The 134385-nt window shown below is 32.0% G+C and overlaps 3 protein-coding genes and 1 non-coding gene across 7 annotated transcripts in view; 3 read left to right on the forward strand and 1 right to left on the reverse strand.

Moving 5' to 3' along the window:
* Window positions 1–5315: 5315 nt before the first annotated feature.
* On the reverse strand, window positions 5316–5388 carry Trnaf-gaa. Its single transcript has one exon. It is a non-coding gene; the product is annotated as a tRNA-Phe (tRNA).
* A 68138-nt stretch (window positions 5389–73526) lies between these two features.
* LOC105254258 lies at window positions 73527–86122 on the forward strand. Its single transcript, XM_025407619.1, has 6 exons — window positions 73527–73640; window positions 77655–77760; window positions 77840–77925; window positions 80169–80273; window positions 82074–84620; window positions 84692–86122. The coding sequence occupies exons 1-6, from the start codon at window positions 73613–73615 to the stop codon at window positions 85783–85785; spliced, it is 3966 nt and encodes a 1321-aa protein (XP_025263404.1). The 5' UTR covers window positions 73527–73612; the 3' UTR covers window positions 85786–86122.
* Window positions 86123–87079: 957 nt separating this feature from the next.
* LOC105254257 (dynein heavy chain 10, axonemal) lies at window positions 87080–121510 on the forward strand. The gene is made up of 53 exons (XM_025407620.1): window positions 87080–87104; window positions 87597–87675; window positions 87748–87895; window positions 88106–88177; window positions 89482–89733; window positions 89844–89899; window positions 90215–90448; window positions 90785–90880; window positions 91133–91419; window positions 91528–91684; window positions 91924–92187; window positions 93572–95475; window positions 96477–96671; window positions 96759–97038; window positions 97184–97428; window positions 98589–99108; window positions 99269–99699; window positions 100379–100542; window positions 101463–101810; window positions 101944–102335; window positions 102505–102642; window positions 103060–103250; window positions 103428–103603; window positions 104025–104278; window positions 104879–105406; window positions 105499–105657; window positions 105735–105995; window positions 106413–106667; window positions 106820–107090; window positions 107266–107543; window positions 107947–108211; window positions 108496–108718; window positions 108803–108983; window positions 109050–109241; window positions 110418–110869; window positions 110959–111154; window positions 111214–111430; window positions 112009–112321; window positions 112481–112775; window positions 112876–113333; window positions 113620–113900; window positions 113987–114141; window positions 114633–115385; window positions 115775–116113; window positions 117465–117666; window positions 117724–117866; window positions 117947–118108; window positions 118264–118564; window positions 119888–120099; window positions 120441–120608; window positions 120678–120857; window positions 120949–121095; window positions 121299–121510. The coding sequence occupies exons 1-53, from the start codon at window positions 87094–87096 to the stop codon at window positions 121443–121445; spliced, it is 14628 nt and encodes a 4875-aa protein (XP_025263405.1). The 5' UTR covers window positions 87080–87093; the 3' UTR covers window positions 121446–121510.
* A 7943-nt stretch (window positions 121511–129453) lies between these two features.
* The window catches only part of LOC105254256 (transmembrane protein adipocyte-associated 1 homolog), a 6136-nt gene continuing 1204 nt past the window's right edge, over window positions 129454–134385 (forward strand). Inside the window, exons 1-8 of one of the 4 annotated variants that reach the window (XM_025407513.1) lie at window positions 129454–129851; window positions 130665–130858; window positions 130931–131226; window positions 131312–131508; window positions 131597–131657; window positions 131733–131919; window positions 132012–132141; window positions 133595–134385. The exon at window positions 133595–134385 is cut by the window's right edge and continues 1204 nt beyond it. In XM_025407513.1, the coding sequence (XP_025263298.1) occupies window positions 130710–130858; window positions 130931–131226; window positions 131312–131508; window positions 131597–131657; window positions 131733–131919; window positions 132012–132141; window positions 133595–133747 (1173 nt within the window). In that variant the 5' untranslated portion in view covers window positions 129454–129851; window positions 130665–130709 and the 3' untranslated portion in view covers window positions 133748–134385. The other 3 variants (XM_011262810.3, XM_020028441.2, XM_025407512.1) reach the window with 3 other exon arrangements.

Below are 134385 nucleotides of genomic sequence, written 5' to 3' on the forward strand. Positions count from 1 at the left end.
ATCGATCGATGAGGTTAGGTTAGGCAATCGAGCCTAATTGACGTCGACAAAATCCGTTCATCGTAGAACGGCCTTTATTCCAACGCTCGTTTCCGCGCGACGTTGTTTGCACGCGTCCGCAGTCAGGATTTCCTCGCGATAAATTCGCGGGCATCACGAGTCTTGGACGACCGCCAAGCACCACCGTGTGGCTGCTCTCTCTCTCTCTCTGCGTCGTTGCGACCGCCGCAACTCTGGACCAGTTTCTTTATCCGGTACAGCGGTGGCGGATTTCGAAACAACCGGTTCTCCTTCCACGATTGGCTTTCGGAACGACCGAAATAAAGCCGCGTCGCGCGTTCGCGATATCCTCGTGGATTTTACGATCCTGCCTATGGCGCGGTTTGCAAAAGTGACACGGCGATGTCCGAAAGTGCACTACGCATAACTTAACCTTTTCGTACCTCCGACTTTCCCAAAAGAGATGTGTTTCATATGAAGACAGTTTTACAGGTTTTTGGGAGGTGATTCCACATTTCATCAAATTTTAAATTCAAAATGGCAGATTCAAGATGGCGGCAATGAAAAGCTTAAATATCAATATATTTAAAATATAAGCTTAGATCTAGTAATTTCATTTTTTTTATTTATATTATGTTTTTTCCTGAATACACACACACACACACACACACACACACATACACGTTCGACATGTTCATAACGTTATTATACATTTTTTTTTGCAAGCCGCGCACCTGCCGCAAGACTTGGATGTCCGTCGCACGCGTCGTCTTACTTTGATTACACATATAAATTATTATAATATTTATTATAATAAAGTTGTAATTACATTTAAATAAAACTTTAAGTTTATAATTAGTGTATAAATTTTCTGATTTTACAATTAATATGCGGTTGATTTTCATTTTCTAAAAGTTTGATTTTTTGCAAAGTTTAGATAATTATATTGTACTGTAAACATTACATTTCAAAGTGCGTGATTTTTTATATATAGCTTGAACCTTCTTCTTTAAAACAAGCCAAGGTAGAAATCGATAGAACTATTTGTTTAAAAGTTATGAATTTTTTTGTAGGTGGGACATATATGTCCTGGAGGTACGAAAGGGTTAAGCAGCAAGCAGGAACATATAAGTCACTGAAAAATATCTCAAATTTTTATATATAATTTATATATTTTTATTTTTCATATTTTTAATAACTTTATATAGGTGTAATTTTAAATCTCGAATACGTATCCCATACAGCACAGAACATTGCAGCAATGTTGCTGCAATGTTGAAATAATTGCAATATTGTCACAATATTACTGCAATGTTCTGTGCTGCATGGGATATTACAAATTTTCAAAAAACTCAGTGAAATATTAATAAACATCAGGGTTGGCAAAAAACTTGTTTTTTTATTTTAAACAAAAAACATTGTTTTTTTTCGTTTAGAACAATGTTTTTTGTTTTATTTATGTTTTTAAGTAAAAAAAATGTTTTAAACAAAAAAAGCATGTTTTAAACAAGCAAAAAACACTTAACAGCTTTGATCTGTGTAAATATTTCAATTTTTCGCTAGCGTTAAACTGTAAATAACGTTGCCAAAATTGACAATGCTATTAAAAATATAAATAATAAAATAAAAATGATAAGATGGGTATTATTTTAGTAGAATATTTATTTTTGGATATTAAATAACAATCAATACAATAAAGATTATTTAGAAGATATTGATTGACTTTACATTTTACATTTATCATTTTAAATTAATAATACATAACTCATAGCAGGTCAGTAGTTCTAAAAAAAAGTTCTAGTTAATAATATTTAATAATAGTTAATAATAGTTAATATATTTAATACAAAATACTTTGGTTTCTTTCTTATTCTTATTAGTAATTATAAGTAACCTCATGCTTAACTCTCAACATAAATTATAAATAAAAAAAAATAAAAAATTCTTTTAAAAAGAAGAACTTTTATTGGACCTACTGACCTGCTATGAGTTATGTACTATTAATTTAAAATGCTAAAATGTAAAAATCAGTTAATATCTTCTAAGTAATTTTTATTGTATTGATTGTTATTTAATATCTAAAAATTTAATATCTAAAAATAAATATTCTGCTAAAATAATATCCATCTTATCATTTTTATTTTATTATTTATATGTTTATATCTTACATAAATATGTTTATTATATACTATATACTTTATATGTTACATAAATATAGATAAAAAACTAAAAACACTAAAACAAAAACTTTTTTGCAACGTACATAATATTAGTTTTTGTTTGTTTTTGATTTTTTTTACAATTTCTTTTCCAAATAATTATATATTTTATTTACGATATTTTAAACGGTTCTAAACAATAGTTTAAAACAGTTTAAAACAAAAATGTTTAAAACAGTGTCCACTGTTTTAAACAAATTTTAATCAAACAGTTTTAAACACATTGTTTAAAACATGCCAACAAAACATTGACGATCAAAATATATAAATCACCAAAAGAACATAAAATAGAAGGAGAGATATTTAAATGAAATTAATGATAAATTATATGATATTATTCTCTTGAGAATTCTATAGAGAATTTACATGAGAGAAAGAGATGTTTGTTGGAAGCGCGATGTTTGGAGAGGGTGCATGTCGCGTAGGGGATTTCCCTTGTCTCCGGATTCTCCTCTCGGTGTCCCCGGACACCGCGCGTTCTTGGCGCTCGTCGGGCAGTCGTTAATCTTAACAAGCGAAGCGGCGGAGGCGGGGACTCCGTCACTCGCTGCGCACGCCATTATTCAACGCTTGGGGAAAAAAAGAAAAAGAGGAGAAAGAGAAGAAGAGACCGTTTGTGCGGTGTGCTTTGCGCACCGTCATTACGCTCGCACGCGTGCACGCTCGGCGAGCTGATCACTAATTAGCGAATTAGCACGCGTATGTCTCTTAATGCGCCCGAGAGGAGGGATATCAATGTTTCTTATAATCTCAGCACGTATAGGTGTAATGGAATGCGAGTTTTTACGAAGGCGAGTCGAAAGGTTAAAATAAAATGGTGAAAAAGATAATATTTAAGATCCGGAAACGTCAATCTGTTAAAACCCACAGAAATTCGGTGAAGTCGAAAGTTCCGGGAACTAGAAACATCTTGCCGCGGATTCGGAATCTCGCGAAACGGAAATGTCAAGAGTCACTACCGCCAGCATTCGGTAAGATACGACACGAGACGCGCGCCGGACTTTTGTCACGATTAGTCACGCATCAAAACAGGGCCGTATCTCGGGCAGGAAAAGGCGGTCGATGCGGATTTCGTGCGGGAGGACTGCTTGCCAACAGCGAGAGGAAACGTGAACGATAAAGAGAAAGGGAGCGAGAGCGAGAGAGAGAGAGAGAGAGAGAGAGAAAGAGAGAGAGAAAGAGAGAAAGATGACGACCGTGACGTATCTGGGATTCCCCCTTCTCTCTTTCGCGCGCGGCGAAACTTTGCTGTTTAATCTTTCACGAGCACACGCGTGGCTGAAAAACGATGTAATATAAGCCCCGCCACATTACGAAAGTTAAACTGGAACAGAGTGCTCTTAACCCTTTTGTAACTCAAGAATATATATAACGTGCGTCTAAATGTCATTTTTCAATCTATAAATATAGCTTCTTTAATAAAAAATACAATATAATTACTATAAAAATTACAATGACAACATAATAATATGGAGAGGAAAAAAATAGAAATAAACATAATAAATAAAATAAATAAATAAATATACATAAATAAAAAACTTTGTTGTATTAATTAAATAAGACAATTTCTCTGGAGAATTTCTCGAGAGAACTAATATTTTTCAATGAAAAATAACATTTGTAAAAAAATACAGACACTCGTGCTTGGTTGTGGTTCTGCACTCTTGTTCATTGGACTTGACTTGTATTTTTTCTGCTTTGTTATTAAGATTGAAGTTCCTCAATCTGATGATTAGCTTGTCAAAGCTCTTTCCCAGGTAGCAAGCACACGTCATTTTAACGTTTCAAATTGGTCATTCACTATTCTTGACGTCACGAATTGACGTTTTTATAACGTAAAAGTGACGGTTTAATGTCACTGATTTAAATGACACAAGATTCTTGACGTCATGACATGTACATGTGACATATTTTGACGTCTTTTTTTTAGCATAATAATATATTTAATAGTTTTGTCGAATAAAGCACTCTCTAAAAGTGAATCAGTGTATTATCACTGAAAAACAGTAAATAAATACTGATTACAGCAATTATAAGCACAGCACTGTAAATTAGTGATATTCTATTGAAAGAATCACTTAATAATTTTGACTATTTCAATCAGTAATATTTCAGTAATATTTCTTTCGTTATTGCCAGTAATAATCTCTCTATTCATCTCTCTATCTATTTCATAAATATAATATAAATATAAAAATAAATAAATATATATAAATATAAATAAATATATATAAAATTAAAAATTTTATCTATATTTACTAAATATTTATTATATTAAAAATTTTATTTTATTTATATTACATGTATATTGAACTTGTTATTTTAAATAGATAACGAACGAATAATTTTTATTAATTAGCCAGACATTTATTTGTCCGACTTATAAGATCGATTTAATATCTGAAGCCTCTCTATTGAGATTATCAGAAATTAAATCGAAGTAATATTTTTAATTTTATCTGTAACTTTTTTCTGTAACTTTTATCTGTAACTTTTTAATTTTATCTGTAAATTTTATATAATTCTTGACTAAAATTAAATATGAGAGAAATAGCGATCATAGTGGTAAACGAACGAACTAGCGATTACTGGTTTCACAGTGAATTTTACTTTAATAATTGTTAAAGTCTGATCGTGAAAGTCATGTTGTACAAAAAATTTTAAAAGAATTTTTTATGGGATCGATGTACTAACATAAGTAATAAAATAATCGTCACTTCATGACTGAAAAATAACATCAAAATAATGTTATATCAAGACGTCAATATAAAGTCATGTAACAAATCAGTCATTTTGATAACATATGACCAAAAATGACCAGTTTGGAATGTCAAAATGACGTGTGCTTGCTACCTGGGTTGTGCTGATTGACAAAATGTTTTGTTTTTTTTTTTGATTTTATCAATTGATTTTTTTTTCTTTAATATTTTCTTTTATTTGATTGATTTTTTTCTTTAATGTTTTCTTTTATTTGATTGGTTTTCTTTTTTATTTGATTTGGTTTTTTTGTTTGATTTTATTTTGGTAAGAAATATATACATATAAACATCTTACTTTTCTATTATGATGAAGAAGATATGTGAGGTGAGGTGCGAGTGGCTGGATCGGGAATCGAACCCGAGACTTTTGCTTTTCGGGCAAGTGCTCTAAACCACTGAGCTATCCAGACCCCACACTTAATGCCGCTATTTAACACATATGCGACCCCAAAGCGATGTTGGATCTCGCTCGATTGTCACGGAGGAAATAATCGCTCTAAATAATCGCTCGCTGATCAAATAAGTGCCAGTTGCACTGCATGCAAACTTCTTCTTCTTCGATTGGTCTTCCGTAAGAAACAACATCGATGAGCACAACGCCATAGATTGACCACATCTCTTAAACCAATCTCTTCCTCTAGTAAATAACAATATTCTCACTGTGCCGATGAAAATGGAGAACAGTGACAAATGGGCCCTGAAATTCGGCGAAGATTTCGCTTTGAAGACGCGAACGAGGCTCTATTCGTGGCGCACGATGTGCCATGTCGTATCTCCGTGTTGGCACGACCCGCGTGTTGTTTTCTTTGGAATTCGAGACGCGGGTGCGTCGACGCGAGCGAAGTGTGCGCACGAGCGGGTTGGCGGCGTCGCGACGCGATGCCTACGCGACAAAGATTTCCCGATGCTGCAGGTGGTCAGTCTGAGCGAGGCATACACGTGGCCGGTGCATGTGCACGTGTATATGTGTATAGCTCGCGCGAGCTGCCAGATCGAATTAAACTCATAATACGTATGCTCGATCCGAGTCAACGATAGCGGCCATTGGTACGCGTTGCAATTTCGCTGCATCAGAGTCGATAAGCCGCATTAAATCGTAGCCTCCCGAAAGGTTTGACGGATGCGAATCAAATTTGAAAAAAGAAGAATATCTTTGTGGGAATAAAAATATTCGCAAAAATTTCAAGTTTCGCGATTAAAAGAATTGCATGATTTTCTAAAATAAATTCTTGACATTTTACATTGAATAAATAGCTGTGAGAAATATTCATTGATTTGGCAAACGCGCGAGATACATAAATATATAGATAATGTTATAATTGCGATCGCGTTAAACACATAACTAGCGTCGACCTCTTTTGATTGTCGTCGTTTTGCGCTGCATCCGGCGTCAGCTCGACAAACACTGATATTACTACACGTCGCATCCTGCGTGATGACGAATTCGGGCATCCCCCGATTTAATTTTAGCTCCATATCTTTATCGTCTGGCAACGGATAGATTACATTTCAGATGTATCATTAACGCACGATTATAAATCATGATCTCTGCTCTATATTGTACACAGAATCGGGCAGTTAATGCCAAGAGACAGAATGAGAGAGAAAGAGAGAATCGCCACGTTTGCCAGAAATCACCTTTAACTTTAACGTTAGTATACCGACAAAACACTTTTCTGGCATTATGCATATTGCATCTTGTTGCGTCGGAAATACGGCTTTTGAATCTGTCAACAAATTGTGCGATGGCTCGAAGAAAACGAATATAACGAATATAAAGTGATGAAAATATACAAACAGTATAAAAAAAAATGAATATAAATTTCGAGAAACTGTGTAATCAGTTGTTTCTTCTTTTTTCATGATTATTAAAATTTGACATTAAAATAGTTGAAATTTTTTTTAACAATAAATAAGCTTCTTTGCAAAACAATAAATCTGCACATCTCTCTCTCTCTCTCTCTTCAAATATTACAAATTTTATATATATATATATATATATATATATATATATATATATATACAGGGTGACCCATTTTAACTTAGGCAGCCAAATAACTCGAAAAATAAGCACACTACGAAAAAATGGTTAAAATCAAAATTTCGTCATTTCGAGGGAGACGTACAATGACGTTAAAATCAGCCCCCCCACCCCTCCCCCTGGGCGGTGAGGGGGGGCAAGTTTGAAATCTTAAATGGAACCCCCTATTTTTCATTGCATATTCTTGTAGCTTATCTCGAGAGCTTTCCAAAACACTATAATTAAGTACCTTTTTATTAAGTACTTTTTGAGTTATAAGGCTTGAAATAATTTCTTAATTTTACATAAACCATAAAATATCTAGTAAACCATTCATTTTTCGATTATCTTACCTTCATACTTTTATGTACAAAATAATGAGAGGAATCAATTGGTGTAAAGAAAACACATAGTTGTTTCTAAAGAAAACATACAGTTGTTTTTAAGAAAAAATATGGAATTGTTAATTGCAAATTACATATTTTTTCTTAGAAACAACTATGTGTTTTCTTTACACCAATTGATTCCTCTCATTATTTTGTACATAAAAGTATGAAGGTAAGATAATCGAAAAATGAATGGTTTACTAGATATTTTATGGTTTATGTAAAATTAAGAAATTATTTCAAGCCTTATAACTCAAAAAGTACTTAATAAAAAGGTACTTAATTATAGTGTTTTGGAAAGCTCTCGAGATAAGCTACAAGAAAATATGCAATATGCAATGAAAAATAGGGGGTTCCATTTAAGATTTCAAACTTGCCCCCCCCTCACCGCCCAGGGGGAGGGGTGGGGGGGCTGATTTTAACATCATTGTACGTCCCCCTCGAAATGACGAAATTTTGATTCTAACCATTTTTTCGTAGTGTGCTTATTTTTCGAGTTATTTGGCTGCCTAAGTTAAAATGGGTCACCCTGTATATATAAAATACCATTTTTTCTATAATAAAAAAAATTTGAAATCATTTTTTTTTAAATCATTTTTTTCTTCTATAATGCAAAAAAACTTTATTTTTCATTAAAAATCATATTTCTTCCGTTAAAAGCGTTTCCTTAAAGAAAATTTCGTTAAGGAGAGTAAAAGTCGGTGCTTATTGGCGCAACTTTACTCAATAATTACCGCTTTATTAAGCGGTAATTATTGAGTAAAGTTGCGCCAATAAGCACCGACGAAAATATAGGAAAAAATGGTTCAGGACTTTTTGATTTAGTTTTCCACGAGGAATATCGCTATATAAATAATGGACGATAATTAAGTGACACCCTGTATATATATATATATATATATATATATATATATATATATATATATTTTGTTGAATTTTATTTTCACAGAAATTTTATTTCTTTCTATCTTTTTTTTCTTGAAATCAAGAATTAATGCCATTGTTAAGAAAGATTAGTCTGCGAAGCGGAGTCTTTTATCATTGTTTGAGCATAGTTTTTATCTACACACACACACACACACACACACACACACACACACACACACACACACACACACACACACACACACACATATTCAATGGACTTCGTAGAATAAATTCTAATTGCCGGTCATATTTCTGCGTTAATGAAATTTTTTTTTCATCCGAAGTGTTAAGCGCAGCTGGGAATCGCATAAAAAGTTAATAACTGCGCGGCAGTGCATCAAGTGGATTAAACGGGAGACTATTGTTGGCTCAGGTGGTCGTTGCTCTGCGTTCGTTGGCTTTCTTTTTCTTGCCTCTCTTTGTGTTCACTCTTGTAATTCTACGCCGTTCTGCTTCTCTTTCTCTCATAAAATCGCGCCTTTCTTTTCCTCGCCAACTTACTTTATTTTTCGCACAAAGGTAAAAGATTAATTGTAAGTATAATCATCGGCCAAGGGGCACTTGACTCATCAATATCGATTTCATATCAAAAATATTAACAAATAATAAAATACGAAGACAATTAACAATAGACATAGCAGAAAATGATTTTTATGAATATTATGACATTCGTTTCTAAAAAAAAAGAATCATTCTTTCTGTAGCATAAAAATTATTTTTTGAGGGAAAAGTACTGTAAATTATTTTTAAGGAATTTTTTTATGAAACATGCACACAAGGTAGAATATTTTTTATGTACTTGGCGTATTTTTTTAATAATAATTTTTAATAATAATAATTTTTTTTTTAGTCATTCTTTCTGTAGCATAATTTAGATCGGGTAAATGCAACAGTTGAACGAAATATCTCAGATTCTCGAGAGAGTTATGAAATGACGTTAAGCTGATATCAAGCCAAGAGAAGGTATTAATTGCGCTCGAAACGCACAAAATCACGTGCAATTAGAAGATACAGAGGCGACATGCGTGCCAGGGCAGCGTCTCGCCCCGCCATTTTGTCGCCGTCGACCACCGAAGACGATCTGTCAAGGATTCGCGTTCGCCGCGGGATTACGCAAGCGAAAGGAGTGCTTTTATTGCGGCGCGCAATAAGAGGACTCTCCTCGAAATCTCCGTACGCGACGGCCTTTATCGCCACTCCGATAATGGTTTTTTAATGACGACAACCTCGGTGACCTTCGGGTTGCTGCGCGCTCTCACGCCTACGCGCACGCAGTTACGCCACTTTTTTTTTAGCCGCTTATAAACTAATAACGGTGCTCTCAAGGCCGAGAAGTATTTCACGTACAGGCAGGCAAAGGCTTGAAATCGGAACATTCTATGTTCTTTACAAGGTACGGCCATTTATATCCTGTTCTTAAAATATGTATGCATTAATACGAAGTGTATAAATAAATAATACAAGGTATAATGATTGAATATTCATTTTTTTTTATTACAAGTATTAATTGCCCCTCCCCTTCTTTAAAAATCTTGATCATTTCAGCTTTATTAAATGATATATTTGGCAAATATAGAGGATCATATTCGATGCTAAGTGATGGCGAAAATAGTGGTAAACGTAGAAATTTGTCGTCCTCGGCACGATTCGATGTTTGTTTGTCATTTAACTTGTATCCGTAGAGAAGCCGTTATTTGCCGTTTCTTTTTTCCTTATTTATAGCCTGTTTGCGAGTACGAGAGACGCCTAGGTGCGGATCGATTAAATTAGCATCATTTGTAGGACGATCGATTCACGCACAGATCAAACGGATAGAGCGAATAATGCGAATTAACGGGTGCGTAATTCACGCGTGTGATGCGAAATCGTGGACGCATCACACGTATACGTACGCATACTAAGGTCGCTTTCACGCGGCTACGTCAGGGCTTATCCCATTTGGATATTTGCCAATGCGCCGACGGTCTAACTCCCGTCGGATGCGCCTAAAATAACGAATCGATCAAGCTTTAACGCGCAACTTTCGACGCTGATCAGCCGACCAGCAGCGATAAACGAATTGCGAAATCATTAATACGTTCAAAGTAGATCAGACCTTTCTCGAATATCGGAGAATAATATCGAGAGAATTATTTATTGTTGAGCATTTTGCGAGTCTTCTTCTCTGTTAAATTTCCGATAATTTTAATAATAAACTTTATCTCGAGAGATTAAGTTAAGAGAAACAATGTTTCGTTATTTAAATTGTAATTTGCAAAAAGTGTATCTCGATGATGTAAAATTGTTGAGTAAATTTCTAGATTCAAAGAAAAATTTATTAATTCAGAGAAAAAATTTATTATTGAAAAAATTAATTAAATTATTAATTATATATTAATTAATATTAATTATAATAAATTTAATAAATTTAATTAAATAATGTAAATTATATATTAATTAATTAAATTTATTAAATTTATTACATTTCAGAGAATGAGTTTTTATTTTACGCTCTTTATATAATTTAATTAGACTTATTTTATCTTTATTAGATTTTAGTAATATTAAATAGCATTACGTGCATCTATTGAAACTTTTCGTTTCTCGAATAACGAAACAAATTGATCGCGCGATTTCGAGTTGAAGTAACAGAAAGATTGTTTTAGCGTCTACAGAAAATGGGACGTTGACAGGGGATGTAAATGTTTATCGATCGATTGCCAATAAAAGCAGAGGCGCACACACACACACACATCGGTGGCACGCTTTCAGCGACTTCCTGCCACTATTTGAAGCGTGGTGGGAGTCGAACTGATTTGACGAAAATTGGAAGTTAATATACTTGACAGACAGAAATACCCCAATAAATCTGTTTCACTCGACAAGCAATCAACATTGAGTCATTTCGTTAGAAATTAGAAATTGTTTTTTCACTTTTTATTTTTAACCATCACTTTAAATCATCGTTATTATTCAGTTTAATTAATTTAAATTTTCTTGCAAGATCTTTATACATTCGTCTCGATCTTTTTCGTAAGTTATTTTTTAATAAACCATTCGAGATTGAAGCATTGTTGTGTTTTGCGAATGTCGTGAGCGAAGAAAAAATGACCCTGCGAAACGATGATCGTCTCTCGCGATATATTTCTTCTGTCAGAGGTCTACAAACGACACGCGTCGTGCGGTTTATTTCGTGACGCGTGATTCACTTTGCGGCGCCAAGCGAGGCTCGTTACTCGTTGCCGCTCCTTTTACTCGTTTTTTTTTCTTCCTTCTGTCCTCGCATTTCTTTTGCTAAGAAATTATAAACTGCTGCGTAACTGTTGACAACAAAATGTTTCTAGCAAACGTTCGAAGGATTATGCGATAATAATTAATACAACGTCTTGCGAAATTATACGGTCTATTCGCTCTGTATGGATTATATATTCATTGAACTCACTCAATCTTTTAACAAGTGTATGTAAATAATTCATTAGTGAACGATATCAGCAATTAAAATATATTAATGTCAAATAACATTTTGTGCGTGTGATACGTCGCTTTACGGTTTTTTTTTATTTAGGCAAATCAACTTTGAGGGACATCTGTGCGTTCTTTGTTCGCTTTTTCTCAGAAAGAAATCAAACTTTTACTTTTTTAGACTTCGCATTCTTATGATACAGCTGTCGGTTAAAATTACTCGCACTTCTTACACGATATCGAATATGGCTTGAAAGAGTTAAAGTCCAGACAATTCTTGACGGTTTAGACATCCCCATAATCTGGCAATTACCCTTAATTTGTCTCGTCGTCCCTTTGCGTGTCCTTCAAGTTTCTTCCCTCTAAAAGCTCTGTCACTATTATCACCAAGAAATAATATAGTAGACAGACCTCCCATTTAACGCACCGACATAACCGACTCGTAAGAGCTAATTTGAAAGATTCATTAATTAGAGACTCGTTTTTAATTACCTTTATTAAGAAAAATAATCTTTTTAACGAGAATCTTTTTAGAAATTAAAAAATTATTGATGTATTTCTTTTCGAGAAAAATCAACATTATGTGCCAGAAACAAAAATTATTTAATTTTTTTATATATCTTGCAATAAAAATAAAATAATTTAATAACAGAAGCTCAAAGAGTTCCGTATATTCTGAAATAAATATGCATGAATCATATGAGTTCCGTATATTTTGAAATAAATATACTCATAATTAAACAAAAATTGGCCATTAACCTTTTGTGTCAAAATATTCATAATTACTATAATATACTCTTTATTCTTATTTGTCGAAAAATGTATCACAACTCTTGGAAGAGAAAACTTCTTAATCAAATCTTTTAAATTATTGTATGTATATTATTTTGATAAATTTTTCAATCGAAAAAAGAGTAATTCATTCATTCTTCCAATACATATTAAATTTTAAATGTGCGATAACAATCTATTTATCGAAATTAATTTGAGATGCAAGAAATACTTAGTATATTCAGTTTACATTTATATTATTACGTCATTACGTACATAAAATATTTTAGAATAAATCAATTAATATGTATTATAAAACTAATATATAAGTAATGCTAAAATCTTACACACATACAATATATGTATAACTATTAATTAGAAACATTTTATTTACTTGTGAATTGTATGTTTATAAATGGGAAATATCTCTTTAATAGAAAAAAATTTGTTACAATATTAACATCAGCAGATTGAAATTAATACCCTTTCACAAATTATAGTAAATAATTACAGTAGAAAATTTATTAAATATATAATAAATCTTCAATATTTATTAAAAAATTAGTAAATATATATTTTATAACAAGATTTTTTAATTTCACTTAATTTAAAAATAACAAATAATAATTTAATAAAATTATGGATTGTTCACAATATAGAGATGCTCTGTGTCGTTCAATGTTTCCACTACCTGTTCTTTTTCTCTTTTGTTTTATCTTTTGTTGCTTTTTTTATGGTACTCATATAATACTCACTTGCGAAAACACAGTTAATTAAGATCGCGCACATTTTACACTGTACTAATATTAATCTTATAATAAAAACTAAAAAAAATATAGTTTGATAATAATTCAGAAGTTAGAAGAATTCTTACACGACCGATACGGTATTTTATATCGCAATGAAAAAACGCAAAATTAGCATGTTTGTAGAGAATAATCGTTTAGCATTTTTTCCTTATTGTTAAAATATGTCGCAATCGTAGTTTGAGAGATAATACGATGACGTATGAAACGCCTCTTCTATCCGAGTTTACCACGTGAGTGAATACAACGTGACCATTTGTAAATAATAATATTGTATTATTAAATAATAACAATAAAGAATAACACTGTGTACGTCACAAAACAATTACTAAAATGTTAAATTTTCGGACCAATAAAAATTAATTTCTTGCGGCATCTCGTGCTTTCTTAACACACATGGTTATCCTGATGTTCGAGAAAATCGCGATTATTTTCTACGTTTATTATCTATTACTGATCATTACATTAACGATTAATTCGTAAGCGTGTTAAAGAGACGGCTATTTCGAACGATCTGTTTGTTTAAGTAAGAATCTATAAGGTTAGTTTCGCGAGATTAAATGGAATCCTATCAGAAAAAAAACTGCCAAGATTAAATAAAAATTTATAATATATTTTTCTTAATGTACGAACATTGAAAAAAATAATAACTCTTTCGTCTCTCTACGCATCGGTTCTTGTTCTTTTCTCCTTCTCGATGCCTCGAGGCGTAATGGATGAGTGGTGGGGTGTCTCCCCACTCCACTTCCCCCACGCCGCGCTACGACATACCGTCAAGTATGTAAACATCGCTATTTCTTACATGTCACTTCAAATCGAAACGATGGAAGGTGAACTCTACGTTATATTCGTCTCTAATTCCAGGCGAAATATTCTCTGAGTATATCATTCGCTTTGAAGCGAAAAAAAGCGTCAAACGGAATGTGCGGGGAAATAATGAAATGATAATTATAAAATATTTTTTCATGATATTTTGTATAATCGATAATTTTTTATTTCTTTAATGTTCGTTTTCTCGAATATATATCTAAAAAAAATTACTACTAATTTTTGGATTGAGAAATGCGTAGTAACACACAAATTTCAGAGTCAAATAAACTACGAAAAATCGTGACAGAGGGATACATGTTTATTAATAATTAATTGAAAATTAAAAAAAAAATATAGAATATTCTGCACGAGTTTATTTAATAGCGTGTTAAATATATTTTATGGCGATAAAGAATCAACTTTATTCTCATTCGATATTCGGTATTCGGCATTTTGTGACGTATTACATACTATTTGTTTACATTCCTCGCGTTGTTATCATTCACCCAGCGAAATTCAATAGAAAGGTAGTCACAGGAAGCACTCCTCATTATATTATTTTTCAAAGTACTATTTAGATTATAATTTGTTAAAAAGGCGCATTTTGCGAGATTTATTCCAACGATATCTATCAAAATACAATGGATAGTCAAATATGATTACATTCGTAAAATACTACTCATGTATATCTCTTTAATTTTAATTAATTAATTAAATCATTTATAATATTATAACGCGAAATATAATAATCTTGCTTTAAAATGCAATACACCAAGCTGTTTACAAGAGATATAGTCTTGATACGCGTGAATTTGATCGTATAATTTTTGATTCGTCGAATGAATCGCGTCTAGCTTTGTGAATTTCACCTTTCATCGCAAGATAATAAATCACATGTTATACATTAATTTTGAGAGTCATGTAAAGTGCCGCGCGATCATATTTTATTGATTGTGGACGATCGGACTGGATTTCGCGAGTGAGTGTATGAATGTCATGAAGAAACAACGAAGGATGAATAAAAAAGGACGAGCAGGTCCGGGGAAGCATCGGAAAATGGTGAAGCACACAATCGTGGTAAATATAATTTATAATTTAATATTTTTATTTATTATTTGTAAATTATCTTCCTATATTAATGACATAATATAATAGTTATATAATATGTTATGTAATATTACATACATGTGTTAGAGAAAGACACAATATTTTAAATTTTGAGATTTATAATATTTTAAATTTTGACATTTAAAATATTTAATAAAATATTTAAAATATTTAATAAAATATTTCCATATAACAATTAACATTTAAGTTAATTAAACAATTTTATATGCACGCATGTTTGTAATATTTTACCAATATTTAAGATTTATAATTATTTATAATTATTTAGATTACTCAAACAAATGAACTATTATGTAAATTTTTTATTAAATATCTAACTAAGCTATAAATATAACTATGTGTTTGTATATAAAAAAACTATGTTTAAGGAAAGATAAATAAATAAAAAATTTTTAATTGCGCAAAATAATTACTTTTAAATAAATATTATTTTTTAAATACTGCTTTATAGTATGATTATTTATTTTTTACAGATGGACTACAACTCCACTGCTGTATCGGTGAGTGATAAACTATTTTTGATTGTATACATTTTATTCTTTTTACTATAATTTCGTTCATTTTATATGCGCATTATCGAATTTTTAAATAAAAATGTTCTAAATAAAACGAGATAATTTAAATAAAAATGGTCTAAATTTCAACGAGATAAACCATATACCTCATTATAGACATTTCGAATAAAAAAGAAGAAGGATATTATCTCGTCGTTGTAAAAGACAGCAAAGAAATATATCATTTCCTGGGCACGACGTACTGTTTTCAAACAGACCAATAGTCCCTTTTCTTTCTCGTATGATAATCATCGCGGATTTACGCGCAAGGGAGGCGATTTATCGCTCGCGACGAAAGTGATATTGCGATGGGGAGGGTGAAATTTTGATCGCAGTGTATTCTTGTCCATATAGTTGTACGTACGATATCGAAGAACGGGGGTAAAGAGAGTGCAAGCAAGGGAGCGACGCGTATTGCTACTGCCATTGTGTTGCTAGGGCGATTCAGTGACCCCCCGCGGATATTGCCCGTCACCGAGGGTGAATGAAAAGGGAATATAGCAACCCCCCCCGAATCGCGGGATAAATATCGCTCGCGGGGGACCCTCCCACGTAAGAATTCCTAATTCAACGTTGGGGCGAGGTGAGAGACAGAGAGGAAGAAGGAGGAACGGGCATGCCTCGTGTGCACGCGTAGAACCCTCGAATTTTATCGATTTTATCACCCCCTTTTCATTCTCTCCCCTCGAAACGCGAATCCGACGCGAAATCGAAAAGTGCTCGTTTCTTTGTTTCCGGTATACGTAATTTCAGATTTATTATTGTAATTGTAGATTTATTTTGAGGTGAAAGGGAAGTATCTTTATTTAATTGTTGTCCCCTCCATCGATAGTTGTTTGATTAATTTTAATTTAATAATATTAAAATATATTAAAATATTTGTTTGATTAATTTTAATAATTTAATAATATATATTAAATATATTAATAATTTAATAATATATATTAAATATATTAATAATTTAATAATATATATTAAATAATATATATTAAATATATATTAAATAATTTAATAATATACATTAAATATATTAAATAATTATTAAATATATAATATTTAAAAATTTAATAATATATATTAAATATAGTTGTTTGATTAATTTTAATAATTTAATAATATTAAAATAAAATGATGTAACTTGAAAAATATATTAATAGTAAAGTTATATCTTTATTTATTTAAAAAAAATTAAAAACAATTTAATCTCCAATAATAGAGTACCTCCGCAAATAGAGTGTTAAATATATTTTTAAAAATATTTTTCATAACATTTTTTATATCCTTCGATTATTCCTTTTAACGCAAATTTTTTGGAGAAAAATTAATACTTTTTACAAGAGCGGCGAATAATGTTTATAAATTATTTGTTGAGAGAAATGAGAATTTTCTCCTGTTTATAAATTATTTGTTGAGAGAAATGAGAATTTTCTCCCGATGCAAATCAATTGAAACCCGATCGGGTTGCACATATAATCCGGTCGCATACAACCGGCTTAGTAAGGTTTTCACGGTCAACGTGCGTGCGGCCCCGACTAGTCTGGGCGTCGGGACGCCCGGCGCCACGTCTGCACCCCCGTGGCGTCAGCGCGGAGGCTCATAAATTCTCTAGAAAACGGGTTCTCTTGTTTCGTTTACCTTATCGGCGCCGGAACGAATCGCAGCGCCGACATAATTTTACACTTTTTCGAGCGTTCAGCTTTTTCTCGATGCTCCTGAGATCGATACTCTCTCGATGTGATCGATCGGAATTTGTGCGAATCAATATAATATCAGTATAACTGCAAGAGAATAATTTGGACGCTACAGATGCGTGATTAAATTGATTTTTGTTTATCGATTTTCTGTATTCAGGTGACCTATTGATATCTTTGCATCAATTACTTTTTTTTTATTTTATGTAAATGTAATATCCTTTTTTTATAATGTAAATTTAAATTTAAATAACAGATATTTTATATCACGGAAGATAGATTAAATTTATAATTTGGATACATATAAAAATTTAGTTAGCTTTAAGATTATTCTGAACATATTTTTCAAATCTACGAAATATATTGATTTTTTTTAAATGAGATATTTGTATATTTTTATTATAGAGCAGCTTTGTCTTAACATTATGCGAGTAAATTGTTATTAATTCGTTAATATGATGTATCCAAATACTGTATATCACACGTGTAATAGTATTATTACACTGGTCAACAAAAAAAATAATTTTAACTTTTTCCTCTTATAATTTTGCAGTTTTGGGCTTATTTAAGTGTGCTGATTTCGAGTATGACAGTAGTTTTTTTCAACAGCTCTTGTTTTTTAATATTTTTAGACTACCCCCTTTAGACATCACGTGCAGTTTTTTTGAGGTTTACTCGACTCAAAATTATTATTTTTTAACTTTCGATATGTCTTCGACTCGGAGACGTTGTTTACATAATCCAGATAGTTTTTGTTATATTTGTGGCGAATACATCTTTCAAAAATATCGAAAACCTATTTCAGAATTTGTTAATTGTAATATCTTATAAATAAAAAAAAGTAGAGCTGATACAACTAAACTAGTATTTTTTTCGTAATCAGTGCCTTAGATATGGCCTATAATACATGTTAAATGTCAAGAAAAAATTTGAGTGTTGACCAGTGTTATTATTAAAAATGATAGGTAGAAAAAGAAGAATAAAATTCAAGATCTGCATTAATCTAATTTCCACCTTCTTAAAGCGCGCGAATTGACCTTAACTATGTTGGTTGAAACTGTCAACCCACAAGAAAATATATATCGCGCATTTATTTGCTGACCTTTCACGTATATTTATTTATTAGCGCGCCTGCTGCTTTATTGCATTCTTGTTGCATAATACGCGCATAAAACGCAACAGCGAGATCCGCTATCTCGCGCGTTGGCACTTCGCATAATTCCCCACTTTTGCCGTGTGCATCGATTCGCGCAAGTTTGTCCTTCGAGGATATCGATCGTCGGCGGAGCCGAAATTCGTGCCAAATGCATTTCTCGCTGCAAATCGCTGCGAGCGACCGTCCGAGGATTGCAACGCATGAGCGCACTTTTCGCGCGACGTACTCTCGTCAAGGACGTTCGAGAGATTAAATTGCGATCCGCTGTCGCGGCCGTTGTTACACGAAGACACAGGATGAACGTGTCGTCCTGTTTAGCGCGGAACACGCTCGGAAAGTCGGGACCTTCGAAGCCGGTCGAGGCGCGTACATAAACGCGCTCGCATGAATTACATCCTGTAATTATGCAGCGACTAGTCTTTATCTGGAGAGAAATGCGTTTGCTCATTGTTAATTGCCATGCGACAGGAAAAGAATTACTTTTGACATCTATAATTACCATATAAACGTAACTGGACACGAATATTTCTGTTTCGTAAAATAATGCATAACTATACAAATATGATATTCTATGGATATATGTGTGAATTATAGCCATTACTTTTTTTTTTTTATAAATATGTATGTGTGTAAATGGAGAAGAGAGAGAAACAACGACAGAAAAATGCCGCAAATTTAGTTATAGTATTAAAATTCTGACAAAATAACAAGGAAAAGGTCATTGAAATTTACTTAGGTGCGCAAAATTTTGCCTAAACGGCAGGTAAACGCTCTTTACGAAATGCCTAATAGCTGAAATATGTAATAACGAATGGCGGCAGTTTTCTATTTTTGGTCTTGCTCTCTCGCACGTTTTCAACAACTACGTCTTGTTGACCGTCAGAGTGGCACGAGTTCCCCGACTAAAATGGCCAGAGCTTGGAGAGCGAGTAGGTTAAAGTGCTAATGCCGTATGATTGCCGACGACTAGCACGACCAGCAGTATAAGCAGCTTCGCCGCATTAAATCGTGCCGTGATCTACCGGGTGTTCGTTTACAAACGTATTCGAAGAATCTTTATTTTTAATCGCAATTGCGAGTTTGTAAAAATAGATAAAATATACGATTTTGTGATAGAAACATACATGTCATGTATAAATTCTGATTAAAAAAAGTATAATTTATAATTTTATAGATAGAAAAAATAAATGATAAAAATTTCAAATCTAAAACAAGAAATTAGAGAACAATAACAAATATAATAAATATATATAGCAGTTTGTGCTACATAATACGTGCAAAAACAAAATTCATTTTACAAATTCTAATATAAAACTCTTAAAAAGGTTTTAAAATTAATTTTCTTATTGACATCCACCGGGTGTTCGTTTACAAACGTATTCGAAAAATCTTTATTTTTAATCGCAATTGCGAGTTTGTAAAAATAAATAAAATATACGATTTTGTGATAAAAACATACATGTCATGTATATATTCTTATTGAAAAAAAATATAATTTATAATTTATAATTTTATAGATAGAAAAAATAAATGATAAAAATTTAAAAACTAAATAAACAAGAAATTAGAGAACAATAACAAATATAATAAATATATATAGTAGTTTGTGCTACATAATACGTGCAAAATTCATTTTACAAATTCTAATATAAAACTCTTAAAAAGGTTTTAAAATTAATTTTCTTATTGACATCCACCGGGTGTCCGTTTACAAACGTATTCGAAAAATCTTTATTTTTAATCGCAATTGCGTGTTTGTAAAAATAGATAAAGCGAACGATTTTGTGATAGAAACATACATGTCATGTATAAATTCTTATTGAAAAAAAATGTAATTTATAATTTATAATTTTATAGATAGAAAAAATAAATGATAAAAATTTCAAAACTAAATAAACAAGAAATTAGAGAACAATAACAAATATAATAAATATATATAGTAGTTTGTGCTACATAATACGTGCAAAATTCATTTTACAAATTCTAATATAAAACTCTTAAAAAGGTTTTAAAATTAATTTTCTTATTGACATCCACCGGGTGTCCGTTTACAAACGTATTCGAAAAATCTTTATTTTTAATCGCAATTGCGTGTTTGTAAAAATAGATAAAGCGAACGATTTTGTGATAGAAACATACATGTCATGTATAAATTCTTATTGAAAAAAAATATAATTTATAATTTATAATTTTATAGATAGAAAAAATAAATGATAAAAATTTCAAAACTAAATAAACAAGAAATTAGAGAACAATAACAAATATAATAAATATATACAGCAGTTTGTGCTACATAAGACGTGCAAAAACAAAATTAATTTTTCAAATTCTAATATAAAACTCTTAAAAAGGTTTTAAAATTAATTTTCTTATTGACAATTTTCTTATTGACATCCAATTAAAATCGTTAACTAATTCAATTAGCGATTCTATATCAGTGGTAAATATCGATTGTCTATCGGTTATCAATCTAACATCCTGTTCTAATTTATCTGTAATTCTCAATGCGAAATATATCTCGCTATAATACGATAACTCGTAATGGATATGCCAGAAAGCATTAAGCCGAGTTCGTCGTTCTTATCGACGTCGCGATTAAGTCGAAAAATCGAACTCGTATTGATACAATCCAGTTTTCTTGGAATTGATTTCTTCGCTGAACTTATTTCTCTCTTTCTGTCTCTATCTTACAATTTCTTTATTTTTACAAATTTTTTTATTTTACAAATTTTTTGTATGTCGAAAAAAATTCGAAAAATAAGTCCTTAAATTAAATATTGCAATCGATTTTTATCATTATGATTCATTAATAACCTGATTAATAATTTTTTCCATCGTTCATAAATTGCTCATAAATCTAAAATAAATAAGACAGTTCCAAAGAAATTTCATTTAAATTTTTGAAATGTACGTAGAAAGTTGGAAAAACACCTTTTGTTAGATATATATATATATATATGCATATGTTTGGGACAATAATAATAAGGAAATATGAAAGATTCGGAGAATAATATTATGAATTTTATCTTGGTTTTATCTTACTTTCACTTGATAGTTCTTAAAATTTGTATGAAAGCTAATTTATTACTTTCTATTCTTTCCACATATAAAAGCTATTTTTATCACATATATTTAACTTGAGTTTTTTAAGTGTTTTTTAAGTTAATTATTACACACACATATACAAATGAAAATTTTAAGGAACTAAAATATACTAAAAATTACTATAAATACGTAATGGAGGAACCAAAAAAGCTCATGGAAAATGTTTAGGGGCGATATAAGTGAAACTCATAAAGCGGTCTTGTGGATAGTGGTGCAATTAAACACGACATGAGGTCAGACGATGTCACCGTCGACAAAGGACGGCGATAACTTTCGGTCTAGAGGGGTCTCGTCGGTTTTGAATGTTATTAAACGTAATTTAATATCTTACCCCGTCTCATTCGTAAACCCAGGACCCCTTTCGGAATTTACAATAAAAGTGGTGATGATTCCTATATTAAAATCTACGAGCGACTATATTTTCCGCGTAGGTGACATCCGTCTCGCTTTCTTGAAAACAGGAAGATTTAGTCGATTATGCAACTTGGTCGGTTTACCAAGAAATCATCTTTCGAATTAATCCTAGATACATAAATTAGATAAAAAAAAAAAATCAAAGTGAAAATATTTTTTGTACCTGAAATGTGAAAGTTTTGCTCGTATTAGAGCATTAATTAATTTTCCAACTCTCTTTAATTAGCAAGAAAAAGAGTGTATATTTATCATTTATTTAAAAAATTTGACTTGTCAATACAATAATCGATCGCAATAAAGTCAATCAGTTAACGTCCGGTAATTTGTCGATTTCTAGAGAGAGATGGCGGGCAATCGGAGAATGGGCAGAATGAGATTTCTCGGCAACGATAAATATCCATTCTATCTTTCGTCCTCTCGTCTTCCCCGCCCTCATATCGTATCTCTTCCCTGTATAAGTGCGGCTAAGTTTATTAGAGCAATTTCCAACACCGAACGATGGCCCGACGATGCTGGAAGGGCTTGAAAAAGTTGCGCTCCCGGCGACGGGGTTTCCATGACTACCCGTTATATGGGGAGCTCGTAATTGCCACGTCCAGCCGCCGCAGCGATGATAATTATTGCTTGTGGTTTTTAGCGATCGTGCGAATTTCAAACTGTACTAAACTTACTCCGCGTTGTTGGTGTCGCATTTTTTTTTCTGCTTTTTATTCGCAGCACTTTTATGATCGCTTGTAGATCACGATACGTAGCATTCATATAAGTAAGTAACAGTTGTTAACTGTTTTCAATGCAATTGAAAAAAAATTAATTGATAAAAATGATAGTATTTTAATTTGCTAGCTACGCAATAATACAATAAAAATATTAATTTTTCATAATTAATTTTTCATAAATAATTTTTCATAAATTTTTAATAAAAAATTTTTCATAATTAATTTTTCATAAAATAAAAAAAAATTTTATGAAAAATATGTAAAATATAATCTTTATGAAAAGATGATTCAAAATCAATTGTTTCTATAATATAATAAATATATTATAAACTAAAAAAATTATAACATTGATAAAAACTATACGAATTAATTTATGTGATATAGTCTCACTGAATTTAATTTTCTATATAATACATACATATGATAAGGTATATTTTACATCAATTATCATATTTCCATTATCACGAATATGACAAGATCATTTTAATACATCTCGAGAAAGCATTAGATTTTTAACTCATAAAAAGTTATTCTGATTTCGAAAAATTTTAATCTTCATTTCAATTTTATATACATTGCATCTTAATGAAAAACACTTAGAATTCATTCGAATATATAATATACTAATAATTTTCGATTAATTCATTCGTATAAAATATATTAAAAATTTTGCTTAAATTATTGACGACAGGTTAAATTTTTTGCTTAAAAAAAAATTGCTTAAGAACTAAAATTCATGATTATCCGCCACGTTACGTCGTTTGTAAATAACCTTGTACACTCGGGAGAACATATGTGGACCGCGAGAATACGTGTGGCATATTTCTTACGAATTCCTTCACGAGGCCTAAGAAGGAGGAAAAGAAGGAGGAGAAGAAGGAGGCTCGAGAACAGGAACGTAACAACGGCCGGCTGTTTCGTAAATTATTTTCTGCGGACTGTAGAGACAGCTCGTCTCTTTCTCGCACGAAGGTGAGGACGAGAGGGGGCGAGGGGGTGTTAAAAAGAAGGCGAAAATCGGAGTACAAACAAAATCGAGAGAGGAAGGATGGCGAGCGAGAGGAGGAAAAGGAGGAGGAGGATATGGAGGACGAGGAGGTCGAGGGACACTGCGACTGTTTAGCCTTGACATTCGCCTCCCACATCCTGCCGGGCTGTCAGTGGCACTCAACCGGCGAATTTTCGATCGCCACCAGTTCTCTCTGCTCAAGGACTGAGACCCGTTATCTCATTTAGCTGGATTCAGATTTCGATGTTATAGACACGTGTAAGAATGATACGACGTACGTTTCTATAATGGAAATACGATGATTGACGCAAGGTCCTTGTATTTAGTTGAAATTAACGTTATTATAACTGATTTCAATTCTCATTTGTCCTTCTTTATTTCGTATTATGTATTTAAGAATGTTTTAGACATTGCAAATGTTCTCAAAAAGGAAGAAACAGTTTACATTAATTGTAAGATGCTAATCAAAGCAGCACCAATTTCTTCGAATCTCCTGACAGCTAAATACAAAGCAATCGATTGATATGAAAGTATTATCAGATGATTAAAAAAACAAATTTGGAATTTTTAATTTTTTTTCGGGGGGTGATGCAAAAGCAATAGAATAATATTGATAATTTCCAATTTACTTTTTTAATAGAAAAATGAAAAAGAAATTTTGAAATTTAAGGATGTTTTGTATTTTCAAAATATTGAGAATTTAATGAAAATTGTACAGAATGTTCTCACATATGTTTAGAATCTTCAATACAATTTTTAAATCGATTCACTAAAGCGTTCACAAGTTATAAGGATTTTAATTTGCACCGAATTAACATATGTTCTTATGGGAAACGTATAACCATGTCGATTCAACTGATAGAGACACATAGGAATAATATTCAGAATTTGTTTAAAATTGCAAAAGTTAGATAAAGAAATATTGCTTAAATAATATTAAAAGTATAACTGAAAAAATAAATAAACAATGAATAAATATTGAAACGAAATTTAAAATTAAACGATTAAAAAAAAATAGCAAAAACAATAAAAAAAAAAATCTGCATGTAAAATCAAATGTAATAAAAAAAATCAAAAATAAAAGTCGATATATTCGTCAATTGATTTCACTACTGCTGATTGAACAACATAAAAATTGTGCGAATAGTTAAAGTTATAAGATTTTAATTTGCACCGAATTAACATATGTTCTTATGGGAAACGTATAACCATGTCGATTCAACTGATAGAGACACATAGGAATAATATTCAGAATTTGTTTAAAATTTGCAAAAGTTTAGATACAGAGGAAATATTTGCTTAAATAATATTATACAAGTATTAACTGGTTAAAAAGATATTAAATATAATTCAATGAAGTTAGCCATATATCTGTCACAAGGCGAAATTCTCTGTCAAAAGTTAATCATTTCGATTAACAAAATTCCGAATATTTCAGCAAAAACGCAATAAATATTAAAAAATACATCTCTGCATTGTTAAAATCAAATTGTAATATTCCACACAAAAATTTCTTACTCAAAATACTCCAAAAGTCGATATATTCGTCAATATTGATTTTCAGCTACTTTTTGCTGGGATTGAAACATACAAAACATCCTTAAAAAAATTGAAGCTGACGATATAATTGAATATTTTTTTTGCACACATACAGAAATATATGAAACTAATTTACAAAGAAAAGATAATATAGCGAATAATGGTACTTATGATGATTAAAATTATCCTCAATCTGCACAATCTTCAAAAGAGAAAAGAATTCCTATAAAAAGAGAAATGATTTTATTTCAAATAAGATGACAAATTGGTAATGTTTAGCTTCTCATGTTAGATATAATAACTAGACGTAAGTATAATAATTTTTTCCTTTGTTAATTTTGATTTCTCGGCCTGAAAAGAATTAATTAAGAACTAATCTCAATTATCATATTGCAAATCTGAAGTGAACAATAAAATCCATATATTTTGCAAGACTGATAATTATACGCTCGATAAGAAATCGCTTCTGTAGCCGCGACCTTTGGATTCTATCTCTTTCATTCGATATTATGATCTGATCGTTATCGCGTCGATTCCAATCAGTTCGTAAAAGAACGTAATTTCGCGATTTCACGCGAAAACGGCGCGTAAGGTCTTTCGAAAACAGCGATCTTTCGGAGGGAAACAAAGGTGCGCGGGTGGGTGAAAAGGAAAAGTCGCACGTACACGACGGTATTTCCCTTGAGAACTCGCAGCTGGATGTCGATTTGCATTTCTGCATAATGCACGCGATTCGTTTGATAATGTGTAATGCGCTTGCATTCTAGTTCCGCGAATTCGTAGGAGAACGACGCGAATACCTCGAGGCGGGCCTTAATCGGTTGATCCTTAAAAGAAAACGTGCCAAGGCCGACAATGATCTGAATAGCGAAAGCGATTATTAATTTGCACCGCGATTCTCAAGCTGCAGGCGCCATCCAGGTGGACTTTGCGGCCTCGTGTGCTTTTTTTTTTTACCGTTACATCTAATCATTTTTCTTTTATTCGAAATGCAGAATAAAAAAAAGTTATTTTTTTGAATAATAAAATATTTCAACTTAATTTATCTCACCATATTATCATGAAAATGTAATATTTTTCCATTAACCTTTATATCAACGAAGCTAAATATTTATAACGAAATTATATATTTATGCGATACCAGAATAATGAGAATAATTAAAAATTTATCGTAAATTTAAAACCTAAAAATCGAAATAAATTTATTTAGATATTTTAAAATGTAAATTAATAAATTATGCATAAAATAAAGAACCTTGTGTATATAATGTATACTTTTATAATTCTCTAGATTGATATCCTTTTAATGAAATAATTTTTGTAAATTGTGCAGACCTTTTTTTAGGTTATAAATATATTGCTGATTATTCCAAGCACATAAGTCTCAGCATAATTAAATAATCTTTTGAGGATGTTGTTTTTCACTGCTGTTGTTTACTCGCATTTACTACGCAATATTTTGAGTTTTTCCACGAAAACTATTAATAAAATTATTATACTTTAAAATAATTTTTTTAAATTGTGCAAATTTTTTTTAGGTTATAAACATATTACTGATTATTCCAGGGACATAAATCTCAGCATAATTAATTAATCTTTCGAGAATTACTGTTTTTTATTCACTGTTGTTATTTATTCGTATTTATTACGCAATTTTGAATTTTTTCACGAAAACATATTAATAAAATTACCTTTATTTTTAATCAATAAAGATGTTGCGCCACGTTTGAAATATTCATCGTATGTCGAGAAAGTGTCTGTAGGGATTTACGCAATTCATTAGGACGGATGAACGAAGCAATTTTATAAAGAGGCACAATTTCGACAGAATCAGTTTTTATGAGAAAAGACAATATAAGCGTTATCTTAATATCTCGTATTAAAGAACAAAAACAAATCATAAAGGGAAGTAAAAAAATTACAATTAATTAATTTTTTCTATTTTTTATCATATCATGTGTTAAATAAGAAAGCAAACATAAGAAAGCAATAAGGAAAATTTTTTACATTATCGTATCGTTGCACTTAATAGTTAACCGGATGTATGAAAAAAGAGCATTGATTAGCACAGACTTCATCTCGACCTCATAATTTCCTAGAACAATAATCGACGGAATGTTAGAACAGAAAAATACGTTCCAAGTGTGATTGTTTTATTCTTGGAAAACATCAGAGCACACGTCAAATCATAACAAAGCGAAGTATATTTTATGCACCTCATCTTTAACATTAACATCCTTTTATTTTTACTGCTTTACTGTTGATGACTACGTTCGCGTCGCCGATATCTCTTATGTTTTATGAAAACAATGCCACATGGTTGTATGCGTTGGATTATTTGCCAGCGCTGATTCAATGGAAAGAAATGCTCGCGAGCGATCGCGAAGGGTGCGCGATGATCGATGTACCTGACATAGTGATTTGCATGAAGAAGCGACGCCCAGAAATCGAGATCATCGATGATAGGTTGAGCCTCCCCGGGAGCTGCGATTGACTCACCTGTTATGAATTTTTCTTTTTATATCAATCGACGATCGGTCATTTTCAGATTTTCTATTTTATCTCTATTTGCAACTCTTGTATATCCGAGTGATTAATTTGTCTTCAACCATACGGTATCTTGTAATTATTTGTGTATTTTGCTTTTATATCTCATTTATTTTCTTGACAAACTAAGATGCAGTTTTAAAAATTTTATTATAAATTTGTGAAAAAAATGTATTTCGAGAGATGATGACTGGTGCTTGAAGAAAATATGCGAAGGAATCGTTGATGAGAAGAAACGCCGACGGCGATTATTACTCCAAGATCGACGGGCGATCTTATCGCGTGCGTTTTGCATAAAATCCGCTTGCCTCGAAATCGACGATGACGAGTGTCTATTCGACTTACCGTTGAGGTGTCCCTGAGAGCTAAATGATTTCTCAGATCAATCTTGGAGCCGTTTATCCTCGATACCAACTACGTTTGTCGTTCTTTTCCATTACCAGCGATTTATTGCGATTGCGATGCAATTATCTTACCACAATCTAACAAAGATCGTATATCGATTACATTGTCTCTTCAATATTCAATTAATCAAGTAGCAATTAACAGAATGCATGATATTTCTAACCTCGAGTGCAATTTTTTTGCCAGGTAGAAATTGATACGTTATTGGCCAATCGCGGGAGGTTCGATTGTCACAATGATTATTTTCGAATCCCTTCCAGCGACAAAATGATTTCATAATCGAGCCACTTTGCATACCGTGCTATTTAATGCTCCAGAAGGTGCGCCAGAAGGGGGAAGTGTACGGGAAGGGAAATATGAGAAATATAGTGGAATTATCGTCTCTCGGTGCATTGTTATTAGTAGGCAAATGGAAGAAAGCCGACACGAGTGATCGGCGTTTAAATGACGTCAGTCAACCTCACCTTACCTAGGATCGTGGAAATAGGCGTGAAACAATGTCGATTAGAGCGCAACGTGGCAATCTGCCTTCTCGTATCCTGAAGGCTACGGATTCCTCTTCGCATCCTCGCTTCCGCGAATAGAATTTATTGCTCGTTCAAATGTCTCGAGTCGCGAAATTACGAGACGTCGGAGATATGAAACGTGAAAACAATAATTTGCGAGAAACATAAGATAGAAGTTTTGAGTAGTAGGGAAAATTAAAGGGAAAAAAGAAAAATTTATATAGAAGATATAAAAGTAGTAAAAAATAAAAATAATTTCGAAAGCATATCTCATGTGTTTTTATGTGTCTTAGAATTAATCCTTTGCGTTTAAATGGCAATATCCTGTTCTGTTCAGCTAGCTTAATGTTTGAATTTACATGAATACCTCTCTCTCTCTATATATATAATATTTAATTTTCTCTTTCTAATACTTTGTGTATTTAAATTTTGATAATTATTTTAATATAAAAGAATATATATACAGGGTGTCTGCTAAACATGCGGCAAAAATTCAGGGGGTGATTTATTGGGTTATTTTAAGACTTTTTTGTTATCTGATGATTTTCGAAAAAATGCTTTGTTTCGAAAATAAAAGCAATAAAAGTTTTTTGACCAATTTTTTATTCCATAGATAACAGGCGATACAAGTTTTTTAACAAAATTATTGAAAATTACAAGAAAAAAAAAAAAAATTGGTCAAAAAACTTTTATTGCTTTTATTTTCGAAACAAAGCATTTTTTCGAAAAATTGGTCAAAAAACTTTTATTGCTTTTATTTTCGAAATAAAGCATTTTTTCGAAAATCATGAGATAACAAAAAGGTCTTAAAATAACCCAATAAATCACCCCCTGAATTTTTGCCGCATGTTTAGCAGACACCCTGTATATATATATTTTTTTTCTTTTATATATATATTTTTTTATTTTAATATAAAGAAAAAATATATATATATATATTTTTTTTTCTTTTATATTAAAATAATTATCAAAATTTAAATACACAAAGTATTAGAAAGAGAAAATTAAATTAATGAAAGAGAAATTCAAATTAATTTGAAAGAAGACTGAAAGAGAAAATTAAATTAATTGTAAAGAAGATTGATATAAATTTCACCCCTTTAACTCTGATTAATTTTCTTAAGCTTAGAAAGAAATGAGAATTTCGACTAATACTTTAGAAAATTAAGACTCCGTTTTTCATAGATATAAATATAAATCTAGAACGCGATTACAAGACGAGTTATTTCCGGATTGTTGAAAGATGCTGGCTGTTCCATCGTGGTGGATAATCGCCTTATGTTACCCGCTTGATTAATATGCGTGGAAGACGCGGGGGTCCGTCGAACTTGTTGGATAAAAATGGCAAGGGACACTCGAATCCGCTTCCTCGCATTCAACGGTCGAAACCGTATACAATCTTCGGCCCATGTCGCCAAATTAATCGCATTACGTGGGTTTGTTTGCGTACACGTGTAAAAGGCGAGGAAGAGTGGGCGGGAGCGGATGTACCGTTCGTAAATTTCGCCGACAAACCATCTCCACCAAGTCGTTCTTTCGAAACGCAGACCGTTGGTTCGATCCTCGGATAAGGATCATGCCGTTAGTATAAGTTCACACTAACTTACATCCAGTCGAGAGTGTGTTTCTTATCTATATTTCTCCTCTCGCGTGGGTACCGCACTTTCATACTGGCAAGGGTAGTCGGCGGATTTTAATTTCTTTGATATATTACCGCATTGCGTGTAAAAGAATAATGTAAACGAATAGAGAAAAAAAATTTGATGAGTTAAAAGGTTTTATAATAAAGAATGATAATTATATGTTCTAAACCATCGTTGGTTAATAAAAAACTGATGTTCAAAAAATGACACTGAACTATGTTATTGTTATCGAGAATACTTGTTACAATCAATCCAAGCTCGGTAAAACGTATACTTTCTCCGTTTTTTTTGCCAATCATAGGTTGGCAGCAGTCGGGGGTAAAAATTTGATGAGTTAGAAGGTTTTATAATAAAGAATGATAATTATATGTTCTAAACCATCCTTGGTTAATAAAAAACTGATGTTCAAAAGATGACACCGAACTATGTTATTGTTATCGAGAATACTCGTTACAATCAATCCGAGCTCGGTGAAACGCATACCCCTTCCGTTTTTTTGCCAACCGTAGGTCGGGAGGAAAAATATAGGAAAGCCAAAAATAAATGGATTAATTTGCAGCTCTAATTTGTTAGATTGGGAATATAAATTTACCATGCGACACTAGTGGACGAAAACTAAAAAAATATGGCCGTCGCAAAGGGCGATTTAATATTGTTTAGATACGGCAATCAGTGTGTTTCTATTGTTTAGATACGGCAATCAGTGTGTTTCTATAAAATAAAAGTGAATAATACATTGAGAAGTATTAGAATAAACAAAAAAATGAAGACACAAGGAAAATAAATAAATTTTTTCACGACTTTTTACTGCACATGATAATTAAGCCAGAATTTATTACATTTTGGCCTTCAATCATATTCCTTAAAGAGGGTGTAGCATTGGTATAGCTCCATAAAGTATCTAAACGCAGTGACAACATTTGCGTTTTCTTAACAATTTTTAAAACAGTATTGGGAATATAATTTACCGTGCGACACTAGTGGACGAAACGCAAACTAAAAAATATGGCCGTCGCAAAGGGCGATTTAATATTGTTTAGATACGGCAATCAGTGTGTTTCTATGAAATAAAAATGAATAATACATTGAGAAGTATTAGAATAAACAAAAAAATGAAGACACAAGGAAAATAAATAAATTTTTTCACGACTTTTTACTGCACATGATAATTAAGCCAGAATTTATTACATTCTGGCCTTCAATCATATTTCTTGAAGAGGGTGTAGCATTAGTATAGCTACAGAAAATATTTAAACGCAGTGACAACATTTGCGTTTTCTTGACAATTTTTAAAACAGTATTGGGAATATAATTTACCGTGCGACACTAGTGGACGAAACGCAAACTAAAAAATATGGCCGTCGCAAAGGGCGATTTAATATTGTTTAGATACGGCAATCAGTGTGTTTCTATGAAATAAAAATGAATAATACATTGAGAAGTATTAGAATAAACAAAAAAATGAAGACACAAGGAAAATAAATAAATTTTTTCACGACTTTTTACTGCACATGATAATTAAGCCAGAATTTATTACATTCTGGCCTTCAATCATATTTCTTGAAGAGGGTGTAGCATTAGTATAGCTACAGAAAATATTTAAACGCAGTGACAACATTTGCGTTTTCTTGACAATTTTTAAAACAGTATTGGGAATATAATTTACCGTGCGACACTAGTGGACGAAACGCAAACTAAAAAATATGGCCGTCGCAAAGGGCGATTTAATATTGTTTAGATATGGCAATCAGTGTGTTTCTATGAAATAAAAGTGAATCATACATTGAGAAGTATTAGAATAAACAAAAAAATGAAGACACAAGGAAAATAAATAAATTTTTTCACGACGTTTTACCGCACATGATAATTAAGCCAGAATTGATTACATTCTGGCTTTCAATCATATTTCTTGAAGAGAGTGTAGCATTGGTATAGCTACACAAAGTATCTGAACGCAGTGACAACATTTGCATTTTCTTAAGAATTTTTAAAACAGTATTCTTAAATGTCAAATCGCCTTTTGCGACAGCCATATTTGTTATGGGACACGAGCGCCCCTCTACCCGCGGTGGTAATTTTTTTAAAATTAGATTTGTTTCCATACAATGTAGCGTTTGATCGGGAATGACTTGAATGATAATAGAGCGTATTATTTAATGAATGTGGTCGAACGAGTAAAGCTAACATGGCTTTAAATCTTGTTGCATTATAAACGGATGCTACGATTTCACGCTTTCAGCTGCAACAGGATCCTCGAGCAACAAAATGCGCGGCCCGCGGCATTTGTTTCTGCCACGTATATGGTAACATAACACACGTCGACTTTTCCTCATAAATTTATTCAGATGCCCGTCAAATAGCTCGCACGGTTCGTGAATAGGTAAAGACTGTGTTGCTTAAGAAGCCAGAAATGACATTCTCCCTCCTCCCCACTGATCTTCCTCGAAAAGGTGGGCGCGCGATTCATATTGTAATTTCAACAAGCGGAATCCATTTGTCTTGCCGGGAACGTTTTACAGTAAATTCGTTATCCCCCTAGAATAGCGCTAGAAAAAGATAGACATAAAGAAAAAGAGAAAGAAGAGAGAGAGAGAGAAATATAAAGAAGGGAAGAGGAGACAGAGCCTTGCTCGCCGAGTCGTGACGACAATGAACCGTTTCCGTGGTAATAAAACAAAGCATTGTTTAATGTACATAGTCTACCTCTCGTTATGGGGGTTCTTTGTCTTTCTTTGCGTAATCATGTACGAGCTTCGACTAGCATCATCTAAAATACTTCTAAAAGGACCGTCAATCGTTCCGTATTCCAATTTTGAAGCCTCGATTGCTTTTGATTTCGTATATTTTGAGATATAAATGAGAAGATAAATAATTCTATTTATATCAAAAATGTTCATAATTATTACTCTATTTTTACTAAAAAGATTGTAAAGTAATGAAACATCTGTTAAAGAAATATTAACTCTTTAATTTCATATATTTATATATCTTTAAGATATTCTTCAATTTATCTATATGTAATATACTGTATGTTTTTTTTCTTTGTTTTTATTGCGTGGTTATCATCATATATTACTGAACGTTTAGTGTTATTTATTAAAAGTTTCGAAATAAAATTTCACGATTTCAAAAGTTTCGAAATAAAAAAAATTTCACGATTTCTCATGCAAAACAACTCATATTTTTTCGTTGCTAAAAAAATGGAGATTATATTCGCTATCGTTCAATGTTTGCGAAAATAATTGCATGTCAATGCTTTCTAAATGAATAATAAATGATGAATTTCATTGACAAAAAAAAATCACACAGAGATTCGCGAACATTTATCTAAACGATCCAGACGTCTGTGCTAGCGACTTTGTGTTTCGATACTAAACGTCATTGAGGTCGGTTTATTTGGCGAGAGAATCGTCGTGGTAAAACAAAGTCGCTGTACAGCCTAAATATTTATGTTATGTGTCTGCATTTGAAGATATTTATCCATTTTCATAAGGAAAATATTAAAGAATGCGTTTTAATCATTCAAAAAGTATTCAAATAAATATTCAAAATGAACTTTTATTGCATTTTAGGATTTAGATGTTTATGATTTGTGAAAATTTATATACAATTTTGAAATCAAATAAATAAATGAATAACAAAGGATAAATGTTTAATATAAATTGGAAAAAATAATATTGACTAAGTATATATATATGGCTTATTCTAATTAATTTTGACATTAAAAAATATCGGACTCTTCAATTTATTCAAATACTGATATTTTTCATTCATATTCAAAGAACGGGAAAGTTGATTTTGAGCGATCGAACTTCAATTTCAATAGATCGATGATTTTTTTAGGATGATTCTTTTCGTAAGGAAAATATTAAAGAATGCGTTTTAATCATTCAAAAAGTATTCAAATAAATATTCAAAATGAACTTTTATTGCATTTTAGGATTTAGATGTTTATGATTTGTGAAAATTTATATACAATTTTGAAATCAAATAAATAAATGAATAACAAAGGATAAATGTTTAATATAAATTGGAAAAAATAATATTGACTAAGTATATATATATGGCTTATTCTAATTAATTTTGACATTAAAAAATATCGGACTCTTCAATTTATTCAAATACTGAATATTTTTCAATTTATATTCAAAGAACGGGAAAAGTTGATTTTAAGCGATCGAACTTCAATTTCAATAGATCGATGGTTTTTTTAGGATGATTCTTTTCGAACGAATGTTAGAATCATTTTGGCCTCTGAAAGCGAGATCACTGATGTGAATAGTCCGGTATGGAGGGTCATGGCTAGCACCCACGCTAGACCAGGTGTTCGAGATTAATAGAAGCAGATCGATCGAATGCGGGGGAAAGGAATACGACGATAAAATCGTCACTCGATCAACATATTATTACCCTTTACTTCTCGCGACACGTGTTTCTCTTTCATGCTCGAAAGTCTTATGCAAAATCCCACATCGCGAATGAGATTATTTAAATATAATAATTTAATTTAAATAATTAAACAATTAAATTTAAATAATAATAATTTAATTATATATATTTTAATTTTATATGACCTGAAAATATCTCGCTCATTTTTGTTCTTTGCAAAAAATATATTTTGATATATTTATCGAAATCTTTTAGTTGGACAAATTGGAAAATTAATAAGAATTCAAAGGAAGATATTATCATAACCATGTAAACGAAAATTATCGATTCAATTCCATTTCATATTAATAGCAAGTTTCTTCTCGTACAGTATCATATTCAATTAGTCATCATATCCAATTAGCTTAAAAGTCACTCGCGGTAAGTTTCGCGTTACGCAATCTTCTTGTATTTCCAGATATCGAAAGATAAAAATGTTTTAATACCCGATCTAACAGCAAGCATAAAATAGCGAACGATGGGACATGATATTTTGGCGCTTTTTCAACGAAGAAGAAAAGGAGGAGATGGGGATAACAGATGGAGAGTCGCGAGACAGAGAGAGCAACAGCGTTGTTGTTGACGCTCGGGGTGGCAATTCCCACGAGGCAGGTGGTACGCGATTGGCAGTGCTAAAATTGAACTTGGACCGCGATTGGCCGTGTATGCGACGAGGACTTAGTCACCGTTCTGCTTTTGGAAAATTGGCGCGGTGCCGAATTTTCGAAACCCTCGGCCCGAAGGGTTTCGCCCGACGTCTTCCCTCTTTTCGCTCCGTTGTCACCTCTTTCTCTCCCCTTTCGTCAAAGGGATCACCGATCCACCGCGAACACGCTTGTTTCATGTTTCTGACTTGGACGACATAATTGACAGATAACGTATGAATAAAGCTAAAATACACACACACACTAGATACGTTAATCAAGAACTAACGTTCTATAATTAACGTTCTATAAATTTCAAGAGGAAAAGGATACATCTTTAGGCGAAGATTTGATAAATGATCTGAAGATAAAAGTGATATATGAATATATATTTATACTTTTCAAAGAAATAGAAGGAGAATCCAAAGCACGTATAGTAAAATTTATAGATGATGTTATGTATTGTACTTGATATGAAAACTAATTTATATAAAATTTCTTTAAATATTCATAATTTTTCATGCAAATTTATTCATGCCATTTTTCTTATGGAAATATTTGCTTCAAAATTGAAAAGAAAATATAGAAAAAATTAATACTTTGTAGAATGACACCGACCTCAATAGTAGTTTTAATAGTGAAATTAACGCGATATAAAATACGGATGTGGTCTGTTACAGCAACTATTGTTCCACCAACACTACTCGTCTATTTTTAATCGCTTTTTAGCCACGCTAAGCCTCATGTCTCGCCTACAATGCGATGGGTTAAAGAAAGAAAAGGACGAGAGGCCGCGAGGCTGCCGTCGAGATTGCAACATCGAATCCAATGTTTACGAGAGACACGATGCGAAGGCTCTCCGGTTAAAAGGGTCAGTGAGCCAGGGTCACCGTTTCGTATCCACATGACGTTCCTCGTGTGAACATTATTCCTATTACGCGTTATACGAAGGTTACTCGCTATACATTGCAAATGTTCTCAAAAAGGAAGAAACAATTTACATTAATTGTAAAAGATTGTAAGATGCTAATTAAAGCAACACCAATTTCTTCTCCTGACAGTTAAATACAAGGCATTCGATTGATACAAAAGTATTATCAGATGATTAAAAAAAACAAATCTGGAATTTTTAACTTTTTTGGGGGGGATGATGCAAAAGCAACAGAATTTATTAATAATTTCTAATTTACTTTTTTAATAGAGAAATGAAAAAGAAATCTTGAAATTTAAGGATGTTTTGTACCTATTTTCAAAATATTGAGAATTTAATGAAAATTGTACAGAATGTTCTTACATATGTTTAGAAACTTCAGTATAATTTTTAAATCGATTCATTAAAGCGTTCACAAGTTATAAGGATTTTAATTTGCACCGAATTAACATGTGTTCTTTTGGGAAACGTATAACCACATCGATTCAAATGACAAAAACACATAATATTCAGAAATAATATTCAGAATTTGTTTAAAATTTGCAAAAGTTTAGATACAGAGGAAATATTTGGTAAATAATATTATACAAGTACTAACTGGTTAAAAAGATATTAAATATAATTCAATGAAGTTAGCCATGTATCTGTCACAAAGCGAAATTCTCTGTCAAAAGTTAATCATTTCGATTAACAAAATTCGGAATATTTTAGTAAAAACGCAATACATATTAAAAAATACATCTCTGCACTGTAGTTAAGATCAAATTGTAATATTCCACACAATTTCGTACTCAAAATACTCCAAAAGTGGATATATTCATCAATATTGATTTTCAGCTATTTTTTGCTGGGATTGTACATACAAAATATCCTTAAGGATGTTTTACAATACCTATTTTCAAAATATTGAGAATTTAATAAAAATTGTACAGAATGTTTTTACATATGTTTAGAATTTTCAGTACAATTTTTAAATCGATTCACTAAAGCATTCATAAGTTATAAGGATTTTAATTTGTACCAAATTAACATGTGTTCTTATGAGAAACAAATTAGCATGTGTTCTTATAACCACGTCGATTCAAATGACAAAAACACATGGAAATAATATTCAGAATTTGTTTAAAATTTGCAAAAGTTTAGATACAGAGGAAATATTTGCTTAAATAATATTATACAAGTACTAACTGCTTAAAAAAATATTAAATATAATTCAATGAAGTTAGCCATGTATTTGTCAGAAGGCGAAATTCTCTTCCAAAAGTTAATCATTTTGATTAACAAAATTCGGAATATTTCAGTAAAAACGCAATAAAAATTAAAAGATACATCTCTGTTAAGATCAAATTGTATAATAATATTCCACACAATTTCTTACTCAAAATACATCAGAAATGGATATATTCGTCAATATTGATTTTCAGCTACTTTTTGCTGGGATTCTACATACAAAACATTCTTAAGAAAAACTATATTTTCTTAATTTTTTAAATAAAAAAAGTAGGAAGGAAATTATTATTACTTTAATAATATTGCTGGATTTATTATCATAAATAAACATAATAACAATATGCATCGTAATTTATGTTAAATAAATATTACAACCATTTTTAATGGAATAATTAATTTTGTGTGCATACATTTTTTTCATTATACTGATAAATTTCTATCTTCGACCATATATTCATTAACGAGATTTGTCTATTAATTCCGGGATACAACGTATTGTCAAAAGTTTGAAAAGGCGTATATTTGTGCAACGACGATAATAACTCGGGACAATGGTGAAAGTGGTCCATTGTTGCCTCTCGAATCCTTTTCTCTATCAATACTATCGCTAAGAGGCGCGTAGGACGGTACACCATTGCTTACGAGATTGTTTTCAAGTTTTCTTCGCGGGAAGTGTATTATTACATTCGCGAGGAGAACTTATTTAAGGCTCTCGCATTATCGCCATTACCGTCTAAGCATTGCATAAGCGCTATATATGGAACTAAAAGCGCTGGGACATTGGGTTAGACACTCATCTCGACTAATCTTCATCGTATATCGTGACTTCCGATCAATCATTTTAGTCATCGCCTGAATGCGCGATCGCTAAGAACAGACGGATACGTAAGCACGCATTATACCTGGCGAAGCGAATTAAATTAAATTTGCAACGCAGTAAAAAATGAGACGGAATAAATTTTCGTTGTCGTCGTAGGTCTTTTTGCGCTGTTCTTTGATGCCTAAACAAGTTTCTCACTAGGCATTTGTCACGTGCGATGCACAGGAACAACTTAGATCATTTCCTGACAATTTTCTTATTGCTTGCAAATGCGATCCCTGTGTTGATTAGATTAGTTGATTAAATTTATAAATAATTCATTATTAGTAGTGTTTGCTGTAGATAATTTCAAAATTATCTAGATAAAGATATAGATAAAAATCCGTAAATTTATCTTAGATGAGATAAAGATGATTTTGCTTTTACTTAATCCAGATGAAAGATGAGATAATTATTGCGATAATCTAGATAATTATCTAGATATTTTTGTTTATTTTAGAAGACTATAAATATTTGTAAAAAATGTGACGCAAATTATAAATGGGATATTAAAATTATAAACACATTCTTTCTCCTTTCCTAAAGAATATTTAAATAATAGTAAAAAGGTATATAAATGATATGATAAATATTTATTTATTAATTTATATTTATAATATATTTATAATATATTTATAATATATTTATAATATATTAATAATAATAATATAAAAAATATATTTTAAATATTTTAGATAGATTTTTAGAAGCTTGCCTGGAAAACTTTTTTGCATAATGAAAACGTCATCTTAGACAATTTTTAGATAAGATGACATATATTTTTCATCTAAGATAGATAAAGATACTTTGTATTTCTTCATCTAGTTAAAGATCAAGATGATCCATTTCTTTATCTAGATGATTATCTAGATAATTTTATCTAGATACCAGCAAACACTGATTATTAGCGAGTGTTTACTGAAGACGATCTCGAGTTCGTAGAGTAACGGGGATCTGACACTTGGCGGGATGTTTCTCCACGAATAACTCTCGAGAAGCATGTGGACGAAAGTTTCGCAAGGCGTTAGCGATTTTATGGTTCGCAGGCGCAGGCAGACAGAAACGTCGAAAAAAGCTGAGAACCGCATGTATGCATGTATGTTGTGGGCGGTTCCCGCGTCTTCTTCCTTCGCTTCTCCACGTTCGCTCTTCCTTCGCCAACGATCGCACTTTTTTTCGTCTCTTTCTCCCCGACTCTCGCGAAATCATGTCTCTCCCTCCCCTCCAGTTTCATTATCTCGATATCATGTGGGTCGACTTCTCTTATGAAGAGCTTTGCAGAGAGTCGGATTTGCAGACCAGCATAAATGACACAGCAATTGATGTATATATTTTACAAATATTATTTTAGTTCGGTAAATAAATTTGCGACTTTTTCGCGAATTGGACGAAAATTTTTCCCGCGATTATTTTTTAGCGCCTCTTTTCAAGAATTGTAGAGCTTGCGGTGGCGTCAACGTTTATTCCGTGTAAGATCGCGAATTGCATAATGTTGTGTCACTAGACTTTCCTCGAAAAGCAACGCGCCGACAATAAATCCCTTCTGTTGACACCGCAGAACCGAGTGTGGTGAGTTATTCATCGGTTTATTTTTAAGCCGGTACCGCACGTTCCCTCCACCAAGTTCGCCGGAATTACGTAAGAAGCACGTCTGAAGGGTGAGATTGCGCTGCGATAGGGTAACTTTCGCTACGCAAATGTCTAAGAATAATATAATAATAATCCAGATGGTCTTTACGTTATAGTTCAGCCTTTCAGAAGCGATTCCATCTTTTATAAATTTCTTAATTTTACACCAGAATGCATGTCTAATGCTTTGACAAAATTTAAGAAATTTGTTCTCTTAACTAGATCAATTAAAACATTTATATTTTACTTCTTCAACTTGTTTCAGTTGACTATGGCTCACTAAGAAATTAGTCATTATTGCTAGTTAATTTTTCTCAATGAAATTTCATTGCAATACTTATAACTGCAATACTTATAATAATCACTGTTTATCAGTAATAATAAATTAATTTCACTTAAGGGGATCCCTTAATCTATCTGTTTTATCGACAAAACACTGTAATTTTTGGCCATTTTTTATTGTCTACATAAAATTAAAAATCCTTTTATACGGTTGAAATATAAATGCAAACGGACACAGGGAAGCCGATTATATACTGAGAAAGAAAAAAAGTATAAAATTATATATTTATTTATCGATTTCTTAGATCAACATGGTGTCTACAGCTATTACCTCATAAAGACATTAGCCTTGTATAAATGTTTTATGCATAAAACAATAACAATAGGACTGCACAATAAAAACTTGAGGAACTGTGAAAATTGAATTTAGTAGTCAAATTAATAAATAGCACATGCCCAAAAATTTCGATCCGTATGTATCTGAAATGTTGGTAAAGTAGAGTAGAAAAAGCAGTGCATCTTCTTTATAAATAACGCAATAGAGAGAGATACGGGATGAGGATTAGATAAGGACGCTGTAATCGTGTAAAAGTTCGCCGTTCAATGAGGGATTCCCTTAAGAGAGTACGAAAAATGAAATTAATGGAATTTGACTTTATATATGTTTGCCATTTTTGTCTTATTTACATTTATTTTCAGAAGATGTAATATTGCGTTTTATGATCTTGTCATTTATTACTATCTTAGCTCGGTTATCTTATTTCGTTTTATTGTCCCGCCACTTGAGAGTACTTAAACCGAGCGGTAATGAGGCAGAATTACCGTTGGGTCATTACAATCACACGATGCATATGCATAGAATTTCTAGAAGGCCTTCCATTTTAACCATTGACCATTACCGCGGTCACCGGATTTCGTGCTTAGCGATGATAAAGGCGCAAGGTCGAACGAGACAAATCGACCTCGTCGAATAAACCGATTACATCTTCTGGAAATAGCGTCGATATACAATCACGTGTAACTATTAATAATGACTGTAACATACACGAGACGAGACTTTGCCGTATAATCCCGTGCAGTATTAATCGCTCTTGTGTCAACAAATCTCGTTTCACCTTCAATAAACAACCAGTCTAAGTCTTGAAGTATTAGTGCGATAGACAGGGTGTCCCAAAAGTCCCGGACCGATCGAATATTTCATAAACTATGCACTTTAGAAAGAAATATTTCAGACAAAAGTTGTGTGGCTTGAAGGGGGCCATCAGATAGTGGCAATGATTTGACATGGGAGAGTCATTTGAAAGTCACGTGAAGATCACCGTTAATTTCTTAAATAGAACCCCCTATTTTTTATTACATATTCGTGTAGCTTATCTCGAAAGCTTTCCAAAACACTATAATAAAGTATTTCTTCATTGAGTACTTTTCGAGTTATGAGGCTTGTAATCATTTCTTAATTTTGCATAAACCATAAAATATCTAGTAAAATATTTATTTTTCGATTATCTTATCTTAATACTTTTATGTACAAAATAATGAGAGGAATCAATTGGTGTAAAGAAAACACATAGTTGTTTAAAAAAAATATGTAATTGTTAATTGCAAATTTAATTACATATTTTTTTCTTAAAAACAACTATGTTTTTTCTTTACACCAATTGATTCGTCTTATTATTTTGTACATAAAAGTAATAAGATAAGATAATCGAAAAATGAATATTTTACTAGATATTTTACGGTTTATGCAAAATTAAGAAATGATTTCAAGCCTTATAACTCGAAAAGTACTCAATGAAGAAATACTTTATTATAGTGTTTTGGAAAGCTCTCGAGATAAGCTACACGAATATGTAATAAAAAATAGGAGGTTCCATTTAAGAAATTGACGGTGATCTTTACGTGACTTTCAAATGATTCTCCAAGGTCAAATCATTGTCTGAAGGGAGCCATCACTATCTGATGGCTCCCTTCAAGCCATACAACTTTTGTCTGAAACATTTCTTTCTAAAGTGCATAGTTTATGAAATATTCGACCGGTCCGGGACTTTTGGGACGCTCTCTATAAATGCCGACCGTCCATTTTAAAAGATACGATATCGCGTGACATCGATCGCGATGACAGCTTATCGGTAAAGCTTTTAAAATGATTTACTCAAAGTCGTGTTGAAAACTATCAGATTTTTAAATGGATCGCGAGGGTTACGTGATTTTCGTGTTTCAACAACGACGAGGTCTCTCAATTGGATCGATTCGACCGTCGTCTAATTTGGAGCCGAAAAATTTCGAGTCAAGTGCCGGAGAGACTGCAGAGAGTGTATTGACCTCACGCCACCATGGTGCCTTCATTAAGCAGCCTCACCCTTGCTGTCAGCCTTTTTTCATGGTGTCCGACGTAACCCCCGTTGAAGAGACAGCTGGTCGCGTGCTGACCCCCATGGCAGTGTCTGCTCGAGCCGGGCTTCGTTATCTATAGGGTGTTCGAGAAATCAATATGAACTATCGAGCTCGAATGAATAAACTTCACGAGGTTTTTTTCTTCGCAGACTTTGTTGAATGGCGTGCGATTCTTTAACATCACAGTTTGGTATTTTACGAAATTTTAAACACGAATAAACCGCTTGGAATAAATTCTAAGTCTCAGGTATTCGTGCTATTTCCATTGCAAATCTAACGAAAACGGAATGGCACGAGCGAATAAACGTTAGTGCGTGTTGCAGACGTGAGAGAAAAATAATCACGATAATTATAGATCTTCCTACGACCGGTCGGTTTATCGCCGCGCGAAGGTCGCCGTTTGACAAGCCTAGGAAAAGAGAGAAAGAGAAAAAACGCATCGAGAGATGTCCAGACCCGGAATATTTTCTCCTTCGCTTCCCCTCGCATCGAAACCTGCAACAAAGGACTCGAGTCTCGGAGGTCGAGACGGGTATCCCTATATGTGCTATCGGCATCATTAATATATGTACATCAATTTCGGGCCCGACGCCCACGTGTGAGAAGCGTAGTCGAGAATTTCAATGCTCGTCTTTCAATCCTCGATCATTCTTTCCCCGCGATCTGTCTTAAACGCTACATCGTGGCGGCAATCAATCTTAATCGTTTTCTCCTCGATGAACGAGAAAGAGAAACGGAGAGGCGTTCCTTGCCGATCTCCGTTAATTTTTTTAATGACGCACAATCGGCAAAAATAAGAAAAAGATTGCTAATTATTTGGAAAAAGTTTTAATTGAAGAATCATATACCGCTCTCTCCGCTTCCTTCCAATCAACATTCAATATTTTTACATGGCTAAATGCACGTTAGAAATAGAGGAGAATCGAGAGAGTTTTGCAAGCACACTTGATAGAATGAAATTTATAAAGATATTCGTCGATCTTCTCTCTCTGATTTTTCGCTCACCTTTGTGAACAGTTGATGAATATGAAATTAAGAGCTCGAACACACATACACACGAATCTGAAACCGGTTGCTCGACACGCGCGACGGAATTAATAACAAAATAGAAGACGGATCGAAGGTCGATCGAAGCCCAAAGACGCATCAAGTACGAGAACGCTTTACCTCGGCAGGTAAAATAAAGTAAAGCGACGTGAGTGGCAGCACGCGTTGTCGGACAACGTAGAGCACGTTTTACGCAATAAGGCGATGCACGATTCCGTTGAAATAACGCGATGCGACGAGATCGAGCGCACGTGCGGAATATCAAACGGACGAGTCCGGCGAACTTTGCATCTCTCTTTCTTTCGGTCAGGGCCGCCTTTCGGATACTTATGACTTGTTAACATGATGCACATTGCGAATGCACGAGATGAGCCCGAGAATATATGTCGCATTCTGCCAGTAAATTATTACTCTTCAACAAAATTGTTCGTATGGAAACGTGCAACCGCAATCTTTAATCTCACCATAAAAATAAAATTTAATATTAATTCAATTGTTATATTACGCTTTTTATTTTTGAAACAATATTAACATAATAATGGATAATTAATATTTTATTAGTAAAATTAGTATTATAATATATATATTATAATATTATAATATATTATATAATTATATAAATATAATATAATTATTATATGTAAAATATACTTATTTTAATAATATACAAGGTGTCCCATTTTAATCAATGACCCCGAATAACTTTTTTAATTTTGATTGTAGGAAAAAATGTTTCAGACAAAAGTTGTATGGCTTGAAGGGGGACATAAGATGGTATCATTGGTTTTATCTTGAAAAGTTGTTTGAAGGTCACATGAAGATCATCTTCAATTTTTTTAATGGAACCCCCTATTTTTATTAGTTATTCTTGTAGCTTATCTCGAGAGCTTTTAAAAACACTATAATAAAGTATTTTTTCATTGAGTACTTTTCGATTTATGAGGCTTGAAATAATATCTTAATTTTACATAAACTATAAAATATCTAGTAAAATATTTATTTTTCGATTATCTTACCTTAATACTTTTATGTACAAAATAATGAGAGGAATCAATTGCTGTAAAGAAAACATATAATTATTTCGAAGAAAAAATATGTAATTTACAATTAACAATTCCATATTTTTTCTTAAAAACAACTGTGTTTTTCCTTTACACCAATTGATTCCTCTCATTATTTTGTACATAAAAGTATTAAGGTAGGATAATCGAAAAATAAATATTTTACTAGATATTATATTTTATTTTATGGTTTATGTAAAATTAAGATATTATTTCAAGCCTCGCAATAACTCGCAAAGTACTTAATGAAAACTAACTTAATTATAATGTTTTGGAAAGCTCTCGAGATGAACTAAAAAAATATGCAAAAGCATACAGGGTGTCCCATTTAAAAAGTTGGATGTGACCTTCACGTGACCTTCAGGTGACTCTTCAATGTCAAATTAAAGACACGATTTTATGTCCCCCTTTAAGCCATACAACTTTTGTCTGAAATATTTTTTCCACAATCAAAATTAAAAACGTTATTCGGGGTCATTGATTAAAATGGGACACCCTGTATATTTAATTTATATATATGAAATTTTTTTAAAACGTGAGTGGCAGCACGCGTTATCGGACAACGTAGAGCACGTTTATATTAGCATAATAATGGATAGTTAATATTTTATTAGTAAAATTAGTATTATAATATATATATTATAATATTATAATATATTATATAATTATATAAATATAATATAATTATTATATATAAAATATATATACTTATTTTAATAATATATATTTAATTTATATAAATAAAATTTTTTTCCAATAATAATAATAATAATAATATATGTGTCTATAAAGTATATTATTAAAATGGCAAGCATTATTAAGATGACATATAATAAATTTTATAATATAAATAAATAAATTTTATAATTTTCTTTTGCAACGTCGAATCGTGCGTGAATTGCGTTGTATGTGCGGCATAAGACGACAATAGAGTGCAAAACAACTCGAATTGTTCTGCCTTTTTTTTTATTCAAGCAACGTGCGCGAGCGGGAATAACGCGGCAGCGGGCGAACGCGTGGAATATCAACGAGCGTGCTACGACGATCGTTCCACGATGTTTTTCCAGACTCCTCGACGTGAAATTTATTCGCTTGTACTCTATCCTCCTCGTACGTATTTTTGCATACATCTCTATTTTTCGACATCGTCGAAATTTTGTAACGTTTTTCGAATTCGCGAGCGAGCATGCGTTTATTATTATTTTTTGTCGTCTACTTATTTTTCATGTCACATTTTGCTTTAAGGATGGAGATTTCGAAAGATTTCTCTCTTGCTGTATTATGCAATATTTTTTTATAGCTACTCGAAAAATTTAATTTAAGAATCAGAAAATATCATAGAGATGTTTTTTTAAATATCAGAAATCTTCCCGAAGCGTGCAAGTTATTTACAAAAGGAAGCGGAGATGTATCTATTTATATAAAGTGCAGCATCATGCTAGACATTAACATCTCTTTGAACCATTGTATAAACGCACTCGTACAAACACTTGATTCCTCTAGTTTCCTCGAACAAAATAGAAAATATTAATCTTGATACTTGAATCGTTAAATTATCACTACGAAGCTTTAATAGGCGAGCATGCGCGTCACGATGCACGCGCATTGCATTAAATTAAAATAAAATTTAAATCTTTATGTATTTATTTACGAGAAGACGTCAAATTTATATGAATTTCAAGTTTTTTTATTTTACGAACGACGAAGAAAAATAATTTGTTTTTTTATTTAAAAAGCAGGGTTGGCATGTTTTAAACAATGTGTTTAAAACTGTGTGATTAAAACTTGTTTAAAACAGTGTATTCTGTTTTAAACATTTTTGTTTTAAACTGTTTTAAACTTTTGTTTAGAACCGTTTAAAATATCGCAAATAAAATATATGATTATTTGGAAAAGAAAGTGTAGAAAAAATAAAAAACAAACAAAAACTAATAGATGTGTATGTTGCAAAAATGTTTTTGTTTCAGTGTTTTCAGTTTTTTATCTATATTTATGTAATATATAGATATAAAAGTATAAATAATAAAATAAAAATGATAAGATGGATATTATTTTAGCAGAATCTATTTTTGGATATTAAATAACAATCATTACAATAAAGATTACTTAAAAAATGTTGACTGACTTTACATTTTACATTTTAGCATTTTAAATTAATTGTACATAACTTATAACAGATCAGTAGTTCTAAAAAAAAGTTCTCCTTTTAAAAAGAAGAATTAAGATTTTTTTTCTTTTATTTAGAATTATTTTTCTTCTATTTAGAATTTATGTTGAGAGTTAAGTATGAGGTTACTCAATACGAATAGGAAAGGAATTGAAGTATTATATATTAAATATTATTAACTAGAACTTTTTTTTAAAACTACTGACCTGCTATGAGTTATCTACTATTAATTTAAAATGATAAATGTAAAATGTAAAGTTAGTCAATATCTTCTAAATAATCTTTTTTGTATTGATTGTTTAATATCCAAAAATAAATATTCTGCTAAAATAATACCCATCTTATCATTTTTATTTTATTATTTATATTTTTAATAGCGTTGTCAATTTTGGCAACGTTATTTACAGTTTAATGCTAGCGAAAAATTTAAACATTTACACATCAAAGCTATTAAGTGTTTTTTGCTTGTTTAAAACATGCTTTTTTTTGTTTAAAACATGTTTTTTCACTTTACTTAAAAACACAAATAAAACAAAAAACATTATTCTAAACAAAAAAACAATGTTTTTTGTTTAAAATAAAAAAACAAGTTTTTTGCCAACCCTGTTAAAAAGACATCTGATTTTTTGTGCATTTCCACAATGCTCTGCATTATTTCATGCTGTAAAATAAATTTTTACGTAATATCTCGCATCCTTTCCTCCTTCTCTTTCAAATAAGCAAACTATTTCTTCGCTTCATTTTTTTTTCATGCGAGCCGAAATGTCAGCGAAGGGGTGCCGCTTGAGTTATTCAGCGGGGGGCCACGCTTCGCCGACTCGCCCCCTAGAAGTACTACTCAAGTCCGTAGTTGTGCGTCGGTCACCCTGGATATTTCGCCTTAGAACCGATAAAAATAATTTAAAGTCGCCTTTTGAAAAGTTCGAGCGATATTTCGGTAGTCCTAACGTTGGTTTTACTGCTCTCCTCATGTTAATAATTTTCCGTCCCCTCCATTTCCCTCTTTCCCTTCAAATCACTATTGGGCCCGATCTTTTTTCTTGCGATCTCTACGACATGTACGTTACATCACGCTGTATTACGTATTCCCATATGTTCGATAATTGCTTTTTCAATTGCTGTAAAGTTTTCGAAAGAGAGAGGGAAAAAGTTCTCGATCGATATCGTTATTTTTCGATAATTTTCTATTATTTTATTTTTCCTTTGTAACAAAGTGGAAAGTTCTTGACTTTATTTATGCGAAAATATAAGAAAGTACCGTTTCGCTCGATTGTTTCTTTTATTTCTATAATATTAATCCACTAATTACATATTCGTTCATTGAATTATCTTTGCATATCAAAAAAGTGTAGATACCTAAATATCCAAAGAAAAAAGAGATTCATAGTTCGACGTTGAGTTAAATAAGAAGAAAAATCTGTCGATGAAATAAATCTTAACTTTATAAAAATTTCTTCTCGAAACTCTCGAGGTGTTTTAATTATTTGTCGATACGCTCCTGGCATAGATGCACTTACGACAGTGAAACCCTCGCCCTGTACTTTACAGACACAGAACCGGCCAACGGGGGTCTCGTGGCACGTATTGATTTTCGTCATTCACCCCTCGATGCGGGGGCCGCTGACTTCGGCGAATTAGTCGTCCGAAAGAAATTGCATTACAAGATTACGCGAGTGCTCTCGCTCGAATATTCTGTCGTATATATGCATGTGAGTGCGACGCAGCATCGATAAATGTTCCGTGCACCTTGCAAGATAACTATGGAACGTCCTGTATTGTATTTATTGAAAGTGATCGCGCGTTACTTGAAAAATTTATAAATAAATAGGGGCAAAATATTGACAATTTAATTCGACTCGAATCTCTTTATTAGTTCGATACAGTGTTTGCTGTAGATGATTTCAAAATTATCTAGATAAAGATAAAGATAAATTTCGTAAATTTATTTTAGATGAGATAAAAATGATTTTGCTTTTACTTAATCTAGATGAAAGATGAGATAATTATTGCGATAATCTAGATAATTATCTAGATATTTTTGTTTATTTTAGAAGACTATAAATATTTGTAAAAAATGTGACGCAGATTATAAAGGGGATATTAAAATCATAAACACATATTCTTTCTCTTTTCCTAAAGAATATTTAAATAACAGTAAAAAGGTATATAAATGATATGATAAATATTTATTTATTAATTTATATTTATAATATATTTATAATATATTTATAATAATAATATAAAAAATATATTTTAGATATTTTAGATAGATTTTTAGAAGCTTGCTTTAGATTTTTGGAAAACTTTTTTGCATAATGAAAACGTCATCTTAGACAATTTTTAGATAAGATGACATATATTTTTCATCTAAGATAAAGATAAAGATACTTTGTATTTCTTCATCTAGTTAAAGATAAAGATGATCCATTTCTTTATCTAAATAATTATCTAGATAATTTTATCTAGATACCAGCAAACACTGGTTCGAATATTTCCTCGAGAATATTTCCTCTGGATAGAATATTTCCTCGAGACTTGTGGCACCAATTTTCGTTGTACAATCTTCGATAATCATTTCAGCGGAAGATGAATTGTAGATTAATCGCGAATGATGTGCAAAAACATATCGAGCATCCCGAGGGCGGGTTTGGAAAATTTCCAAACACGACAACCATCAAAATAATATTAAGTAGCTCCGCCCGCGAACGATTGTAAACTTCGCGTCGAGTGTATATATATATACGTCAATTTTGCACAGCGGCAATTGATTTAGCACCTCGTAATAACCGCTGCGGAGAAGTTTATCTACATCAGAAGCGCATGCGCCATAAGAGCGTCGCCAAGCTGTTCATTATCCTGGAGACTTTATTGTCAAGTATAAAGTAGCGATTTCGCCGATCAACGCGAAGAGGCCGCGATAAAATGTGCACGTGTCGTCGTAATCGCTTCCTGAGATTCCTAGTCGAACGTGCTAACGACACGCGAATCCGTATATATTGTTTTTCCGGTGTAAATAAAAATGAAATCAAGCGAAACAGACACGCCGGGCGCCAACTTTGCGATCTATGTTTTACGTAAGAGACGTTCTGTTGAATAGATTTCTAAATGGCTCTGGCAAATCGCGCGATTGTGGCGTGCCTAAGAACAATATCTTGTCGAGGAAATGATTTTATTGTACAATTAGAGCTTTAACATCCTTCGATGGAATAAAACGGGTTAAAAATATTTATGTGTAGAAACTGAATAATTTTATCTCCTCAATCATATTTATTAATAATTAACTTTAAATTATTTTATTAAAATTAATATGTTATTATTACGTATTTTATTACATCAATAATATATTAAAATTATATATAATATTTAATATTAATTTTTTTAAATTATAATTTTGTAATTTAATGAGACGATCACATTTTACGTTAAATAAATCCAATAGAAAAAACTTTATGATAAAAAAATCGAAAAAGAATATAAATTATAAACAAATATAGGAAAATTTAATTAAACTTTCAATATTATCTCACTGTTTGGAAAAATTCAAGAAAAAAGTATAGATCAGTAAAAACTAATAATTTGATGATTTTTACGATTCTATTGAATTACAATAAATAATATATTATTGTACGGTTCGACCGGATTATTTTGCAAATACACGCAGTAGGCAGCGGAACCTCTTACATTTTATGATGAAGTCTGATGAAGGAGATCCCGTTGGCACGACTATTATGTAGGCCGGGATTTAGCGCCAGCACCTCTGAGAATTCTCTCGTCCCGCCTGCCAAAGGGATCGCATTCTACGAACGCTATAAATCGGCTCATACCCGACATAGATATTACCCCGGACCCCGAAAGTACCTGTCTGCCATCTTAGTTCTGCGAAATCCGCTCTTCTAGATCATGCTCCAAATCGAGCATGACGTCTCAGCCAGTTGCCGATCAAACGAAGACGTTTAAAAATGTTCTGCAGCGAACAATTCTTGATTAACATAGGCAAAATATTTGATTGCTTTTCTCTGTTTTCGATTAGTCATGTTTTGTCCTCTTAAAAAATTCTGTAAACCGTCTTTAAAATTTGATAAATTACAGAGACAGAGAGAAAAAAAGAAAAGGGGGACTAAAATAATTTTTACTTTATTATATTTCGCTGTGGTGCATAGAAAAAATAAATCGTGAGATAACTAAGACCCGATAACTGAGGCCTTCTTCTAATTTTTATGACAAATTGAAAAACAAAATATTTTAATTGTGAATCTTCTTTATTTAGCAAGTCTATATTTTTAGATTCATCGCTCTTTGATTTCTTTATTAATGTGAATTTTCGATTAATCATGTTTTATCCTCTTCAAAAATTCTGTAAACCGTCTTTAAAATTTGATAAATTACAGAGACAGAGAGAAAAAAAGAAAAGGGGGACTAAAATAATTTTTACTTTATTATATTTCGCTGTGGTGCATAGAAAAAATAAATCGTGAGATAACTAAGACCTGATAACTGAGACCTTCTTCTAATTTTTATGACAAATTGAAAAACGAAATATTTTAATTGTGAATCTTCTTTATTTAGCAAGTCTATATTTTTAGATTCATCGCTCTTTGATTTCTTTATTAATGTGAATTTTCGATTAATCATGTTTTATCCTCTTCAAAAATTCTGTAAACCGTCTTTAAAATTTGATAAATTACAGAGATAGAGAGAAAAAAAGGGGGACTAAAATAATTTTTACTTTATTATATTTCGCTGTAGTGCATAGAAAAAATAAATTGTGAGATAACTAAGACCTATGAGACCTTCTTCTAATTTTTATGACAAATTGAAAAACGAAATATTTTAATTGTGAATCTTCTTTACTTAGCAAGTCTATATTTTTAGATTCATCGCTCTTTGATTTCTTTATTAATGTGAATTTAAATGAAAGACATCTATGTTCGCTTCACTATAAAAATATGTTAAGCTCAAAGAACGATAATTTATTCATATATTTTCTCTTCAAGCTACTATCTTTCCATCGGATTAAACGATCGACACGTTTTAAGGATTAAGGCGTGGGAGGCGGTTCTCGATCTTCGCATGGATATGGAAACTCGAAATGTTGAACTTGGTCGGTACCAGTTCGCCCACGAATCGCGAATCTCATCGACCATATTCGACTTGTCGGTCGCTTCGAGTTTCGACGTTAACCGACGAGAACCCACGGAGAATTGCGCTTTTTTTTTCTCCGATTCCGCGCAATTTATCGCATACGTTACGCTCTCCCGACGACGGTTCTATTATCATGAGATTTCCCGGTATTGCCACCGTGTCGCACACATCTCCTCCCACGCGAAAAGTCCACGACTCGCAATCGTGATCTTTTCCGTCGAGATTCTATATATGTATTTTCTCACCGAGTCGCGCCCACTTGTGCTTTCTGAGAAACCGCGCGACTCGAGAAATTATATAATATATGCGCGCTAACTTTATTTATTAAATATCTATACGCATATCATAGCGTTAGTATATTCTATTATTTTACACATTATTTTAGAAAAATTATCGAAGCAATTAAAAGTCTCTCGAGATTTGCTCTCGAGATTTGCTAGACTTCAGATTGATAGGATTAGTGATTTTTACTCCCGACTGCTGCCAACCTATGGTTGGCAAACAGAAGGGAGTATGCATTTCACTCGGATTGATTGTAACGGGTATTCTCGAGAACTAAAACGTAATTTGATATCATCTTTTGCACATTAGTTTCTTTTTAATCAAGGAAGATTTCTAGTACATAATTATTATTATTTATTCTATTAATAAAAAGCGGAAATATAATATTATTTTGTCTATTCGTTCTCTCATTGGCTGCGAGTGAATCTAAGAAGCAAAATAATTCACCAATAAAATTCGTTCTAAACACCCGTATAGGGAAATATAGTAACTTGAGTTGGAGTTAAGATAGCTCGAAATAGTGGCGGGAATAATAATCGACATAACCCTACACTGAGAAAAAAATTTGATTGCATTAATTAGAATTCTGGTAGATTCTACCAGTATGTCTGTTGGAAAATGGACGAACCAGAATTCTTGTTGGAATTATCAGATGAATCTGATTAATTTCTGCCTGTTAAATTTACCAAATTTTCTAGTTAATAATACTAAACTCCAACACCAAGTCGTCTAAAATTTTTTCCATCTAATCTCAAAAGTCTGTTTAATATTCTAAATTCCAACAAAATTATTGCATAAATTCAATTCAAATTATTGAATAAATTATTTTAAGTTCAGTTTGTTAGAAATTAAATTGATAAACAGTGATGCAAGAAGAGAATGTAGCTCAAACACACACAATCAGAGAGCTAGCGTCCTCTTTTTGGCACTACTGCTCGTAAGAGAAAAAAAATATACTTTGGATTTAATGTTAATACTAGTTCTTTATATACATTTTATAGCAAATATTGAATACGAGTTAAGTTAAGAAGCAAGCAAAGAAATTAATGCAACAAGAAATTTTATAGATCCAATCAGAAAATACTAATCAAATCCTTATAGTAAAATCTATTAAACGTTTTAATTATAAAAAATCGAGTCTTATCATGCTAACTAGAAATTCTTGTTTGATTTAACCAAAATGCCTTCAATCATATACATCTTGTTGGTACAATCAAACGATTTTTCTTAGTGTATATGTCAAATTATTGTTATTGATAATTGTAATTGTGATGTTTATCAGAATAACAATTATCAATAACATGAATATATCTGAAGAAAATGTTCCTAAACAGGTAAGCTTTTCTCTCTTTCTATCAATAATAATTATTTTTTAAATAATAATTTTTAAATAATAATTATTTTTTAATAATGATTATTTTTTTCAATAATAATTATTTGCAGTATTTATAATCCTAGTGAGTAATAAAATACTTAAGATGAAAAATTTCATTGGAAAAAAATTGCTCTTTTACCCGCGACTCTTGATACCAAGTACGTTTCGGATGTGCTCGTCATTCGCGGATATCTCGATGCGATACTGAAGCGATGCGGTTTTAACGAGACGTCTTACATCATTACGGCTTAATAATCCGCGTATCGCGGTTTCCCATCGCGGCGGACGATCGTTAAGCGCGTTATGTAACGCGAGACATTGCGGTTACATTACAAGGCGGCCGCGGAAGCTGATGATGTGCTACACGAGAACTGAATCATCCGATCGATAGTCGGCGTTGCTGCGCGTATCGCGCTCCGATTAATTACCGGCTCATTAGTCCCACCCACGTAATTAGAATCATGTGTGCTCGTGTCCGCCCACTGCCTCGAGAGCCTCTCCTTCCGCCTCGTTATATCAGCTCTGTCTCTCTCTCTCTCGAAAGGAGACGTCATAAATGGCAATTGAGTCTACGCAACGTCATGATCTTGACGTCGCAATTCGTGTTATAATAGATTTGCGTCTACAAGGTGTCCGAAAGTCCCCAAGCTTAATTCTTGAACGGCAAATTTCGAAAGCGCCATATTTTTCTGAATTTTTTTAAGTGTACTTTGTTCAATTTATTTATCTATTTTAAAATCTAAAGAAATAAAATAAATCATTTATTGACGATGCATTTTAAAATTCTACGTGTTTTTTGATGTTTTTCTATTTTTCTTTTTAATATACTTTAATAAGTGAAAATAGATTTAATGACATATTGTCCACATATATGTCCAAGGCCGACGTGGGAAACAAAACAAATACTTATCACAGGAAGGCATAAATTTTACGTGACGCGTGTGTTACTCGAGCTAGTCTCTGGAACGGCGATTCCCAATCATTTTTGACTGCTTCGAAAATAATATTTTGTCGTAAATCACTGTGAAGATTTTGAAGAAAAGCCCGCGCGAAATAAAATAATATTGCGAAATAATGACAGATATATTGATTTCTATTACATTTCTTTTTCTCACGTAAATTTTTAGCGCTTTATTGAGAATATAAATTTACCGATACATTTATACAACACTAGTGGAAACGCAAACTAAAAAATATGGCCGTCGCAAAGGGCGACTTAATATTGTTTAGATACGGCAATCAGTGTGTTTCTATGAAATAAAAGTGAATAATACATTGAGAAGTATTAGAATAAACAAAAAAATGAAGATACAAGGAAAATAAATAAATTTTTTCACGACTTTTTATCATGATAATTAAGTCAGAATTTATTACATTTTGGCCTTCAATCATATTTCTTGAAGAGGGTGTAGCATTGGTATATCTACACAAAGTATCTAAACGCAGTGACAACATTTGCGTTTTCTTAACAATTTTTAAAATAGTATTGGGAATATAAATTTACCATGCGACACTAGTGGACGAAACGCAAACTAAAAAATATGGCCGTCGCAAAGGGCGACTTAATATTGTTTAGACACGGCAATCAGTGTGTTTCTATGAAATAAAAGTGAATAATACATTGAAAAGTATTAGAATAAACAAAAAAATGAAGACAGAAGGAAAATAAATAAATTTTTTCACGACTTTTTACCATGATAATTAAGTCAGAATTTATTACATTTTGGCCTTCAATCATATTTCTTGAAGAGGGTTATAGCTACACAAAGTATCTAAACGCAGTGACAACGTTTGCGTTTTCTTAACAATTTTTAAAACAGTATTCTTAAATATCAAATCGCCCTTTGCGACAGCCATATTTGTTATGCAACACGAGCGCCCCTCTACCCGCGGTAATTTTTTTTCCCAATACATTTAAATAAATGCTTGAATCACTATTTCGAGTCGAGTCGATTTTTTCATTCCGCGGCGCGATATTCTTACACAAGTACACTATATAAACGTTGCATATTACGCTGATATAGCGAATGAGTCACTCGACTCAGCTAAGAGCAGACGCGATGACGTGCCCGTTGATACGTTGCACCACTCGTGTAGATGCGCATAATATCGAGAGAAAGAAAAGAAAATGCAAGCTGGACGAGAGAGGTGGTGGTCTCGGGAGGCGCGAGGGGGAGAAGTCGGAAAAGGAGCAAAACGCAGCGCGAAACCTGCTGGGCGTTGCAGGGCGATGACGCTGCACTCTGTTTACGGCAGTGACGTAGATCAGTTATACGCCACACACGAATACGCCACATACGTATGTGCGTCATTACGCAATGCGAGAACCTACCTACCTACCGTGACGGAATTCCGTGACCGGCTGATCGAGCGTTTTGTGTGTCGCTACTAAACCGAAACGTTATCTTTCCTGCGACATCCTGCGAAAATGGAGGCTGACAGAAATACATATGATCGTGATTATCGCGAATCCTTTTCAATGGAGGAAAAATTAATAAATTTAATCTTTAAGTATATAAAAAGCGAGGGAGAGAGAGAGAGAGAGATGATTTGATCTCTAAAAATTTAGGAGAAATTTACTAGAAATTTATCTCAATATTATTGAATAGTTAATTTTGAAAAAATTATTAAATATACTTCTTTCGATAAATTTCCTGATGTTTTTGGAAAATATTATTTCCTAAATTTTCCTTTCTTTTATTTTTGAAAATATTATTTTATAACTAACCTAACCTAACTGATAAATGTAAAATATACGTATATTGTGTAAAAATATCGTAATTCCTTATCTTATTCGATAAAATAATGACACCTGTAAATGCTACGTGAAAAAGAGAAAGGTGGAAATTCATCTAGAACTTGGGTGATTATGACGTAATTGTGTTTACCACGATAACAGGTAGAGCCGTTATCCACCTTGCGTCATTACATAATGTAAACGTGACGAATTTAACGTACGTTCACGAAATCTGTGATTAATACACTGTGGCGAATTAATTTTAATTTAACTTCGACTTCGATGCTGGATTTTTGAATTCCTTACGTAACTTGACGCGTATTTACGTGAATTGATGAATAAAACATCGTTCGGGAAATTAATGAAACTAGCAACATTTACAGGCAACATTAATAATCTTGTCAATGTGGAAAAAAAAACTGATAGATGGAATAATAATTTTCGCGTAATCAATGGACGCGTGCAAGGACAAAAAACGCGATAACAGTTAGTAGAAAAAAATATTCGATATCGAAGGAATCCATTACTCTCTATCTCTCTCTCTATCTCTCTATCTCTCTCAAAGATATGATATCTTTGATACGGTGAAGCCTTATCATGGTATGTAGGCTCGTGAAAAAAAAATTGATCGCTCGTTATCTCTCGGTTCGGCATAAATTATGTCACAAAACGCAATTGAAGAATTTTTCCCTTTATCGAATCGTATAGAAAATTCGTAGACTTTTTATTCTTTTGCACAAACAAGGCGATTAATCGCATTCGAAGAATATTCGGAGACAGATTGGCTGCAGTTTATCTTCTTCTACCGGCTACGAAGCGTTGCTTAATCACACTGTTAATATGTTAAAAAAGTGAAACAGGTGCAGTCTAATCGTTCGGTATGCAACTCGCGATACCTGCCATTCGATATCGTTCAAACATTATCCAAAACATTCATAGGTATTTGTTTGCACGACCGCCAATATGTGACTCATCTGCGCTCACGCTTGTCAGACTTGGAGGCGGTCGGAGGAAATGCATATTTCGCGAGGTTATCGCAAAAATGATGGACGTCAACTTAAAAAGAAGCTTGCATAATATTTGATTATATTGAGGTTTTCTTGTGTAATTCGTACGACTTATATCGTGATCCAAGAAAGTGGATAGTCCGATCTTTCGCGATACCAAAAAAATGCCAGAAAATTATACTGACTTTTTAGGAACTGTAGCTCATGAAATTATCGTTCATTACTATCGAATTTAATTTGCCTATTCGATAGTAAAAATAAATAATATAAATATAAATGTTTAAATAAATAAATAATATAAATATTTAATAATAAAAATAATAAAAAGTATAAAAATATTTAAATAAATTAATAATAAGATAAATAATATAAATATTTCCGCATTCCCCTCCTCCCCCTCTACTTCAAAGCTATTAACATATTTCCTTATGTATTTCCAAATCGGCATTGATTCTTTCCGTTCCAAGACTTTCACTCACGCAGGTGAAAGTACAGATCATTGCGGTTCGGAAAATTTAAGCTCACGTTCACCTGCGAATCAAACATACGGATTTATGAATGACTCTCTTTGATCGATAAGATGAGAGTCTTACGAGCGTTTCCTGGAAGATCGATTTCTCGAATCCACCTCTCAAGTAGCTCGTGAATCATCGCTGGAAGCCGGAACTAGCCGCGTTACGGTGTCAGACCAGCGTAGATCGCTTACGGATCTTGAATGAAATTTTCTCAGAAGTGTGTAGTATACTACAATGGTATTTCATTGACATTCCACCTGACTTCCGCGAAAATCATGATGAACGTAGCGGCGCATTCAATAGACCGAATCGATTTTTTTCACACAAACGAGAATCTTGGCAAACCCGCATTCTCCATTTTCTCTAACTGAAGATAAAAGAAACTCCTCTGCTTAAGATGAATTATCTGGATTTATTTTATTTCAAAAGTTTTAATTATTGATCTCGAAATTTTGCCTGAAAAATGACATATGTTATAAGAATAAAATTGCACATTGAAAAAAAAGTAATGTTGAATTAACAACATCAGTGTAATTGAAATTTACTCGTATTTTATTAATTTCAATAACATTACTAATCAAATCAATACATGGTATATTGATTTGATTAAAAATTATATTGAATTAATAAAATAAATTCCACTTACACTAATGTTATTGGTTCAACATTATTTTTTTCTTAGTGCACTTACATGTGTTTTAATGCATGTTACTCTGTTGTCTAATATATCATAGTTATAATCGATTTCATCGATTGCTCACTCTTTTTCTTTAAGTATGCTATTAGCCATTGAATTGTAATCGTCAATCGATACAGAACCACGTTTTGAATCATAAATATGTTCGATTATTTCTATTGGGAAATTCGTTGCAATTTGCATAAATCATGCAGATTTACATGTGACTCGATTAATCGGTAACAAGAAACTTGAAAATTCACAGTGACTCGCTCAAACTAAATTTTTGATAAAAACATTTACGATGTAATTTGTAAAAAAAATTATATAAATATTATATAAATATAATATATATATATATAATTTAAATTATATAATAATAATATAATAAAATAAATAAAATAAATAATGTAATAATATATAATTATATAATAAATTATATAATAAATAATATAATAATATATAATAATATAATGAAATAAATAAAATAAAATAAATAAAATAAATAAAATAAATAAAATAAATAAAATAAATAAAATAAATAAAATAAATAAAATAAATAAAATAAATAAAATAAATAAAATAAATAAAATAAAATAAATAAAATAAATAAAATAAATAAAATAAATAAAAAAAAAAAATAAAATAAATAAAATAAATAAAATAAATAAAATAAATGAAATAAATGAAATAAATGAAATAAATGAAATAAATGAAATAAATGAAATAAATGAAATAAATGAAATAAATGAAATAAATGAAATAAATGAAATAAATAAAATAAATAAAATAAATAAAATAAATAAAATAAATGAAATAAATGAAATAAATGAAATAAATAAAATAAATAAAATAAATAAAATAAATAAAATAAATAAAATAAATAAAATAAATAATATAATAATATATAATAATATATAAATAATATATAATAATATATAATTATATAATAAATTATATAATAATATAATTTAAATTATATAATAAATATAATATAAATACAACAAATATTATATAAATATTTCTTATCCGAATCAATATATTTGTTTTTGATTGAAAAATTTATCTCTAATATCCAAACAGTTAATTTACGTGAATCATTCCTTTTTAACCGAAAATTCTCGTTATATATTTTCCCACTAGCATTTCACAAATTAAAAGGAACCGAGCTCGAATATTACATTCCAGAATCTACGAAAGAATGTCCAGGCCGCATTGAGTGTCGGACACTTTTTTAAGTGGAAGATCAACGGGAATTTCCATTGAAAACGAGTGACCAACAAGGGGGAGAAAGGTCTCCGTCTGAATGAGCGGGCGTTCGACAAAAAGTAGGTCCACATATTTCCTCGAGCGGTAAGAATGCACGCACGTGTACGTATGTATGAGCATGTGTGTGTATGTGTGTGTGTCGACTGGTATGTGAGTCATCCAGGTAAAGACGGCGGGGATTGCGAGGAGCGATCAACATTCTCGGAGCAACCCCATGAGTCACCGAGTCGCGCGCGCGCCGCCATCCCCCCGAGTCGCCTACCTGCCACCACCTGTTGCTGCTGCACTCGGTTTCTAGGTCGCCTTTAAGTTTTAACCTGCGCCCACTGGAATCAAGCTGCGCGCGTTTACCTGCGAACAACAGTGTATTTAATTCACCGTAGAATGGTAAGATGAGTATCGGATATATTGCTCGAAAAAAAACGATGAGGTTACGGAGATAATCCCCCTCTTGAGAATGTCGTACCTGCCGTAAAAAGGAAGCCACGATCATTGAATAGCCACTGTGGAGGAAAATCGAAATTAATTACAAATTTATTATTTTTTGTTTATATATATTACTTTTCATCTAATCTTTCATGTAATTTATTTCACTAGATTCAAATTTATATCTATTAAAAAAAAATAATATTGAAATAATATCCAAAGAAATATATTTTCACACGCACAAAAGAGATTTCTTAATTTTATTTAAATAAATTTTTTCAACAATTTCGAGCAACATTACTACTTGCTATTTTTTTCATTATTTATTTGTTATATTATCATTATCACATTATTATGATGTGATAATATAAAAAAATGTGATGAAAATAAAAAACAATAATGATAAAAGACAATGTGATAAAAATAATTTTATCACATTGTCATCAAAATTTTATTATATATCATATATCATATATTACATATGACAGATATAAGATTTATTAACGCAAATTTAAATATTGAAATAATATCCCAAGAAATATATTTTCACACGCACAAAAGAGATTTCTTAATTTTATTTAAATAAATTTTTTTAACAATTTCGAGCAACATTACTATTTACTACTATTTTCCATTATTTACTCGTTATATTATCATTATCACATTATTATAATGTGATAATGATAATATAAAAAATGTGATAAAAATAAAAAACAATAATAATAAAAAACAATGTGATAAAAATAATTTTATCACATTGTCATCAAATTTCATTATATACATATATCATATGTTACATATGACAGAAGTGAGATGTAATTAAATGATTCTGACATTTCTGGGAAATTCTCTAATTTTCCGTTTTTTTTTTTTTTTTAACAACGAGGGAAACACGTCTCGTTCACACGATATGACGCGTTCGGTGGGCGGATCGATGACCTTGAAATGAATTTCGTAACAGAGTGTCGCTATGAGTCATATTGCGGATCGCAAACTTTCAGAGAGACGGGATCGATGGATCCGGGGAGGAGGGCTGAGTTAGCTTCCGGAAGAGGAGCTTTCCTCACTCATAAATTATGTGAGTCATCCTGGTCCATGTGCACGAGAATCCGCGACAAGTTGAGCGAGTTGGTTTCTTCGTCGTCGATTGCGCAATAAAGCGGCAAAGTTCGAGGATGGAGGGGATCGCGGCCGGCAAATTGCTGCTCGTCGATCGAATGAGATTGCACAAAGTTTTTCCCCGAATCGCTTTATTTGTCTCCGAGATAAATCGAATCCACGACAATTTTATTCAATTTGCGCACGAGATTATCAAACGGTTGATGCAATATACGGTTGGAATATTATTGAACGATTCGATAAAATTCATACTGTGGTTTGTGCGTTATTTTATTTCATTTAACGTTGCGATATTTCAGAGATTAGTTTTATTAAAATATATATATTTTTTATATTTGAACTTTCGTTGTAAAATTTTTTTGTCTCGTTATTTAATATTCTTGCTCTCTTAATGTATGACTTTTTAATTTTTATATATTCAGATTTGTGCTATAATCGCTTGCCTAAAAAAATCACATCTGATGCAAGCCTGAAGAAATAATGCGAATTTGAATTTATCTTTGTATTAAAGAAATCTACGTTTATATATAATAGATAAATAGAGACAGCGAATGGTTGATAAAGTGATTGCCTACCATGTGAAAATTCCTAGATTAAAGTTCCGATAAAAATTTTTTGCGATACAGCCGCTCCATCCTCTTTCCTCCTTTTCGTTACTTTTACTTGAACGAGCTTAAAAATTTATCAATCATGATAATTAATTCCGGTCTGGTGTCAAAGATGGTATGGTATTGGAAAGCACAAGAGAGAAAAAATAATAATATGATAAAATGTAAGTATACACAATTAGATGTGAAAATATTTGATGATACATAATAATAATAATTTTATATAATTATATATAATTATATGTAATAATTATTATATATTTATTAATTATATATTTATTTATTTATAATAATTATATATAATTTTATATAATTTTACACATGTATAATCTTATATAACTATATATAATAAAATTCAAAATTTGTATATAACCAAATATAATAATGTCCGAACTATGCATAACAATATCCGATATGATCTTATTATTATATAATCATGTTTGACTAGATCTATTCTCATATATAATCAGATCTAACCAAATATAATTGTATAAAAATAAAATTATGTCGCGCCAAATTTCGAATATTATTATATATGATTATATAATATTTATTATATATATGAACTTATAACAATTATATTATATTATATGATGTTATATAATTACTTATATAGGATCATATAATAATTATATATGATCTTATATAATTATATAAGTCTTATATAAATCCATTTTTCCCGAGCAGAGTCAATAAAGTCAAAACAAGTTTTACACTTTCAGTGCTCGGAATTAATTGCACTTTTTAGTTCGATATCTGAGGCCTATGATTTCCCCAAGGGACGATCGAGCCGCCGATTGTATACGTACATAATTCTCCAGGAGCGTCTCTCAAGCCATTCTTTTTTATAATAGATAAATATTATTTTTGATTGTGTTTAGAACCATTTTTCTAAATGTTTCGCTTTTCTAACGACAATAACATGTAATTAGCAACGATCTCAATAATTTTAATTAAATGAGATAAAAGTAAAAATTTATTATAAATTAGTCATAGATTTAAAAAAATACCTATACAGGTAGATTATTTGCAATATTTTAATACACAATAAATACTAAAAACATATATAATTTATCATATTATTTATTAAAATCTCTATTGCTTATTAAAATAGTACAAATAAATGTTACAATTAATATTAATTATTTTGCAGTGGTTCCAGAATAGATATGCATTAATTTGAATAATAAAAAATTTGCATTTCGTTTCTTGTAATAATTTTATTTATAATTGAATTTAAAAGTTATATTAAGATAAGCAATGGCCTTCAAAGATCTACTACCGACTATTATTTATGGATGAACGAGCCATTGCTGGTCTCAAAATAACTTCCAAATTTATGCGTAGAAATATTGTCATTTATTTTATTAACATATAACATTAATATTAAACATTAAAATTAAATACAACAAATTAGGAGAAGTTGGTAAGAAAAGGAGACTAAGGAAGAATGGGTTGGCTACGTCGCAGAAATTTTCTGTAAATTGCTGTATCGAGACCCGAGTTCCTTCATGTAACAGGCAATCACTTTGTCACCTCAACCACTCTCCGTCCCACGCGTTAATCGCAAAGTACGAAAGAAATGCGTGACTGACAGATAACGCACGTGGCCGTTCAAGAAGTTGTATAGCATAATGATCGATTTGAATCGACGAAGATAACTGTTTAAGCCGACTGGAATCCTTCCAGTATCGCGTTTGTTTCCCTATCGCCCGTTTAAAGTCGATTGTTTGCTTTCAAGATAAGATTGACAGACAGATGGAAGACCAGTCCTGTCGCTTTCGGCTTTCGATCCGATGGAATGTCTTTGTGCCGAATGTATATAAGTGCAATCGCTGTGACAGGATTGCGACTGGCTTTATCCGCTGGCCTGAACTTTGTACTAGTCATTGTACATTTCCTTTATGTACAGTTACGTAGTCTATATTTGGGATGATAGTGAAATGACAATAAAAAATTAATATAAGATATAAAATATATTAAAAGTTAAAACTTGTGCAATACGATATAAAATTTCAGAAGATTATGACATTTTCTTTTAGAGAGTTAAATTGTAAAATAAATTACGATTAAGTGAAACATATATAGTAGATCACAAAATATATAGGAATTATCCGACATAATTTTACATTTCAAATTTAGAAAATTTTTATATTATATTTAGAATATATTTTTATAATTAAGATAAATAAGATTATGTATACCTACGTATAGATAGCTATATGTAAATCTTAAATCATTGATAAAGAATGAAATATATGAAATTGTGTTATAGAATGACTATCAAACTCATTGCACCATCTAGCGTTACGAGTGTCAACCTAATCACAGTTACACTTTTAATGTATTGCTTTACAGTTTCCTATGATATCTTAATTATAAACATTTTTTAACATTTAAATAGAAAAAAAATAAGCATAGTGAAAATATCGTTTATAAAAGATTATATCTTTTATAAAAGATTGAAATAAAAGTTATTAAAAATAAAATATTTATTATTTTATTTACAGATAAAATAAAAATAAATAATGCTATATAAATTAATGAATGTTAAAAATATAAAACAAAAAATTTTTATTATATTTTATATATTATTAATGTGTATATTTTGTTCTGACCTCTCATAAAACAGACAGTTTATTATATTATATATAAAATATTTTGATATATATGAGAGATAATAATAATATTTATAAAAAAATTGTAAAATTAATTTCTTTTATTGTTAAAAATAATTTTACAAGATATATGTATATATATATATATATATATATATATATATATATATATATACATATGTGTGATAATAATTATTGCCAACACATATAACTCTTATGTTTCCTGTTTATGAAAATATCTGAATACTTTAAGAGTATAAAATATTGATTATTATATCTGCATAATATATATAAAAATATCAAACACGCCTCTAGACTTAAAAATAGAAGATTTCTTGATAAGATATATTATATTATATTAAGATAAGATTCTCTAGATATGAAATCGAACAATCAAATATAAAGTATGGATTATTATATCTCTATATTATATGTATATAAACATCAAACGCGCCTCTATTCTTAAAAATAGATTTCTTGATAAGATTTTATATTATTAAGATAAGATTCTTTAGATATGAAATCAAATAATCTTGATTAAAATGTCGAAAGCAATATACAATTTTTTATTTCGTTTAGCTTCTTAATATCTTCCATTCTTCTTTTTATATTTTAATAGAAAGTATCCACATTTTGGCAAACTATTAATTAAAATGCCGAAAATTCAAGAGGTAATTTTATTTATTATCTTATAGTCGAGAATGAAGTGACAAGGCATATAATGTGAATAATTAAGATCCTTGATCCACGCAAATTTAACTTTTTGCGCTACAGATGCAGCAAATTCCAGACATATGAATTATTTTATAATGCACATCTATTAAATTTTTTAAAACATTTTTATTAAAAAAAAATACTTGAATTGGATTTATATTATTGAGTTTATTTTTTTAAACTAAATCATGTTTGTGTAATGTGCATCACGTTTAATTTATTAAAACATGCTTCTAATATTTTTAATTCCAAGACATTTTTCAAAGAAATGAATCTTTTCGAGAATTTTGAAACTAATCTGCCATATTTTAGTATCATATTAAAATTTATATAACTTGATTTCAGAAATTATACATTACTTTATTACGTTTCGAAATTTATCGCAGAGATCAAGATTTCTTTCTTTATGTCATGGATGCCCGAATCTCATCTTGAAGAGATATTTTTTCTTTGTCAGCTGTATGTCGATCTGGCACGGGTCGAGAAGGTGGGTCCGATAGAAAGTCGTCCACATAAACTTCGGAAATAGAACGACTTGCGAAAGATTGCTTTCCAGGCAGTCGTAAAAATGGAAGAACATAAACAATATTTCGCAAATGCATATGATTTATAACGCGAGTAGGAAATAAATTAGGAAATTATATTTATATTTTGGTCAACAAAATGGCAACGAACTACATGATTATATACATATATATTTACTATATATAAATTATATGTATCGTAAAAAATTAAATTTAAATTAATTAATATATGAAAGATAAATTAATTAATATATTAAAGTTAAATTAATATATGAAAGATAAATTAATTAATATATTAAAGTTAAATTTAAATAAATTAATATATGAAAAGAAAATTATATTAAAAATTACACAGTGAAAAGAAAATTCTATTTAAATTATTCAAAAAATTTGTGAATGAAAAAGAGATTGAAAAACTAAAAAAAAAGAAGAAAGATTTTAAAATAAAATAAATTGTTATAAATATAATTTCTATGTAAGAGTATACAATCATATCGTTTATATACGTCATATATTGCTAAACCTTTCACTCTTTCAATTACAATAAATCGAGAAAAACACCGTGGCAATTATTTTGATGCACTGCATTCGCGCACAATATTATCGCTAACATCGATCGTGTCCCTTGTAGAATCGTGACAACATAATAACAGATTTCCAGTTGGGACCGATAAGTTCTTTTCATCATTTTCTAAGAGTCGTAATCTTTATCCAATTTGTTCTCATGATCTTATGATATTTGATTTCGAGCGGTACATTTGTGTGCTATTTCGATACAATCCGGGATATGTTCGGCCTCTACCCGGAAGAACAGGGGAATAAAAATGCGGCCGATTTTTTGACACGCTTCACGGACGTTGACAGCAAGCTATTACACCTGCGTTAATTGCGTCTCCCAAGGAGCGCCTAATCAACGAGCGGGAATAGAAAGTGCATATCATCACTCGTAAAAAACTCATATATTTAAAAGAAAGTTTTACAATTTTACGAAAATGTTCCAATTTATTCTCTCGATAAAAATGAGATTTACAAAGATAGAATTGTCTTCTTTTTTTACATATATTTCTCTCGCGATAAAAAATGTACATAATTATTTTGTAATAAAATGTACATTTTATATAAAGATGTTTAATTATTTTGATATGGAAAAAAAAGGATAAATTATCATAAAATTTATATTTGAATCGAGGAGAAAATTTAATTCTATAAGGAAATTTAATTCTATAATATTTAATGTATAGATACGTTAATATTGCTTAACAAGGTGATTTCGAAACCTAATGATCGCATCTAAGCTGAATGCCTAATGAGTGCATCAAATCTTATTTAAGTAAGTAAAAATCGTTTCTTTTCTTACCTTGGTCGATACTTGATCTAATTAGAGGCAAATGATTTTGAACCAGAAATCTCTATTACTTCATTGGCTTCGCCAAAGCGATGAGCGCTTTCACAAGAGAGCGGAAATTGCGAAATTTGCGTTAACTTATGGCAAATGCAGCCTGCCTTCAGTAAGGAAAACGTCTCGGACGTAATGGTATCAATAATTATCGAATCGTGAAATTAGCTGATGGATAACAGACACACACATATATACACATTACACGAGTTTCTCGATTCATCACAGCTCGTTACGATACTTACGCACCGTAAAGGCATCCTACTCGATTGTAATCTGAGCAAACATACAATTTTCACAAGACCGTTCGAATTTCGCCGAAATTGTCGCTTTTTTCTCATGTCTCTAATAATTTATTCGAAATAATTACGGAGAAAACGACTATTCTATTTCTGGATACATGTGTGTAGTCAGAAAAAATAATTTAATTATATTCCTTTTAATTATATTTTTCCTCCTTATTTAATTTATATTTAATTTCTCTCTCAAAAAGTGTTTTTTTGCGTAAAAAAATATTCATGTTTAAAAAAAAAAAATAATTAAATTGTTTTTATATTATAATTTGCGTATATATAAATTCATATAATTTAATTAATTAATAATTTATTTATATTCATCCAAATATAATTAGTTTTATTAATTAATTAAGCGATATAGAATTCATTATCATTTTAACAGCGCGATGCTGTTATAATTTCATGTGATACGGAATCGAAACGCAAAAAAGAAATTGAATGTTACTAGAAGTTGTATATTCGCGATGATATTTTGCTTTCGGTTTACTTACTACTTCTCAGCGAAAGTCTCCAAGGAACTTCCCTTTCAAGCCTCACGTGAGTTTATATATATATATACGTGAGTTGCAAACAGGGTCATGCCGATGAAAGTCAATAATAATACTTGCTTGAGCAAATATCGGCATCTTTTTGATTTGCATAAGCAAATGCGCTATCTCGTATACAGGGGCGCGCTAAGGAACGTTAATAAATTCTATCCTTGAGGAGACCGTTACAGGCGGACCGATCACCATCCTTGGCGAAAAGACTTTTTTCCTGTCTTTCGCCTCCATATCGCTACCTGACTTTATGGGATAAGAAAACCGCTTGTTTCAGACATTCTAATGTCCCTCGTTTCCTGCGGTTGTTTAGTTCGTCTGGAATTATGTGCGGTCAGCCGCTTAATCACCTTGTCATATTGTCGCTTGCAATTCCAATCACGTCACGGTACAATGTCCTGCGTGATCTATAATATATCCTTGGACAAGCTTCTCTCGAATAAAAGAAAGAATGTGCGAATGAGCCTTTCTAATGTCTTCATAGCTTTATATAGTATTAATAATGAGTTATTCCAACAATGCAATTTTATGCTTATCTTGAAAATGTTAAGGATGTTTTGTATGTACAATCCCAGCTAAATAAAAAATAGCTAAAAATCAATATTGACGAATATCCATTTTTGGTGTATTTTGAGTAAGAAATTGTGTGGAATATCACAATTTGATCTTAACAGTCCAGAGATATATTTTTTAATATTTATTGCGTTTTTGACTGAAATATTCCGAATTTTGTTAATCGAAATGATTAACTTTTGGCAGAGAATTTCGCCTTGTGACAGATACATGGCTAACTTCATTAAATTATATTTAATATCTTTTTAATCAGTTAGTACTTATACAGGGTGACCCATTTTAACTTAGGCAGCCAAATAACTCGAAAAATAAGCACACTACGAAAAAATGGTTACAATCAAAATTTCGTCATTTCGAGGGGGACGTACAATGACGTTAAAATCAGCCCCCCCACCCCTCCCCCTGGGCGGTGAGAGGGGGCAAGTTTGAAATCTTAAATGGAACCCCTTATTTTTCATTGCATATTCTTGTAGCTTATCTCGAGAGCTTTCCAAAACACTATAATTAAGTACCTTTTTATTAAGTACTTTTTGAGTTATAAGGCTTAAAATAATTTCTTAATTTTACATAAACCATAAAATATCTAGTAAACCATTCATTTTTCGATTATCTTACCTTCATACTTTTATGTACAAAATAATGAGAGGAATCAATTGGTGTAAAGAAAACATACAGTTGTTTTTAAGAAAAAATATGGAATTGTTAATTGCAAATTACATATTTTTTCTTAGAAACAACTATGTGTTTTCTTTACACCAATTGATTCCTCTCATTATTTTGTACATAAAAGTATGAAGGTAAGATAATCGAAAAATAAATGGTTTACTAGATATTTTATGGTTTATGTAAAATTAAGAAATTATTTCAAGCCTTATAACTCAAAAAGTACTTAATAAAAAGGTACTTAATTATAGTGTTTTGGAAAACTCTCGAGATAAGCTACAAGAATATGCAATGAAAAATAGGGGGTTCCATTTAAGATTTCAAACTTGCCCCCCCTCACCGCCCAGGGGGAGGGGTGGGGGGGCTGATTTTAACGTCATTGTACGTCCCCCTCGAAATGACGAAATTTTGATTGTAACCATTTTTTCGTAGTGTGCTTATTTTTCGAGTTATTTGGCTGCCTAAGTTAAAATGGGTCACCCTGTATAATATTATTTGATCAAATATTTCCTCTGTATCTAAACTTTTGCAAATTTTCAACAAATTCTGAATATTACTTCCATGTGTTTTTGTCATTTGAATCAAAGTTATACGTTTCCTATAAGAACATATGTTAATTCGGTACAAATTAAAATCCTTATAACTCGTAAACGTTTTAGTGAATCGATTTAAAAATTCTACTGAAGATTCTAAACATATGTAAGGATATTCTGTAGAATTTTCACTAAATTCTCAATATTTTGAAAAGAGGTACAAAACATTCTTAAGCTTGGCGAATAATTTCAAAAGATATAAAATGATTTTGAGTGTATTCGAGCTTGTGTGTATCGAATAATAATACTCATCAGAGAAATATTCATATTAAATACAAAGTACAATAAGTATCTAACAATAAGACGCCTCGCGGAAAAATTCCTTCTTGAAGGAGCGGCGAGTTTGAACTTCGTGTAGCGAGCGAGCATTTGCCTCGCTTCATATATATATATATATATATATATATATATATATATATATATGAAATTTATATTACATTCACGGGAGCGCAACGTGACGCAAGACGCACAATATAAAGCCTCCTTACGCTATTACGCGTTACAACGGTACCGTTCTGCATGAAAGCGCGCGGTTTATCGTAAATGGTCGCGCTTGCCGTTTCGTTACAAGTCCCCTGACCGACGATGAGAAGCAGGCGAAAGGGACGTACATCTCACCATCCATCTCCTCATCTCTCCATCCTCAGCATCCCGCCTGTTACGTGAGAATGCAACGCGCGTACCCACTGACCGGCTTCACGTAACGTTTCGCGGCAGGCACGGATCCGCTCCCGCGTCATTCTGGAAACATAAATCTTCCGACGAAAAATTGGCGTCGCTTAAAAAATGTCGCTTTTATCCTGTCGATCATTTTATCGAGAAAAATTAGCATCGCACATGTAAAGTGTTCGATAATAAATTAATAAAAAAAAATAATAAATTTCAAGAATATAAATATAATTATATAAATAATTAATTATAATTGATATAAATATAATTACATAAATAATTATATTTATATCAGTAATTTGATATCATTTAATATAAATATAATTATATAAATATTTAAATATAATTTAATATAAATAAAAAAATATAAATATTTAATATAAATATAATTATAAAATTAATTAAAAAATATAAATATAAATAATATAAATATAATTATATAAATAATTTGATATAATTTAATATAAATATAAAATTTAATATAAAAATAATTTAATATAAATATAAAATATAGTAGGAGAGTACTTTTTATTATTATCTTGGTGTGTAAAAACATACATGTTAGATTTCTTGGATTTAAATATCTTTATAAAATATGCTCGATGTCTGGTTTACGCATGAAAAATCTGTCATTGTCATTAAAGCCCGAGGGATAGCCTGTGTATCTCGTATATCTGTCGGACTCTCCGCAATGGCCTGCATGCAACGTTTCGCACGTGTCGACGAAATGTGTTCTAATTTTAGCGCCCGAGGTTTGTTACGTAAGGGGTGCCCCTCCTTCTGGTCGTAAAAAAATTTAATTAAACAAAAAAGCCCTGGCGCGCTTTAGGCGAGGGCACGCAAGCGGAGTCGCTTAATTAAGATACCGATCGCCGCCGTTAACTAGTATAAGCGAGAGGCGACCCACGGCCTCGGAAAGTTGCACGCACCGGGTGAAAATATCGCGCGTATGACTTATTGCAGCCGCGCGGTCACCTGGCTCTTCGAAAGAGACGAGATCGCCGATTATGCAAAAGGCGAAAACGGTCACGTGTACGCAAATCGAGGCAATGTCATCGAACTTATATAACGCGTACATATCGCTTTATTTCAATTACACGCGTAACTTTCCACGTGTACGACATATCGACTTTAAGCCTTCACGAATGCGACACAACTTCGCTTTCTATCTCCAGAAATATCGACGACTTCGATACGAATATTTATGGAAAGTTTTACTCGGACGATTGGATTTTTATTACTTTTCATTTCTAAAATACTCGAGCGAAGTACTCAGGATTGGGTTGTCGACTAATAATAGCGATCAGGATAGTCGGGCATAGGGTTGCACGAGATGCCAAGATTAGTCTTGATATTGAAGTTCAAGACAAGATCAAGACAAGATTTTTAATTAAATAGTTATCAAGACAATACTAAGACTAAGATTGTCAAGATTATTAGTCTTGTCAAGATTATTGGTTCTCAAAGAAACTAAAATATTTATATTTGTAAATGAAAAAAATCACTGTATACGAATTTAAAAAAATTTTATTCAATAAAAACATTTATATTGATAAATTTAAAAACATTTAATATTAATACAATATAACATTTTTTATAAATTAGAAATCAAACTCGCAGATTTTAGACATTAAAGAGCATTTCACCCAGGAATTGATGCACATTAGTGCTTTTAAAGATTTACTTTGTAATCTGGTTCTATTTTTTGACATAGTCAGGGTTTCTATTGAGAAAAGTCTTTTTATTGGCACGGACGAGGCAGTTGAACTTAAAATGTCTCGAGCCATTTTTGACAATGTGGAATAAATATGAATCTGATTTTTTTACCACTCCAAAATACTTATATCTGCACATTCCCTTGGAGCCTGTAAATTTTTTATTATTAATTTCTGTTTTCCATGAAACAGTAAATGTTTTTTTATGTAAATAGACGGCATTTATATATCGATTACATAGTAATAATTATAATTAAAATATAATACAATAGTGATAATTATTTCAAATTATATTACAAAAATTATGTTAAATATTATTTCAATAATTTTTTAATATTAGATAAAAAATTGTTAATAAAATCGAGACAAGACAATACAAGACGAGATTTTTGCTACCAATATTCACTCAAGACCAAGACAAGATTAAAATTTTTGAAAATTTTCAATACCAATACAATATTTTTACGAATATTGTCTCGTCTCGGGTCTTGTGCAATCTAGTCGGGCATTGAAGCATAACCAGATCTATCTCCCTAACCAGCGTGACTTCAAACGACGTATTAATGTAGATAACTGATCACCTGGCGACAAAGGGGATCTAATTTGCATCGATCATCGGGTTAATTCGAAGCGGAGGAACTGGATCCTCCTGAACGCGCGGAGAGATTCCGGCGAAAGGCGCGACTCGCGCGGAATTCCTTCTCGCGCGAGGGATGGCCCGTGGATAGGCGCAGGTGAGAGGCCCCCGCGAGAAGAAGAAAGGTAAGAGGTCCCACGATCTCGTGGGATCCCTACCGCGCCGGCCGGTGTCGAGAGGAAGAGCCGAGAGTCAGAGTCGAGTCGAAGGGACCGCGTCGAAGGTGCGTCCGCAGTGCATCCGTTGCTTTTCACGGTGGACGAGCGTAATCGGAGCCCCCGTCTGCCGCGACAAAATGCCAAAAATTACCCTGTCCATTCTGTGTAAGTGTCCGCACGAGCGAGGGAATCTGAATTTTCGAGCTCGCCGCGAAAACCGATCGATTGTGCGCCGATCACACGAGTAGTGATAGTGATTGAAGCGAAATTCTCTTCCTCCCCCGACCCACCCCCTGCCCTTTTGGTTTATTTTGACCGCGTGGTTAGTTTATGGCCGCAGGCGGATAGCACAAGGCAATGTATGTTAATCGAACGCGGGTTTCATCGATCAAGATTGAATAATTTCTCGATGATGACGACGGAAATCGCAGTTTTAAACGTCGGCAACGGCGAGGTAACCAAGTTTTAGATATAGAAACTCGATGATTCGATATCGAGCGACTCACGAACTCGATAAAATTTTGCCGGCGATCATGTGATATGAAAGCATTTTATTCTTGTAACACCCGTATGTATTTTGTATTCATGAAATATGATTTTTATTTGATAGAGGTAATTATTTTAGTTATCAATCGTATATAATAATTTATTAATAACAATTATTTAATAATTTATTAATCCGATAATAATTTATTACTTTATTGATCGGTTATAATGTTGCTTTTTATAACTAAAAATAACTTTTTATAATAATAACTGCATGTTATATTAATGCTATAATTTGCTATTCAACTTTATATTGCATCAAAAAGCGAGAAATTGTTTTTGTGATAGTTTCCGTAAATATATAATTTTAATTATATATTTCAATCAATGGCCAAAATCAAAGATTTTATTTTCGCCCTTATTATATATATTTTTCTTCAGTTTTTTTTTAAATTTTAAATAACGGTATTTATATATACGATCGAATAAATTATCATTCCTACATAAATAAATAAATCAGATATTTGACGTGACCCTTAATTAATAATTTATTAATAACAATTATTTAATAATTTATTAATTTGATAATAATTTATTACTTTATCGATTGGTTATAATGTTGCTTTTTATACCTAAAAATAACTTTTTATAATAATAACTGCATGTCATATTAATGCTATAATTTGCCATTCAACTTTATATTGCATCAAAAAGCGAGAAATTGTTTTTGTGATAATTTCTGTAAATATATAATTTTAATTATATATTTCAATCAATGGCCAAAATCAAAAATTTTATTTTCGCCCTTATTATATATATTTTTCCTCAGTTTTTTTTTAAATTTTAAATAACGGTATTTATATATACGATCGAATAAATTATCATTCCTATAAATAAATATATCAGATATTTGGCGTGACCCTTAATTAATCAGGAGATAAAACTGAAGAACCTATGATATTTATAATAGATTATTTATATTACAAAGATTTTAAGTAATTTTTCTCTTCCTCTATGCGTAATATACTTACATTATATAACGCTCGATCTCTCGAGCTGCTTTGCACGTTCTCGCCGGTAGCAACCTTAATCAATCACCGATGCGCGAATTATAATTAAAGAGACTACTCAGCTACGTTCGCCGCGACGGTCCATTCATGTAAACTCGAGATGACGTTTACGCAATATTGGTGAGCGAACACATCGCCAAGCTAATATGCTATGAGCATAAAGTACGTAGTTTTACGACATAGGCATCCCAAAACCTTGCACATCAGAATTTTTACGCAGTTTTTTGTCGCGATTTCGACAATCCGATATGCACGGATAAACGTGCCGTGTAAATCGTAGTAATTACCGTGAACAATTTTATTACCCGTGAGAGTGAAATATGTCGGCATTTTGATTTAATGCTGTGGAACGTGTAGCTTGTGACACGTGGCAATAATATCACAATATCATTCGCTGACTGTCAAATAAAATTTCTGTATCCAAGAGTTTCTGCAGATTCATTGGTCTCGAATAATTTTAATCGAAAAGTCAGTTGCAATTGAAACATCCCGACTGAAATATCGATATATATATATTTGATTATAACTTTATTTTATACTTTTACTATTGCTTTACTATTACTTTATACTTTTATTTATGTTTCGATGAATTAAAATGCAAATAAGTAACAAAAATAAATTCTTAATAATTAATTTTACTTTTAAGATATTTAAAAAATTATAAAAATTATAAAAATTGAAAAAATTGAAAAAAATTATAAAAATTGAGAAAATTAAATTAATAAAAATTTTATTGAAAAATATAATTTTGTTACGATATATTCTTTATCTGTTCTTTAAACTCGCTCTGTGAAATTACAAATTTAAATATATAAAATTACAAATTTTATATATTTCACAAATGATTAGCAAAGGTTATTAATGATTTGTAAAATCAATTATCAGAATATATAGTTTAAATATTAATTTTTTTATGAAATCCGATTTGTTTTGATGAGAAGGATATTGAAAAAATGTTGTGAAAAGGCACTTTCGTCATCGAAAATTGCTAATTACTCAGCTCTTTTTGCCGCATCTCGATATATTCTCTCACAGAAGGTCGCGCATGCGCCTTTTTCGAGTCATCTGACCGCTAATTGTGCGATGAAAATAATTGGGAAATAATTTACAGACGACTTCTCACAAATCGAGCGATTTGAAACATCAGTAAGCACGTTCCATCACTGGTTTTTGTCTTGTGACCTTTGCGTCTTTTTAATGTCATTGATGACGCTGAAAATGGCAAACACAATAGAAGAGCACGTGTATTCAAGAACATCACTGGATTGTCGGCCTTTCAAAAGATTTTACGTATCACTGACTGTTATAAGTAATAACAACGAAATTATGAACAGTGAATCCTTGATAGCTTTATGACAGGCGTATAATAGTGAGTTCTGCGTTATAACTCGTACAATTATACAGCAAAAATCGTAAATACTTTGACTTCTTTACACATTATTGAAGAAGGAAAAAAAATGATATTACGCAACAATTAAAAAATATTATGCAACAATTAAAAAGCATTTAATATATTAGCATTATATTATATTTGTATAATGTTGCAATATTTTTGAACAAATAATTTTAATAAAGCTTAATCCGAGGGAAAGAACCAAGGAGATAAAATGACACATTTTACAGTCGAGAAAATGTAACTTCACCGTTTTGTCATCGCTGTCCGTTCAAACAGTTAGTAAGAGCCCTCGTATCATATTTGTCGTATTGCATTGCGTAATATTAAATAATGTTATATAATTTTGCAGTCGTATTACGTAACGCGATGACAATTATCTTGAGTTGCGCTCTTTGAGATATATCTACCGCATAAGCATCTTACACGTTGCCTTTTCAGGGGAAATTCGATTTTGCCGAGTTGCGAAGAACACGAAATCACCGCGACTGTGATAATCACATCGTCCGCTGCACTCAGTCATTATAAACGCAGATATGCATTACGAGATAGAATCAATAGTTTGCCGCGAATAATGATTGAGAGAGATTCGTTATTCTCGTGGGAGCCTCTTGGAGATATCAATCGTTCATGGTCAATTTTGAATTGACGGGCTTGTCTAATCGATTGTAGAATACGAATCGAATTTTAGCGTGGCCTCAAAAGTGCAGCCGTGAAGACGATCTTTGATGTCCCGAGCGACCTTTCACGCCACGCTCCTTCGATTACGAAACTCAAATCGAGCGATATTTACATTGATCGGCGCAATCGTGCCTCACCGGCATTATGTATTCTCAAGCAATCAAAACTAACAAGTTGAAAACCAGAAACATCAAGACAACTTTTCTTATTTATTAACAGGAATTCAATTTTAATTTCCTTTTTCTCTCTAAAAAGATTCTTCTAATTTTATTTATTTTATTTTGATTATTTAAATTATTTTCAATAATATTAAATAATATATATTTATATAATGTCACGTCTATATATTATATTTTTTATAGTAGGTAGGAAGCGAAAGTTGCACACATTGATGCCTATACGCGAAATAATTTTTTTATCAATATTTTAAATTCGAATAATCGCGCATAAATCTAAAGATCCGAGACATTTTAATGATACCATTTCGCGCAATCTATAATATTCACTCAACATTCTCTTCCGTGAATGATCTAAGAATACTCTCCATAGGTCTCGTGACGGCGGTCTTGTTTAATACAGTCGAACGAAGTCTTGAATATGACATTCCGCGGAGGAGCTTCCTGTCACGCAGAGCGATTGACGGAACTAGAGGAAAGTACGTCCTACGTTAAACGGCATTTTCCGTACGCTTGATTACGTGGTGAATCGATTAAATTCGCCTTCGCCTTTTGCAGGAAGTACTTCGATCCGAACGAGGACGGAGGATTCGACAGCTACGGATCCGCGGGCGGCGAATATGATCCATACGATTACATGACAGGTGAGCGATTATTTATCATTCTTCATCGATTTCTATCCATGAACTATAGGAACCATCAATCTTACAATTTTGGGATCCTTCGACACGTCTCTCCAAGTATCCTTGGATACTGTAATCTTTGAAAATTATGCTTCTTTGCAGGGTTGGCAAAAATCTTGGTTTTTTTATTTTAAACAAAAAACATTGTTTTTTTGTTTAGGACAATGTTCTTTGTTTTATTTGTGTTTTTAAGTAAAGTAAAAAAAACATGTTTTAAATAAAAAAAGCATGTTTTAAACAAGCAAAAAACATTTAATAGCTTTGATCTGTGTAAATATTTAAATTTTTCGTTAGCGTTAAACTGTAAATAACGTTGCCAAAATTGACAACGCTATTAAAAATATAAATAATAAAATAAAAATGATAAGATGGGTATTATTTTAGCAGAATATTTATTTTTGGATATTAAATAACAATCAATACAATAAAGATTACTTAGAAGATATTGACTGACTTTACATTTTACATTTATCATTTTAAATTAATAGTACATAACTAATAGCAGGTCGGTAGTTCTAAAAAAAAGTTCTAGTTAATAATATTTAATATATAATACTTTGGTTCCTTTCCTATTCTTATTAAGTAGCCTCATGCTTAACTCTCAATATAAATTCTAAATAAAAGAAAAATAATTCTAAATAAAAGAAAAAACCTTAATTCTTCTTTTTAAAAGAAGAACTTTTTTTTAGAACTACTGACCTGCTAAGTTATGTACTATTAATTTAAAATGCTAAAATGTAAAATGTAAAGTCAGTCAATATTTTCTAAGTAATCTTTATTATATTGATTGTTATTTAATATCCAAAAATAAATATTCTGCTAAAATAATATCCATCTTATCATTTTTATTTTATTATTTATATTTTTATATCTATATGTTACATAAATATAGATGAGAAACTAAAAACACTAAAACAAAAACTTTTTTGCAACATACACATCTATTAGTTTTTGTTTGTTTTTAATTTTTTTTACAATTTCTTTTCCAAATAATCATATATTTTATTTGCAATATTTTAAATGGTTCTAAACAATAGTTAAAACAGTTTTAAACAAGTTTTAATCAAACAGTTTTAAACACATTGTTTAAAATATTCCAACCTTGCTTTTTTGATCTTTCATTCTCCCCTGTCTTTATGGCTCTCCTTTAATAGACAATGAAATTTCGCAGTTAGGATCAAGACGTGGATCCTGCATTGTTCACGTGCATTTCGTAATTATTTTCTTTGCACATTATATACATATTCGTGAGGCGTAGGATAGTTATCTTTAAACTAAACCTACGCGTAATGATGAAAGTCGATGCTGATGCATCTTCGATAATTACAGGATGCTTCTTGATGACATAATTTTATGGAAAGTATGGAGTTGGAACTTCACTTTATTATAACTGTGATTTTTTTTAAGCTTTATTTTTTACTTTCGTCAAACTCCTCTCATTATATATGTTTAGACAACGCTGCGAACATCTTTTTAACCGCAATCATAAATATAGTTACATGTGTGAATAAGTATTAATCGTTCACGAAGCGAGTGGATTATTCATGGGAAAGGCGGAGTATAATATTTATATGAAAGGTGAGAGTCGAATAGGTCATGTAAAATCTTGCTGATTATATGGGTACAAGTTACAAGACATTATCTGTCCAACCACGGGCAAAGATTTAAATATCACAGACGCGATCATCACGGCCTATTTTCTACGACCTTGGTCAATAATTGACGATCGATGGAACTCGGTATCTACTTGTTGCTTAATGACATCTCTTTTTCTCTCCTTTTTAACACGTGTGAACAATTATATACTTAGTTATCGCCATTCAAATAGAAATGTCACTGTAATTATCAATCTTCTTGTATTACTTAATGATAAATGTGTGCTGGTTGTAAGTTAAAGATATTTAATTTTTTGCAATCTTTACGGATGTATTTTTTTGTAAATTTATAAATTAATAAATTAATACATTTTTAAATTTTTAAATTTTTAAATTTATAAATTTATAAATTAATAAATTTATAAATTTATAATTTTCGAAATATTCATATGTTATAAAAAATTATGTAAACTTTTAATTATAACTTATAAAGAAACAGTAATTTCTCATGAATTCTTCAGACAGCTTGTCAGATTAAAAATAGTTTATTTATAGATGGGCAATTTCACTTTTACTATCTGAGGAGATGAATCTGCTTGTATTTTTCAGATCTGTCTGACATCAGAAAAAATGTGCCGGGCGAGCCAGGCGTCGACTATCCCGCCTACACGACATTACCTCAGACAGGATTTACGTGCGAAGGACGCTCACGTGGTAAATACACGAATAAATTATATCGCATGCCGCCTCATCACGTGCCATTTTTTATTATTACGCGTAATTATACATATGCATGAAATTGTTGTTTCTACTTTCTTTCTCTAAAATTCAGGCAAATCTAAAAATTCTAAGTTCGTATTATATAAGATCGAAAATTTGAAATGATCTTTTTATCAATTTATCTATTATTTATCTTATATTTTATCTTTTTATTCAATATTAAGTTCAAAAAAATTGATCCGATATTTTTATTTTGTCTGGTTATAACATTTCTAATTGCGAATACAAATCATCAGAAACATTATCTTGCGCGAGGAAGCGATTAGATTCGCTATGTAAACGATAATAAGATATAATAAGACGGGCAAGATTTCACTAACTGTTAATAAAAAATGCGATCGATTTCTTTTTCAATAAAAGTGTGTCAATATGTGCTTTGGATTTGGAAATTTAGAGATCATTCGATTAGAAGGTTTATTGACTTAAATATCGATAAAATGCGATAAGATAATGCATAATGTTAGAGATTATTAGAAGGTTTATTAACTTAAATATCGATAAAATGCGATAAAATAATGCATAATGTGATGATTTTAAATATGACCATTTTCTTAATTTATTAAAATTATGTATGAAAGCAAAGCTTTTACTTTTCCTTGCTTGATTTTATAATCTATTATTCTTCTATTATTCTTCTTCTATTATTCTATTCTTCTATTATTCTTCTTCTATTATTTATGTATTAAACTTTGTTACATTAACTTTGTATTAAAAACTGTTTGTTATAAATTATATATATAAATAGATTAAAATATCGTGAGGTTTTATCAAATTAATGTAATTCTGTCCTGACTAATAATTATATATCTGAATTTCGTTTTCTAATGTAAGAATCACTCAGAATTAAACTTGTTATTACCGATTTCTCAATAAATCAAGCAGATGCGCCGAAGAATTATTATCGTTACCGTTATTGTCATCGTCGTTAATGACACACAACGAAAATTTAATTCGATTTAATTTTCCATGCTATTGTTGTGTTACTCTAACTCAGTGCCTTGCCTATGGCAACCGCAGACATTAGATAATCTAAGAGAAAGATGAAGTCACAAAACAACATTGCACACTGATGACACTATGTAAAATTACATAAGTGCTAATCTCTGCTAATTATATAAGTGTATTTGTGTCATAACGATAAATACATAAAAAAATTTCTAATTTTTATCAATATTTATTTCTTTATCTTATCACATTGTTTAATTATTATTTTTAATTATCATAATTTTACTATTTCCAAATTACTTCCGGCATTAAAAAGAAATAGGTTAAATATTTTTATATCTTATTTTAAGAATGTGGATATTAATTTTATCATGATACAAAAATTAAAATTATAATTAATTTTTATTAATTATTATATATTTATTATATAATAATAATTATATATTATATATAATTATATATAATAATAATTATATATAATATATAATTATATATAATAATAATTATATATAATATATAATTATTATATATTATATATTTTTATTAATTATTATATATATATATATTTTTTTTATTTATTATTATTTTTATTAATTATTATAATTTTTATTAATTAATTAATTAATTAATATTTTTAATTGTTCTCCAATTTCATTATTTCATTATTCCAGTGTTTTTAAGAATTTATATTGGAAATAAAAAATTATGAACATACACATTTTTTTCTAAAGAATTCGAAGAAAAATGAAATCATAAAAAATTCGTTTATTCCATTCTTTTGTCCAACAGGTTATTACGCGGACGAAGCGGCCGGCTGTCAGGTTTTTCACGTGTGCCATGATGTGTTGGTATCCTCCTTCCTGTGCCCGATCGGTTCCACTTTCAGCCAAAAGCTATTGACCTGCGACTGGTGGACCAAGGTCGACTGTTCCGCCAGCAACAGATACCTCGAAAGAAATCGCGACAGTTACCAGATTGACGACGACGAGATGATCCGCAAAGCGTACGCAATGATTAGCTTGCAGTCCTCTGCGGAAGAAGTCACCAAGGACGGTCTGGTGGATCCCGATAGCGGTGCCAGGATCGTTGATTACTCCTCGCTCAGTGGCAGAATTATAATGGACTTTTTGCCCGGGGGACTCCACAGGATCGCGAATTACGCCGCTGTCGACGCGACGAAAAACGATTTGCCGACTGGATTCGAGGATTATCCTCAGCAGGACGAGCGACGAATCTTCAATTACGATCACCAGCAGCAGAAGAACACAAATCCGGCGTATCATCAAGGCAAACTACACTTTGAAAACAAGGATCGATCGCCTTACCATGCTTCCCTGATTATTCGACACGATTATCAGGATCGAGTCGGCCACAACGAATTTCAGGACGACTATCGCAAATCCGATAACAGATTCGCCAATCGTTTACAAACGTCCTACGCGCCCACAGTTCCCACTGTTACTACGACCACTCGGAGATTCTATTCGCCTACGGTGCCGACGACCTATCGACCTTCCACATTAGCATACAACAAGCTAGATTTGATGGTGGACAATTCCGATCATCTTTATGCGCGTAGCGTGACTCCTCCCTCGATTACTCGTCAAAATAAAGACGAGAGAGGCTCTGATTTGAGAGAAAGAGAAATGGGATTCAAAGCTCCAACAAGATCAGAAAGTGGCTCGTTATCGAAAACGGATGTGGACGAAAAGAATACCAGCTTTGAAACTGACCAAATGCATTTCAACTTTGAGGAAAAGTCGGAAACGAATTTTCGGACCAACGTGACTGATGCGATTGATGAAGATGTGCAGATATTCAGACAGCAAAATGATAAACCGATCATCAAACCCGATAGCGAGGATAGCTTGGAAGACATTGAAGCGAGAGATAGCATCGGAATCGCTCAAACGTTGAATAATCCACTCGGTAGGGTTATTATACAGAATCAAAATCCTGTAAAGACCGAGCGAGCAAGTCTGACGACTTCTATTCTACCGCAAACAATTCTAAATCATTCTTCGGGATCGTACGAGAAAGAAGAAGACTTGAACTCGCAGATCCCGAAGAAGTCGGATATTTTCAATGAGACGAGCTATGATCAATCAGACGAAAATATCACGAGTTCAACGATGAAGAATTTCGAGGAGACGACGTTCATGAGAAACTTTGGCGACAAGACGACTCCGTTGGTGAGAAACCGGCAACAAAATATTGAGGTTGCATCAACCATTTCGGCAACTGCAAAACCTACGATAAGTACGACTAGAAGAAGCGTTGACGAGATTCATGATGCTATCATTCATCCTTCATCTAATGACAGTCGCACATCCGTAGACCAAAACACATCATCAGCTAGTTCGAGTCCCAAGGACAATTCCTTATCCAGGTTAAACTTTGGTTTCGAGGTTCCTCAACCAGCGCAATTTTTGAAACCTCCAGCGGAAAGCTTCCTCATTAACATTCCTGAAGAGACGCATTATATCGACGAGAGTTCTTCTTGGAATCCTGGGTCGACAAACACCGAGATTCCACAATTTTCTGACACATCTATTGCGAACAATCAGGATCAATTGCCGATATTCAAAGTTGAGCAGGTCGATTACACCGACGATTTGTCGGAGACACCTAATTTAGGGATTCATCTAACTGTTCAACCTATCTCTAAAATATCCACTTCCATTCCGTGGCTCGTTGACGTTCCCGTGACCGACATTGTTCCACCGATCGTTGATTACAATGATGGTTTCGGTGATTTTGTCCCACCAAACGAACATTCATATGCGACACAATTTGATAGCACGGAGGACTCGGAAAAGACGGAAAATTCCTCGGCAACTCCGAAGAAGAATATCAGCGAGGCAGAAACTTTAACACAGTATAACACAGAATTCCAGTTTACCATCAGGGATGCTGTCAAGGCTCAACTGGGCTCGAGAACGAATTCCAAAGCTGTTGCTTCCGAAGTTGCAGTTTCCACGCCAAGTGTAGAGGCGAAAACGATCTCGATTGGTACAAAAGCAACCCGGAGGACTTCAGAACGTTTGAGCTTTTCGAGTACCAACATGCCAGAAAATTCGGCGACACTTATTCCCGAATCTTTGACTTCTACCGCGCAATCTCCGATCAGTAATAATGATTATGCCGATGTAGAGAAATCAAATCTGGAGATTAACGTTTCCGAAGAGGAAACAAAGGAGAACGTGACAGGGAGTAATCTATCGCGCTCGATCCATCTAGAGTCTTTGAAGCAGATCGAAGAGACGATTGATAAACATAATTCTCCGTACGAGGTATCTATCTCAATCAAGAAGGACGAAGATTTTGAAAACGACCTCTGATGATTTTATCAGTCGATTGATCTCACAGCACGAACAATCGACTTCTGTTCCAAGAGATGAGCTAAGTGACTTCGAGATCATCAGATCGATTCAACCGGAAGAGGGTCGTTAACATTCCGAAGCTTCACGATGTTAATCGTGCGTCTTTGAACAATAAAGATGATAATGTTCCCGTTATTGTCGACGATGCAACTGGTCAATTCAAGCAATCGAATTCAAATGTGAGTATGTTGAATCTCCTCCAGTTGATGGCTGAATTGTTAAAACTGGATCGGTTGCCGCGACCATTCTCGGCAAAAGATCTACGAAGCACCGAGCTCAGGAATTCGTTTAACCTAGACCTCGATGAACAACCAGCTACGACGAGTCCGCTATTAATTCCTTCGCAAAGAACGCCGTTCAAAAGCGCAAAGTCCAAGGCATCTGCCTTCGATACGTTCAAAACACCCATCAATATTGCCAAAGCAAAGACATCGCTGAATCTGGACCTTAATGAGCCATCATTCATTACGACAAGTCCACTGGAAACTGGAATACCAATCGAAAATGCAGATTCCCAAATATTTTTTTCTGAAGACACTTTGAAAACGTCTATTGACGCCGCTATTAAACCACCTTCTGATGTCTCCTCCGGAATATATTCTAATAATGCAACAAAATTGAAGACGAATCAGTCGAAAATAGAAAACCAGACTGCTCGACCTCTTCAGAAGGAGAAAATCCTAGAACAACTGACGGTAAACTTTGGGCAACCTCGGTACCGTGGAAATTCGATCCGGGGACCACTCGTCTTCGATTTGCCACAAGTGCAAAGAAGCTTGGACTTTGAGACTGGTTTGCCTATAGAAGAGAGCAAGCAACTAATCAGCGAAGCTGAAGAAAAAAGTTTAGCATCCTCTACAACAGAAGTGACGACGACGACGAAGAAATCGACTACGACAACGGAATCCGTGAGAACCATCGTCAAGACCGAGTTTGTTCCTTCTCTTGGTTTCTCTCTTGATACCAGTGAAGGTCGCGAGGAGTACGTTCAGGCAGTTCTTGGAGGATTGATCGACGAGCGCGCCAATAAAGGCAGCAAGGATGAATCCGGCAGTGAAAAATTAACGAACGAAACTCCGAAAAATGAAACTTTGAGTCCCGAACAGAAAGACATTTAAAAAATATCTCAAGAATATGAATGATTAGGAATAATTGTATCTCTCTTGGCTGATCAGTTTTGTCAATATTAATTATAACATTATTAGTTTTTTACCTTGCATAAAATTACAATTAAGAAAAAATAATTAAAGATTCAAATTAATTGAAAAAAAATGAACTCAGTTGATGTCTGTATTATTTAAAGAATGACATAACGACATTTTTCAATATATTAATTGATATATAAAATAAAAGTGAACTTGATTTGATATCACAGCTAAACAATGGGTCGAAAATTGATAAATTATTAAAATAAATGATTAGTAAATATGCACACGTCTAAAGTCACATTAATTTATAATCCGTATTTTTAACCTCAAGATTAGATTTATTTAACGGTGAAATATGATAAAAGAAATGGTATAATGATCCCTATAGCGTGTAATTATTTTTTTACGCCCAAATATATATTTTCTAATGTTAACATATAATTAAGACACTATAATAATTGTAAAATAGATTTTATTATTGACTTAATCGTGATATAATAGGCTTCGACGAATATGTTAATAACGTAATGCTCATGTATAGAGGAGAAGGATAGTATGTATATGTTTAACAATGTGTGCATTTGATATGTATGCAAGAGACATTCGTAGTGTTATGAATATTTTTTGTATATCTTTATTTAATCCAGAAAATGCCACATTATTTTTAAATATATCTTTCTCTATCTCGTTATATAAATTTCATTGTGTAATCAATAAATACTCGTTTACCCTATATGTCCTATTTTATCGAGAAAACGTCTCACCATGACGACGGCGTCAAACTTACTCACTATCCGATATTTCTCGAAGATGAGCGTGTATCGTCGAGAAGTATTGCATTCCGTAAAATAATTATTTACAGTGACAAAGTTTCTATCTTTAGGATTGTATAAATAAAATAATATATTGATCTTTTTATAAAAGATAAACTTTAAGAAAGTAAAATGTGAAATATTACACATATAGAATACAGAGGGAATAAATTGTATGAAGTACGATCCTCTACATATCTTATTTTAAAGTGAAAGGTAAAAGGTTATTCACTTTACATGATAAATTTTATTTTTTAGAAAGAGAATTAATTGCTTAAAAGAATTTATTAAAAATAATATAATTTATTAAAAATAATATAATTTAACTTATTAAAAATAATATTAGAGAAATATAAAAATTTTAGAATTCATTGATAATATGGAGAGGGGTGATAAAAAAGATGAAAAAAAAGAAAATGAAGAGAAAAATTCAGCCGACAACCAGGATAAATCATCCATCGCATACATGGATTATCGGTAGGTACTAATTAATACTAATTAATACAGAAAAAAAGGACATTTTTGTTTTGAAAATATATTTAGTTTTAACGAGAAAATCTTGAAATGAGATTATATTGCGCTAATTAAAGAAAAATATATTCTTATGATTTAAGATTTAATTTTCTTGAATGGAAAAGAAACAATGTTAGCTAGAAAATAACATTTTTAAATCAAAGATTATAATTTTCTTAAAGCAGAATTAAATAATTATATATTCTTGAGGTGACAATTACAATATTAAAATAAGACTATAATATTGATGAAATTTAAAATTATTAAATTCCTCTAAGAAGATTATAAATTGTTGCGTATATACGAAACAATGAACGCATTAGTTTAATAAATTTTGACTTGACACTTATTTTTTTTCTGTGTAGTGATATAATTAATATCCTTTTTATTATCATGATTATATGAAATTTGCCTTTTTCATGAAATTTATTAAATGACGTTATTTGATTTAATTAGAATAAGATGGATTCGCGACAGAGTATTGAAGTTTCTCGGGCTGACCGATCAGGAACATCTTTTCGACAATCTTATAAATGTAATTAATTTTTCTTGATAAATAGTTTAAAGATTAGTCGAGATTATATATATAATTATCTTTGATTATTAGGCGAATAACCGATACTTCGAAGACAAGCTACTTAACTTTCTTATATTAGATTTGTATGGAGTGACGGATCTGGAGAAAAAACTGATTTTCTTCTACAAAACTTACGTCAGTGAAGTATTTCAGGAGGAGGTCTCAGTGTGGGAGGAAAGTAAGCTTTAAACGCGCTTTTATAGCGAGGCTAGGCTTTTAAAAGGGTGTGTCAAGTCTATTGAATCCACTCTTTCGATCATAAATTTTCTTATCAATCTCCTGAATCTGAGACATCCACTTGCAGTATAACTATATTTAGCAGTCAGTAGGAAGTGTTATGATACAAAACATGTAATATAATTCCGATATATGACGATTGTGACTTTAGGTCAGCGTGCAAAAATAACAGCATTGACAGCATTTACGTCAAAGAGCAGAAGGTTAACAAAAAGTGCTCCTGGTAAAAATTTCGGGATTTTTAACATTGCGTAGCATCTCTTTAGAATTGAACATTACGTCTCTCGTAGCCGCACAATTTTTGTATTATATTTAATATTGTATTAATCTATCTTTGTATACAGGGTGACCCATTTTAACTTAGGCAGCCAAATAACTCGAAAAATAAGCACACTACGAAAAAATGGTTAGAATCAAAATTTCGTCATTTCGAGGGGGACGTACAATGACGTTAAAATCAGCCCCCCCATCCCTCCCCCTGGGCGGTGAGGGGGGCAAGTTTGAAATCTTAAATGGAACCCCCTATTTTTCATTGCATATTCTTGTAGCTTATCTCGAGAGCTTTCCAAAACACTATAATTAAGTACCTTTTTATTAAGTACTTTTTGAGTTATAAGGCTTGAAATAATTTCTTAATTTTACATAAACCATAAAATATCTAGTAAACCATTCATTTTTCGATTATCTTACCTTCATACTTTTATGTACAAAATAATGAGAGGAATCAATTGGTGTAAAGAAAACACATAGTTGTTTCTAAGAAAAAATATGTAATTTGCAATTAACAATTCCATATTTTTTCTTAAAAACAACTGTATGTTTTCTTTACACCAATTGATTCCTCTCATTATTTTGTACATAAAAGTATGAAGGTAAGATAATCGAAAAATGAATGGTTTACTAGATATTTTATGGTTTATGTAAAATTAAGAAATTATTTCAAGCCTTATAACTCAAAAAGTACTTAATAAAAAGGTACTTAATTATAGTGTTTTGGAAAGCTCTCGAGATAAGCTACAAGAATATGCAATGAAAAATAGGGGGTTCCATTTAAGATTTCAAATTTGCCCCCCCTCACCGCCCAGGGGGAGGGGTGGGGGGGCTGATTTTAACGTCATTGTACGTCCTCCTCGAAATGACGAAATTTTGATTCTAACCATTTTTTCGTAGTGTGCTTATTTTTCGAGTTATTTGGCTGCCTAAGTTAAAATGGGTCACCCTGTATAAATTTAATCATACAAAATATCTAGCAGTAGAGTGATCAACATAGAAAGTTTTAGGTAATAATAGAACTCTGCACTTGAAAATTACATATTATTTTTATATACGAATGCCTCTTGTTGCAACATATATAAAAAAGCATGCATTTATTTCCTCTTAAATTAATTTCCATCTCTCTTGTCTTTTCTTTCTTTTTGTAGGCATTTTAAAGTAAAAACAATCTTGGAATTGACATATTGTTTGATGAATATTTTAATCGGGGGAAAAAAAATCAGTTTGTTTGACGATATTTTTTGATAATGTTAGGAAAAGTGGATGATGACAAGAAAAAAAAGGATAAGAAGTTTGCGAGAAAAGTTAAAAAAGTCAAAGCCTTGACCGGCAAAGTGAGTCCGGTTACTAGTCGCATGGAAATGAGCACTAGTACTTTGCATACTCCTAGTATACCAGAATCCAGCGAGGAGGAAGAAGAAGATGAAAACGAAGGAGAGCAGAACGGCAGCCGTGATCTTTCTGCTTCTTCTAGAAAAAAGGGAGAGCCGAAAAGTGCTCCTACTGGTAAGTTATATGTTACGTATCTGTAAATATAAATTAACATAAAGTAAATAAAGTAATAATATAAATTTACTTGAAAAAATATTAGTAATGATAATAATTTATATTTCCAGATAGCCCCGCATTTGCACCACCGCCTGGAGAAGAAGATAAATACATTCTAACTAAGGTTGATTTATTAAGCGAAGATTTATTAAATAATGAATTTCTTTGCATAATTCATATCATAGTCAATTAATTTAATTTGAATAAAAAAATAAGTTAGATTCTTCTTGCCAAAAATTCCTCAATGATTGATTAATTTTAACTTGAATTAATTTCAAAATCGAGCAATCTTAGTTTTCTCGTTTCTTCTTAGCTTTAAAAAGAGACGCGCAATTAATCAAATGATGAAGAAATGATTAAAAAATATGATTAAAAAAAAAAAAGAAATTGTTGTTGAATGAAATTAATTATAAGAGAATATTATTTATGACAATTGCAGAAATTGGTGGAGAAAGTTTGTCAGGTACCAGTGCTTCACATGATATGCGGCCAAATAGACGGCAACAGAACTGATCTGCAGGACATCACGTTCTTCTACTTCATGCGCACCAGTGATGAGGGCATACCTTCTTTCGATACCTACGAAGAGTGCCTCAATGAGATCACGAATTACGTGGTGGTCGGCTCGCTCAACAGCAGATTCCTGGCTTCCTTGAATAAAATACTGGTTCATGTAAGGATTGCTCAGTCTTTTGTAATTCACAACCTATACATTGTAAACCAAATTGTAGCGTTGCATATTTAAATATCTATTGAAATGTCTATTTTATAAAGGTAAATTTTTTAAAGGTAGATTTTTTAATATATTTTTTATATAATAAAGGTAGATTTTTTAATATATTGTTTGTTTATAAAACTTTAAAAGTTATTTTTGCCTTAATAGAAAACACTACAATTTTTGGATCGTAATATTTTTATGATTAGATTGATTTGTTATTTGTTAATGCATGTGTTAAAGAATATAAGGCTGAGATACACATAGTAATTAAATAATATATGGGAACACTAGGTATTTAAGCCATTGGTGGAAAATCAATTCAGAGGACCGGATTCTTGCGAGCCATTGCAGATTGATGAAAAAAGAAAGAAGGTGGACGTCGAAGCAGTGAGTATTGAAAAAAATCCGCGCTAACGAATATCGAAACTCGAGTACAAAATATTTATCTATTTTAAAAACTATTTATATAGAATCTATATAAAAATGTAACTTAATGCACAATACTATTTTAAATTTTCTTCATACAAATACAATTGTCTTTAAATTTATTTTCTATAATGTATCCTATTTCGAATCAATAGTCAAAATTGATAAACTATTAATAGCTAATAATTTCAATATCTTAATTTTTTTCCGAAGAAACCGATGCTGAAGCGACCATCCGTTTTTATGAGACCATCCATATTAATATCTAAGCAAGATCTGCCCGCGAGAGGAAAGAGGAACGATGAAGAAACAATCTCACAGGATGATAGCTCCAGAGGCAGAAAACTGAAGCCAAGTTTGAGAAGCAAAAGATCCGATTTATCTACATCAGAGTTAAGCAGATCGACCAGTTTAAGGGAAACGAGAAAACAGCCAATAATCGATCAAATCAAGAAAGATATTTTAGATTATCTCGATAATATAATCGAGAGCGCAGAATTGTTAGTATTATTTTAATTAAGAAATTGATAAATATTGCATCTATTATCTATCTTTAAAAGTAAATTTTCTTTTCTATTATAAATAATTTTGTGCTTTTATTGACGCAGGACATTGGAGCATATCGAAGGCGATATTTTGCTGACAATGCCGAAAATTCCAGAGCTCAACGATCCTACAATAACAGATGATATGTTGCTGAAGAATAAGGACATCGTCGAACAAATGGAAGAAATAATTATGTCGTGGGAGAAACATATACAGAAGGTGAATATTTCTTATAATCTCTTTTCGTTTTAATTTTCTTACAATTTTGAATTATTAATATATGATGATCTGAAATGTTGATCAATTAAAAATATAATTAAAAATAACTATAGATTAAGAAAACATTTATTATTGTTAACATAAAAAATAAATATTTTTCTATGAAAGATTCTAAATCAGTTTTTAAAAATTGTCATAAATTGTTATATTAATATATATTTTGTTTTATTATCACATAGATAATGGAGTTATACGTGAGCAAAGCATTTCCGGGAAAAGGACCACTAGCAGAGTACCAACACTGGCAAGATTGCGAGATCGGATTAACAATGTTGGTTGAACAATTGAAAATGCCTTTCGTCAAAAGAATCTTCGATCTTCTGGAACAAATACACTCGCCAATTGCTTCGAGTTTTCAATATTTTCGAACCGAATTATGGAAACACTATGTGGAAGCCAGAGATAATAATAAATTTATTCAAACTCTGATGAGATACTTCAAGGTAACGATCACGAAAAAATTCCATTGTGTTTATAATAATGGAACTGAAATGCTCGGAAATTTTGTAGATGTATTCTTAGATGAATTTTTTGAAAAATATCCAAACATTTCTAGCTTTCGAATTAAAAATCTAAAACTTTCTTACCAATCCAGCTTCAAAAATGAAAATTACTAATCAACAGTCTATATTTAATTTTTAATATTAATAATAACAATAATATTAATATTAATAATAACAATAATATTAATTTTAATAATAACACAGGCCGACAAAATTTGGCCAAACCTCAGATCCAGAAACCAGAATATACTTTTCCGAAGGTTTTCGACGCGCTGAGTTCAAATCCGAGGTCAGAATTTCTCTGGTGACTCCGGTTTTCGAGATATTCTAACCTAAAAGTGCCAAAATCACGGTTTTTCGAGATATTTGAGGTTATGTTACATCGCAAGGTAATTTTTTTTAAAACCATTAATGGGATCCGAAAGAACTACTCTTTCTCTTTAAAAAAACATTTTGATTTGTCCGGATATCTTTTTTTATCTTTGAGAAATTGAATGTTCAAATTAAATAGTTTGACATTTTTGATATTTGGAAATTGGATAGCATCAGATACAATATAATGTATGTACACGAAATATACATTTTTAAAGGATTTTGATGCACGCTGATTCGAAATTTGATATTAGTTTTGCAAATTTAATTTGTCTAAACAATTTGTTTAAACAATTTGTTTAAACAAACTATTGCAAAAATAATATTTTTTGAGAAGTAAATGATTCAATCGGATTCTACGGGAACAAGCTCATCCGGAATAGTAATTCGGTATATTAAAATGAGTTTTGTTACAAACTAATTGATAAACAATCAATCATTTTCCAAATATCGAGAAATAAGTCGAACTACTTAATTTAAACATACCATTTCTCAAAGATAAAAAAAGATATCCGGACAAATCAAAATGTTTTTTAAAGAGGAAGAGTAGTACTTTCGGACCTCATTAATGGTTTTATGAAAAAAAATTACCTTGCGATGTAACATAATCTCTAATATCTCGAAAAACCGTGATTTGAGCACTTTTAGGTTAGAATATCTCGAAAACCGGAGTCACCAGAGAAATTCTGACTTCGGATTTGAATTCAACTTTAGAAAAAATATATTCTGAGTCTAAATTTTGTCGGCCTGTGTAATAGAGAATAGTTTAAAAATTTGAAATTTTTACTCACATCAAGAAATTCAAATGACAAATGTTGAACATTCATTAAAAAAGTAAATTAAATTTTTACTCCAAAAATAGATCGAAGAATATACTCTAAAGAATAGATAAATATTTTAACATATTTATATTAATATTTATTGACTATATACATTTTTATTAAAACCGTAGTTGATTACCGAATCGGATTCGTTCGAATCTATAGCAGAGTGCATACCTTCGTTGATGGAGGGACTGCGAATGCTCTGGGTGTTATCTAGTTATTATTGCCGCGAGGAGAAAATAATGCTGCTGATGGACCGGATATCATGGCAACTCTGCGAAAACGTCAGGCATAATCTGGCTATCGTCTTACTGTTCAAAAAGCCTCTAGAAGAGATCCTAAAACAGACAAGCGCAGCCAGCGCGATGCTGAAACAGTGGAGACAATCATACTTGAGGACCCGATTGGATATCGAACTGTCGGGAAAAGGAAATCGTTGGGAATTCGATCAAAAACGCCTCTTTCAGAATACGAAGTACATTGCTGAAGTGTGCAACGATCTGTACAAAATTGCTGGCGTCCTGCAGGACTTCTACAACATCTTTGGACCCGATCTCAAGTCTATCATAAACGATCCGGCGCAAATCGACGCTGTGGTGAAGCGAGTGGACGCGCTGGTGGTCCCGATCGAGGAGGCTGACTTCGACATCTTCAACGTATTCAACAAGGAGAATTGGGAGGCCATGACCGCATGGTTCTACGAGCAGGTGTCTTATCTGGAGGATCAGGCCAAATTTTACATCGACGAATGCTTTACGGTGCTGATCAACGCTGAGAATGCGCTAGAGATGTTGCTCAAGTTCAAGAGCATAAAGACCCGTGCTGCCATTCAACAGCAACTGCTACGAAAATTCGATATGATTATGCAACAGTTTAGCAAAGAGGTCAACATCGTGGAAAACATATATCATCGCGGCAAACGGCATCCGCCGTTGCTGACGTATCATCCGCCGATGGCGGGAGCAATTTTCTGGGTGAGGCAGCTGTTCCACAGACTGCGTAGGCCGGTGCTGATCTTCCAGGAAGTGCGCGAGCTGAAGCACAACGAATTAAAGCTTCTCGCGTTCAGCCAATACTTCGAACTCGCGAAGCAGCTGAAGGAGTTCGAGAAGGCCAAGTTCAACATGTGGCTTGAGAAGGCGTTACCGATAATAACTACCATCATGAAGAAGAGCGTATTGAGGATGGTTCGCATCGAATGGGATACTGCAGCTACTCTGACCTTCCCGGATGAGCAACAAGCCAAAGATCAACAAGCCAAAGATCTTCAATTAGTGCAATTTATGTCGAAGACGAAGGCCAAAAACATGGGTTCCATTCTATCAACCCCACATGAATCACTAGTAAGACATGACGGCATAATATCGAAAGCTAATGCGGAGATCGAGAGTATTGCAGACTCTAGAATCATCTCTATGGGTCAGCCGGAAGGGAAGATCGATGTCAGAGTATCATCATTGAAAGAAGCAGGCAAAAGCTCCACCGTGTCCTCTGATAAACACGATACTCGTGCGAAGATCACTTGGAAGGAGTTTATGAGCGGCGCTATTCTGCTAGAGTGCCAGCTACGCTTTCAGGTCAACTTCGATTGGGACGTTTTCGAGGTGATTAGAGAGGCGGAATTGATGGAACAGCTAGGCTTCGAGTTGCCCGCGACTATCAGAGACGTCGGCATTCAAAAGACCCGGCTGAGGACGGATCTCGACGCCATCGAGAAGATGATCGGGCAATACAACAATATCCTAAAGACATTAGACAAAGCGGATGTGCAATTGCTGAAGCAAACCTTGCAGGATGTCGAGAAGCACATTCAACCTGGCGTCACGCGATTCAGTTGGAACTCTTTGAGCATCTCGGATTATGCAGCAACCTGTAATAGAATATTGAAGAACTTGGTTTCCACCATCAACCAAGTTGAACAGATAAAAAAGGAGCTCGACAATAGAATCGATTCTGAACTGGAATCATATCATCTGTTCTCTATAAAGAAAGAAATCGCTGAATCAGAGATCCTCTTACCGTGCAAGGTATATCTTATATAAATTTTATTTTCCTGGAAAATTTCTTTCTCTTGTATAGAGGGTGAACCAATAACTCTGTCCACCTGGAATATCTCCGTTATTTTTAGAGATACAAAAATTTTGTACGCATAAAAGTTGTATGATACCAAGAGGGCCGTAATATGCTACTAAATATTTTTTTGTAGGTGGAAGCACTTCAGAGATTTCAAGGTCATCTCCAATTTTTTTAAACGGAACCCCCCATTTTTTATTACCTATTCTTATAGCTTATCTCGAGAGCTTTCCAAAATACTATAATAAAGTATTTCTTCATTGCGTACTTTTCGAATCTTGAAATAATTTCTTAATTTTACATAAACCATAAAATATCTAGTAAAATATTCATTTTTTTATTATTTTACCTTAATACTTTTATATAGAAAATAATGAGAGAAATCAATTGGTTTAAAGAAAAAATAGTTGTTTTTTTAAAAAAAATATATAATTTGCAATTAACAATTTCATATTTTTTCTTAAAAAAACTGTATGGTTTCTTTACACCAATTGATTCCTCTCATTATTTTATACATACAAGCATTAAAGTAAGATAATCGAAAAATTATTAGTAGCATATTACGGTCCTCTTGGTACCGTACAACTTTTATAAGTACAAAATTTTTGTATCTCTAAAAATAACGGAGATATTCCAGGTGGACAGAGTCATTGGTCCACCCTGTATATTTAAATAAATAGAATTATATTTTTTCGGAAACAAAAATTAAATATTTTCTGGATTAATATGGCGAATTTTTTTACAATAATATAGATATATTCAATTGTGCAATAATGAAAAGAAAAATAAATTATGTTATTTGAATATCAAACTCGATATGAAAGACTAAAAAATAAATAATGTGACTTGCAATATCAGAAATAATTGTACTTTATAAGTAACAAATATTTCTTCTGCTTACAAATATTACGTAAATAAAATTACTCGTTGGTTCTAATTTCTAATCTAATTTCTTTTATCTTTGCAGACCTATTTTATGGAAATAAAAAATCGAAGATCCGAACTGGTATCGTTGATATTAAAGGCATACCAGTCAATAAGTCCGATGCTTATAAAACTGGAAAGTTTGGTGCTAGGTACTGCCACCGGTAAAAGCCCGGCCATGCAACTTTTGTATGAAAAGTATGAGAAGAAAATCTTCACTGCTTTTATAATGTATGTAATCTCTCTTATTAATAAGCATAATAAATTCATTACTATTAATAAGTACGTTATTTTATTGAGAAATCTTTTATTTTCTAGGTGCATGGTAAGAAACATGGAGGTTCTGAACAAAATGTTAAACAGAACTAAGCCGATCTTTCAAGTAGATGCGATATTGATAGCGTCCGAGGTAATATTACGCCCGTCACCCGGTGAGATCTACAACATCATCTGTCAGGACGTGCGAGATCTATTGGAAAGATTAAAAGGATTCTCGAGATGGATGAATGGAACTTGCTTGGAATGTGAACCACAGAAAAAGGAATTTTCGGAGGATTTGATTCTTTTCAGTTTCTTCGAGGACGTGATGAGTGTCCGGGTTGAGTAAAGTTTACGAGTTGGAAAATATACTTTACATTAATTTGACAAAATAAATATTTAAGCCAATAATTATAATTATAAATAATATAGTGTTTATTTTTTCAATTTGAAAATAATGAAAAAAATATGCTAAATATTTACAGATAATTAATGAACTCATAAAGATAGTTCAGGACACGGCGTACAGAATTTCGACGGAATGCTGCCGATATTTGTACAGATGGAAGAAATACAGCAATTTATGGTCGTTTGATAAGAATCTCGTTTGTGAGAAATTCGTGGCGACGAAACCCACGCTTGTACAATACGATGAAAAATTCACGTTTTACGAAAGCATTTTGGAGGAACTCGAAGATATGTCATCTTACTTCGACATAAGCAGTGTACGGTAAAGCGGTATCAGCAATTTATGTTGCTATAAAAATGTAACATTTTCATAAAATTACACAGGGGCCTGCGAGGTTTTTCTTTTTAAGATGCAATAGTGATTTCCGACGTAATTTTGTGAGCTGAATTCGAATCTGGCCGCCGAATTTGCGTAGCACGTCACGTTTTTGAGTAATTTGTAATTGAATGGCTCAAAAATCGCTATTTTGGCCAATTTCATGAATTTATTGCGAGGAAACCAAATTTTTTGAAATATTTCTGCCAATGGCATCGTATAATACTCACTTTCGCCTTTCAAATCCACTTTCGATTACCGCCGCACGATTTTTCTTCGCTGAGATATATAAGTATGACGTTGTAAGAAAATTTATATAGACATTAATATGGTAGATCCATGATGTTGAAAGTTGAAAAGACTGACATATCTCAGGTTCGGTTGTCCAAAAAAGTATTGTAAAGAAATATCTAATACAGTTGTTACACATTTTGATAAATTTTTCTAAATTTTATGCCTTTTTATTGTGATTCTATTCGCCATATTGGATGCGCCATTTTTCAAAAGATGACGGAAGGTTTAAAAATGTATATTTTTATCCTAATTTTGATTCGTAGTGAAATAAAGAGGTGGCACGGTTGATTTAGAATGGCTTATTAGATCCCTATGCACGACCAGTCTTATGACTTGTATATCTGAGCGAAAAAAAATCGTGCGGCGGTAATCGAAAGTGGATTCGAAAGATGAAGGTGAGTACTATACGATGCCATTGACAGAAATATTTCAAAAAATTTGGTTTACTCACAATAAATTCATGAAATTGGCCAAAATAGCGATTTTTGGGCTATTCAACTACAAATAACTCAAAAACCTGACGTGCTACGCAAATTCGGCGGCTAGATTCGGATTCAGCGCACAAAATTACGTCAAAAATCACTATTGCATCTTAAAAAGAAATTTTGACCCTCTTTTTGCAGGCCTGTATTATTAATGATAATAGTCCTTTGAAAAATTCATGCTGTAATAATAAATTCTCTTTATTTATACTCTCTTCCTCTTTCAAAATTGATTTTGTATGTAAATTTGGCTTCTTAAATTATTATCTCTATTTTTTCAAAATTTTTTTCAAATTTCTGTTTTAATGTAAACCTTTTTTCTTTTCAAAGGCTCAACTTGACACCGCTCTTATCGAGCATCGAGAGTCAAGCGAAAGAGTGGAAACAGGTTTTAGGGAATTATCTTCTGTCCGATACTGTCCAGGCTATGAATCAGTTAAAAGCTCAGATCGAGATCTTTCGCAGCGAGATCGAGCTGGTGGTTACCGGATTGGATCGTTTCATGTCGATCATGCAAGCGATCACCGACGTGAGAAATATGGCGATCCAAGCTGAAGTGCAATACCTGTCTTATCAGGAATGTTTTCGCACAATGCGCACTCATGCGATTGCGTTCTCTCCATCGGACGAAGCGATGGCGTACGAATTACAACGTAAATGGGAATCCTTGTATCTTGGAGCGTTTTATAGAGCCTCGACCCTGGAAAGCACCATCGAAAAATTTGCCGAAATGATTGAGGATCAAATTCGACAGTTCTTAGGTGAAACTGGGAAATTTGCCGAAGATTTTGAGACGCATGGTCCCGGAAGCACCGGGGATGACCTAGAGCTTGGACTGAAGAAAATGGATGTATGTTAAAAAAATAACATAATTGCATTCCTTTGAAAAACATCTAAAATTCTGAATTCTTGTCTTTTCTCCATTTTTTTCGGGAGGATTGAATAACTTTGATGAGAACAAAATCATAATTGCCAGCCATGGTATTTAGTTTCCTTTCGCTTATTTATAGGAATATGGTAAACTGATCAACAAATACGAAGAAAGACGCTCGAATCTAATAAAGTACGAGACCCTGTTCGATCTGCCGCCTACCGATTATTCAGTTTTTCTGAAAGTCAAGACAGAATACGAGAACATGGAGATGTTATATGATCTCTATAAAAAGCAGAGTAACGCACGAGAGATCTGGGCGAAGACTCTCTGGGTGAACTTGAATCCCCAGCAGCTCATCGAGGGTATGGAACACTTCATGAGAGAGCTCCGACAACTGCCCAAGTCCATCAGAGATATGAACGTCGGCCGTGCCTTGAACGCCAATATGAAAAACTTCAAGAATTCAGTGCCGCTCTTCATCGAGCTGAAGAACGAGGCTATGCGCGAGAGACACTGGCAAGAGCTGATGAAAAGAACCGGACAATATTTCGATATGGACCCGGACAGGTGTGCGGATGATGAATAATTAAGCGATTATTATTATTATACAGGTGCTTTTGAACGATAGAGTGCGATTTTTGTGAAGAATTAATCACGAATATGGATGATTGTTGCATTACTTACACGTGTTGTAGCGATAAAAATAAGAGTGCATTTTGTATATTTTATTATAGTATTTTAAATATTTATTTATGTATGTATTATTTATTTATTACTATATAATGTACAATTTATTGTAATATTTACGAATTTCGTATATATCCGTTATATCCATGTATTTTTTTAATATTTATATATATGTAGTAAAATATGCTAATTTTTAAGATGTATATTGTATGTTAAAATAGGTGCAAGGATATTATTTAATTTTTCTGGTAAAAGTGGACTGATCTATGATGCATATATTATTTCATAATTTTTTTGAACTTTTTATGTGTGTTCATTTTTTTATAGATTCTCTTGACATAGTCGATTAAAATTCATTAACGGTGTAAACTTATTCGTGAGTGCGTTGACGAGTTTAATTAATTTTTAGAAGTATAATTAATAATATATAGAGACACTTTTTAATACAAAAATGACGCAACGAAAATGTTTTACGATAGAGGGGTAAGTTTTTTAAATCACGTTGCATTGTTAATTTGAAAATATGAAAAATACGAATACAATTATTGAATTATTCCAGATTTACCTTAGAAAATATGTTCGCTATGGAGCTAGGAAAGTATCAAGACATCGCTCAAGATATTGTAATGAATGCCGTGAAGGAGCTTGCGATAGAAAGAGGCGTGAAAGAAGTGGGGGAAGTATGGAAGTCTATGGAATTCAATCTCGTGAAACACTATAAAGGTATATCAGTTATTTAGCAAATAAATTATGTTCAATTATTATATATAATATATAAATAAATAAAAAATAATAAATAATGAATAATGAATAATGAATAATGAATAATGAATAATGAATAATGAATAATGAATATTGAATAATGAATAATGAATAATGAATAATGAATAATGAATAATGAATAATGAATAATGAATAATGAATAATGAATAATGAATAATGAAAATAAAATGAATAATGAATAATGAATAATGAATAATGAATAATGAATAATGAATAATGAATAATGAATAATGAATAATGAATAATGAATAATGAATAATGAATAATGAATAATGAATAATGAATAATGAATAATGAATAATGAATAATGAATAATGAATAATGAATAATGAATAATGAATAATGAATAATGAATAGAATAATGAATAATGAATAATGAATAATGAATAATGAATAATGAATAATGAATAATGAATAATGAATAATGAATAATGAATAATGAATAATGAATAATGAATAATGAATAATGAATAATGAATAATGAATAATGAATAATGAATAATGAATAATGAATAATGAATAATGAATAATAATAAATAATAATAAATAATATTAATTATAATTAAATTTTAAAATTAAATATTAATATAAATTAAATAAATAATAAATAATGAATAATGAATAATGAATAATGAATCATGAATCATGAATAATGAATAATAATAAATAATAATAAATAATATTAATTATAATTAAATTTTAAAATTAAATATTAATATAAATTAAATAAATTATTAAATAATAATAAATAATATTATATATAACATAAATTAATAATAAATAAATTATATAATTATATTATCTTATTATAATTATATAAATCAATTACACAGAATTCTGCGATCGTTGATTATATTCAGGTATGGAGGATCGTGGTTTTATTCTTGGCCCACTCGACGAATTGAATCTGGTACTCGAGGACAACATGCTGACCGTGCACAGCATGGCGGCTTCGCAATTTATCGGACCGTTTCTCAACGTCGTTCAGAAATGGGAACACACGATGCACACGATCTCCGAAGTTCTAGAGGTGTGGGTGGAACTGCAGCGAAAGTGGCTATATCTCGAGGGCATCTTCGTGGGCGGCGACATCCGGCTTCAGTTACCGGATGAAACGAAAAGATTTGACGACATTGATCAAGCCTTCAAGAAGATCATGACTGACACGTCGAAGAGACGCAATGTCTTAGAATGTTGCACGATTTATGGTATTTGTGAAATTTACATTCGCGCAAATTAATTATATAGAAGAATTAAATTAAAATAAAATCTCAGCATAGATTTTAAAAAATCAGGTAGATTATGTACTAAATTGTTATATATATATTTATAATTGTTTAGGCCGAAAAGATGAATTCGAAGCCATGATTGCGATCCTCGAGAAGTGCCAAAAATCTCTTACGGAATACCTGCGCAGCAAACGCATTGTATTCCCGAGATTCAACTTTATAAGCGACGATGAACTGCTGAGCATTCTCGGTAACAGTAATCCCACTATCATCCAGGAACATGTTGGAAAGATGTTCGATAATCTCGATAAGTTCAAACTGGTGCCTGACAGCTCAGACAGACTGATGGTGACGGCTCTCATATCTTGCGAGAGGGAAATTATGGAATTTAGGAATCCCGTGACTACAGAACAGAACATTGAAATCTGGATGGGTCTTGCTCTCGAGGAAATGAAGAGATCGAATCGATACTTGACGAAGAAAGCGGTCTACAATTATGGCAAGGTTTATGTTAAATTATTGCACATCTTTAACATATTATATCATTCGGAGAAAATGATTATATTTATATAAAAAAAGTATGTGATAATTAACTGAAAAATCAAAATTTCTTGATAAATCATATTATAATTTTTACGATTTTTTTTTATGAAAACGATAATCGTAAACGCAGGAACGAAGACCGAGAACGGAATGGCTACTTGAATTTCAAGGAATGATGGTTCTCACAGCCAATCAGATATGGTGGACCGCGAAGGTCGAAAATGTTTTCGATAAGATATCCCAGGGGAATAAACGGGCTATGAAGGAGGTAATGTGGAAAATCATAAATAAAATCTTTTTAAACAATTATAAGAATTAATCTAGGCTTATACGAGCAATTTAAACAAATGGATGTTGAAATATAATTTTTATTTATTGAAATCAAAGCGTGATAAATCTAAGATGGAAACATACAAATCTAGAAATAAAAATATAACAAAACATAAAAAAAAATATAAAAAAACGCATTGGGACGTTTCGACAATTACTTTTGTCTCTTCAGCCAATATTAATAAATTTTAACTAAAATTGGACGTTAGATCGAGCTTATAGTTATTTGACGTTACGCATTTTTGTAAAGTGTGTTGGAAGTGTCGGATGGTGTCTTCGGTCGGTCTCCGAATGCAATGATTGTTGTAGAAAAATCTTTTTAGTTCGAATAAATTAATATATTACTTGTGTATAGTATTTACAACAACTCAACGACCAATTAAACGAAGTGGTGACATTAATGGGTAGTGATACGCTCACGAGCAACGATAGAAAGAAGATTGACATGGTTCTAACAATCGACGTGCACATTCGGGACATTATCGAGAACTTTGTTAGGGACAGCATTATAGATCCCACGGAATTTGAATGGGAAAGTCAATTGAGGTAGTACATCTCTTAATAAAGACAGAGAGAGAGAAAGAGAATCTCTTTATAAATATATTAAATAAGACTGACAAATATATTTAATATTAATAAATATATTTATTATTAATAAATATTTGATTAACATCATTTTCTACGCGATGATTTTGTAGTCTAATTATTTTTGCACACATGCAGATTTTACTGGGTTCATGATCTGGATAATGTATGGATGAATCAATGTACAGGCACTTTCGAATACGGTTACGAGTACATGGGCCTTAATGGCAGATTGGTTATTACGCCTCTGACAGACAGGATATATCTCACAATCACGCAAGCTCTTTCGATGCACTTAGGCGGTTCTCCAGCGGGTATGTGAAGCACGTGACACAGTTACAAATTTCCCGAGCATAAATATAATGGCTTTTCATTTATTCTAAATGTAACTAAATTTAGAGTGAAAAAAATAAATAAAGAATTATAATTAAAAATTAAAAAAAGGAATTAAACATTGGATAATTCCTTTTTTTAATTTTTAATTATAATTCTTTATTTATTTTTTTCACTCTAAATTTAATTACATTTAGCACAAAAATTGTGCTAAAATTTTTGAAAATTATCCGATGTTTAATTCCTTTTTTTAATTTTTATTATAAATTATTATTATTAATATTTATTATTAATAATTATAATTCTTTATTTATTTTTTGAAAGTTCAATTTGCATTTAATGTATTTTTTAAATATATAGTTATTTCGTGCCAATAAGGTTATCTTGATTTTTAATTTTAAGGTCCTGCTGGAACCGGCAAGACTGAGACAGTCAAGGATTTAGCGAAAGTCCTGGGTCTCTTATGTGTTGTCACTAATTGTGGAGAAGGGATGGATTTTATTGCGATCGGCAAGACTCTAGGTGGTCTGGCTCAATGCGGGGCATGGGGTTGCTTCGACGAATTCAATCGTATCGATACCTCTGTTCTCTCGGTTATCTCGACCCAGTTGCAAACTATACGTTCGGCATTACAAGTTAAAGCTCAAAGATTTACGGTACACACTCATGAATATTAAAAGCGTAAAATCCCAAGAATAATAGAAACCTAAAACGTAATTATAAAAAAAATTATTTATAAGTTTATACAACCATTTGAAGAAGAAGAACCGTTCGAGGAAGTTCTAGCTGCTTATCTAATATTATAAAATTATTTCCATAATTTTATTATAAAATTATGGAAATAATTTTATAATATTAGAAGTTATATAATTCGCGATATTTTATCTTGATTTTCCTCGAAATTTAATTTAAGTCCATATATTATTTCTCAGTCCATATATTATTTATCAGCTTTTATAAATATATATTTAGAAAATTTAATTATGTCAATTTTTTATTTCTTTATTTTTTAATTATATAAATAATTTCTTAATTATACAATTAATATAATGTATTAATTAATTCTAATATAATTTCTAATATATAATATTTTATATCAAATTAATTCTAAATAATTTCTTCATTAATATAATATAATATATTAATTAATTTTAAATATTAATTACTTATATTATATTAATTACTTGATTATATAATATAAATTCCTGTCGCATTCCTATTATATTTCTATTATAAAACATAACGTTCTCCGAAAGTTCGAAGGCCAAGACATCGTGCTGGACTCGAAAGTGGGAATTTTCATCACCATGAATCCAGGATATGCCGGTCGTACGGAGCTACCGGAATCCGTCAAGGCCTTCTTCAGACCGGTGGTCTGCGTAGTACCGGACAACGAACTGATCTGTCAGATTAAGCTCTTCAGCGCCGGTTTTCTGATGGCGAAGCAGCTCGCCAAGAAAATGACAGTTCTCTATAAGCTCGCGAGCGAGCAGCTGAGCAAACAGACGCACTATGACTTTGGCTTGAGGGCCCTCAAGTCCGTCCTCATCATGGCCGGTCAGCTAAAAAGAATTTCCGATGATTTACCCGAGAACGTTGTCCTGATGAGAGCTCTCAGAGACATGAATTTACCAAAGTTCGTGTACGATGACGTGCCGCTCTTTCTGGATTTGATTAAGGATCTCTTTCCGGATTTGGATTGCCCCAGAGTGCATTATCCAGACTTTAATGAGGCGGTTGAGGCAGTACTGGAAGTGCATGGATACATCGTCTTGCCTGAGCAAGTAAATGCATATATTTATACGTATTTTATTATCGTAAAAATATAATTTTTTATTGCAAACTTTTAAATTAATAAATTAACGGTCGCATTTAGGTTGACAAAGTCATTCAATTATACGAAGTGATGATGACCAGGCATTCAACGATGCTCATTGGCCCTACTGGTGGCGGTAAGACGGTAATAATCGAAACGCTATGCAAGGCACAGACGCGTCTCGGGAAACCCACGAAACTGTACATTCTGAATCCCAAAGTAGGTGAAAATTAATTGTAACGATTATAGAATTAATTTTTGCTGCTCCTTAAATCATTATGTTCTTCAAATTGAAGGCTTGCACCGTCATTGAATTGTACGGAACATTAGAGCCTACGACGCGTGATTGGACGGACGGCCTCTTGAGCAGCATCTTTCGCGAAATCAACCGACCCTTAGATTCTGGCAAGGACGAACGCAAATATATACTCTTCGATGGTGACGTCGATGCATTATGGGTCGAAAACATGAACTCGGTTATGGATGACAACAAGTTGCTGACTCTGGCTAATCAAGAGAGAATCAAAATGCAGAATCATTGCAGTCTGCTCTTCGAGGTAACTTAATGTAGATATTGAATATATGGTGAGAGATAATTTTAATTTGGAAAAATTTATCTAACAATATTATTCGCATAATTATTTTTACGACTATTTTTAAAACAATAGCGTAAATTTTAATGATGATTTAATATTAAGTTAATTTTGAGATAAATTGTTGCGAGAATAATTACATGTTTTATTTTCTATCATAGACATAATTATTTATTTTATATAAATTATATTATATTTTATTTTATTTATATAAATTATATTATATTTTATATAAATTATATTTATTTTATATAAATTATATTTATTTTATATAAATTAATTTTATATAAATTATTTTTATTAAACACATACGATAAATCTAAAAAAATTGTATGAGCTAAATATGTTTATTTGGATAATTATTTGTTTTCTATGCTCAAGGTAGGCGACTTGCAATACGCCTCACCTGCGACAGTGTCGAGAGCAGGTATGGTTTACGTTGACCCGAAGAACCTAAGATATCAGCCATATATGGACAAATGGATACAAGCCAAGAGCAAAGCAGACCAAGATTTTTTTCGCGGAATGTGCGACAAATACGTACACGGTTCGCTCAAGCTCATTATCGAAGGAATGCTAGGCCTTCAGGCAATCGAACCGCTTCGGATGATCATACCACAAACTGACCTCAATATGGTAACCACTAGATTTGCTAATCGACTATTGATTAATCCGTATTTGTAGCTTAAAGGATGAAACTTGTTTTAGAATTCTATTTATTATACATATTCATTTTTTACCGTACGTTACTAATGATGCTTTACGCATTCGGCGTTTGCTTTTTCAAGGTAATTCAACTCTGCTACGTGTTTGATGGCTTGCTGTCATTATTGAAAGACGAATCGGTGGATAAAAAATCCACGGAAGTCCCTCAAGAAAAAGAGGATAGTTCGCTAACGGCAAAAGAAGAACTCCTGGAGGCGATGTACATTCAAGCGTGTTATTGGTCCTTTGGCGCGTCTATTGTCGACGACGCGCGCCTCAAATTCGATGAATACATAAAGAAAATTTCTGGACTTATACTAGTCCAAGATACACCTATCAAGCTGGCAACCACTAGTAAGTTCAGCCAAAATTACGAAACAAAGATAACAAATATCAAGAAAATATGACAATTAATTTAAATTAATTTATTTAAATTAATTATTAAATTTCAATCATTTTTTGTGCACGCATCTTTTATTATTTTGAATTTAGAAAATAAATGTTTATGTCTATGTGTGTGTTACGCTAGGATATATACCCGTATCATTTCCAACTATGTACGATTATGTATTGGATGTGAAGAGGAAAGTTTGGATGGCGTGGAAATGGTTGGTACCGACATATCTCCATGATAGACAAAAATTCTTTACGGATATCCTGGTGCAAACTATCGACACTTTGCGTACTACGTGGTTTGTGGATCTTATGAACAATCTGCAGAGACCGGTATTATTGATCGGAGAAACTGGCACCTCGAAAACGGCCATAATTCATGAGTTTCTGAGAAACTTGCAACCCGACAAATACGTGAGTGAGGAAACAATATTGTAACGATAAATTCAAATTTAATTATTCAAATAAATTATTCAAATAATGATATAACGATATAATATATAATGATATTGATTTAAATAATAATAATATTTAACAATAATATAATAATAATATAATAATAATATAACAATAATCTCATAATTATATAACAATAATATAATAATAATATAATAACAATATAATAATAATATAATAATAATATAATAATAATATAATAATAATAATATAATAATAATAATAATATAATAATATTTTTCAATAAAATATAATATATGTGAATTATAAGATATGTGTCTAGAAAATCTTTTTATATATTATTTATTATTGTATGTAATAATTGACTACATTTTTTACAACCTATGATAATGCCAAGTAGGAGCAGCTCCTACTTAACTTCTCATCGAGAACCACTTCGATGGACGTGCAGAGGAATATCGAATCGGTAGTGGAGAAAAGATCGAGAGAAATATTTGGACCGCCGCCCGGAAAAAAATTAGTCGTCTTCATCGACGACATGAACATGCCAATTGTGGACACTTATGGAACCCAGCAACCCATTGCTTTTCTTAAATTGCTCTTCGAAAGAGGTGGCTTTTACGATCGCGGACGCGATCTGACCTGGAAATATATGAAAGACATTTGTGAGTATAATATCGTTTCTTTGCACAATTTTAAGCCAAGTTTCTCTTCAGTGATTTAATAAAACATAATTTTTTTTATTATTTTATTATATTATTATTTATTATTTTATTATTTTTATTATATTATATATATTATTTATTATTTTAATATTATTATTTATTATTTATTATTTTATAATATTAAAAATTTTATAATTTTTTACCATATGCTACGTTATTAATTATGTAACATTTTAACCATGTTATCAAATCTTCAATTGACATTAAATCTTTTTACGAAATAGATTATTTAGCTGCCATGGGAGAGCCTGGTGGCGGCAGGAACGAAGTCGATCCGCGATTTATCTCGATGTTCTCAGTTTACAATGTGACTTTCCCATCGAGCGAGACTCTCAATTATATTTACACCAGTATCTTGTCCGGTCACCTGCAAACGTTTCCTGAAGAAGTACAATCTATCGCAAACGGACTCGTGCAATTGATGTTGGAACTTTACGAGGTAATTTTGCAACAATTATTTATCATGATCATTATCATTATCATTTATCATGATAAAAAAACAACAACATATAATGCTATTCAGACAGTTAGAAAAGAACTCCTACCAACGCCGTCCAAGTTCCATTATATTTTCAACATGCGTGACCTTTCGAGGATCATGGCTGGTCTGCTTCAGAGTCATTCTAACTTCTATCCTAGCGTAAAACAATTCGTTAGACTCTGGAGGAACGAGATCACCAGAGTTATGTGCGATCGTCTCATTAGCGTCCAAGTAATAAGCCTTTTATTCTCTTTCCATTGATTAAAACTTCACTTGTAAACAGTTTCGCCTTTCTAGGATGAAAGTTTGATCATCGATCAGTTAAAGGAGAAGATACAGAATTATTGGGAATTAGAGCCAGAAGTGATTCAGTATAGTTTACGAGACCCGATGCTTTATGGCGATTTCAGAAACGCTTGCAACGAGGACGAGCCTAGATTTTACGAGGATCTGCTAGACTACGAAGCGGTCTACAGCTTGTTCTTGGAAGTTCGTTCTTTTATTTCAAATTTAATTTAATTGATTTAATTGATTTAATTTAATTTCTTTTTCCCAACTATTTTTCTATATGTATCTGCAGTGTTTGCTGTAGATAATTTCAAAATTATCTAGATAAAGATAAAGATCCGTAAATTTATCTTAGATGATTAAAGATGATTTTGCTTTTACTTAATCTAGATGAAAGATGAGATAATTATTGCGGTAATCTAGATAATTTTGTTTATTTTAGAAGACTATAAATATTTGTAAAAAATGTGACGCAGATTATAAATGGGATATTAACATCATAAACACATATTCTTTCTCTTTTTCTAAAGAATATTTAAATAATAGTAAAAAGGTATATAAATGATATGATAAATATTTATTTATTAATTTATATTTATAATATATTTATAATATATTTATAATATATTTATAATAATATAATAATAATATATTTATTATATACAGGGTGTCCCAAAATTCATAATCAATTTATCAAAGACAGATTCCTGGGATCGTTTGGAAACGATTTTTCCTCAGCGAAAATGTCGATGAAGGCCATTATTTTTTGCATGTTCCCGATTTTTGTCATCATATATCTTTGCAATTAAGTCTTAAATTAAAACTCAACTAAAGTAAACTCTATTTAAAATTAATCGAAGAATGTGGTTTTGTTAATATTTTATTTCTACAAGGCTTAATTTACGAAAAACCCCTTATTTTCAATTACTTATAATTCGAAAATTAGTGCCTCGACATTTTCTTTGAGGAAAAATCGTCTTCGGATGATCCCAGGAATCTATCTTTGGAAGATTGATTATGAGTTTTGGGACACCCTGTATTAATAATAATAATATAAAAAATATATTTTAGACATTTTAGATAGATTTTTAGAAGCTTGCTTTAGATTTTTGGAAAACTTTTTGCATAATGAAAATGTCATCTTAGACAATTTTTAGATAAGATAACATATATTTTTCATCTAATTGTAAGATAAAGATAAAGATACTTTGTATTTCTTCATCTAGTTAAAGATAAAGATGATCCATTTCTTTATCTAGATGATTATCTAGATAATTTTATCTAGATACCAGCAAACACTGTGTATCTGATATAATTCGATTGCAACGTTTATAAAGACAAAATTCTATATTCTTGAAAATCTCGCACCATTCGCAGATTTTCGATGAATATAACGAAAGGACCAGAGCCAAGCTACACATGGTTCTCTTTAACGACGCGCTCGAGCACCTTACCAGAGTGCACCGTGCACTTCGGATGCACCGAGGACACGTGCTTATCGTTGGTACCGGTGGCAGTGGTAAAAAATCCGTGATAAAATTAGCGTCCTTCGCCGCCGGTTATCAGCTCTTCCAGATCGTCCTGAGTCGCGGTTACAACGAGATGTTCTTCCGCGAGGACATGAAGAGTCTGTACAACATGGTCGGCGTGGAGAACAAAAGAGTCGTGTTCATGTTTACGTGCGCTCACATTAAGGACGAGGGCTTCCTCGAGCTGGTGAACAACATGCTGACAAGTTCCGTGCCGGCTCTCTTCAACGACGAAGAGAGGGATGCGATTGTCACTTCCTGCAGAGACGCGGCGGTTATGGCCGGTTTCGACATCGCAAAGTGATTTTAATTTCTTGTTATCTATTCTTGAATCTCCGATTTAATTTTTTTTGAAGAGTATTTATTTAACAATTTATTCCTGATTCCAGAAAGAGCGTCTGGTCGTACTTTGTCAAGACGTGCATCGCGAATCTGCGAATAGCGCTGGCGATGAGCCCATCGGGCGACGCTTTGCGAATACGATGCCGCAATTATCCGGGTTTGATCAACAACACCACCGTGGATTGGATGTCTCCGTGGCCGCAACAGGCCTTGGTTGCCGTGGCGAACGTTCTCCTCAGAGACGTAAGTGACTGCACGAATAAACGAGGGAACATTTAACGAAGTGAGACTCTTTCTTCCAGAATCCGATCGTGCCACAGGAACACAGGGAGGCAATTGTAAATCACATCGTGTATGTACACACATCAGTATTACAATACACGGTAGACTTCGCGACGAAGCTGAGGAGACGAAATTACGTTACGCCGAGACATTTCCTGGATTTCATCAACACTTACCTCAAACTACTGACGGAGAAGAAAAACTTTATAAATTCACACCGCGCGCGTCTTTCCGGAGGTAACTGCTTAATTTTCTTACAAATTATTTCTAATTATATCTATTTTTTTATTAATAACATGTAATATAGAGTGTCTGAAAACTTTTCGCGGTACTGAAGTGTGAAGGTAGATTGGCTCAAATTAAGAAAGAAGGTCCTCTACTGTTTAGCGATATTTGCAATAATTAAAGAAAAATTAATTAAAGAAGATAGGCCAATGCGCGTGGCTAGAAGTGCGCGGCGAAGGCGGTCTCATTGTAACATAATGGCGGCGCGCGGTGAAGCAGTGATTGGGTAGGGGAGGAGCCTTTGCCGCCGCGCATTTCTAGCCACACGCATTGGCTGATCTTCTTTAATTAATTTTTCGTTAATTATTACAAATATCGCCAAACAGTAGAGGACCTTCCTTCTTAATTTGAGCCAATCTACCTTCACACTTCGGGATCGCGAAAAGTTTTCAGACACCCTGTATAACAAGGTTAATGATACTTTAAATCTTTCAAATTCATTTTCAAGAAATTATTTCTTCTCTTAAAATAAAAAAAGACGCGATTTCATATGGAATAGATATTTCTTCCCCAATAAGTATTTCCGTCAGGATTGCAGAAAATCGCAGAGGCTTCCGTGACTCTGATTGAACTGAACAAAATTCTGGCCGTGCAAAGGACCAAAGTGGCCGACCAAACGAAGAACTGTGAGCAGTTGCTCGCGTCCATCGGCGAAAGCACGGATATCGCGATGGAGAAGAAGAACCTGAGCGAGGAGAAAAGGAAAGAAATCGAGGACAAGAAAAAGATGATCACCAAGGAGGAAACAGAGGCCAAGAAGACATTAGCCGAGGCTCAACCGGCTCTCGACGCGGCCAGACTCGCACTGGGCGAACTCGACAAAGCTGATATCACGGAGATCAGGTGACTAGAATCAATTTAAAAAAAAAGGAATTCTTATGAGATATTTAATGATATGAATTGGAAAAGCTTGAAGCGAGAAAGACGCTTAAATAAAAGACTTAAATAAGAGGAACAAAGACAAGCTTGAAATTTGCTAAATAACTGATGATGATAATTCAGATCTTTTGTGACGCCACCCGAACCGGTGCAAATCGTTTCGGAATGCGTCGCGATGCTTTGTGGTGTCAAGGATGTGTCCTGGAAAGGAGCTAAAGGAATGATGAGCGACCCGGGATTCGTGAGGAGCTTGCAGGAAATGAACTGTGATCAAATCACTATAAAACAGCAGCAAGCAGTTCAAACGCACTTGAAGAAGACGGACAAACTAGATCAAATGCAGGTCATCAGCAAAGCAGGATACGGCTTGTACAAATTTGTCCTCGCTGTTTTGGATTATTGCGCCGTTTATAAAGAGGTAGTTATCTAATTTCGTAAGTTCATCTCTTCTTAATTTTCTAAGACTTAGAAATATTAAATTCATACCGATAACAATAAATTCCGATTCACTGTTTCAGGTGAAGCCGAAGATGGATAGAGTCCAAATGCTCGAAACAGAGTCCCAAAAAATTAGACGTGCGTTAGAAAAAGAAGAACGAGAGTTAAAACGATTAGAAAAAACGATCGAGGAGCTGAATGCGAAATACGACATAGCGATGACCGAACGACAGAAACTGCAGGACGAGACAGATCTGCTGCAGCGACGCCTGTTGGCCGCCGATAAGCTTATTTCTGGATTGTCTTCCGAGAACGAACGTTGGCAAAAGGATCTAGTGGGTTTGCACGATGATTTAGAGAAGATTACCGGAAATTGCTTGTTTGGAGCGGCATTCCTCGCCTATAGTGGTCCGTTTTCCTACGAATTCAGGAATGAAATGTACAGCGACTGGAAGAGAAGCATTTTGGAAAAAGACCTACCTCTGTCGATGCCCTTTAAGCTCGAAACCCAACTGAGCGATGACGTTGAAATTAGCACGTAAGAGCATTTAATTGTGAAGTAAATGCATCTATTAATTAAAGGAAATATCATTAATTTCTTGTTATTTGATCGAGTTTTCAGCATATATTAACATATGAATCAAAATAAAAATTTTATAGAAATTTTATAGAAATACAACTAAATTTCTTAATCAACAATAAAAGAGGAAGAATAATTGCTCGCAGATGCAGTTACTTTATTCCATCTAATAAATGTATTCGTATAATTAAAACTTTAGCTAAAGAAAATTGATAAGTCTCTCTAATATTTATGCAACTTGAAGCTGGAACTCGGAAGGTCTTCCACCGGACGAGCTGTCCGTGCAAAATGGCATATTGACCATGAAAGCATCCAGATTTCCGTTTTGCATCGATCCACAGCAACAAGCGCTGAATTGGATCAAGAAGAGAGAGCAGAAGAAGAATCTGAAGATCCTCTCCTTTACAGACACGGATTTCCTGAAGCAAATAGAACTGGCGATCCAATATGGTTTACCAGTACTTGTGCAGGATGTCGACGAGATCGACCCCATCTTGAACAACGTTTTATCAAAAAATATTCAAAGTAAGTCGCACAATTCAAGAGAATCGTAATCGCAATTCGTTGAAATATAGAAATTAATTTGACTTCATTAAATTAATTTGTTGCAGTCGTTGCAGGACGAACTTTTGTCATTCTCGGTGATAAGGAGATAGATTATGATCCAAGATTTCGTGTATATTTGACAACCAGAATGACCAATCCGATGTTGGATGCAGCCGTGTATGCCAAAGCGATTGTTATCAATTATATGGTTACCACAGCAGTGAGTTCAATTTAATTATACCGAATCTGAAAACTTTTCGCAGTCCCGAAGTGTAAAGGTAGATTTGCTCAAATTAAGAAGGAAGGTCCTCTCTCCAATCACTGCTTTAGCACGCGCCGTCATTATGTTACAGTGAGACCGCCTTCCGTCGCCGCCACGCGCATTGGCCAATCTTGTTTAATTAATTTTTCGTTAATTATTGCGAATATCGTAAAACAGTAGAGGACCTTCCTTCTTAATTTGAGCCAATCTACCTTCACACTTCGGGACTGCGAAAAGTTTTCAGACACCCTGTATAATACATAGTTACGTTAATATCAAATTATAAATATAATATATATTTATGTTATAATTATTGTTATATTATAATTATATTATTATATTGCATTTAAAAATAATATATGAATATTTCTATAACTTTTAAAGATTTTGTCGATATATTCCAACATCAAATTTTACACAATAAAGTCTCCTAAGACACGTCTCTTCAGGGCTTGGAAAACCAACTCTTATCAGTTGTCGTGAGAGTCGAAAGGCCGGATATCGAGGAGCAACGGGAGACGTTGATTCTGGAAACGAGCGAGAACAAGAATTTGCTGCAACAATTGGAGGACAGTCTTCTGCGCGAAATCGCCGCTGATCAAGGCAACATGCTGGACAACATCGACCTGATCGAGACTCTGGAGAACATCAAGTCTAGAGCTAACGAGGTGATGACGAAGCTGTTCCTCGCGGAGGTCACCTCGGCTGACATAGACAAACTTCGCGAAGGCTATCGTCCGGTGGCAGAACGAGGAGCTATCCTGTTTTCAGTATTAGCCGATATGGCTACCGTGAACGCCATGTACCAGTATTCTCTGATCAGCTACGTCGAAGTGTTTATCCATTCACTCAAGAGATCGCTGCCGGATCCAGTGCTCGTCAAACGATTGCAGAATATTATTCCGATGTTGACAAAGAACGTGTATGATTACGGTTGTACGAGCATTTTTGAGAGGCACAAATTACTCTTCTCCCTGCAAATTTGCGTGAGAATAGAAAGAAGCGTGGATAACGTGAATCAGAAGCAGTTGGACTTCTTCATCAAAGGTAGCATGGCCTTGGAGAAATCGCCCCAAGTGAATCCCACCAGATGGTTGCCGCAATCGGGCTGGGAAGATGTTCTTACACTGGCGAGCGATTTCCCAGACAAATTCAAGCAGCTGCCAGAAGAATTGCGGGATTGCGAGGACGAATGGAAGCAGGTAGACATTCCAAACAAAGATTATTTAAATTATTTTATTTTATTTTTTATGGCTAGATAATAATAGAAAATAATCATCAGCATGCAAGCAGAATTTTTTATTCAGATTCAAGATTAAAAACAACATATTTTCAAAATTTTAAAAACACAAGAAAATTTGAATAAATATCTTCGAATAATTTGAATTATATTCGATTAATTTGAATTAGATTTGAATAATTTGAATTATATTCGATTAATTTGAATTAGATTTGAATTATTTGAATTATATTCAAATAATTTGAATTATATTCGAATAATTTGAATTGTGCATGAAATACAAATTTTACAATAAATAAAAATCCTCTTGAAATGTGTGATAATTAATCGACTAATCGAAACTCGTTTTAGTGGTATGATTCGGACACGCCAGAATCGGACAAACTCCCATGCGATTATAACACGCGATTGACACCCTTTGAGAAACTGATGCTGATACGCTGCTTCCGCGTAGATCGCGTTTACTGTGGCATCATTAATTATATTATCGATATCATGGGTGAACAGTATATCACACCGCCTCATATGAGTTTCGATATGATTTTCGAGGAGAGTACGCCTACCATGCCTGTAATCTTTCTTTTGAGCCTGGGCTCGGATCCTACTTCGGAGCTGATGAAGCTGGCCGATCGATACGGCTGTGGCGGTGGAAAGTTTAGATATCTCTCGCTTGGTCAAAGTCAAAACAAGGTGGGATAACGCATTTGTAATCAGATATATAAGATTTATTATACATATAATGACTGGATCATAATAAAGCAGGGTTGGCATGTTTTAAACAATGTGTTTAAAACTGTTTGATTAAAACTTGTTTAACGTGTCCGCTGTTTTAAACATTTTTGTTTTAAACTGTTTTAAACTATTGTTTAGAACCGTTTAAAATATCGCAAATAAAATATATGATTATTTGGAAAAGAAATTGTAAAAAAAATTAAAAATAAACAAAAACTAATAAATGTGTATATTGCAAAAAAGTTTTTGTTTTGTATAAGTGTATGTTACAAAAAAGTTTTTGTTTTAGTGTTTTTAGTTTTTTATCTATATTTATGTATATATATATTATCTATATATTATCTATATATATAACATATATATTATCTATATATTATCTATATATATAACATATAGATATAAAAATATAAATATTAAAATAAAAATGATAAGATGGGTATTATTTTAGCAGAATATTTATTTTTGGATATTAAATAACAATCAATATAATAAAGATTACATAGAAAATATTGACTGACTTTACATTTTACATTTTAGCATTTTAAATTAATAGTACATAATTCATAGCAAGTCAGTAGTTCTAAAAAAAAGTTCTTCTTTTAAAAAGAAGAATTAAGGTTTTTTCTTTTATTTAGAATTATTTTTCTTTTATTTATGTTGAGAGTTAAGCATGAGGCTACTTAATAAGAATAGGAAAGGAATCAAAGTATTATATATTAAATATTATTAACTAGAACTTTTTTTTAGAACTACCGACCTGCTATGAGTTATGTACTATTAATTTAAAATGATAAATGTAAAATGTAAAGTCAGTCAAAATCTTCTAAGTAATCTTTATTGTATTGATTGTTATTTAATATCCAAAAATAAATATTCTGCTAAAATAATACCCATCTTATCATTTTTATTTTATTATTTATATTTTTAATAGCGTTGTCAATTTTGGCAACGTTTTACAGTTTAACGCTAGCGAAAAATTTAAATATTTACACAGATCAAAGCTATTAAGTATTTTTTGCTTGTTTAAAACATGCTTTTTTTGTTTGAAACATGTTTTTTTTTACTTTACTTAAAAACACAAATAAAATAAAAAACATTGTTCTAAACAAAAAAACAATGTTTTTTGTTTGAAATAAAAAAAAACAAGTTTTTTGTTAACCCTGTAATAAAGTAACGATAAATGATGAGCATTTAGGATCCATGTTTAATGTCCTGCGTCTTAAAGTTATTTTTGAAAAGTTATTTTATGTAAAAAATACATCTCTTTTATGTAACAGATTTTATATAACAGACCGTCTTTATATAACAGATCGCGATGGAATTGTTGGATGTAGCGATGACGAGAGGTCAGTGGCTGATGCTCCAGAATTGCCACCTACTATTGTCCTTCACAAAAGATCTAGAGAAGGTCGTGGAAAACATAGGAAAGCCTCATCCCGACTTTCGCCTGTGGCTCACCACGGAGCCTATTCCTAATTTTCCAATCGGAATACTGCAACAATCACTGAAAGGTATAATGAAGTATACCTCGTTGTCATGCATGGTAGTCTAGAACAAATTGTTTGCAGTGGTAACGGAACCACCGAGCGGGTTGAAACTAAACTTGCAAAGCACGTATTTCAACATGCGACCACAGACTTTGGAAACTTGTTCCCATTTTCTTTACAAGCACTTAATTTACATTCTAGCCTTCTATCACGCTGTTATCCAGGTGAATTTCAAAAAGTTGATACATTTAATTAATAACGTAATAGAATTTTTATTTAAAAAATACTTAAAAAAACATCGTAGGAGAGAAGAAGATACGGCAAAATTGGGTGGAATATAAAGTATGATTTCAACGAATCAGATTTTAACGTATGCACCACCATTCTGGATGCTTATTTAACAAAAGCACTGACAACAAAGGAGTCTAACGTACCGTGGAACAGCCTCAAGTATTTAATTGGAGAGGTAACTACACTCGATCTAAATCTCCTTTTAAAGATCTTTTTCAATTTCGGCATCTTTTATTATTATTTGAAATATTTTTTAAATAAATTTGCACCTTTAAATAATAAATTTTTGCCTTTCGCGTTTGAAAATAATTTAGATAAAAAATAATTTAGGTAATGTACGGCGGAAGGATAATGGACAGCTATGATCGTCGCGTCTCTTACACTTACATGGACGAATATTTCGGTGATTTTCTGTTCGACGAGTTTCAACCGTTCTACTTTTACAAGGATGCCGTCAGCTATGTGATACCTCCGGAAGGAGATCGCGATGATTATTTGCGATTCATCGAGGAGCTTCCTCTCGTGAACACTCCGGAAGTATTTGGATTGCATCCGAATGCCGAGATCGGATATTTTACGCAAGCGGTCAAAAGAATGTGGAGGCATCTCATTGAACTTCAACCACAAACCGGTGCGAATACTATATCATTTTTCCTTGTCTTATATATTATGTATTTACAGCATTTATAAATTTTAATCATTTATTATTACTTGTATTATTAGAAATATTTTAAAATATTTTATTTAAAGCATTTTAAAATATTTATAATTACTTTTTAATCATTTATTATTACAAATAATAATAACTGATTAAAAAGTAATACTTTAAATAAGATACTTTATTTAAAGTATTTTATTTAAGATATTACTCATGATAATTATTAATTTTACTTTAATGTTATGTGATTCGAATTAATAACGAGTCATATTTTTATCACTTATTATTTTGTGTATAAAAGTTATGCAGGGTGATTCATTTTAATCTTAACAGGCAAATATTTTGAAAAATATCCGAGATACGAAAAAATGTTTCAAACAAAAATTATATTTATACTTTTATGTACAAAATAATGAGAGGAATTAATTGGTGTAAAGAAAACACATAGTTGTTTCGAATAAAAATATGTAATTTGCAATTAACAATTACATATTTTTTTTAAATTAATTATGTGTTTTCTTTACACCAATTAATTCCTCTTATTATTTTCAAGCCTCATAAGTACTTAATGAAATCTAACTTAAAATTTATAAAATAACTTTATGTCGCTAGTCAGATAATCCAAGGATCGTTGAAAAAAATGTGTAGTCGACCAAACTAGCCAGAAATTTGTTTATTAATACAGATCATTAACAGTTTATTAATACAGATTTGATTATTAATACAGAAATCTAACTTAATTATAGTGTTGTAAACCAATTGATTCCTCTCATTATTTTGCACATAAAAGTATTAAGGTGAGATAATCGAAAAATGAATATTTTACAATCTTTTATAGTTTATGTAAAATTAAGAAACGATTTCAAGCCTCATAACTCGGAAAGTACTTAATGAAAACTAACTTAATTATAGTGTTTTGGAAAGCTCTCGAGATAAGCGACAAGAATATGTAATAAAAAATAGAGTTTTATTTAAAAAATTGAGAGTGATCTTCACGTGATCTTCAAGTAACTATTTAAAATCAAATTAATGACATCATTTTATGTCCCTCTTGAAACCATACAACTTTTGTCTGAAACATTTTTTCATATCTTGCATATTTTTCAAAATATTTGCCTGTTGAGATTAAAATGAATTACCCTGTATATTTCATTTATCTTTTAGCAGAAATATCAATTTTTATTTTTATAATTAATGATTGTTCGTAGCTCGCTTGGATAAAAAGTGTAAGTCGCATATTAAAGAGCTCATTACATTTTTCGATAAATCATGACATGTCATGTATTAAATTTTTAGCGATCAGCATCACCGGTGTCAGCAAAGATGAATTCATAGATAACATAGCGAAAGAGATCTCAGCCAAGATGCCCGTACCATATGATATTAACAAGGTCAAGAGAAATTTCGGTGTGACCGTAACGCCTACCGCAATTGTCTTATTTCAAGAATTAGAAAGATTCAACAAATTAATAGAAACGATAACGAGGACATTGAATCAACTGAGGAAGGTCGCGCAATAAATCTTTAAGATTTAATAAGTTATGATCCATCATAAACTTATAAATATAGCGATACGTCCCACTAAATATTTTACTTTTTTATAAATTCCATTTTATTATTGCATTAATTTTTTTATTTAATAGATTTATATCGTATTTTTATTTTACAGATGTATTTTTATTGTATTGTTATTTATTTTTACTTTACAGATTATATTGTATTTTTATTTTATAGATTTATCTTGTATTTTTCTTTTACACTTTATAATACACTTTTAACTTTTTCTCTAGCTTTGCTGAATTTATCGTGCGATTTGGTATCCAAAAAAATGCTCCACCTTTAATTTTAGGCCATCGCCGGCGAAATCGGGATGGACACTACACTGGAAAACATTTCCGTGGCACTTTATAATGGTACTCTACCCAAAGAATGGGCCAAATTCGCGCCGGACACTCGAAAGAATCTTGCGGGTTGGATGGACCACTTTCATAAAAGAATAGACCAATATACTAATTGGGTAAGCGGTTGAGCGCACAAAATATCGATTCATTCTATCTTGATTAATGATATTTTCCTTCATCTTTAGTCTGGTGCGAACGAGCCCGTGGTACTTTGGTTGTCTGGATTGCACGTGCCAGAAACTTACCTGGCGGCTTTGATTCAGATAGCTTGTCGCAAGAACAGCTGGCCTCTTGATCGTTCCGTCATTTACACGACGGTATCGAGCTTCTTCAGACCTGACGATGTGGAAGAAAGACCCGATCAGGTAAATTCGATTTTTGTTCGTCTTATTCTATCGTGTTTTATTATAAACAATAATGTCAATTATTCTGCTATATATGCACTTTAATAAATAGGGATGTTATGTGTACGGATTATACTTGGAAGGCGCCAGATGGGACGTCGAGGAGCGTCGTTTGAAAAAATCGCATCCGAAAGTTTTGATAGAGGAGCTGCCAATATTAACTATCATACCTACTGAGGTTCATAGACTGAAATTACAGGTATTCAAAACAGTATGCTATTTATCATGATATTGAATTGAAAAATTCGAGTAGCAAAAATGTCACGATTTTAATTTATAATTCTTATGAAAAATGATTAAATTGAATTAAAGTAAATAATTATTTTTTAAAAATAATTATTATTTAAAAATTATTATTTTAAAAATAAATAATTAAAATAATTAATTATTTTTTTGTTGCAGAATACGTTTAAAACCCCCGTATATACTACATTAAATCGACGAAATGCCCTCGGTGTTGGTTTAGTATTCGAGGCCGATTTGACGACTCCGGAACATATCTCACATTGGGTACTTCAGGGTGTTTGTCTTGTGTTAAATACAGATTAAAATAGTGCTTCAGGTCAATGATCAAACCCGCATTCTTCCGTATCAGGACTTGTTATGTATTAATATTACAATTAATTAATATTAGCGCAATATAAACAATCATTAATATAAACAATCATTAAATTATATTCTTAACCGTCATAATTTTCTACGTTTATTATATGTATAGTTTTATAAATTTTTTATAAATTAAGAAATTGTGTGGAATATTACAATTTGATCTTAACAGTGCAAAGATATATTTTTTAATATTTATTGCGTTTTTACTAAAATATTCCGAATTTTGTTAATCGAAACGATTAACTTTTGGCAGAGAATTTCACTTTGTGACAGATACATGACTAACTTTATTAAATTATATTTAATATCTTTTTAATCAGTTAGTACTTGTATAATATTATTGGACCAAATATTTCCTCTGTATCTAAACTTTTGCAAATTTTAAACAAATTCTGAATATTATTTTCATGTGTTTTTGTTATTTGAATCGACGTGGTTATACGTTTCCCATAAGAACACATGTTAATTCAATGCAAATTAAAATCCTCATAACTTGTGAACGCTTTAGTGAATCGATTTAAAAATTGTACTGAAGATTCTAAACTAACTACACTGTAAAAATTTTTTGTGTAAATTTACAACTATTACAACTATAGTGGGTAATATTGAGACCAACTATTAAAGATGTATATTTACATACATTAGTAAATTTATATTTCATAGATAAAATTATTATCTTAAATGGTGAGCATCTTGTACTAATAAATTTACATGTTAGAAGTAGATTTCTAGAAATGTTTATATAATAATACATTTTGTATATGTATTTATTCAATTTTATATATTAAATTTAATTTAAAATTACATACATAATTAATGTAACAATTACGCTATTTGTAACGAAAATATATAAATTCATGTACTTTTACAAAAATTAGTTATTTTACTCTTTATTTTGTAAATATTCGTTTATTAAGTGTAATTTTTAAATTTTATATAAATGTTACAAAAAATTGTACATTTACATAAAATCCAAAAATTACACTTTTAACCTTGTAATTTCTCATCAAATATAAACGAATATTTACACAATAAAGAGTAAAAAAACTAATTTTTGTAAAAGTACATGAATTTATATATTTCTCTTATAAATAGCGTAATTGTTACACTGGTTATATGTGTAATTTTACATATTTTTTTTACGGTGTACGTAAGGACATTTTGTACAATTTTCATTAAATTCTCAATATTTTGAAAATAGGTACAAAACATCCTTGAAAGAGTCCCCCATCTCCTATCATCACTCATTATGAAGGGACTGTCAAATTATTTTCAAAATGTCTCTTTAAATTATCTACTTAAAATTGATTTTAAAAAATCAATTTTCCATGTATCATATAACAGAATTATATTACATAATAAAAGCTAAATAAATATATATATGTACAGTAGGCACCAATAATGCCTTATCATATGGAATTGGTCGTATTCGGGATTAATAATGACCAGTTATTATTAACTCTATAAGACACAATATTCCTAAAATATTGCATAAATATTATTAACAGTTAATAATATTTATACAATATCCTAGGAATATTGTGTGCTTATAGGGAAGTTATTATTAGTCTCGACAGAGAGAAGACTGAGAGAAGTCATGGCCCACTTTTAGATGATCTCTGAAAGCGATACTCCTTCTGTAGATATTAAAAACGTGGACATAAACTACAAAGCCAATATACACGAATGTTCTCAGAGGTAACATATATGTCTCTCTGATAATATAAATAATATAAATAAAAATATAAATAATTTAATTAATAATAATTTATTATATAAAAATATTAGTATGTTTTCTCTTTTCACGCTATTATTTATTTATTTATGTGTCTTCTTTTTCTTCTTTCAACATCATTTATTTATTTATTTAGCTTGCTCTAAGTCAGTCAGTCTTTTAAAATGCAAAACTAAATATTATAAAATTTGACTTCGGAAAAGCGCGGTAAAACAATCGAATAAATTCAAATCATTAGTATAACAAAAGGTTCCGTGATATATCAATCGTTTAATAATTAATTTAAAATAAAATATACCTCCATAATTTAAAATTCCGCGTGTATATGTAGTACGTAAAATATTTTGGCAGAGAATTATCATTAATATCATGTTTAGCCTTGGCGACGTATAGCAAGCACACTATACGAGTACATGTCACGGCTTTGTTATCATTCGCACGGTGACTCTCGAGTAATAAAGTAGTGATGAGAAACGCTTCGTATATTATAATTTTTGTACTAAACACGATTACGATTAGTATCGAAACATAATTTGCTATAAATATTAATAAGTATTAATTAATTAGAAAATAATTAACGACATAAAACTATCGCAATGATAAATCTTTATCGAATCGCATTCATTCACTACTACGAATAAAAATTGAAACAGGGGATACATAAAAGGGCATAAGAGAATTAATTATGTTATGTTATTTCAATCATATTGATATTATTATAATAATATTTCCTTAACAATATTAGAATTAAATATATTTCAACGAATGCTTTAAATATTCTCAATCCTTGTTAATTAAACAATATACAATTTAATCGAGAATCGATAAAATGATAGGAATACAAGATATTAAATAATCACTTCGATCATTGTGATCTCTTACGGACAATAATTATTATTTTAATACTTAGAGTCAAATATATTTCACCCATGTTACTTTGTCGTACTACTTGACGATCTAAATGTAATTTGCATTATGAGAGAACACGAAGTAAAACAATCGAATTACAGATGCAAATAATTAACGTAACGAAATCTCCGTGAGAAATTGTTTAATTAATAATCAATAAATTAAAGTATTTCTGTTATTTAATATTTCGCGTTAATGTATATTTTATGATATATAAAATATTTCAACGAATTGCCGATAACATGGTGTTCGTCTTTAGCAATATAAAATATAAACAGTAGCACACTATACGTTATGGCTTTGTTATCATTCGCACAATGACTCTCGAGTAATAAAGTAGTGATGAAAAACGCTTCGTATATTGTAATTTTTGTATTAAATACGATTACAATTAGTATTAAACATAATTTGCTATAAATATTAATAATTAAAAATTAACTAACTTTTGATAAAAGACATGAAACTGTATCAACGATAAATATTTATCAAAATCATTCATTATTGCGAATAAAAATTGAAACAGCGGATACATGAAAGGGATTAAATATATTATGATCTTTTGATCATACTGATGTTTATTATAATGATATTTTCTTAACAGTATTAGAACTAAATATATTTCGACCAATGCTTTAAATATTCTCAATCCTTGTTAATTAAACAATATATAATTTAATCGAGAATCGATAAAATGATAGAAATCCAACATATTAAATAATCACATCGATGTTTGCAATTTTTATGAACAATAATTATTATTTTAATATTTAGAGTCACAAATATTTCACAAATATTTCACAAATATTTCATCTGTGTTACTTTATTATTCTACTTGACAATCTAAATATAATTAGGGGGGATATAATATAATTTTGAGAGAACACGAAGTAAAACAATCGAATTATAGATGCAAATAATTAGCATAACGAAAGATTTCAAGATGAATGATTTAATAAATAATCAATTAATCTTAATCAATAAATTAAAATACTTCTATAATTTAATATTCCGCGCACAAATATTTTATATTTCAGAAAATATTTCGGCAACGAGAGAATTATCAATAACACCGACCTTGATAAACAGTATCGCGCTGTTGTTAATATGTTACACGGCTTTATTATCATTCGCACAGTAACCTTGAGTAGAGACGAGAGAGACGTTTCACATATTGTTAAATTCTTTCTTACATAGTCAACTTTGACGATATAAACAGTACCGTGATAATGTTTCTGACTTACGATCATTCGGTCAATGACTCTCGCGCAGTAAGGTAGTGATGTGAGACATTTTATATATTATCAAATTCTTTCTCTAACCACAATTGCAAGTGAAACAAGGAACTTTTCGTGAATGAGTGTAAGTGTAACGTGGAATTCAAATGAGTGCAACCAGAATTGGAGTGCCACGAGAACAAAGTGAAACAAAAGAAAAAAAAGAAGATCTTGGAAATAAGATGTAAGTCATTAACATTTTTATAAGTTATAAAATTTATATAGTATATTACAAAATTAATTATATATTATATTATATATAAAATTATATATAATATAATATAACCCTCCCATGGGGTACACCTTGTCGCGGTGGGAGGGCTTAGTACTTGGATGGTGCCTTGAGATTTATCTTAAATTTTTTTATTTATGATAAATCTTAAGGTGTTTGAATGGGAAGCTAAGTACCCTTTCGCGTCGTCGGTGCCGTCAACGTGCCGCGGACGGCAAGCGCTTCGTTACCGCGTTTTCGCGTTGTAATATTCTCACGTCGTCGCGTTTTCCGAAACCGGGAATGTCGTACAAAGTATATATATATATTAAATATATACATATATATTAAATATATATATTAAATATATCGCGCGACCAAATTTTTAATCGTACCGAATTAGTGCGGGAGTGCCGTTCAGTATCGCGCGTAAAATAGCGGAAATAGCGATATAAAAATATCGCTCGCGAGTGCGGGAGTGTCGTTAAAGTATCGCGCGCCAACAACATGAGAGGAGGAGGCCTGGGAGAGGCATCTTGCATCGGCGGAGCAACCTGATGGTAAATATTATTTTTTATTTGTATATCAATTGATATAAATTGTACGGATAATAATTCGGTCTTATTATTGAAATGATAGAATCTTATTATTGAAATGATGAATAAAGAGAATAGAGAAAAAGATTTTTATAAAAGTTATATAAAACTTTCTATTTAAAAAACCGTCTCACAAATTTATAAAATTTTTCCACACGTGTTTATCTCTGCTTATTATTTTACACATCAGATATAAAATTTCGAACGATAAAAATTTTTTGAAATATTGATTGCATTTTGTGAACATTATTATAAATGAATTTTATATTTGTATGTTACAGACAACTAGCTTCGATAACAACAACTCCGCTGTTGCGCATCAGTGCCGGTGAGTGAGAAAAACTTTTATTTAACTTTAAGATAACGGATTCGTAGACATTGTAGATGTAGATGCAGATGTAGATTGTAGTAAATCCGTTGCCTTAAAATGGATGAGCTAAGATAGATTAAATTAAATAACTATTAATAAATTCTTTCGAAATGCTTTGCATCTATTGCGAAAATGTATTAAAGTATTTATTCAAAAAAAAGAATCAAGAAAAGAAAATTTTTTTGTAAAGATTTTGTCTAATTTATGAAATAAAGAGCATGCATTAATAATTTTATCAATTTTATCAATTTTTGATGCTACTTTATTTTTATAACGCGCACTTATTTTATTCTAATTTCTTATAGTTCATCCATCATAGAATTTGTTTGTAGATATTGTTTTGAAACTTTAACTTAATATAAAGCCAAATGGTTAATTAAATAATTTGTAATATGATAAAAGTTATACAGACACATGAATTTTATATTTTATTACAAAATATAATATAATATACAGTATACAAATACAGTATACAGTATACAGTATACAAATAAAATATAATATACAGAATTTGTAATAATTTGGCTTTATTTGAGTTAAAATGAAATTATATTCAAATATTTAATAAACGATTGTAAAATTGAGCGATCGTTACGATGAGCGTGAAATATTTACGCTCATTTACCGGTAATTAATCGGCAAAAGAAGGAGTGTTTATCTCTTTTTTCGATCTCTGATTAGAGATCGAGGGAGAAAGTGGCCAGGATCAACGAAAGGTAAATTCAACTGGCCTGAAGAAAAGATTTATACAATATCACGTAATGTCGGACATTTATTCACGCGGTTAAGGCATGCAGTTAGAGAATGTAATTAGGGCACATAATTTAAAATATACGTGTTTAGAGATAGGCACGAATAATTTCACTTAATCGAGAAATAGGATTGTTAGGGCTATCAGGTGATTATTAAGATTTTTTAATTTTCCTTTCAAGAAGTAGAGGATTGTTAGGACTATTATGTGATTAATTTAGGTGATTAATATATTATGTATCTTTTAAAGAATAGGAAATGTAGGTTTAAATAATATTAGGGAAAACAGATTAATAAATATTTCAAATTAATTATAATTAATAAAAAAAATATAAGGCTCAAAATATAAAATTAAACAATCAGTTTTAATAGCAATACGAGTCAAGTATCGATTTTATAACACAATTATTTATTATACAATCAAATAAATATGGGCCAATTTATTAAGAAAAGTTAGCGAACGTTTCGACCCTATTTTTGGCTTATCTTCAGCGCAAATGTGATGATGTGATAAAAAACAATAACAAAAGGTTTTATATCGGAGTCAATTACAAAGTGTGCCGTCTAAAGTAATAATAAATGCCTCGGTATCTCATTATTTTGACGATGCCTGTAATAAAATCAGTCAAATTTGTTAAAAAAAATTATTTAAAATTAAAAAACAAAAAGTAAAATAAATTAAATAAATAATGTAAACTAAAAATAAGTAAAAAAAATAGAATAATGCAAAAAAAGGGATTGTTAGCGCTATTAGGTGATCATTAAAATTTTTTTAGGAAGGGACAAGTATGACAAGTGATGATAATTTTTGATGTTAATACAAAGGAATATAATAAACCACATAATAATCCAAGAACTCGAAGAAGAGAATATATTGGATAGAAATACATAGTGATTGGAATCTGAAAGACAGTATGCATACAACCTATTTGTTAATAGTAATACTATTTTGTAATTATATTAAATTTTATAATTTAGTACATTGTATTATCTAAAGTATTAAGCACAAAAATATTATGCTGGTATGAAAATTATAATAAAAATATAAAAATAAAAATAGTGTTAGCATATGAATTCTTTATATTTTATATAAAGGAAGAAACTTAAAATATTTTGCAATATCTATATTTTTCGAGTCTTGATTATAAAAACTTCAGAAGAATCAATTGATATTAATTTGACAAATTCTATACATGTATTAATATTTAAATTTTTAAATAATTAAAAAAAATGATTGATAAATATCAAAGATCAGTTTACTGCTAATTAAGAAGATTGATAGAAATGCGGTTAAAAATGTTTTTATTCCACAGCAGGCATTTTGTGCTTTGTAAATAAAAAGATATAAGTATGACAAGGAATATAGAAAAATATTTATTTCATCTTTGAATATTACAGTATCTTTCGCGATTGAATAATTTATTTACCATCAATTTATTTACCATCAAACATACATAAATATCTTGTTATACAGCTACCGACATTTCGCACTTCTGAGAACATTCATGAATATTGTCTTTGTAGTTCATGTCCACGTTTTCAATGTCTATAGAGGGAGTATCGCTTTCACAGATCACCTAAAAGCAGGCCATGACATCTCTTATTAGTCTTCTCTCTGGTCTCGAATGCGACCAATTTCATATGTTAAGGCATTATTGACGCCTATTGTACGTACAAATTCATTTTTACAATTATGACTATATATTCACTAAATAATTTATTCACAAAATTGGCACAAGTTTATCTAAAGTAGTTTCAAAAATTTATCATACAAAGAGATCTGTACTTCCTGCTGGTAAACAATCCATCTAAGCTAACGTCACTCGACCGAACTACTGTCACTTTACTCTAACCTACTCGTCACCAAATCACATGTTCGATGAGCCTCGAGTCCAAACAAACGAAAATAACTATTCCCTTTTTCTAGTTTCATTCAGATAAGTTTCCAACATGTTGAGGACCAAGGTTGAAACCGATAATCGCGTTAATTAACGCAGTGCAGAGGATCTGCGCGAGGAGGAGAGTCGTGAATCGTGGCGTCACCTGTCAATACCTCGGGACGGTGCTGCGATTCTACGAGGTGGGATTTAATCGGGGATGGGAAAATCGCGTCGAACTCTCGATAAAGCATCTTCCGATTCCCTGATGCTTGCCCGCGCGATTTAACGTCAAAATCCACCCGATATCGCAAGGACGAGCGCAAAGCTGAGCTGAATGGATCCTGGAATCACTCGAATCTCGTAGCAGAACGCCAATTGAAGCGCACGAGCGTGAAGGAAGATACGATAGAGAAAGAGAGACAGAAAGAGAGAGAGAGGGAGAGAGAGCGAAGGAGACAGCTGAGCCAGCGAGAGCGAGACGGAGACAGAGAGAGAAGAGCGTAGATACTCTGGAAAGTCGGAAGCATCACGAAGTTCGTCACGCATCGTGTGCCTGTCACGGCTGGCTGATAAAAGCGCGCCGTTTCCCAGGGAAAAATGAGAGCGATGTCTTCATACTCGGTAAACCTATTAACGGTCTCATCCAATTAGCCAAGTCGGCTGTCCAAGACTGGACGTTGTGTCAGGCGATCGTTTGACAGCTACACAATAGGCAGCTATTTATCGATTTTTCCGTAACGTTAGTCGTGAAATTCGTGCCTCGTCGAGGAAGTTTTAGACCCTCGAGCCCGATCTCGGGACCTGTTCATCTCGTTTGTCGCTTCCGCGTCGCGAATCGAAATGTCAAAGACGCCAGTGACTCTGAAAATATTTTAGGTTATGTTGTACGATAGCATTTGTTTTGTTGCACCGCGTACAGACGCCAATAATGCCTTGACGTGAAGTTGGTCGCATTCGGGATTAATAATATCATTTCATTGGACTCACTTCACTCGAAAGTTATTAAGTTATTTTAGCTTGGCGGAATTGGACTCACTTCACTCGAAAGTTATTAAGTTATTTTAGCTTAGTGGGGATAGAATAAGCTTGAATCTATAAACACCACTCGCTTTAAATAGGAGTTATAATATCAGCGTTTTTAAATCGAAGTTAGAAACCTTATAAACTTAATCAATGGCTAGATATTATTAAGTTATTATTAATCTCGAATGCGACCAACTTCATGTGTTAAAGCATTATTGGCGCCTACTGTACAACGGTTAAAGATTGTTTAAGGCAACGTGACATCTCGCTAAAAATTTCACGACTTTCAACAAAATCTTTCAACGAAGTCAGCTGTTCGATTGTTTTTTTTTGGGGGGGCTCAACAATCAAGTTGTTTGTACTGTGATTCTATTGTTTTGACGTTTCATTCTGTGCATTGTTTGTCATCAGTGAAACTGGAAGGAGAATCTGACAGAACGCTCGAGAAAATAGGAAATGTACGGCGCCGAGAGGGAGGAAGTGTCTGAAAGCTGGTTACATACGTATGATCTGAGCAGTACTATGATTCCCAATATAAGTACGGCCATGGACGATGAGGAGCATTTTTGCAAGCTCATCTTATACAAAGAGATCAAGGATTCAAGGTACGATTATTACTTATCATTTACCACGAGATAATATAATCAACTTGACAGATTTCATCTGGCGTCTTTCAGAGTCCGAATATGGGATGTCATCATTCTAGTACCGAATCTCTTGTTCCTTCTATTCATCGCCATGCGATTCAACAGAGCGAGGCTTAAGTTACGTGCAACGAGTAGTCCGATATTTTTAGCATTTTACGGTCTCGTTATTTGTAACGTAGTTATATCAGTCGTACGCTGCATTGTATCGATGACAGTAAATGCAGCGGCAACAGTTGGCGGCAAAGCCGACAAGGTTTTGTGGGTCACCGTGAGATTTTTTCTACTATCTACCGAGATGAGCGTTGTTATATTTGGTCTAGCGTTTGGTAAGTGACATACTGGTGTTCGAAAAGGAGGAAGAACCCGCACAGTATTTATTAATATGCAATTTTCATTTTGTTTCCTACTTAGGCCACTTGGATAGTCGTTCTAGTATTCGTAGAGTCTTACTCGCTACGTCATTTATAGCACTGGCATTTACAATCACTCAAGGAACGTTGGAATTAGTTTTGCCAGATGATACATTTCATATTCCCAGCCGTGATTTTTACGTGTTTGGTCATGGTGGTATGATGTTTTGGTTTTGTAGCAGTCTCGTTTTTACTACGGTATGCTTGTGCACATTTTTAATTTTTTTTTCTTTCGTTGGAAAATTTATACATATATCGCTGAATACGTCTCGATATCGCTTTTTAGATATATCTCTTCATATTAATACTGCCATGGACACGGTTACGGGACCGCCTAGCACTTCCTAGTAAGCAGTTCTTATCACAGATTATATAACGCTTCTCTGATTGTAATTATTATATATGTACGCTTCCTATTGCAGCACGGAAAAGCTTTTACATTTATGCTGGAACGCTAGCGACATTGGATCTAGTGCAATCAATTGGCGCAGGCTTTCTAAACTACACGCAAAATCCAGTGGGATTATGCATTGTAGACTTCACAGCAGCAGTGTATTTAAGTCTTTTTACTCCTTTGGTTTACCATACATTCCTATCGGAATTCTTCGGGTAAGCCACTGCAACATGTAGCAATATGTTAGCAACACGAACAACTGGGTCGTTATGCATGGCTAATATTTTGTAAATTATTCTGTTTTCAGGGTTTCACAACCTTCGATAATGTTCTCTTACAAAGCGCAAGTAGATGACGCAATGGACGAAGACACAGTATCGTTACCGCATCAACAGAGTTTTTCATCCTTGAAAACCGACAGCGATTACATCTATCAGGTCCATACTCCTTCTATTCACATACCGTTGTATGATTCTCAAGCATTGAAATCCTTCAAGCAGGGAGCTTCTCTTTATTCCTTAACATCAGCTAAAGATCTGAAAAATAGCGACTCGAGCACCTTTGGTTCACCAATTAGGTCATATCGCTCGACAACCGGTATTAGAAGCTTCGGTAGAGATCTCAACACGGTGAAGGACACCTCGGAATTGGCTGATTATCCTTTGATTAAATCCGACCCTTTGTCGACCATCCAAAAGAGTGTGCCGGATCTAAGATTTTCCAGTCCGAGCCGGAAAACCGTTTCTGTCAAGTACGGTGGACCCAGTAACGTCTCGAATTTGCTCCTCTCGCCCGATACCGCTAGTAACTTCCTCTACAAACCGAAAACGATCGACAGTAACGTTAATCTGTATTCTCAAACGAGAAAGAGTAGCTTAGAAGGTGTATTGGATGGCGCAGCTGTAGATCGCGCGAATATAGTTGAGAACATTCCGCATGGACATGGTAACTTTTCGGAAATACCTCAAGTTCCAGCGTTAGAAAATAGCCTACAATCTATTTTGGAAAGCGGGTCGCACGAAATTGAAAGGGAGGATTCCCAAGAATCTCGATTAAGGATAAGCGATGATTTAGCGCTTCAAGAGAGCGCTGCTACTCTAAAGCCGAGCTATTTAACGACGGGAATTTTAGACACTGAATTCTTCAAAATTTCCTCGGATGATGCGTTACCTGATATATCTGATACCTCGAATGTTACACAGCAATTATTTCCTAGCTCTTCTCGTTCAACTGTCGCCTACAAAAGAAACCAAAATGATTCGAAGGCGGGAGATTCGGGCGGCCTAAGTGATTATTTGCTATCTATAACATCTCCAAAATTCGAAAAGCACAAAAAGAATAGGACGCAGCAAAATCCCGATCCCTCTCAAGATTCAGATACACAAACTGAATCTTTGTAAAATAGCTTATCGCTCTAGAGTCACTGTGTCTGTAGACCATGGATGACTTGTCCAAGTTTTACATTGATTTTATCAATAATTTTAAGATACCATTTTAGAGCTTGATTTAACTGTAAATATATTTTAGCACGTTTAGAGAATCATATATAAAATTAAACATATTGATGTAGTCAATGCACTTGGTTTCATTTATTTACACTAACTTTGGGCAATTTCCCTTGGACAACGATATCATTCTGCTTCTTTACGAATCTTGTAAATATATATTCAAGAGTCAAACGCACCTGTTTGCACCGTGCTTTCTAACGCAATAGTACACGCGAGACACGATGTTTCTGTTATAATGCTTGGATGTTTAATTAATGAATTTAATTTCACCGGCGTTGTATTAACTTCACGGTAATTTTTTTAATTAATTGGTTGATTGACTGATTGATTGGAGGCCTGCCTCGGAATGCAAAGCGGAATGTTCTTTCTTCTTTCTTTGCAGAATCACAGCGTTTATGACTCGACCCAGTTTGACACGAACGCTACGCCAATCAACCCGCTCTACGCGGCGTCTCTTCAAAGCCCAGATAGTATTACCGGTTACAGTATAGACAGTCAAGAGGCACCGAATCCGCCAAATGGTTATCAGCAATGAACTTATCGCGCATATCGATTCGGTGTGCTACAGAAAAAGCTACAGAACAAACCTGGATATATACGAACAATTATTTCAACGGTTAAATTTTACTACGAATTTCGTGAGAGCCCCTCTGAAGAATTCGCTATTTTTCTTCGAAAGGAGCGTATCGTACACGAAGAAAAAAGTTTCGGAATTGAAGTAACGTTATGAATGATCTAAGGAAGGATTCTAGTCGTTCTTAGAGAATTTTCAAGGCCGTAAATAAACACGAATTGCTCCCGGTCTTCATGTGATAGTTGGCGCTGATGCGCCAAATTGTGATCGCAAAATGTTGGAAGAAATCTCGTAAAAACTTGGAATCTCTAGATGGTTTTAATTTGCTTTATTGTTAGGGCCTGAGGTTCTTTCTCAAAGGATAATTATTAGAAGGTGTACAGCATTAATTTATATTATTTTTGTACTTAAATAGAGACTTTGGGATCGTCGCGCGAGTGAATCTTTTATAGCACGTGAAAAAGTAGAACTTTTTTTTCAACCAAACGTTTATTTATTCCAAAGTACGTACAAGATGTATAGGTCGTTTTAAAATTCGCATACTACTTCTTGAACGCAAACACTAGTCTATCTCTTTTTTTTTTTATTCATTAAATATA

This window comes from Camponotus floridanus, unplaced genomic scaffold, assembly GCF_003227725.1.
Source record: "Camponotus floridanus strain SB8 unplaced genomic scaffold, Cflo_v7.5 scaffold18, whole genome shotgun sequence".
Classification (NCBI taxonomy): Eukaryota; Metazoa; Arthropoda; class Insecta; order Hymenoptera; family Formicidae; genus Camponotus; species Camponotus floridanus.

Coding starts and splice junctions, on each gene's coding strand:
- LOC105254257 (XM_025407620.1), top strand. Junction 103,604..104,024: donor CTTAGGCGGTTCTCCAGCGG/GTATGTGAAGCA, acceptor TTTAATTTTAAG/GTCCTGCTGGAACCGGCAAG. Junction 116,114..117,464: donor TTGGTCAAAGTCAAAACAAG/GTGGGATAACGC, acceptor TTTATATAACAG/ATCGCGATGGAATTGTTGGA.
- LOC105254258 (XM_025407619.1), top strand. CDS start 73,613: ATGCCAAAAATTACCCTGTCCATTCTGT. Junction 77,761..77,839: donor ATTGACGGAACTAGAGGAAA/GTACGTCCTACG, acceptor CGCCTTTTGCAG/GAAGTACTTCGATCCGAACG. Junction 80,274..82,073: donor GTGCGAAGGACGCTCACGTG/GTAAATACACGA, acceptor TTTGTCCAACAG/GTTATTACGCGGACGAAGCG.